General features: G+C 37.6%; 2 protein-coding genes across 2 annotated transcripts; both read left to right on the top strand.

Annotated features, from left to right (window-relative positions):
• Positions 1-28,600: 28,600 nt before the first annotated feature.
• Positions 28,601-121,805, top strand: lamc3 (laminin, gamma 3). The gene is made up of 28 exons (XM_059550560.1): positions 28,601-29,360; positions 37,951-38,255; positions 60,416-60,546; positions 61,369-61,535; positions 67,762-67,950; positions 68,588-68,705; positions 73,759-73,857; positions 74,285-74,421; positions 76,292-76,408; positions 85,564-85,762; positions 87,138-87,241; positions 95,017-95,244; positions 108,599-108,787; positions 109,004-109,255; positions 109,750-109,903; positions 109,988-110,130; positions 111,105-111,283; positions 111,698-111,890; positions 112,794-113,035; positions 113,146-113,222; positions 113,315-113,449; positions 113,564-113,802; positions 117,541-117,686; positions 117,930-118,032; positions 118,658-118,860; positions 119,191-119,331; positions 119,631-119,733; positions 120,966-121,805. Exons 1-28 carry the CDS (start codon positions 28,991-28,993, stop codon positions 121,214-121,216), a joined length of 4,914 nt encoding a protein of 1,637 aa, XP_059406543.1. The 5' UTR covers positions 28,601-28,990; the 3' UTR covers positions 121,217-121,805.
• Positions 121,806-123,030: 1,225 nt separating this feature from the next.
• Positions 123,031-138,268, top strand: aif1l (allograft inflammatory factor 1-like). Its single transcript, XM_059550559.1, has 6 exons — positions 123,031-123,217; positions 123,418-123,479; positions 131,255-131,321; positions 133,428-133,469; positions 135,008-135,170; positions 137,351-138,268. The coding sequence occupies exons 1-6, from the start codon at positions 123,193-123,195 to the stop codon at positions 137,436-137,438; spliced, it is 447 nt and encodes a 148-aa protein (XP_059406542.1). The 5' UTR covers positions 123,031-123,192; the 3' UTR covers positions 137,439-138,268.
• The last annotated feature ends 5,911 nt before the right edge of the window (positions 138,269-144,179 follow it).

Raw genomic sequence — 144,179 nt, 5'->3', positions numbered from 1 at the left:
AAGGCCTTCCCTGAAATAGACGTTGTTTGGAGGGAAGCATATGTTGCTCTAAAACCTTTATATACCTTTCAGCATTCACAGAGCCTTCCAAAACATGCAAGCTGCCCATACCGTATGCACTTATGCACCCCCATACCATCAGAGATGCTGGCTTTTGAACTGAACGCTGATAACATGCTGGAAGGTCTCCCTCCTCTTTAGCCCGAAGGACACGGCGTCCGTGATTTCCAACAAGAATGTCAAATTTGGACTCGTCTGACCATAAAACACTATTCCACTTTGAAATAGTCCATTTTAAATGAGCCTTGGCCCACAGGACACGACGGCGCTTCTGGACCATGTTCACATATGGCTTCCTTTTTGCATGATAGAGCTTTAGTTGGCATCTGCTGATGGCACGGCGGATTGTGTTTACCGACAGTGGTTTCTAAAAGTATTCCTGGGCCCATTTAGTAATGTCATTGACACAATCATGCCGATGAGTGATGCAGTGTCGTCTGAGAGCCCGAAGACCACGTGCATCCAATAAAGGTCTCCGGCCTTGTCCCTTACGCACAGAGATTTCTCCAGTTTCTCTGAATCTTTTGATGATGTTATGCACTGTAGGTGATGAGATTTGCAAAGCCTTTGCAATTTGACGTTGAGGAACATTGTTTTTAAAGTTTTCCACAATTTTTTTACGCAGTCTTTCACAGATTGGAGAGCCTCTGCCCATCTTTACTTCTGAGAGACTCTGCTTCTCTAAGACAAAGCTTTTATAGCTAATCATGTTACAGACCTGATATCAATTAACTTAATTAATCACAAGATGTTCTCCCAGCTGAATCTTTTCAAAACTGCTTGCTTTTTTAGCCATTTGTTGCCCCCGTGCCAACTTTTTTGAGACCTGTAGCAGGCATTAAATTTTAAATGAGCTAATTAAGTGGATAAAAGTGTCAAATTTCTCAGTTTAAACATTTGCTACGTTATCTATGTTCTATTGTGAATAAAATATTGGCTCATGTGATTTGAAATTCCTTTAGTTTTCATTTTATTAAAATTTAAAAAACGTCCCAACTTTTCCGGAATTCGGGTTGTAAAACAAATGAACTAATCAAGTCAAAAAAAAAAATGCACTCAAATTAAACTTGCATATGCTTGATGTAAATGATTTACAGTAAATCTTGCTTGACGTAATTTTAGAGTTTAAAAAAAAAAAAGACTAATTTTGCAGTGTTGCTGACATCGATGTTACCTACACTTGTACTGATGTATTGAAACACAGTATCAACTGAAAGAAAACCAAAAAATACACTTTAAAAAAAGACCATTGCTAACACAAAGCATCTTGACAGTGGCACTACTTGCTAACCCATTAACAATGCTAGTAAAACCACAAAACCATGGTTACTATAGTTAAACCTTGGTAACCAAACATAAATCATGGTTTTGCTAGACTAACCGTAGTTTAACTATGGTATTTGTAGTAAAATGGTGGTTATACAAAAGATAATCAATATGCCAAAAATAACATGGTTACCACAATTTTACTATAATAAAACCTTTCCCATCTCCCTTTTGTTCCACATGGGTCTTGAACCCAGGAAGACTAACAAGGAGGCTAAAGACTGCAGCCACTAGCATCAGTCGCTAGTGTGTCTCTTGAGATCAGGGGTGTGAGGTTTACCAGCACAGCACCTACTCACTAGCCTTCTTTACACTCACTCCTCTAAGCCTCATTCCCATCTGGGTCACGGCACCAGTTTAACCACTATCTCCCGGGTCCTCACCACCACACCTCGTTTTTGTTCCAAGTGGGACTCAAACCCAGGTATCAGACAAGTTAGACGAATATACAAGGAAGCTAAAGACTGCAGACACTAGCATCAATCGCTAGTGCATCTCTTGAGATCAGGAGAGTGAGGTTTACCTGCACAGCACCTACTTGCTGGCCTCCATTACACTTTAGCTGATTTCACTTTAAGAAGCATGATTTGAAATTAATACTAGTGTAATGTAATTTTGACAGATATTTATAGACGTTTACAGAGATGTCTTGTTCAAAGAGATATACTGTACTGTACTTGCCAGACTACAAACAGCAGCCCAGGGGCATCATAAAAATGTCCACAGAGTGAACAGACTTGCCTTTCGGGACTTAGTCTACAACAGAGAGTTATTGACCCATCATTGTCAGGTTCAGTGATATTGTGAGAAATATTCTTATTATAATCAACATTTCTTAACACGAGCCTAAGTCGGGGTCAGTTGTCTAGGTAGAATGAGTCAGTCATTAAGAAATGATTTACTCTTTAGTCATTTGAAAAACAGGCTGTTAGAGAGTAGCTCATTTACTTTCCCTGTCAATGGAACATGATGTTCTCACTGTATGAATATTGAAGGTGAATGATATATATAAATGTGGGTGGTTCTTGACAGCTCCATAAACCTAATAATCGTAAAAACGCCCATAGCCACGCTCGTTGGACCTCATTGAACAGTTTCATGGCCAAGAGTTCTTAATCTGTCTATGGGTGTTATTAAGCTATACTTGAAATGTACTGTACCTATACCATAACTACACTTTGATCCTTTTGCATATACAGGTGGTCAAACATTTGGAATATTTAAGCTTTTTTTTTAAACATCTCTTATATGCTCACCAAGTCGGAACAAAAATACAGCAAAAATAATTTTGTAAAATATTATTTCAATTTAAATAACTATTTTCTAAAATGTAATTTATTCCTGTGACAAAGCTGATTATTATGAAATATTATGCACCACAACTGTTTTCAACATTAATAATAATACAAAATATTAAATATGAAATATTAAAATGATTTCATGTGACACCAAAAACTCAAGTAATGACAGCTTTGCCATCACATGAAAAAATTTGATAAAAAATAAAATAAAGAAATGTTTAAAAGCAATTATTTTACTCTACAGTATAGGAAATTTGATCAAATAAATGCAACCTTGGTGAGCATAAGTGGCTTCTTTCAAAAACATTAAAAAAAAAGAATCTGTAATAAATACTGATCTATACAAAAAAAAAATTTCTAATAAACGTGTGTGTATAAAATACAAACTACAAACACAAAATAAATACAAATAATAATAATAATAAAATCACTCTTTACTGCCCTCTCATCTGGAAATTCAGTGCTATTAATACTATTGTAGTATTATTTGATAAATGCATCAGGTAACAGGTATGCTTTAATGGCACATGGAAATTGTGTGAGTGAAGGTGTTTGGTTAAAAGCAGTGCTAACATGCAGTCGGAGATGATGTTATCTTCATCTCATTTAGAAAGCAGAGAGCCAGAGCAATAACTATATAGTCCTGGCTCTCAGCCAGTGGTGATATAGGCCACATCACACACAACCTCTCAAACCTGTACTGGGTTTTTTTCTGTGAGTGCATGAAGTAAAAAAAAAAAGTATGTAGGGATGGAAATTAGTCTTGACTGCCCTCAGGCTGTAATCTTACTGCCTGGTCTCTCTTATTGAATGTGCAGACGCTGCCACTGCAAAGAACATCAGACATGAATGCACTTAATTAATGTATGGCTACATCCCGAGAAGACTGAGCTAAAGGCAGAAATTGCTCATCTACTTCTTTAAACCAAGGCAATCTACTGTACTCAAAAAAATATCACAGTCTAACACATGTAGATAGTAAAAACATTTACAGATAGGGTAGAAAAATAATAGTAGAAGCACAACGTGGCCTAACAAACACCACACAACCACAGGAGCCTAGTATTGACGTTCCACTTATTATTCTGCAATTAACACTCCTCAGGGGGGAATTAGCCGGAAATCTCATTACTACACAAAAACCATAACTCCACATGAGTGATGGTAAACAGTGTTCAGTGCTTAGGGAGAGCTGATGACAGTGACAGCTTCGCTTTTTCATTCTTTATTGACACGCTGCATGCTTCCTGCACAAGTTGTCTAATCAGAGCACACACCCCATAAATCATATTATGGCTTTAAAAAGCCCTCTGTCAATTGAGCATGTTTGATAACAGTGATTGGATTGAGAATGAGCTTATCTGCGTAAGGGCTTATGCTGCATGATGAAGGACTGTTTTGCTGTTTGTAAGTATTTGTAATTCAGCCTGAAACAGATTAATAGGTGTTTTGTACGTATTTGTATGTTGTTTTGAGCACAGAAATTAATGCTCCATCCAAGCTACAAGATGTTTTATTCAGTCACATGACTTTTTGTAGAAATGTTATTCTGTAAATGTGCTTCTGTCATTGTTTATGGCCATGTCTAATTGTAGCTCAAGAGACCCTATATGATTCTCACATGCATATTAAAATCTATTCACATCTTGGTGTTTTCCGACATTTATTTATCTGTTTGTTAGTTTGTTTGTTTGTCCCAATGAAGTGCATAACAATATGTGGCTGGAACCCAGTGTTATTTTAGTATTTATTATTTAATATTATAGTCATATTTTGAATTAGCTTTTATTTTTGTTTTCATGTTAATTTTAGTTTTAGTGTTTTTGTTATATTTGTGTGTGTGTGTGTGTTTCAACGTTTATATTTAACTAATTGAAATTTAAGAAAACTTAAACATATTTATTCTAGTTAATTGTCAAGGCAACATTTCTTATTTTCTTCTTTCAAAATATTTTATACGTTTTTTTATGAATTTTAGTAATAATAACAGAAGTGATACTTATGAAAATCCAGTTTCCGCTGAATAAAAAAAAAGGTAATTCTGAACTTTTATCTTACAATCCTGGTTTTCTTTCTCGCAATTGTGAATTTACATATCGCAATTCTGACTTCATTCTCAGAATTGTGAGATATAAACTTGCAAATTTTACTGCAATTCTGAGAACATATCTACACAGTAAATTTTGCAGTGTTAAAATAACTCTTTAAGAGTTAAATTTAACACTGGACCAGAGTGTATTTGGTCCCACTCAGAAGTGGTGATAAAATGACTCTTGTCACAGTGTTCAATTTTCAGAGTAAAATTAACTCTGTTTGGAGTTAAAATTAACACTGCTCAACACTGAATAGTGTTGTTACAATTTAACACTAAAGTAAATTAACTCTGAATAGTGTTACCACAATTTAACACTAAACTAATTTAACTCTGAATAGTGTCACCACAATTTAACACTAAGGGGAAATTAACACCAATTAGTGTTATTATTTCACTTTTGTAGAGTTTATTTACATTTTAATTAGTGAAAAACAAAACCCACTCAGTGAGTACACTTTTAAAACCCATTTGGTGTTGCAATAGGTTAAAATGCTGATCAAATAACTCCAGAGAACAGAACAGAAAACAACTTCAACGTACCAGTTAAAACATTTATTAAAATATGGTCAGGCTTAAAATACATTCACAAAAAAACATCACATCTGCATAAAATGGCAATAGGGCACTATATGCAGTGCAAAATCTGTTGTACCATACTTCATTTGGAGATCAAATGGTTTGAAATAACACAGCTCGTTAACATTCACTGACTTTAGAACTCAGTCTGGATGCAGTCTGACTGTAAATGCATGGTAATGGTCATCAAAACAGAGTGTTTCCATCAATGTTCCACATAAAAGTACATTTTCATCTTTCACAGCAATAGTCTTGATCTTATAAAACACTGGCATCTCACATGCTACTTCAGTACAGATAATAAAGTCAGGGCGATACTCTGTGCCATGATGTTTGATTCACTTTACAGAATAGACATGTTCTGATATTTCCACTCCTAGTTTGGAAGCCATCTCCATGCCACCTTTAAGTTCACTGAATTCCACCATCTTCCCTGGACCAAGAGACAATCTGTACTGGCTAAAAGACTCCCAGTGCATTGCCATACAACTCTGGTGCTTGTTGGCCAATGTTTTGGTGATGTTTTTGAAGCTTTTTAATTGAGTTTAAAAAAATTTGTGTTTAGCTTCATAACGCATACACCACATGTGCAGAATTGGTCCAATTTTTCTTATACACTGTGCGTAATGTATCATTATGTGATGCTTTGGTAAAAGATTTTTTTCTGGAAATAATTTTTTGAATAACTGGTGATGTTCAATTATTAAATGTTTAAGATAAATGGTCATGCCTTGTGTTAGGACTGGTGAGAATACGATGTTAACAATCTGCAGAAGTAAAAGCAAAAGACACCAGTGTTTATCATCTATCTGCACTAAATCACCAAATAACAGAGGCATGTTGCGCAACAAGCACCAAGATTGTATGGCATTTAAACCCAAATTGTTGCTTCCACCAAACAATTTGACTGACGGAAGACGGTTCTTCTGCTGATGTAAACATAATCAAAAGCATGTATTCTACCAGCAAGATCATGTATTCTACCATCAAGATCATCAGCACGCTGAATGTACTGCAAAACAAGTTTTACCTCTAGCTGAGTGACACCTTTGAGAATGTTGTGCATTATATCCACAGCAAAATTGTTGGCTGTGTTGAAATACTTGCGTGAATTTAACAAACAGACCCGTTTGACGCCATAAACATGAGGTAGTGTAGAGTCATCTTGTAATCTTTTACAGTGCAGAGCATGCATCTCAGTTGTTCTTAGTACAACCTCAGGGTTATCTTCGGAGAATACAAACTGAAAGCGATTTTTCTCAAGAACACAGAAACGACAGCAATATTGAGCCCCAAATGACTCCAGAAACCCTAATAAGCTGTGTAAGCCAAGGTTGCCCCCTGTGACTTGAACAATTGTACCCCTAATACAACTTCCACATACTGGATTCTTAACTCCCTCAATCTCAAGCACTTTTAGATCATTTATTAAAGGCTCGATTATAGAATTAAAACCATACCGTCTTATATCCCATGAAAGAGGGCACATAAATGAATATTATCTAATGATGAGTTAAAAATGGGGGGGGAATTCCTTAATGTAAAATAGATAGCACCCAATTTGTGTATACCTTTTTTGGAAGCCAAAGGATTAGCGGTCTCAAAATCATCATAAAATAACTGAATTTGTAAGGCATCTTTGTCTGTGTAAAATAAAGGATTACTTTTTAAATGTGCTGCATCACTTAAGTCACCTTTGGAACATGCCTGGGTTTAAACAAATCAGTAAGATGCCGATTTTGTAAAATGGCCTTTAGTGTTTCTAAGATGGGAATATAAGCAAATATATCTGTTACAACAACTTGATCAAATGTTCCTGTGGTTTTGATTCTTCTGCTGTCAAATCTTGTGCCAAGCACTATTTCAGTTGGTTCAACAGTTCCCCATTTCTCTGTGGAGTCTCTTTCGTTTGGCTTCCGAATTCAAGAAAGTGAATGGATTTTCCAAATGTTCAATTGATTTTTCTATTTTCCTTTTAGTAGCAATGTCATGTGGAGGCAGACAGAGCAAAGCTGCATCCTTGGCCTGACTGTGAATCTCAAAAACAATTTCCTCCATAGATGAAACAAAACCACTTATAGCAGACTGACTTAACCCAGCAACTTTTAGTTGCGCAACAGCCGAAGCACACATATCCAAAGTGCTCTTATTTGACATTAACAATACAGATGTTGTGGCTACCTCTCCAACACTGCCAATCTGATCAAATATTTGAGAACTAATTTGTTCTTCTGCCTCAACAGTCTCACTGTTGTAAATGGTATCAGAATTCTGGTCACTTTGCTCAGTATGTTTTATATGCAAATGTTTTCTAAAACCTGAAAAAGTACCAAACACAGAACTACATCCTGCCTCTACACATTTAAGGCGAAGATTCTTTCCAGGAACAAAACCATGAACTAATCTTAGATGCCTAAGAAGTATTTTTGAACCAGATAACTCAGCCTGACAAACAAAACACTTCATGAGGGCAGAAAAACTTTAGGCACCTAACTAAGCAACCTTGCTCTAACCTCAGCAACACGAGGACTCTCTTTCACTTTGCCAACATCTATGTTGTACACAGTGGTCTGAATGAAAGTGTACATGTTGTGCAGCATAATGTTGTAAGAGGTGCCAAAAACAAAGTGTGCCTTAAACAGCTCATCAAAAGCACCAAGAGAAGAGGCTGACTTGCATGGAATGGCATGCTGATCAAGAACGATGAAGTACTGGTGAATTTAACTCTTCTGAGGTCCCACGGCCAGGAGATAGGGCTGAGCAATAGCTGCAATTTCTCGAAGATGCTCCTCAATGTTTGTTCCACTCTGAGAAAACCAAGCAAATAGAAGAGAACTATCACTAATGTGTTAAATATTAAACAGAAGAACAAATAAAAGAAGAAGAAAACAAAAACAAACCTTCTTAAAGACAACAAGGTGTTTCTCTTCTTGAGAGGCAGATACCTTTCCTGGTCTTTTCCGGCCTTGGGCAGAAGGTAGGATCAGATGCAACAGAAGTATAATTGAAGCGAGTTCACTGTCCCAAACTGTTTAAACACACATTATGTAAGAAAAATTTGACCACTAATCCAAACGGGAAGTTAAATAAAAAAATAATAAAGAACATAAATAAAATAAAATAAAAGGTATGGGGACTAAATCGTTCACCAAGTTCCTTGGAAAATTTGTTCAATACTATTTCAAATTAATATTTCAAGTGAAAAATTTATCTTAAACATCTTACCAAAATTAGCACCCTCTTCTGAGTCACCAGTAGGAGATTCAGCTGCTAGTAGAAGTTCTTCCAAATCACTGGTGCTGGGAAGCTTCAATATATCACTTGACTGCATGGGTCAAGAACCATGTTGCTCAAGATGGTCTCTGAATTAAACTCTGACTGCCGTCTTACACCAGACCCCCCTTCAGTAGACGTTCCTTTTGATGAACAACAAAACATTTTAAAAGCTTCAACACTGCTTAAAGAATGATAAACGAAATTTAATCTTAAAAAGGCAACTTCGTAGCAACAGAACTCCCATGAAAGATGACAAAATATATATTTTAAAAATTTTTTTTAAAAAGGTAGGAGATTTTCAACCTGTACCTTCAAATGATGCACGTCGTTCTTTAGCTAAGCCTCTCTGTATAGTTTTGATTCTCCATGCCAAGTACCCAGTACCGCTTTCACCATCATAGTATGTTCCTTAGAAAGAGAAAAATACAGATAAAAAGTATATAAATTCAACAGCAAAATACACCACCTGTCCCGAAGTATGGAAAAATTTCAACACATATTTTTCTTTCACCTGCCTAGTTGGTGACGTACTGCAGTAAAAAATAAAATAAATACAATTTGTGTCCTTTGCCTAACTTTAAACAACATCAAGACATTTTAAAACTAGAGACCATTAATACGCCAGTTAATGATTATGAAGATTACCCATTCTTTTCTGTCATGTGAGCTGCCAAGATGTTAACCATTTTCCTCCTTGTTTCATCCCCCAAAGACTTAATTCGGTTGTACTCAGTTATTATACACTCCCCACCAGGTTTCTGGACCAGAATGGTTTCCACCAACTTAAAGATTATAATAAAACATATATATATAAATTAGTTTTCAAAATCGTAAGTCTCATTAATCAACTTAAATCAATAAGAAATGTCAAATTCATGTTAATTTTTAAAAATACATTTATAAGTTTTACCAGTCTTTTTTCCCCAAAAACATAAAAGTACAAAAAATTTGATATCCACCTTTTTAGCTTCTTCGTCTAGCCTCATTCGTTTACTTGAGGAAGTTTCTTCAATAATGACTGTGTCCTGTGAGTCACTGGAGTCCATGGATGGAGTGTGTGATCGATTTGACTGATGAGAGGCTTGTGGATAAGCAGAATCCAAGTCTGGTTGCAGATACATTTTTATGGGGAATTATTGTAAATTAGAAGTATTAAATACATTCCAAACATGTAATGAAATAAATACAAACCTGCACCATGTTTAATGGTAAGAATTCCAACTGAGGGATCATGACAAATTTTTGGGGATGCCCAAGTTTCACCTTAACCAGCTTGATCTGTAAGAAGTGAGAGTACTCTACAGATTACTGTGTAAAAGGGTTACCTCAGTATCAGTTTATATGATTAGATCTAAGTATAAGTCATACAAGGTAGCAAAAATATTTCACAAATACTTTAGTAAATACTTACATTGGTTAGTGTTTTAGTTTTCACTAAGTATTGGCATACATTTACTGATCCAAGTTGCCTAAAATAGAGAATTTAAAACATCGACAATAATAATACATCAATTACATGCCAACTATACTAACTACACGCAGTTTAAAAATTAAAGCGCATTTTCATTATTTTCTAACGTAATATACAGCGTTTGAACACCGTCAATCCTTAAAAATAGTTTAAAGATCACTTCAAACACCTAACGTTACTTATAATAGCACTAACAAGTTACCGCTCAGATCAGCTAATTGTGTGTCTAACAGCAATAACAAACTTTAATACCGAAAAAATTAAGGAAGGTTCGAGAAACAATTTAGCGGGTGTTTTTTTTTCCTTCGTTGAGCAGCGTTGCATCAACACCATCTCTACGCCCATAGCGCCATCTAACTTAAAAAATGCGATGGTGGTGATCGAATAAATGTCCTCACAAAAAGTTTCAAATGTCGTTGGACACATTTAATTTGTGAACTGAACTTTTGCAAAAATAGTTTATATAAAATTAAAACAGTTTATATATTGTTATTATCATATTTATTCAGACTTTATCAAACGTCGTAATACATGCTCAAAAAGGACAAACCTACGTTACATCATCAACAATATTACATGAATTGCACGTTAAACATTGTCATATATGATACAAACATCCACAACCTAAGCTGGAACATCTCAATTTCAACCATCCAACACATAAAAATGTTGATGCCTCGTTGTGACTGACGGATAATTCAACGTTAAAATAACTAAAACATATTAATGGCATATAACAGTGCCAATTGCAACTGACGAAAAAAAAAATTAAGTTAGATTAAAGGCATAATTTAAGCTTTTCCATTAACGTTACAGTGTGAAGAAAACAACTCTCCAACGTATCAACTTGCCACAAAGGTACCTAATCGGAATTCACGAAATTAAAATAACAAAACTACACAAATTGCATCAAAATATATCCTATGAAGTAATGTAAGCATATTTATTCACATAAAACATTAAAACTGTGTTTTAGTATGTTACTTAAAAGAGCTTACCTGTCTGTTGCAGCAAAAAGAAAATGGCGATCAGAAAACTACTTCAGATCTTCGCAGGGGGTAGATTGAGGGGCGGAGCTTAACAGAGTAAAGTTTACGACGCAGAATTTAACTCTGATCATTTTCACCAACACTAGGGGGTATCTTTCACTAATTGTTGTTCAGTTTACTCCTTAAGAGTAAAGATAGAATAACACTGCTCGATTAACACTGCTGATTTTACTGTGTATGCCGACAGAAAAAACACATGAAAATAGAAAAACAAACCAAAAAAAAAAACGTCTCGGTTACGTCTGTAACCTCGGTTCCCCGAGAAGGGAACGAGACGATGCGTCGATAACGCTTTGGGAACGCATTCTGCGTGAGTGCGTCTGAAGCATCCATCCATCCTCCTAGTAGAATGAGCTCTGACCCCCAAAGGGCACGGTAGGTCAGAAGACTCATAGGCAAGAAGAATAGCCCCAACTATCCACTTACTAAGTGTCTGTTTAGTGGCAGGAAGACCTATCTTAGGTGACCCGAAACAAACAAACAGCTGATCGGATTTCCGAAAAGAAGAAGTCCGATGAACATAAGTGTCCAATGCTCGCACCGGGCACAAGAGGTTAGACTTTTCCTGGTCCGATGATGCAAACGGGGGAGGACAGAAAGCCTGCAGAACAATAGGTCTCGGAACAATGGTCGTTACCTTAGGGACGTATCCCTGCTTAGGGTAGAGAAATGCTTTAACCATCCCAGGTGCAAATTCAAGGCAGGTGGGAGAAACCGAGAGAGCCTGAAGGTCTCCGACTCTTTTTAGGGACGAAATAGCAAGGAGAAAGGTAGTCTTAAACGAAAGAAACTTCTCAGAGACAGAATCTAGGGGTTCAAAAGGAGCCCTAGAAAGGCCTTCTAAAACTATAGCCAGGTCCCAGGCCGGCACTCTAGTACGAGTTGCAGGTCTCAGCCTCAAGGTGCCACGAAGGAAACGAGAGATAAGAGGGTCACGACCCAGAGATGCACCACCCACTGGGGCGTGGAAAGCCGAAATGGCCGCCACGTAAACTTTTAAGGTGGATGGACATAGACCAGAAGTGAAGCGGTCCTGTAAAAACTCAAGAACTGAGCCAACAGAGCAGTGGACGGGGTCACACTGATGTTGGTAACACCAAGAAGAAAAAAAAACATTCCATTTGAGTCTATAAAGTTTCCTCGTAGCTGGAGCTCTGGAGCTAAGAATGGTCTCCACAACCTCAGTTGAGAGACCACTCTCTATTAGTTGCGCCCCCTCAGAGGCCACACCCAAAGCTTCCAAATCTCTGGCCGGGGGTGAAATATAGTGCCCCCGGCCTGAGATAGAAGGTCTTTCCTGATCAGGATCTCCAAGGGAGGACCGTCGAGGAGATGAATCAGGTCCGCAAACCAGATTCGGCTCGGCCAGTGTGGAGCTACGAGAAGTAGACTTACTCCGTCCTGGCAGACTCTCTCCAGAACTCCTGGGAGCAGAGCAACAGGGGGAAAGGCATACAGACGTAGCCTCGGCCACGTCTGTACCATAGCGTCCAACCCCAGGGGGGCTGGATGAGTAAGGGAGAACCATAGTGGACAGTGCGTTGTGTACTGAGACGCAAACAGATCCACTTCTGCTTGGCCATAAGATTCCCATATGAGCTCCACCACCTCGGGGTGAAGCCTCCATTCCCCTGACCTCAGCACCTGCCTCGACAGGGTGTCTGCTCCAATATTCTGAGTCCCTGGTATATACATTGCCCTCAGAGAGCGTAATTTCCCCAGGGACCACAGGAGGATCTGGTTCGCTAATTTGGAGAGTGGGCGCGAGCGCAGACCCCCCTGACGGTTGATGTAAGAGACCACAGATGTATTGTCTGTGCGGACCAGCACATGATGGTCCCTCAGGTCTGGCAGGAAGTGCCTCAAAGCTTTGAAGACCGCCATCATCTCCAGGCAGTTGATGTGCCAAGAGCGATGATGGCTCTCCCACAGACCCTGAGCTGAGCGGCCTTCCATTACCGCTCCCCAGCCGGTAAGGGAAGCATCTGTCGAGATGGCAACCCGATGACAAAGAGCTCCCAATACCGGACCCTGGGACAGGAACCAGTGTTCTCTCCATATGACCAAGGCGCGGAGACACCGCCGCGTGATCTTGATCGTACGAAGTGGGTTTCCCCTCCGGGAGAACCCTCTGGTCCTGAGCCACCACTGTAAAGGTCTCATACCCAGCAGGCCAAAGGGGATCACATTGGACGCTGCTGCCATGAGACCCAACAATCTCTCGAACTGTTTTACAGTGCGTGACTGGCCTAGCTTTAGCTCTGATGTGGCTGTGAGGATGTTGGCTACACGAGCGAGCGAAAGAGCGGCTCGCATCGTGACCGAATCCCATACCACCCCAAGAAAAGTGGTCCTCTGTAATGGAGATAGCACACTCTTCTTGGTATTGAGCCTCAAACCCAACTTCTGCATATGAGCGAGGACGACATCTCGATGCCGAACCGCCAACTGTTTTGATTCCGCTAAAATCAACCAGTCGTCCAAGTGATTCAGAATACGTATGCCCTGCAGCCTGAGCGGGGCCAGAGCTGCATCTACGCATTTCGTGAATGTGCGGGGTGAGAGAGCTAGACCGAAGGGAAGTACCCGATACTGGTATTCTTTGCCCCCGAAAGAAAACCTTAGGAACTTCCTGTGCTGAGGGAGGATGGAGATATGGAAGTACGCATCTTTTAGGTCTATCGTGACGAACCAGTCCTCGGATCTGATTTGAGTCACGATCTGTTTGAGTGTCAGCATCTTGAATTTTAATTTCTGAACTGTACGATTCAACAGACGAAGATCTAAAATGGGACGCAGCCCTCCATCCTTTTTTGGAACAATGAAATAATGGCTGTAAAAACCCGATGCCCTGTCGGGAGGATACACCTGCTCTATAGCATTTTTCGCTAAAAGAGATTTCACTTCTTGCTCCATGACCAGAGCCTGCTCGGGATGCACTACTGTGAGCAACACCCCGTTGTAGCGAGGGGGACGAGAACCGAACTGGATTCTGTAACCCTTCTCTACTATCTGCAGGACCCATTGAGATATATTCGGCAGACTTTTCCATTCTGTCAGACATTCTACTAAGGGAACCAGCCTCTCGAGGCTGGCCTCTGGTGTAATTTGAACAGCTAGTGCGGGGACCTGAAGCCGAAACGCAGGAACCACTGGAGCTAACTGCTCTTGAACCCCCCTCAGAGGGAGCGAGCCCGACGCAGCGTCTGAGAGACACAGCGCCAGAGACCCGCTGGAGACCACTGCGCCCCGAGGCACCAAGGGTGGCGGGGTTGGCAGGACGGCCCCGTGAGAGTACCGAGACCGGACGGGCACCGTATACTGAGGTGTACACCGCACCGTCTCGGTTGGGGCTGCCCTCACAGGTCTGACCCATTTGGCGTCAGGACCTTTTCTTCTGAGCCGAAGCTTTCTTAGCGAGAAGAACAGTCCTCAGATCCGGCTTCTGCTTAGATTGCTTTGGCTGTGAGTGCTGGCTCGGTCCCCGTGATTTTTGAGGAGGAGCGCGAGACGCAACACTCTCTTTTTGAAAAACACGATATGAGGAGCATGAAGGCTGGGGCTTCAGATTGCTTTTTATTTTCTTGAAATCTTTCAACCACTTCATTCACAGCATCACCAAACAGACCTTCATGAGAAATGGGAGCGTCTAAAAGAAAAGATCTATCTTTATCTTTAATATCTGAAAGAATAAGCCAAAGGTGTCTTTCTGTAGAAACCAAAGCAGCCATAGATCTACCAATAGCACGTGCTGTTTCTTTAGTCGCCCTGAGAGATAAATCCGTAGCCCGACGAAGTTCGCGAATTTCGTCACGGCTGACTCCCTCACTGTTATCTAACTCCCCCAGCAGCTCAGCCTGATAAGCCTGAAGCAAAGCCATCGAGTGAAGGCAAGCTCCAGCCTGACCTGCTGCTGTGTAAGCTTTACCCACTAAATTAGATGTGATCTTTAAAGGCTTCGTGGGCAAAGTCGGGTTCTTAATAGATGACGCTGAACCAGGGGAAAGATAGCTCGTGAGCGTCTGTTCCGCCCGGGGCATCGCTTCATAACACTTTTCTTTCAGCCCTCTTATATCAGAATAAATGCGCACTTGAGGGCTGAAAAGACGTGATGAATATGGCTTATTCCACGATCTAGACAGCTCACTGTGAAGATCAGGAAAAAAAGAGAGACCCCGTGATGTAGGAGATGTTTTAGAAGACAGAAAACGCTCGTCTAATTTGCTTTTAGGACGAGCGCTCTGTTTATCAGATGGCCAAGATATATGTAACTTATCTACAGCTCGTGTTAATACATCAACCAACTCCTCATATGCTGGGGAAAGAGATGGCGAATCCTCTTCCCCCCTGATTGTGTCACCTTCACTGCCCGTTACATCTAACTCCTCGGAGCTAGAGCAACGAAGCAATGAGCTCTCCCCCCGGGCGGAAGAAGCCGCGGGGCGGGCTTCCGACACCGGAGTTTGAGCTATGGATCTCCCAGGTAAGGGAGGAGAAAGAGCCCTCGGACCCGTCTCCAACCCCGCCATTTGCGAACCCCAGGAATGCATTCTCCGTTCTGCCTCGGCAGAAGTGGGTCCTGCACCCTGAGGAGCGCGAGGCTCGCCGCTCTTCTCATCAAAGAGTGACAAGCGGGAGCGGAGCATGCGAAGCGAAAGCTTCTCACAATGCGGGCAATCAGTCTCCTCGAAGGCTGATAACACATGCTCCACTCCCAAACAAACTACACAAAGCTCGTGTGTATCCCCACCCGTAAAATAACGCGGGCAGGGAGAAGCACACGGTTTGAATAGTTGCTTCGCCATGATATATAAACTTTGAACAAGACAACAGTAAATATGACAGACAGGTTTGACACAGATCGCTTGCTGAGGCACAGAAAGCTAACACCAGTTGCTCCGGTTGGGGTTTTTATCAATTCCTGGTCGTGACGTCACTCCTGACGCTCACTTTCGCCATTGGACTAGTTGACATGGATGCTTCAGGCGCACTCACGCAGAATGCGTTCCCAAAGCGTTATCGACGCATCGTCTCTCCCTCGATGGGGAACACTTTGCTGTTTGATAACATAATTTATGCAAATACTCACAGAGCAACCAAATACAGAAATGCAGTGCAAAGATCACAGGCCTCAGTGGAAATCAAGAGGATCCATACAAGTGACGGAACTGGTTGGGACATGCTTGTCTAATCGATCAGATGCAAGGTGAGTTCTTGTTTATTTTAACGTCTTGATCTGTATTTGGCTGTGTTGTGAGTAATGCAACACGTTTCTGTATTGGCTTGTGCTGTGAGTAGGTTTTAGCAGCATGTGCTTGCTTGCGTTGAGAGAATTTGCAAGCACAAGTGTTGTCAAACTGATAAAGAGGTTTTCCTTATTTGCTGGTGCCTTTTAATTTTAATGTGTTTTCTTCAGTTGCAGCACACTGAGCTCTCTTGGCCTCCATACATATTAGTCTTATTTTCTCCCTCGAAAATATATCTCACAGCTCTGAGAAAAAAAGTCCGAATTGTGAGATATAAACTTTAAATTCTCCTTTTGTGACATGACTTTCTGGAATACTACTTTCTGATTGGTCAGTTGCAGCATTTGGCAGTCAAACTATTTTATGTAAAGACTAAAACTTTATTTATTTGTTTGTGTGTCCCAATGATGTGCATAAGAATATGTGACTGGAACCCACTTATAATCAGTGTGATTTATTTAGTTAGCATTCAGTATTAAGCCTATTTATAAACTATTATATTCATATTTTGAATTAGAATTTTTGTGTGTGTTTTCACACATTTTATTATTCATATCACTTGTTTACTCAATTTACTATCTCTTTGGGTGTAGGTCATTCATACAAATTCTTGTGCAACTCGTAAAATACGTATATTTATCACAAATCGTATGAATTTGTACGAATTAGCCACCTCTTAAAAATGTATGAATTGCTGTGAGATCAGGCTGGAAAAAATGCTAAGAGAATAGTAATGGTAGGTAGCTATGAACTGAGTAAGATAAGTGAGAAAGTAAAGCATGCAGTAAACATTTGAATTATTGAGGCTGTGAGAAGGGTATATGTCAGTGAATGTGTTACTTTGTCAGGGATGCAAACGTCCACCTGAGAATGGGATAAAGACCGTCAGGAGAGACATATGATCCAGCACGTGAAGAACATTCTGTCTCTTAGAGAACGTGCTCTCTCTCTGATTGAATGACTAATCTTCACTGCTGACAGCAGAACACCAGTGTGTACCAGGGTGTTTGTGTGTGCACCAGATAAATACATATAAAGGGCACAAAAGAGCAAACTGATGAAAAAATGCACAATTGCCCAAGGCACCTTGCCTCAGGGAGAAAGAGAAAAAGAGAGAGAAAGTGAGAGTGTGAGAAGCGTAGATTGAAAGAAGTGAGGAGAATGAATTCTGACAGCTCCTGAACAGGAAGACACAGAGCTAAAACAAGGATTACAGAAGTCTGAGCAAAGATAAATACCAATGCAAGCACACACACTGGGAGCAAACAAATAACACAATGATTGTCCTGAGGTAAGACAAGGGGGCGGCGTAGGTTATGCCTGTTCTGAGGGGCCACATTTTTTGAAAGTACACAAAAGTAGTTTCAGAAAGAGAAAAGGGAGAAAACAAGAGAGATGGAGAATAAATAATAGGCTTCCAAAGTATTTTTAAAATAACAATACAGATACTGAAACTTAAAACAGCAGTTAACGAACATAGAAATTTTACACCAGAATGACAAAAAGCCATGAAATAAGTTTAAGACCGAAAAAAAGTGGGAGGTTCTTTCAGCCATAATATTTGGGATTAAACATTGAACAGTTTTTTAAGATTGAAAAATCTAATTAATTAATTTAAAGTGAAGACAGTTATATAATTTCACTATGTTGCCATTTCTATGTTGTGCATTTCTGAAATATATATATATATATATATATATATATATATATATTTTTTTTTTTTTTTTTTTCAATATAACATTTTATTATTATTGTTGTTTTAATTGCCAATCACCGTTTTCTTTCCCTGCTTCCGTTTTTCCTTTATCATCCTACAGGAAGTGTCTTTTTTGTTGGGCAACAACAGTATGCAAGTAAGTATAAGCTATTGATCATTATTATTATTATTATTATTATGTTATTAATTTTTGTGTGTGTGGGTGTGTGTGCGTGCGTGCGTGTGTGCGTGTGTGTGTGTTTCACAGTTTCTGGTGAACTTCCATTTTCTTTTATTTCCATTAGGTTCTGGGGTGTTACTTTTTATGATCACCTCATCATCAAGTAACAGAACATATTTCTGAAATACTGGTTTATCTTTTGTAGAAAAACTGAGAAACATAAAGCACAGTTTTTTTTAAGGAGCTCAAATGACCACCACATGACTAGAATCACCTAGTAATCAACTTTACCACACCATTTTTCAAAGTCACTTTCTCTAACTCATCAATTTATGCTAATGACATTGTTTTTTACTGCTTGAACACTCACAGATTAATTCCTGGGTTAATGCAATGCAGTGCTATTAGTTATTAATTTAACTGCAATGCACTATACGTAGCAGTAAGCAGTCCCTATTTCTATGGAATTCCCTTTGCTGTGGATAGGTATAGTCATTACGGCACTGTTATTAACTTACCAGAAAGAACACGGCAGTAAAGCACAGAGAACCAGACAAAAACTGCTTTTAGCAGCAGGGCATGTAATATTCACTTATTTGTTTTAATTGTATGATGGTCAAATTTTACAAGATGGAGGTGGGACGTTAGTCAAATGTAATTTCCTTAAGTTCCTAATTTCACAAAAGAGGAAATGAACAAACCCTGAAGACAAGAAGATCAGTACTCTATATTATAGAGAAAAATTACTAGGAAAATTATATACATATATAGATATAGATATAGATATATAAGTATAGATTATATATATATATATATATATATATATATATATATATATATATATATATATACATACATATGTGACCATGGACCACAAAACCAGTCATAAGTCATCCATTTTTCAAAATACATCATGTGAAAGCTGAATAAATAAGCTTTCCATTGATGTATAGTTTTGTTAGGATAGGACAATGTTTGGACGAGATACAACTATTTGAAAATCTGGAAAAATTTAGATAACGCCTTTAAAGTTGTCCAAATAAAGTCCTTATGCAATTTTGATATTATGCATATTAAGAATCAAATATTACTAATTCTAGTAGTAAAATTAATACAAAATTTACAAAATATCTTAATGGAACATGATCTTTACTTATTATTCTAATGATTTTTGGCATAAAAGAAAAATCAATACTTTTGACCCATACAATGTCTATTTGGCTATTGCTACAAATATACCTCAGCGAATTAAGACTGGTTTTGTGGTCCAGGGTCACATATACTGTATGTCTGTTTTTAGTTGATAAATTACAGTTTTACAGTTCAGCTTGTTCAGAAGTGATTTAGTTTCTGTTTCAGGCTGCCATTATATTGATTCAGATTATTTGTGACATATAGCCTGAATGTCACTCTCAGAATATGTCTTGCTGTTTTAACAAAAAAGTCAAATATTGTGTTCCAAAATGTAATTGTTCTAAAATGTCAGCCTTTTCAGAATTGGATAACCAAAAAAATTAATTGCAGTTCAAAGAAAAAGTTGGTTGCGAACTCTTGGTTCTGACTGATTCCCTTAAGAGAGGCCAAGAGGAGGGTCCTTTAAGGTTTGTCAGAATCGGCCACTGTTGAATCTTGGCTAATTACATGTGCATTGGGAATGGTATGAATGCCACCTCGCTATTGCATGTTGTGATCATGTTGTGTTGACAACATATATACTGTATTTTTATAATGAGGAGGACATTTTATGCTATGAAACTTGTAGGACGTTTTAATGGTACAAAGCCCTTTTATATGCCAAAAGATCAAAGCAGATCCAGGCATGTCTGGAGACTTGTCATTTTTGGTGGCAATCAGTTTGCTAATGTAATTTATTTAATTTGTCTAGTAAGGTCTTTTGAGATGATCATATGTAAATGTATAAAAATATTCTTGGCATCCTCATACAATTAGGCAAGTATTGGATTTACTCTCAGGGGTGGTGACAGACAAGACCACCAAAGTATAAATATGCACATTACCGTGGTGATTTGAATATTTAAAATAGTCATTAGCATGTAAATCTGAAGATCTGAAGTGCATGTCTAAAAAAAGTGTGCACTTGCATGTGTGGAACTGAATGCGTGGTCTCTAGAGGCATGTGAAAAATCAGTTTCAAAATTAAGGATGACAGCTAGACCAAATTTCACTGGAGATGTGCATGTTTGTAATTTACTTAATTTAAGTGTTTTTTACCCTCTCACAAGTTTTCTGGTCTAAAACTGTCTTTCACTGTGTATTTTTCCTCCCTATCAGTTTAGTTTGCATCCCACAGAGACAGACTGGTCAAGATGACCAATGATGAACTTTTGAAACTAGTAAAGGTCACATATGCACACATACATACACACTGACTGAACCCCATATATATATATATATATATATATATATATATATATATATATTTTTTTTTTTTTTTTTTTTTTTTTTTTTTTTTTTTTTTTTTTTCTCATAGTCTGAGAGCTATAAAAGTATAGTCTAGTATAGTATTAATTTAATCATTTGGAACTCATTTACTCATTGATAATGGACCAGGATTTTATATTAAATATCAAGTGCCAAAAAAAGCTGAAATATCCTTCAAATTAATTCTGATTTGGCTGTAGTAGATCGTCATTCTTGTTAAAAACTGGTCTGGGCAGAAGCTGATCATGGGCATGTCTAGTCGTCAAAGACTTTGCTGAGGATCTGTTCTGAGAACTCTTTTAATTGTTACGGCCTTCACTGATATTCAAGAGCTGTGTTTCAGACGTTCATGGGTGTAGGTCCGCCATCTGATCTGGATACGGACTGGATCCGGCTGACTATAGTTTCCATTTCTTTTCAGTGTTTGTCTTGAAAGAGACATGGACATCTTTCCCATTGAAAGCAGACACAGCTCCGAGTTAGTGCTTTTTTTTAAACACTGTGAACTGAAAACCCAGTTGAGAGATCTTACCTCTTTGAAAGAACAGAAATAAGTGAGAATATTAATTGTGTACATGTGTGTGAACATCTATCCTAAGGATTCATTGTGTATATGGGTACTTTAGGACAAGTTCATTAATTAACTTAATGAATAATCTTTTAGATCACACATGATAAAACCAAGATCGGTAAAATCTATGTTTATATGTTTTATGCTAACTTTATAAGATTCATACAAAATTCTCAGATGTCTTTATGACCTCTGGCAATGTTTTTTAGGAGTTGGGTCAGCTAAATACTAAGTATGTGCAGATGATCTGCATGAAAGTACAGTAGTCAAGGGACTAGAATTTATTTAGCACCAAGCACAAAATACTTTCCCTCCCTGGAATGAACAATAATTAAAAAAATGAATTCAATTTGCTCTTGTGTATTTTCTCTTAAAAGACTCTGTATTCATTTTAAGATAATGAAATCATTGTTCTTTGGTAGATTCTGACTGAAATAGAAGAGAGCTCCCAATCAGCCCTTTCTTGGGCAGTTTGAAAATAAGCCGAAGGAAAACTAAAAGCACTCCTGTTTTATAAGTGCCACTGCTCTTAATTCTGGGTCTAATGGTGAAGCAGCCATGCCATTTATTTCCCATTCAATTCTCAATTTGACCTTTACAATTTACCTTTATCGCTGACCGCAATCTGTTCTGCTCCCCGTCTTTTGCTGCCTGTGTTACTCTCATTTTGTTTCTCTTTCTCTCTTTCTATTAGTGTTTCTTTGTCTCCATCTTTGACCCTTTTTCAGTAATTTTTTTAAGCTTTATTGGTATGACAGCAGTAGTACTATTGTCTCTTTCTTGCACACTTTCTCTTACCAATTCAGTTCTGTTTTATTGGCATGACAATAGTCACCCATTTATCTATCTATCTATCTATCTATCTATCTATCTATCTATCTATCTATCTATCTATCTATCTATCTATCTATCTATCTATCTATCTATCTATCTATCTATCTATCTATCTATCCATCTATCTATCTATCTATCTATCTATCTATCTATCTATCTATCTATATATATATCCATCTATATATCTATCTATCATAACTGTAATGCTTCTCCTTGTCACTTTCCTCTTAAATTTTAGTATCTATCATTTGCTAAGTTTAGATAATTATTACAAAATGCGATATATGCATTTTCTTTCTGTTTAGATAACCATGTCGGTTTAATTTCACCTCATTTAATGATAATTTGCTTAGCACAAAATAGACATTTGTTCTTTATTTATGTGTAAATGCATTTAAATGTGCATCCATTTGTGTGCTGGACACATTTGAGTTATGCTCTCTTTTCTCCCTACTAAACAAAGACCACAGTTAATTTGGTCGGTAATCAAAACACAGGTAAGAGTGAAACCATCTTTGGTTTTAAATAGAAGTGCAGAATGGAGTGGGTTTTAATGGAGTGGAGCAGGATGGTCCAAGGGGTGTCTATATGTATTTTCATTGTTTTCAGTCAGCACACACTCAAGATTAATTAGGTGTTCTATGTAGAATCTTTTCATCTACAGTCTAAATGCACAGCTTGATGGAGTGGACTCATCTTTTCTATATATGGTTCTCTCCACCACCCCCATCCCTCCATCATTTTTTTCATCTTTATATAAGATTAGCCTACCTTCTATGCATCCACCCTCTTCCATCACCTAATTGTCTTCCTCTGCTTTACTCTCATCATCTCTTCACACTCTCCTTTTCTCATGTCAAATGTGTCATTGCTCTCTTTCTCAATCTCATTTGCCAGAAACTTGCTTGGCTTTGTTTGAGCCTCAATAATGTGACAAACCATTGTGCAATTAGTGTCCCCTATTGCAAGGTCACATATTGGCACACATGTTCTCTCTGTCTCTCTCTCTGTTTCATCTAGATTAGGTCCTTTTCTGTTCATCCTCTGTAATTCTTAAATTGGCAGTCAAAATCATTCAAAATCACATACTTTGGTCCTTGTTCTCATTGTGTCTGCGTGTTTGTGCTGGTGACTGACTGATCACCATGCTGAGGTGCTCATGGCTCATTTCTAATAATATAAATTATTTTTTTAACACACATTTAAGTTGCCCATTCATCTAAAAGCGCATTCGCTTGTCCTTGTCACTTGTCACAGATTGTCACATGACCTTTCTCAACTATAGAGGTTGTATTTCATATGTACACTGAACAAAATTATAAATGCAGCACTTTTGTTTTTGCCCCCATTTTTCATTAGCTGACAAGACTTTTTCTATGTACACAAAAGGCCTATTTCTCTCAAAAATTGTTCACAAATCTGTCTAAATCTGTGTTAGTGAGCACTTCTCCTTTGCCGAGATAATCCATCAACCTCACAAGTGTGGCATATCAAGATGCTGATTAGACAGCATGGTTATTGCACAGGTGTGCCTTAGGCTGGCCACAAGAAAAGGCAATTCAAAAATGTGCAGTTTTACTGTATCCTGGGTGGTCCGAAAACCAGTCAGTATCTGGTGTGACCACCATTTGCCTCATGCAGTGCAACACATCTCCTTCGCATAGAGTTGATCAGGTTGTTGATTGTGGCCTGTGGAATGTTGGTCCACTCCTCTTCAATGACTGTGTGAAGTTGCTGAATATTGGCAGGAGCTGGAACATGCTGCCATATTCGCTGATCCACCGTATCTCTATGTATTCAAAATGCCATCAATAAAATGCACCTGTGTTCATTGTCCATAACATATGCCTGCCAATACCATAACCCCACTGCCACCATGGGCAACTCGATCCACAACACAGCAAACCGCTCACCCACACAACGTCATACTGTACATGCTGTCTGCCATCTGCCCTGTACAGTGAAAACCGGGATTCATCCGTGAAGAGAACACCTCTCCAAAGTACCAAACACCATCAAATGCGAGCATTTGCCCACTCAAGTTGGTTACGACGACAAACTGCAGTCAGTGCGACACCCCGATGAGGACGACGAGCATGCAGCGGAGCTTCCCTGAGATGGTTTCTGACAGTTTGTGTAGAAATTATTTGGTTTTAGTAACCGATTGTTGCAGTTAGGGCTGGGCGATATATCGAATATTAGCGATAATATCGGAATAATTTTGACGACAATGTACAATTTGAATATATCGGGAATATCGAATATTTCAAATTCAAGCATACTTTCCCAAAAGAATGCGCTGAATGTCCAAAAAAGGAACCTGTAACTGCTGACTGCTCTACGCCCCTCTACTACGAGAGCTGTAATGATAGCGGTTGCCAGATAACAAGAGTTTAAATCTCCGAATCAGAGCTCCACTGTTACAAGGATACATTTTCTGTCAGGTGTTTGCTTATTTTAAGCAATCTGGCAACCATGCGCACCTGCTCACTCCTCATTGCGGAAGAGCCGCCAACGATAATCTGAAAACACTAACAAGCTGGAATTGAGGGATCTAATGAAAGCGTCGTTCAGCCGGTCTGTGTTCTGTCGTGAGATCTCAACTGTATTGTTTGCATTTGTGATCGCAAAATAAATGCACTTACTCGACCGCTGATGTTTGAATAGAGAAACATAGGCTATGGCCATTTGGAATTACTATTGGGGAATTTCACTGATATGTTTACCAGTTTCCATAATATAGACAGAGAGAATGCAAAAGTCTTTGGTATTCATTTATATATATTTATATATAAGAAATAGCTATGTGCTTCAGCAACTAGCTCCCCATCTAAGAGGGTTTTTAGTGTCAGTAGGAACATAGTTTCATGCCACAGAGCTTCTCTTAAAACCACAGACAGTTGACAGACTTGTGTTCTTAGCTTAAAAACTTGTTAAAAAAATTAAAATAAAATACTTATCCTAGTTGCATAGTTTAAATTGTGAATTGCATGCACTAAAAAGTTGACAGAATGCACTTTCTGTAACTGTTACTTAATTTGCACTGCTTCAGTTACATATAGGCCTACATGTATTCATTTAATAAAAAGCAGTAAGTGATATCTTGGTCTAGATTTTTTAACTGCTTAAATTAGCTGTTTAATCTAAATAGTTTTTTTTTTTTAATGGGCAAAAGAAAATCATGTTTTATTTTTTATTATTTAAATGCAAATGCAAACATATCGAGATATATATCGAATATCGTAAAAATTTTGACAATATCGAGATATAATTTTTTTTTGTATATCGCCCAGCCCTAGTTGCAGTAGCTGTCTTGGTGGCTGGTCTCAGATGATCTTGGAGGTGGAGATGCTGGATGTGGAGGTCCTGGGCTGGTGTGGTTATACGTGGTCTGCGGTTGTGAGGCTAGTTGGATGTACTGCCAAATTTCTGAAATGCCTTTGGAGACGGCTTATGGTAGAGAAATGAACATTTAATTCATGGGCAATAGTTCTGGTAGACATTCCTGCAGTCAGCATGCCAATTGCAGCCATTACTCAAGTATAAAGTGTCCAGTGTGAAGAATGGATGAATGATGTGGAAAATTCAGCTTTGCATTACAGAAACAAATTAGATTTTAATGTATATTTAAATAGCAAAACTTTATTTTACATCATAATAATACTTCACAATATAATTTTTTTGATCAAATAAATGCAGCCTAGATGAGCATAGGAAACTCCTGTAAAAAAAAAAAACATTAACAATTGTTCTGATCCCAAACTTTTGACTGGTAGTATACATATATATATATATATATAATACTGTTACATCCCAAGGTGTAATTATTTTTATTTTTTGTTTTATTTGGTGTTATTTGTGCAGTATTTCATATTGCTGCTATGTTGATACAGTTTGTCTTGGCATTGTTTTGTGTCCTCTCTCTCTTTCTCTCTCTCTACTGCATGCATAGCTTATTGAAGATCAGTTGGTTCTAGTGATCAATCACTCACTTGCTTTGATTGGCTATTGGAGGGACAGCATGTGGATAAAGCTGGAAACTCCATCTGAAGCGTGCCTTTTTTGGCCTTTGTTGCCTCTGGAGACTTTTTTTTTTTTGCCTGCCCCAGACAATAACATGTGTGCTGTTGGTGTATAACTTTGTACAGATGTTGCTACTTTGTTTTGCACAAGTAAACACGCAATGTGAGATTAAATTTGAAAGTTGAAATTATTTTTGGAGCAGTAGGGAGGAGGATGCCGTTTCTTTTCAAATCCATGTTTTCTCCTGCTTTTAGTTAGTAAAGAAGTCAGATAAGACTTTTGTTGTTTATTCTGAATTTTGTTTTCAGAGGTTAGAAAGTACCCCTGAAGTTAGAACTGTTATGTTTGTGGTTTTGGCCTGGTCCCCACCTGAAGCTTTATTTTGCTCTGTGCTTTGTTCTTTTTTTTTAACTTCAGTTTTCTAGACTGTGACAAGTCTGTGTGACTTCTACACATCACACAATTACACATGGGAGAAACTAGGTCACGGAGAGCACATGGGAAGAAAAACACACACAGACATTCCGTGAGTGTGACATATTATCCCCCCACACACACACCACCCCACCCCTCGGAAGGCGCGTCCTTGCACCATAAAAACAACATAGCAAGGGATGGGTGGGAACTTGGGAGGAGGCTCGGGAGAAGGACGGGCTCCCGGGAGTTCTAGGTGGAGATGATGGAAGGCAAAAGCACTATTGCACCCTGCATACTTAGAGACAAAGATGATTAAAAGTCAGTTTACAAGTACAGCTTCAAATGTAGACATGGAAAACGTATTGGAGAGAATTTCTGAGTTCATGAAATGCAGTCATTACAGAGAAAAAAATTTAAAACTCAATACACTTTCTTTTGCAGACTGCATTTTGCAACCTGATTTTGTGCCACAACGAAAAGCAAAACTGCCATTATTTATTTTTACAGCCACTAATCTCTTCATTAAAATGTATGGTTATTTGCTTTTGAAACAATAAAATGCAGAAATTCCTGTTGTAATGAAAAACATTCACACCTTGAAATATAATCCACTTATCCAGCTATATTGCAAGCACGACACTTCACACTTGGCAAGTTAAATATATGAGACACATCATTGCATATGCCTGAATGATGCTGTCTTTTGCATTGCAGTCCAAACAGGAGCGGAAATTGTGCTGCAGCGAAATTGAATTACTGTCCAATCACAGTCCTGTCAATGAAAAGCAATGTCATGAGTGTGGTGCATTTATTCCTCATGTTCCTCTGTAATGATTGCATTTCTGTGTGGTGTGAATTTTCCTTCATATAAAAGGTTCACGGGAAGGAAAATCAATCATTCTATTCTCTTTACCACATAATGTGTCCGTTAAACAAATGATTATGTTGTTGCTTGAGATTACCTTGACTTAATGAGTGCACACAATCAAATTACACTCAACTGAAATGAACAGTTACATTGTCATTTACCACAAACACTGTAAGTCTGTCAATTTGTTTGCTGAATGAAGGAGTCAAGCACTGGTGATTGCTTCAAATATTTATGTTTACATAGGAAACTTCAGGTTATTTGCATGTGTAAACATTCATTGACTGTTATGTAAAAAATGTGCTTCCACAGTTTTTATTGTCACTGGTTGTTATTTGCAAGGAGTTCTATAATAATTGGTTATCCGTTTCCCATCTCACTGGTACTTTTCTAGCTATCACAGGATACCATGAAAGTTATTTTTTATGTTGTTGTTGTTGTGCAAAAGAGGTCCAATTTAAAAAAGTAAGGAGAGATGGGAAGATTTCCCTCATTAGAGCGCATTTACTGCTAATCTATAGCATGATCTGAGATAACTTTAGCATGGAAAGGGTGTTGATGCATTATTAGATTTATTAGAACAATTAAATTGGCACAAAAACCATGGCACAAAACTGAACTTCATTAACAATTTTTGCCCCACATTTTTGCAGATAACTATAAAATACCAAATCTGATTAGAAATGCTGTGTTGTTACATTTTGTAACAAATGTGGTACAGAAACAAACTTCTATCAGAAATTGCTATTGGATGTCACAATTAATCACAAAGAAACAGCCAGTATCACATTGAATTAAATATAAATGTGAATTCTGAAGTAGAAAGACTTACATATAATTATTTACAATGTACTAAAAATCCTATATTTTTAAAAACTGCAAAGTAATTTTTTGTTTAGTGTTGTAGTTAGAGGCATCCACCAGCAGGAGATATTGGAGTCATGCTAACTAGCCAAGCTTTGATGCCTCAGTTATTTTATGATGTATATTTGGTAACCGTGGTTCCTCTTTACCCTTTCAAAAGAGGGCGCCGCTATTCCAACATTTCTTACTCTTTCTACTTTTTTTCATGTTGCCCCTCCTTCTATTTATCTAATCATTTGCCAACCCCAGTCAACTCCCCTCCAACCCTCTCTCCTCCCTCTACTTTGTCTGTCTGTGAATCTGTATGAAGAGTGTGTCACAGGACTCTTAGAGGGGAAACACATGCTGACAGAGAGAAAAAAGCACAGTGGACAAAGACAGGAGGCATGGAGGAATATCCCAGTTTCTTTAAATCTTTTCTTCTTAACTGAATGCATTTGTGCATCCAAGTCTTGTATACTGAATGAAACTTTATTGCTGCATGCAAACTCAGAGAATTGTTTCTGCATTACACAAAATGTGTGTTTGCTAAATCACATACTTCATTATGCTTGCCTTTGAACACTGAACTACTGAACTTCCCTTGAAGTTTTTCCCTGTAGCATGTGGCTCTGATTTTGATTATTTGCTAGACTTGTTTTCGTTCGCTTGGCTCCTTTGAAGTCGTCTCTGTTTTAGGCTGTTGCATACAAGGATGGATTCCTCTACACTTCACTCTCTTTTATTTTTGCTTTTCACCTTCTTCTCCTATGTTATTGCTGGAATGGACTCTTGCTATGATGAGAAAGGCATCCCGAGCCGCTGTTTGCCTAAATTTGAAAATGCGGCCTTCAATCGTACAGTGATAGTTTCAAATGTGTGCGGTATTCCACCCGAGGACTATTGCATGCAGACGGGGTCCACGCGGTCATGCCACTCCTGCGATGCCTTGGACTTGGAACTGAATCACAATGCCACTTACCTGACAGACTTCCACACGGATGAAGAGCCCACCTGGTGGCAGAGCCAGTCCATGTTCTATGGAGTTCAGTATCCTAATTCAGTCAACATCACACTACATCTTGGTAAGACACCCAGTTTGGGCTTTAATTTTGATCAAACAAACTAAAGTTAGCAAAAGTTTTATAGATATATTGGTATTGTTAACTGAAACCTAAACTTATATTTGAAATAGTTTTCAGTAATTGGAATAAAACTGAAATAAATTGTAAATATGAAATATATAAACCATAAATGTTACATGAATATTATAAATGTTTTATAACTAGCTGAAAAAAAACTTTAAGCTGAAGTCCTAAAATTACTCAAATTTAAATAGAAAAAAAATCAAAGATGTAAAGATGAAAAATAATAATAAAATAAATAAAACAATCTAAAATTAAAATAGAAAATATAAGATATAGAAATAAAAGCCCATTATAAAAATATTAATATTAAATATATAAATATTAATTATATTTTATATAATTAACACCAAAATAGTACTTGTACAGACAAGACAAAACAGTTAGTGAAATGATTACTAAATATTAAAATACTACTAATATTTAATTTGACTAAAGACAATAAAAAGCTATCTAGATCGATTATTAGCATTAAACACCTTAATATGTGCCAACTGTCCACTTATTACAGATGATCTGCAGTGGTAAACATGTATCTGAATGTTGGGAGCTGTCCAAATGCATCATATTTTTTTAAACATACATAGGTCTGCTTGTTTTTACTATATAAATATTTAACTCAGGATCCTATATTGTTCCCAACTGTGAATTTGATGCTGCCTGTAATTGTGAACATCTTAGAAATCTAATGTCTTTTTGGTGGCCTATAAGATTAGATGACTCTGATATCTCAGCTGGTTTCTAGTTTTATTACATTATTGCCCTGTAGACTTTATGCTACAATGTTACGATGTACGGTGAAATTTTCCTCTTGTTTTTCTTCTTTTTCTTCTCAGTGAACAGCGCAATTAAAAAATACCCAACTTTCTTTGAATATGGGGTAAACATGGTGGCTGACTCTTTAAAACTGATTACAACACTGGTTTTGGTTATAAGTAGAATTGCCACAGATTTCTAAAATTACACAAGGCAACGTGAATGTCAATTGACATAATTTGTAACACTTGTATAACAAATTTATAAATTTATAAAGTAAATAAGTAATTAATTATATATAAGTAATAAATCATTTTTATCTGTAGTAATGGGAAAAGGCTTACATGCCTTGAAATTCTGGACATTGTAAAACTTTACTTTCTTTATCAAGAAAAAAAAATTGGACTTAAATTTTGCAACCCTAAATGCGCAACGCTGCAAATTTTTCGTGTTTTTGCATATTATAAACTGTTGCAAATTTTGTATAAAATACGTTTTTACAACAAATACCTGAAGACGTGTTTAAGGGTAAAGACAAAGTCATGGGTTCAGTTCTTAGGGAATGCACAAACTTATAAAAATGTATATCCTGAATGCAGTGTAAATAGATTTAAAGACATGTGTCTGCAAATATGTAAATGCAATAACATGTGAAATTATAAAATCAGTTTGAAACACACATACAAACAAACAAACAAACTGTGGATGGTCTCTTTACATGTTACAGGTTACAGATGGTTTCTTCCTGACTCAGTGGGCAGTTCTAAGCTGCAATGTGAAGCAGACTTGGTTGTTGTCAAATGTTTGGCTATGAAGGCTACAGTTACACTACAGTATTGATCATATCTTTCCATCTTTTACTTCATTGTATCATTCTCAAGGACTGTGAATACTGAAACCGTTGATTCATAGTGCAAACAAGCATCTGTCATCTGGATTCTCTTCTCATAAAACTATTGCTGCAAGCTGAAATAACAATGCATACATTGTAGTTATTTTCATAACAGCTTTCAGCTTCTGCACATTAAAAAATTAGATGTGATTTGGTGATTCTCTTGGAAGCACATTTATGAAAGAGAGAGAAGAAAAAATGGGAGATGAAAGGGCACCAAAATGATGTCTCAACAAGCTAATCAGGCATAAATGTGTATGTTCTTGTGTTTTCTCTGATTCAAAGATGCCTTGCAGTTGGGTGTCTATGAAAGGCCATCTCACATTTCCAAACCAAACAGATATATCCTAGGGAAGCCGACACAGACAGCTAGACACACACACAACAATAGAGACAGTGATGGGGGTGGTACAGAAAACACTAAGACAAACACATAAAGCAGCAGAGGTCCAGTGGCAGGTCAGGTCTTTCCCATACACACATGTAAACATACACAAACACTCACTTGCAGACTTCTAAAGAATGTTTCCACATCTGGTTTCCATTATGGTTTTCATTCAAAGATGTTCAAAGGTCCGATATGAGATGCAGATGTTTGCTGCAAAATACTTCAACTGAACTTGAAATATTGTTGTGTGCAAATCAGACCCTTTTAACAAAGTGTTTAGACCAAGTGCAATTAGAAATGTCAAGCATGTAGATGCTAGAAGAACAGTAAATCCTAATGGAACATTTTACACTTGGTCTAGTTCAAGTCAATATAGTCCACTGAAAATTACAAATGTTAACAGGAATTTGTTGTGCATTCATTTATAGTTTTTACTATCATATCCACCAATCCAAATCATAATAAAAGAAAAAAAAACATCATTCCAGTTTTACTATGCACAGGCATGACTATTTTACAGTTTATTCATAAATATTGAGTCTGGTCAGGTTCAGTCGAGTTCAGAACCAAACACACCCACACATATACACAGAGAAGTTTAGTCTACTCATTCTTTCTGTGATAACAGCTGTAGCACTAATACTGGTGGCTTTCATTGGAGGTACATACGAATACATATTAAACCTGTGGGTGACAAACACATCATATACATTTATATAGTCAATTCAAGTCCAGAGTGATTTTTTTTCCCATACTGTTTCTTTATCAAGATAAGAACTGGAGACCAATTCTTGTTTTCTTTTTATTTTGCCCCTGCCTGGTTTTTCTCCATTTCCTTCCTCTCTTTTCCAGCCAAGATAATCTTCTCTCATGCTGAGATGAAATTATGCTTAAATGATTTCAACATGGCAACCAAAATGGTGTGGGTGAGCGTGTCTATGTATATGACTGAAATTATGGTGAAAGAAACAAAAAAAAAAGAAAAACATATAATTTTTGTAGTAGGGACTCTTTATGCTTAGGCCTACATCATTTTGCCAGTAGGTGGCAACAAGTGAATTGTCTCTTTATGCTTTGATTCATTTACTGATCCGATTCATTCAAAGTGACTGACAGAGGTGGAAAGAGTACAAAAATATTCTACTCAAGTAAAAGTACCATTACATTAATGAAATTTTACTTAAGTACAAGTAAAAGTACCAGTCTAAAAATCTACTCAAGTAAAAGTAAAAAGTAGCTCATTTAAAATTTACTCAGAGTAAAAATTACTTAGTTACATTTTAACAGTGGGAGGGAGTCAAAAATGGGACAGGCCAAGGGGTGTCAAACTCAGTTCCTGGAGGGCCACAGTCCTGCACAGTTTAGATATAACCATAATTAAACACACCTGATCCAGCTAATCTAATCATTTAGGTTTATTTGAAAACTACATGATATGTGTGCTGGAGCAGGGTTAGAACTAAACTCTGCAGGGCTATGGCCCTCCAGGAACTGAGTTTGACACCCCTGGGATAGGTCTATTAATCTCAAACTAGTTGTTTTTAATTAAAGGAATCAGTTATTTAGAATAATAAGACATTTGGGCTGTTACCAAGCAAATCAGTATCAACAAACTCATCTTTTAATGCAGAAGAAATGCAGAAGATTCATTGGAAGTGGCATTTAGATGTATTACACTGTTTAGTGCAGGACAAGAATGCATTTAACCTGCAGTTACAAATGCATGAATAATGTTTTGATATACAAGACATAAAATGTTGAATACTCATTTGAAATGATAAGAAATTAATTATTTAAAAAAATCAAAAGATACTTTAAATGTGAAATTAAAATGGCCAGTATGTGTCAGCAAGTCACTGTTAATAAGTGAGTCATTGCGATTGAACCGAATCATTTAAACGGTTGATTCCTTATACAGTCTATGGTTGATTCATTCAGGAACGAAACACTGTCACGTTGCTCAGAGACGCAAAACCAGGGGCGTCATGCATTCATGATTTTTTAGGGGACACATTTTTTGGGGGGTCGGGGGTATAAGTCATTCTACGAAAGCACTGTATAACTGATATAGGCTTATTTTTTTAAATTTTTTTTTCCTTTTTATTCAAAACAATTCCATACATGCTTAATATATCAGGAAATATCTCGTTTCTCAAATATGTGTAGGTAAACGCGTTTTGCACCTTTATAGATTGTTATTTGATCAATATATGGAAATGTAGTGTAATCTATTAACTACACATAAAAACCTGACTTTTTACTTAAGTGCCATATCATGCCATAAAATATTTTTAATACGACTGAATTTGCATTTAATGTAAATTTTAATAACAATATTGTAAGATACTTATTTTAACACTTTCATTTTACAGAGAGTAAAGAACATTTACATTATCAAAAAACATTTTCATTCAGTCTAGCCAGAGTTCAGGCACTCTCAAAAACTCCCATTAAAATCACTGAAGCACTTTACATTATGAAACGAATATCTTACTTACATTCTTACGCACATCTGCACTTTTTGTTGTTTCTGATGAGAGAATTCGCTAAATAATTCAGTCAGCGAGCAAGTGAACAAAACACTGCGTTTCAGTGATGACTCTTCTGGACGTCTCTGATTGGCCATTGCATCCATAAGCGCAACAGACTAGTTTCTGATTGGTTATCATGAAGCGTTGTACGAACGCGTCTGTCTCTGGCTCAGCGCCAGCCAGCGAACGCAGATTTGAATTTAGCAGCTGATGCTGTGCACTGAACGATCTAATTACACCGCTGTGATTGTATCAAATATATAAAAAATATTATTCTGAATTTTTTTTTTTCGTTTGGAAGCTGCATTTAAAATCCACTTGGCTCAGAATGGGCTTCGAATGGGCACGACGCCTCTGCGCAAAACTGTGCTTTGGTGGCTGTGTTTGGAATTATTTTCTGTTGTAGAAATAGAGCTAAAAAAGGCAATATGGTGTCTAAAAGGCAAGTCTCTTAATTAACTTGTTTACTGAACTGTTATATATATATGTATGTATATATTCATGATGATTTTTGGAGGAAAAGATGGCATTCTTTGTGTGATTTTGACGATGCAATTATTTAGCTTACCTCTACATTCTTGCGAAGGGTTGATATCTTGTCGAGATTTTATAAGCTGCTAGTTTGGTCTTCCTAGGCAAGTACAGCTTATACTGCATAGCCTAATAGAGCATACATATGGCCAGGGGTTCACTTCATTTCCTTCGAGTTCAACTTCAGAATATGACGGAGTTTCGTTTTAAGCGGTGTCTGCACCACTAACGCCTGTTTTGACTGTCTGCATCTTTCTTGTGATTTTAGCGCCAGTTTTCCCTCCTGCCCATTATTTACTGCCGTAGTTTCCAGGGATCGATTTATTTTTTTATTTTTATTTTTTTTACTCAGTAATTAATGTGTTTTAAAATGTAGCGAAGTACAATACTTCAATCAAAATATACTCAAGTAAAAGTAAAATTACAGATTAAAAAAATTACTTTAAAAAGTATTAGTACACAAAAAAGCTACTCAATTACAGTAACGCGAGTAAATGTAATTCGTTACTTTCCACCTCTGGTGACTGAAGTTGGAATAGGATATTAGCATACCACTTGTACTATATCTTAATAGGAAAATGGTAAGAGTTTGCTTCTGGTTTGCTTCATGTGCTATTTTGAATAAGATAATATACGTATGTACTGTATGAGTGAGTCATACTTGAATGATTCACTCAAAAAGATTATTGCTTAACCGATTTCCTTTCGAAAATACTGATTCAAACGCCATTACAGCATTTGAACATGTTTGTGTACAAGCAATTTCAAATGGCAGTCACGCTGTACGTCTGTATAGCCCCTCCAATTATATTCGAGCAGCAATTAAACTGACAAAGTACCACCAAGTATGCCATTTTCTTAAGTCTCAACGTATTCTCAACAGACACATAAGAAAGTTTCTTTAAGCTCTAACTTAGATAAAGCGTCCTTGTCCTCTTTTTCCTTTTTTCGTCCTTAAAGGGATACTCCACCCCAAAATGAAAATGTTGTCATTAATCACTTACCCCCATCTAGTTCCAAACCTGTAAAAGCTTTGTTCGTCTTCAGAACACAATTTAAGATATTTTGGGTGAAAACTGGGAGGCTTGTGACTGTCCCAAAGACTGCCAAGTAAGTTACACTGGCAAAGACCGTGTCCATCTGCCATCAGTGGTTCAACCGTAATGTTATGAAGCAATGAAAATACTTTTTGTACAATAAGAAAACAAAAATAATGACTTCAACTGTTCAACAATTCCTCTCCTCTGTGTCTCTCTACATCAATGTAGCGCGAATTTGGAGAATATGAGGTGAACGCAGGCAGCTTATGCTCTTCTGTGTCAGCCGTGCTGCAGTGAAGTGCAGTTTCCTTTCAAATCAAAGCGTAAATACAGGCAGAAAACGTATCCTTGTGGCACGGCTGACACTGATGAGCATACACAGTTTGTTTTTAGCTAATATTCTCAAAAATGGTGCTACAGTGGTGTGAAGAGACACAGAGAAGACAATTTTTTTAATAAAGTCATTATTTTTGTTTTCTTTGTGTACATAAAGTATACTCATCACTTCATAACGTTACGGTTGAACAACTGATGTCAAATGGACTACAGGTGCATCAAAAAAAAAAATTGAAATCATGGAAAAGGTTTTTTTTTGTAATTTAATTAAAAAGCAAACTCTCTTATATTCTAGATTCATTGCACACGATCTGAAATATTTTAAGAGTTTTTTTTTTATTATTCTGATGGTTATGACTTACAGCTTAGGAAAAATACAAATTCAGTATTTCAAAAAATGAGAATATTTTCTTAAAGGTCAATCAAAAAAAGATTTACAAAACAAAAATGTTCAAGATCTCCAAAGCAGGTTTAATTATGCACTCAATACTTGGTTGGGGCTTCTTTTGCATGATTTACTGCTTCATTGCGGTGTGGCACAGAGGCGATCAGCCTGTAGCATTGCTGAGGCATTATTGAAGCCCAGGTTGCTTTGATAGCGGCCTTCAGCTCCTCTGTATTGTTTGTCAGATGATACTTATCTTTCTCTTCACAATACCCCATAGATTCTCTGTGAGGTTTAGGTCAGGTGAGTTGGCTGGCCAATCAAGCACAGTAAAATCATGGTCATCAAACCATTTGGAAGTGGTTTTGTCACTGTGGGCAGATGCTAAAGTCCTGCTGGAAAAGGAAATCAGCATCTCCATAAAGCTTGTCAAGCAAAAAGTGCTTCAAAATCTCCTGGTAGATGGCTGCATTGACTTTGGACTTGATAAAACACAATGGAGCAACATCAGCAGATATCACAGCAGCCAAATCATCTCTGACTTCAGAAACTTCACACTGGACTTTAATCAGTTTAGATTCTGTGCCTCTGTCTTCCTCCAGACTCCAGACCTTAATTTCCAAATGCTAAATTTACTTTCATCTGAAAAGATGACTGTGGACTACTGAGCAACAGTCCAGTTCTTTTTCTCCTTACCCCAGGTGAAATGCTTCTGACATTTTTTCTAGTTCAGGAGTGGCTTGGTTCTAGGAATGTGACAACTGTAGCCCTTTTCCTGAAGACATCTGAGTGTGGTGACTCTTCAGTCCACTCCTTGTGAAGCTCTCCCAAGTTCTTGAATCAGCTTTTCCTTACAATCTTCTCAAGACTGTGACCATCCCTGTTGTTTGTGCACTTTTTCCTACCACACTTTTTCCTTCCAGTCAACTTTGTATGAAAATACAGTGGAAATGCGGCAATTGTCTTCTAGACAACTGTCAAGTGTGTAGGCCTTCCCATAATTGTGGTTACATGTTCTAAACTAGCTCAAGAGGTATCCAGTATTTATAATCAAAATTAATCAAACTAATCAATCTCTAAATGGAATATAATTGTTTTTTTGTTTTGTTTTTTGAGATACTGAATAAAATTTTTTCCTAAGCTGTAAGTCGTAACCATTAGAATTTAAATAAAATAAAAAAACCTCTTGAAATTTTCAATTTGTGTGCAATGAATATAGAATATAAGTTGAATTAAATTACAAAAATGAAGACATTTTCCACGATAATCAAATTTTTTGAGATGCACCTGTACTTTGTTGGACCTTGACAGTGTATTTTCTTAGCAGTCTATGGGAAAGTCATAAGCCTCCCGGGTTTCATCCAAAAAATCTTAAATTGTGTTCCGAAGATGAACAAAGCTTTTATGTGTTTGGAAAGACTTGGGGGTAAGTGATTAATGACAACATTTTCATTCTGGGGTAGAGTATGCTTTTAAAATTCTTTAAACCTTCTCACTCTCAGTTTGGCCCATCATCACTGACCTAATAAAAATGAAGGGACGTAGATGTAAATCTTTAATGACATGGACTTTAATTATTAGGCTTCAATAACGATAAAGGTACTGAATTTTGTGCGACTTAATAAAATTAAATAAAAATTGGAATGACATTAACGTTTTTGTTTTTCCAAGGCAAGGCCTTTGAGATCACATATGTCCGTTTGAAGTTCTATACCAGCCGACCGGAGAGCTTCGCCATCTACAAGCGTACAGAGGAGAAAGGACCATGGCAACCGTACCAATATTACAGCGCTTCCTGTCACAAGATGTATGGGAAGGACAAGAAGGGCTTCATACGTCCAGGCGAGAATGAAAGGACGGCACACTGCACAGATGAATTTAGTGACATCTCACCTCTAACTGGCGGAAATGTGGCCTTCTCCACATTGGAGGGAAGACCCAGTGCCTACAACTTCGACCAGAGTCCTGTGTTACAGGTACAGTATATCATGTTTATTTTATGATAACATGTAATGCAATATAACGGTTTATATTTCACACATCTCGATACATCTTTTAGCATGCCAGATATAAACATGAACAACTTCTAATGTAAACCTGAGGCATTTACAGTGTGTATGCATGCAAAATATTTATCTTCATGGCTTGTTGACAGTAACTTGCTGTTTTAGTTAGCTACTCCTCTCCTTGGCCTTTAGATATGTAGATTTGTGTGCTTTGTTGTTCCAGAGGAAGGCTTTAAGGGAAAAATACCTCACTGTCAAGCTTCTCAAACTTTTGCACTTTCACAACAGAATCTCATAGCTAAACATGAGTGTGCTCAGCATGCCATGCTACTAAATACAGCCTGCAACCTTTTCCAGAGATTTCTAGGGAGCTTCTTCTATTCAGTGATGCAGTCACAGTCGTCAGATGAAGTTCAGAAAATCACAGGTGACAGGCAACTGCCAGAACTCAACCAACTATTTGATACAGTATATGAATACTTATATATATATATATATATATATATATATATATATATATATATATATATATATATATATATATATATATATATATGTTTTTCTGCAACTATAAACATTTGGTTCTAAAAAAAATGAACTCTTGTTTCACACTTTCACCAGTTTATTTGTCTAGCAGCAGTAGCAAATAGTGCATTCACATACTTGACAGAAAAGTTATTTCAGAGTAATAAACATTTTCTCAAAAAAAATTACTCTATAATGAAACTATTTAAAAAATATATATATATATATATAAATATATATATATATATAAATATATATATATATATATATATATATATATATATATTGTGTTTTGCATGTTTTTGCATAATATATTATTATTGTTATTATTATTCTGCAGAAATTGTATAAATTTAACACAATAAATTATTTAATTATTTAATTTTCATTATTTGTTAATAAATAATTTATTTTTATAACATATTTTTATAGAGCTTGGTTAAAGGTGCCATCTGTCATATCTGGCAAAAAAAATCAAGTCATACTCCACATTCCATACCAGATGGGGGCAGTATGCCTCAATAAAGTGAATTGGTCTACTCTAGAGTAACAAACGAGAAACGGCAGTCTCTATGCTCCGCCCCTACCTTCACAACAACCCTAGAGCATAGCTGAAGCCTATAAGACAGCGGTTCTCAATTGCAGTCCTCGCGCCCCACTGCTCTGCACATTTTGAACGTTTCTCTTAGCGCTTCAGACATTTGTTCTATTCGAACATAATTGCCCTGCGAAGTGGACATCACAGGATATTCAGCCATGATTCCAGTTCGAAGCGAACGTAGCTATATGTTCCAATCAAAGTGCATTGACGTGTGTAAGACGTGAATTTAAATTGTATTGATTTACAGAGGTATATGATGTCACAGTTGTCCATGTTTAAAGACGCTGCACAGCACAAATCAGTGAATGAATGTTTCGATGTGAGGTAAACTTCAACAGATTTCCCCTGCTCAGAGAGTAGGGAGCAATGAACATTTGAAAAACAGTTCATGCACGGAGTTCATTTCTAACGAGCTGATTATCTGAATCAGGTGTGTTAACAAAGAGAAACGTGCAAAATATGCAGAGCAGTGGGGCGCGAGGACTGGAAATGAGAACCGCTGCTATAAGAGGATGTTTTGGCTCCAGAGGAACGTTGGGTGATGTCAAGTGATTTTGAAACATGACATCTTCAAGCTACTCCCCTTCACCTTTACCAGTGAATATGTTCATATTCGTTTTGTTCATATTACATTGAGTTGTATATACACATTATTTGAATTAAATTAATTTGACAGACAGCATTCTGTCAACATCAGACAGCTGATGTTGACCAAGCTAGCGCCAACCAACGTAACCAGAGCTGTCAAGCATTCACCGTGAGACACACGCAATTGACTCTTTTCACACGCTTTCATGCAACACATCAATTTTCTCACGTACAGAAAAACCACGAAGCAAAGAGGACACGGAGACCAACAGACTAGACAGAGCAGGTTACTTATGATATAAAAAAATGGGTAAGTTATAGCTAGCTAATTATCAAAGCAGCTACGGTTAGCCATCGCTAACATTAGCACGTTTATAGAACAGCCTTCGATACATTTCTATGTTATAACTTCCCGAAAAAAAATACACAAACATATAAAACAAACTTCTAGCGAAATACTAACAGCATCTAACTTACCAATCCAAAAGAAATGTTGCAAGTTCGGTGTCGAACCTCATTTCTTTCAGGTCCATCAGTTGTCTCCAGCGATTGAAAGCAGTGCCGATGTTTACTCTGGTTCGGCTCCTTTTCTAATCGGATTTGATTTGTGATTCCGAGCGCGGTTGTTTCCCTGTAACGTTAGCGGGTGGTGGTCTCTTGCCAAGGGCTTAAGTTATCCTTACGCTCTCTTCCCTGAACTGAAATGAAGTAGTGGGCTGTACTTTCCACACGATTGACATCAGGTTAGATTACGTCCACAAGCCGTGCGAGTTATTCGTGTATTGCAGGTTGGCTGGTGGTTATGTTGCCCGTATACCGCCTCCCATGGCCGAAACTGGTATTACGACACCTGTCGGGCCGGGGCTAGTAATGCTACTGCTAATTAAGGTTGATATCTCTGCAGCACTATAACTTGACATTTTTGTAATGACATCATCGCCCTTATTTCTTCTCATACTGTTGATGCGTGTAGGTCATTTTTTGTATATTTTTACCTCAATTTTTGCACATGGCACCTTTAAGTCAGTAAAATGCACATAAAATGCATTTAAAAATCATTTTAAAAGTTACATTATTTTGAAAATTATGTAGACCGTTTTAATGTGTCCTTCAAAAAACAAAATCTGTCCTGGCTGGAACATTGAAGTGTCCAAAGTTGAAGAATATTGAAATGAGTATAGCCTAAATCAAAGCAGATTTGACAGGGTATTAGATGATCAGTACCTGCATTAGAGCACTCAGACTGGGAGCTCACCGCCTCCACATCTATTTTTGTAACAAGAAATGGATGGAAGGGAAAGAATGTGTTTTTGCTATAACAGAAGGGTCATACCAATTGAAACTGATGTGCATTGAATACCCCATAAGGTGTTTGAGTGCTGCTTTCTAAAAATTATTTCATGTAAATAATTACATTGCACAGTTTTTTCAGTAAGATTAAATACAAAATATGTTACAAGTGAACAAAAAAGAAAACTATTGAAAAGGATAAGAGTTTTAGCCTGTGATATTTGACTGTAATGTATGTTTTATGAGTACAATGCAGAAAAGTTTGAATCACTTGTTCTCATTTGTCTCATAATTATCACATATTATTATGGCTAATATCCAGTCACAAAATGTTTGAGGCCCCCATTTACACCTTTATTAAATGCTGATCTTATCACCAAAAAAAGAAAAAGGTTTTTATTGGGGTAAACATGGTTCTTGACATTCAACCGTTGAACAGGGATAAAAATGTTTGAACCTACTGAGGTTTGTTGTGGAACTGTGAACAAGCCTATTTTAGGTAAAAGCCTTTTCACTTTCAATCTTTTCATCAGCCTCTTTTCTCTCAATTTTCAAAGAAAAACAGGCAGCCCATCTGTTTACAAGAGTAAAAGCCACTAGAGGGGGACATGAGTGGGAACAACACTAAAGAAGGGGATGTCATTTTATTTAAGAGCAGAGATAACAGTTTGGCTTGTTATTGAGGCTTGTAGCCTGATACATGTACACACATTGTCCAGTGTGTCTTCCACTATGTACCTGGATCCTGAATGCTAAGCATTCAGATTTATGCATTTAGCAGATGCTTTTAAACAGGTCAGTTCATCGAAGAGCCAGCAATATTTGTCATATACAATGTCAGGTTTATTAAGTGAAAGTGAAATACAGCAAAGTATGGTGACCCATACTCGGAATTCCAAATATCTCAGCAATTCAGGAGGAGTTGGACGCTCATTTCGCCAGAGAGGAACAGAGAGGGTGAAGGTTTCTGAATTTTGGTAACGTTGTTCATTAGGTTACCTAAACTGTTGGGGAGGGCATATATTTCTAGGCATGAATTGAGGTGAGAAGGTGCTATTCCAGTGTAAAGCCAGCGTCAAAACCTTAAATTTAATTATGGCTGCATATTTGAGCCAGTGGAGTGAGGTCAGGAGATCTGAGAAGAACCACTTTATTCAATGAAGCTTGTTTTTTTTCTCGACGTGTTTATAATGACTAATAGCTTAGAATCTATTTCTCACACATGCATCTGTATTGCTTCTCATAATGGGCTCTCTGCAAGTGGAAATGGATCGTCTGCAGGCGGAAGAAAAACTAAGAATCTCCAATTACCCAAATGTCACCCTGTTGCTAGCCCGTTTTTTTTTTTTTTATAATTTACTTGATTTTGTGTGATTGACATGAGGGAATGCAGCAAGCAACAAGGATGGAAATAAATGAGATGAGAGCTGAAAATAGTCACTTATGAGAATGTTTAACTTCTGGTTCCATTAAAGTAGGACATGTAGGCTAATGCAGATTCAACACTGAAATAAGATGTACTGTACGAAATGTTAATTTAACCAAATAATTCAAAACCTGCTCACACCATGAATTATATTTTAGATGCATACTTTAAAGTATTTTTTGGATGGATTTTGGTTGTTGATGTTTTTATTGTAACATTATTCACTATTAACTAGTTGCTTATTAGCATACATTTTACTAGAATATTGGCTGTTTAAAGGCGCAATATGTAATTTTTCTGCTTTAAAAATAGCAGAAATCACTATATCTATGTTATATATATTTTTTAGTTGTGTACTTACATTATCCCGAAAGTTTCCACAAACTTTCAAATCCGGAGAAAATTATAGTTTAATTAGAAGACACGGCACGTTTCTTTATTTCCGTTTTGTCGCCCGTCTATGGCGTCATATAAACTTTGACCCCTCTAGTTTATCTAACTTCCTGCGGAACCCGGCGGAGCCGCCAAATACAAAGGTGAACAGAAGCAAAGACGAGACGAAGAAGAAAATGTAGTAGCTAGCCTTGATCGAGACTATTATATTTTATATTTATATTGTTTATATTCGTATTTATACCTCAATCAATAACTTAGTTATGGATCATGATTATGCTTTGCCTGCACGTTCTGTGAAGCGCAAACGTACGGGTGAAATAAATGACCTGAGAAGGTTTTGGGACAAGAGAAGAACCGAGATACGGGTAAATATTGGAGTTGCATTTCCAAGATAGAGAGAGCTCCGTGACTAGCTGAAACTACAGAGAGATGCTTGCATTCTAATAAACAGATATGCATCCATTCAGCTAACTAACGTTATATCTATCCGTATATTTTGTGAAACGATGATGTCTTGTGTAAAACGCTGACAGACTAGCTCTCATGTAGAGTATAATGTAAATCTACATGTGTTCTATATCTAGCTGGATAAAGTAGCTTCAAATGCAGTTCACTATCTTGTTCGATATCATAGTATAAACGTAATTATAATTATTAACGAAAGCGAAAACCGTGTTTTTTAACATATATTACTACTAGCTAGATGGAATATTGATTTGATAGGGGTCTGATAATTCATATATCTCTCCGTTCGAAAAGACGTGATTGTCAAAATACTAGGCTGCTGCTGCTGTAGGTGAAGGGGGACCGCTGACAGACCAGGCTCTTGTCTTCATGACAACAATATCTATACTTCATGTTGAACATAAATATAAAGCCTACTGATAAAGGAAACCGTCAACAGTATTGACGGCAAAATAGACTATGTTTGACAGTTGCAATATTTGAAAATCGATTTTAATAATTATAATTATTAATAATAATAATTAATTAATAATTATTTGATAATTATTTATTTATTTTTTAAATTACATTTATATCTGAATTTATGTCAACCTATAGACTTTCAAACATCAAAATGTCATGATTTAATATGTATTTGTGTACAAAATTACATATAAACATATTTTCCTATTATATTTTGCCTGGAAACGCTTCCAACACGCTGAACCAACACGTGAAAAATAGGCGTCGGTTCTATTTCTAGCATGCATGCGTTTGAGACGCGCGGCTCACACAGGCAGTCTGCAAGCTCTAACCCAGGGACCAGCAACCTTTTCGGCATGACGTGCCATTTTTTATTTTTATGGTTAACCACTGTGCCAAGTGTGCACAGCCCCCCCCCCCCCCACACCCCGATATAATTCTGTATTTAAACAGTACATACACAATTTTTTATTATATGATAAAAAAAAGTTTTTTTAACGTTTAATCAACGTTAATGCACTGCTTTAATTGATGAACGTGCACACACAGACACACACACAACACACACCACTCGCACACAGAGATCTGAGATCGTGCTGTGCAAAAAGTAGCATTCAGAAGCTCATAAACCTATGAGTGTTGTCACGCTACTTTTATTAATCGATACCTAATCGCTACATTATATTTCTCAACAACAAAGGGGCAAAATCGCTTCATTGTCTGCAGAGAGAGACAATTTACCACCCCCCCCCCCCCCCCCCCCACTTTCTTTCTCTCAAAATGGCCATATTTCAGACAATTTTTCATCACTGGATATAGCTTTAGGTCATTTAACATTTCTATGGTAAAACGTATTATTAAAAGTTGACTAATGTTAATGGATTTGCAGCTTCATCTTACCTCACTCTCTTTAACGTTAAACTGACGCTTCGCGCTCTGCTTCTGTGAAAGGTAAACCCCGCCTACTTTGATCTGATTGGCCATCTCAGTGATTTTGACATTGACGAGTGCTGTTAGACCGAGGCTTTGATCTGAAGCACCTAGTATGTGCAGTGTTTGCACGTGCATCCATGCAAGTTAATTCTCACACTTTAATAGTATTTGTAGCTCCTAACAGGCTGTGTGACTATGAGAAGTTATTACATCAAACTGTACGTCATTATACAGTTTTCCTTATTGCTTGCGTGCCAGCGATTATCCCTCTGCGTGCCACTGTTGGCACGCGTGCCGTAGGTTGCCAACCCCTGCTCTAACCTATTAACATGGGTGCCGAATTAAAAACTGACACGCCACGCAGCTGAGACGCTTGCGCCACGCATCCAGTGTGTCGCCGGCCTCAGTTAAAATGAGTGAGGAATGTGGGGAGCGACAGAGCGCGTGTTCCAATGAACAACAACTCCCATGAGCCTACGCTCTTTCCTGACGTCATCAAAGTACGTCTTATGTTATTATTTTGATTGAGTGACCCCTGGTGGCCAAAAATTGCATACTGTACGTTTAATAGTACTTATTATTATATTTCCTTATTCTAAACAGAATTACTACAGTAACTACATATCAATAAGCAGCTAATTGGGTATTTATTGAAAGCGAGAATTCTACTTCTGCAAATCTACACCCTTAACTAAACACATTCAAGACCTTTTCTTATTTAAATTTACATTTATAGCGTAAATGGTTTTATATCTCAGTTCATCTTGATTCTACTTTGTAAATTTCTGATTTAAATTGCAGTTCAGCTCACTGTTTGCAGTAATACAAATATAAGCTCAATTCAAAAGGATCCCAATCTGGTTTCATACATAAAAAACAATGACTGATGAATTATAAATACTTCATAGTATAGTATTGTGACATGATCTAATCTGAGATACTGAGTCAAGGTTTTTCATAAACGCTTCACTTTTTACCGTTTCTTCTTTGCCCCACACAAACACACACACTTGAACTCCTGCCTCCATTTATCTCCCTTTGCACTCATTACTTTAATCATTAATTCTTTCTCTCTGTAATTAGAGAGTGGAAGTAGTGATTTAGCCACTCTGTGAAACAGAATGGAAGTCAAGTGTCTTTCATTTTCTAACCGCCCCTCTCTTCTAAAGTCTGAACCCCTGAACTTTCCACTGCCACCAGGTTTCTTTTACAATTCAGTTTTATGTATGGCAGCCCCAGTCTGACTGCTGTGATCAGATGCTTCTAGGGGAATACATTTCCCCCCTGCTTCCACATGAAAGGCACCGCTTACCTTGACCCAAAAAACTTGCTACATTTTCTGTTGTTTATATTTCGGATATAAGATGATCTCTGTTACTCTGTTTTTAATATTTTAGCTGTCTGGTTGGACTTAAAGTTCATGATGTTAGGACTATGCTGAGTGCGGTTCATGTAAGATAGCTAAATAAGATATTTTGGGAAAAAATGAGAACACAACAGGAAATGACAAACATCTAGAACACATGGAAACGTTTAAGTAGCTGACTGAGCCATTCTTAACTCTTTGCTTCCGGAGTGCATAGACTGCTGCTGTTTTTAACTAGATATATCAAGTACATCTAGTATCTTGTACACAGAATATCTGAGCAAGATCAGAGACAATTCATAAAAGAACACGTATATTTAAAATCACACATCCAGTTTTCTGTGAGTGAAGGAGCTCCCTTGCCAGATACAGTAAGAAATTTACTGAGAACAAGCCTTTTGCAAGACATCTGGTGACCTGGGCGGGCCAGCCAAATTTCAGGGGATGGGGGCGGTACCACCACTGGCCACCATGTAGACATGCCCCTGCTAGCTCTATTCTAAAAGAAGAAGAAAACAACAAAAAAAAGACTTGTACCTTTTGTACTTGCACTCTATTCATCCAATGCTTAAAATAAATAAATAAATAAACCTAACACTAGCTTTTCTAATCTTTTTGTATTCTGGTTATTTGTTTCCTTTTTATTTATTATTCAATTAACAAAAGCAAAAAAGGCCTCTAACACTAGCTTGCTCTATTCTTTTTCTATTCTATGTTTTATTTATATTTATTATATAATAAAAAATACCTTATTATGTGTACTGTGTTATGATAACTGAGACTTTTTATAGCACTTGCATATTATTGCTCTTTTGTTGATTTCGATTGCTTCCATTGTCCTCATTTGTAAGTCACTTTGGAAAAAAGATTCTGCTAAATGTATTGTATATATATACAGTACAGACCAAAAGTTTGGACACACCTTCTCATTCAAAGAGTTTTCTTTATTTTCATGACTATGAAAATTGTAGATTCACACTGAAGGCATCAAAACTATGAATTAACACATGTGGAATTATATATGAAATTATATACTGTACATAACAAAAAAGTGTGAAACAACTGAAAATATGTCATATTCTAGGTTCTTCAAAAAAGCCACCTTTTGCTTTGATTACTGCTTTGCACACTCTTGGCATTCTCTTGATGAGCTTCAAGAGGTAGTCACCTGAAATGGTCTTCCAACAGTCTTGAATGAGTTCCCAGAGAGATGCTTAGCACTTGTTGGCCCTTTTGCCTTCTGTCTGCGGTCCAGCTCACCCCTAAACCATCTCGATTGGGTTCAGGTCCAGTGACTGTGGAGGCCAGGTCATCTGGCGCAGCACCCCATCACTCTCCTTCTTGGTAAAATAGCCCTTGATGCCTTCAGTGTGACTCTACAATTTTCATAGTCATGAAAATAAAGAAAACTCTTTGAATGAGAAGGTGTGTCCAAACTTTTGGTCTGTACTATATATATATATATATATATATATATATATATATATATATATATATATATATATATATATATAGACAAAAATAGTATCATAACCTTTGCTTTTTTTGCTTTAAACATGCTTTTGATATTCATTTGTATTAATAAGAATATTTTTAAAATGCTTTATTTGTTTATTTTTTCTTTAGACTTACGGGTAGGACACTTTTCATTATGATACCGCATAATAATTGTAGCAAAATGCAGTGTGAATTTCAAAATGCATTCTGAGCCAAATGTGTATCAAAATGGTTGCAAGGTGATTTAAATGTCTTTTATTTTTTCTTAAATGCATTGACACTTACACTTAAGATGTTTAAATTGCACTTTCATTAAATACCTCACCAAAATGTAGTTTAAGTCAGTGTGGATTTGAAAATGCATTTCGAGGACATCACACCCCCCCTCAACCTGTCAGTCATTTATAAAGACTGGGCTCTGCAACAAGACACACTGTGGGTCTTTGTCAGATGACATCATACTCAAGAGAAACAAAGTGCATTATGGGTATCACCGGCATTTGTAAGGTATCAAAGCTAAGGCTTTGATACCTTGTAGTTTTGTAACTGGAGAAAAGTGTTTTTCATTCATTTCAATAATAAAATGGTACGTTCTTGTTATGTGACAGTCTGCAATAGTAAATCACATGATAGAAAAGGTCATGCAGTCATCTTATGCATAGGTGTATTTAAGTATGTATTTGAAATATTTGTAGTTATTTTACTTCACTACTAAAATTAAATATTGATTTGGGATTTTGTACTGCTAATGTGAAACATGTAATTCATCTGTACACTGACATTTATATTATATTCAGTCACTTGTTGGAAAGCATCTGAGCAGAAAGTAATGTAAATATGTTGTGCTGTATCTCTCTGGTTTCAGATTCGGCTATTTTTTCCGTTACCACCCAAGCTTTTATAACTCGTCTGAAGGTTTTGTGGCAGTGCAGTTCTGCATTTTTGTGATCGTTAACAAGAATGATGGCACAGCATGCTTCCCATTTCCCCTCTCCGTCACTTCTTTGATGATTGATCATTTTTAGTTTTCAAAACCTCTGTCAGATTTTTTTAATAGCTGAGCTTTCCCCAATGGCCCAGTTGCCCATAGATTTCTGCTCAGTGAGGTGTTCATCGACATGCTGATTATAAAGCAACTCCTGATCAATACGCAAGCCAGTTTGTACATGGAGGTGGTGACAAATCTTGAGGACAAGAGTAAGTCTTTAAGTTATCGTTTGTTTGTGTCCTTTAGCATTCTTATCTATTTCTTGTTCTCTCATTCTTTGTATTTCTTCATTTAACGAGAAAATGAGAAAACATTCACTTCTAATCTGAATGAAAGTGGGATCAATGAAGTCAAACTCTTTCATTACCACACACACACAAATACACAGCTTTTTTCCCTCCCTCTTATTTCACCCACTGACATATTGTTCAATTAAATTGTGAAAAGGGAAACTGACTCATTTGACTGGCCATTTAAAACCCTTAGTTCCTTTTCAGGAACTCGAGCTGCGTCGAAACGCTTTTGGGGAACGTCCCTGACGAGACCGACTCTGAATATCGTGTGCCATCAGTCCATCGGAAAGGCGTGACGTCACGGGCGGGGTGACGTAGCGACCAGGAAGCTATAAAAGCACGTGCCGTGCAGCTGGCTTCAGCTTCGAATCTGTCAGCAAGCGCTCTGTGTGTGCATGTCAAAGTCTGTCCTGTTGGTCCTATATATTGTTGTCTGTCCCTTAGCCATTAAAAGATCGCTAAAACAGCTCAATATGCCAAAACAAAAGCAAAAGACCTAACATATGAAGGGCGATTCCAAGCCACGTTATAGATTGTGTGTTCCTCCCTGCCCTCACTACATTACGAGTGGGGATGCACACAGTTTGTGCGTGGCTTGCCTGGGATCTCTTCGAGAAGTGAGCCTTTGCAAGCGTTCCTCGCGATGCCGGTTCCGCTTTCGCCGAGGCGAAGCCGCGCCGGCATTCGTTGGGTTCGCAGATCGCTCTGCTGGAAGGTATGGAGACGGGCACGTCCTTATCTCCTACCGTACCCACCAGATCTGCCTGATTCCGGGGTTTGGAAGCCCGAGCTTCAGCTCTTCCCCCCGAGCGTCGGGCTTGACGCTCTGCCTTTCTTTCTCTGAGGAGATTGACACGGAGGGCGTCGGCGAGCTTGTAGTTGCACAAACAAAGTTGCATAAGCACAGTATAAAACAAACAGTGTCATTATACGGGCAGCGTTAGTGAGCAGCTATTTAATCTCCGAGGGGATTAATATTGTTTGTGTGACTAAGCTATTCGCGCGCTGTCGAGGCAACGCGTGTATTACATCATTTTCAGTTTTGATGTGAATTTTTCCATACCCGACCCGTCTGGTTATTTTTAACTCCATTTAATAAGCAGGAGTTGGTTCTATTACTTCAATGTGTACTTTATCACAATCTAGACCGTGTTTACTTGTCTGATTGTTTGATTATTTTTAAATTCTGAGGAATATGACTCTGAGAAGTCAATATATCACTATATGTGTACTCTATCACAATCTAGACCATGTTTACTTGTCTGATTGTTTGATTTCACTAAATTCTGAGGAATTTGGATTGCATTAGATTCTGAGGAATCTAATGACTGTTATCTAACTTCGAGAAGTTCAATATATCACTTCAATGTGTATTGTATCGCAATCCAGACCGTATTTACTTGTCTGATTGTTTGATTTCATTAAATTCTGAGGAATATAATGACAGTTATTTGACTCATGAAGTTAGATGTACTGGAGGGAACTTCTGGGCGGGAGCAGCCCCCTCCGCGTACAAACAGTCACGACTACAGAGGGCAGCCCCTACTGGGGTAGAGCGGTGTCCACCTCATTACACGGTGCCCGTCTCACCTCAGTGCCCTCGGAAGGTGGGTCTGCCAACCCTGCCGGAGTTTCAGGGTGCAGCGGCCTCCAGCGAGCACTACTCAGTTATTTCCGCCCGTGAGCGTAGGAGCTGGGATGCTCACCTCCCCTTCGGGAGACTGATTCCCTTAGTACATTAGCTAGCAGCGTGGAAACTACTGCCAATGTATCTCAATGGGTCCTGCGCACAGTGGAAAGACAATAGTCGGCCTCCTGCAGGCTCTGGTTATGGAACAAAAAGTGAATACCCTTTTTAGGAAGGAGGCCATCGAGGTGGTCCCTCCTCTAGTCAGGGAGTCCGGGTTTTATAGTTGCGTTCGATCTTAGACTTATGTCATCTAAACCTCTCAGTAATGTCACTGAAGTTCAAAATGCTCACTGTCAAACAGATTGTAGCTCAAATCAGATCCGAGGACTGGTTTGTCACAATAGATCTCAAAGAAGCATACTTCCATATCCATCCTTCCACAACACAGGAAGTTTCTGAGGTGCGCTTTCTGGGGCAAAGCTTATCAATATCGAGTACTTCCCTTTGGCCTCGCACTCTCACCCCGCACGTTCACGAAATGTATGGATGTGGCTCTGGTATCCCTCCGTATGCAGGGCATCCGCATTTTAAATTATATCGACGATTGGTTGATCCTAGCTCAATCAGAGCAGATGGCGGCTCGACATCGAGATGTCGTTCTCGCACACATGGGGGAGCTGGGTTTGAGACTAAACGCCAAGAAGAGTGTACTTTCTCCAGTTCAGAGAACCACCTATCTAGGCGTAGTGTGGAATTCGACCACGATGCAGGCACGCTTGTCTCCTGCTCGGATCGAGTCGATCCTCACATCAGTCGAGAGAGTCAAAGAAGGCCAGTCACTCACTGTCAAACAATTCCAGAGATTGTTAGGGCTGATGGCAGCTGCGTCCAACGTGATACCTTTTGGCCTGCTGTACATGAGACCCCTACAGTGGTGGCTCAAGTCCAAGGGCTTTTCCCCGAGGGGAAATCCACTTCGAGTTATCAAGGTCACGCGGCGGTGCCTTCGTGCCTTAGACATGTGGAAGAAACCTTGGTTCTTGAATCAGGGCCCGGTGCTGGGAGTTCCTTGTCGCCGTGTAACGCTAGAGACAGATGCGTCTCTCACCGGTTGGGGTGCGGTCATGAGTGGCCACCCTGCCCGCGGTCTGTGGAGTGTCGCCATCTGACATGTCACATCAATTGCCTAGAGATACTAGCAGTCTATCGAGCATTGAAATATTTCCTCCCAGACCTGAGAGGTCACCATATGTTGGTGCGCACCGACAACACATCAGTGGTCTCTTATATCAATCACCAGGGGGGTCTGCGTTCGCGCCCCTTGTACAAGCTGGCACACCAGATCCTTCTGTGGTCCCAGGGCAAACTCCTCTCGATCAGAGCAGTGTATATTCCTGGGAGATTGAATGTGGGAGCAGACATACTGTCGAGACAGGGGCCGAGGCCCGGGGAATGGATGCTTCACCCCGAGGTGGTGAAGCAGACATGGAGAGTATTTGGCACAGCCCAGGTGGACCTCTTTGCGACTCAGGAGACATCGCAATGTCCCCTCTGGTTCTCTCTAGTTCATCCAGCTCCTCTGTGACTGGACGCTATGGTACAGACCTGGCCGAGGCTTCGTCTGTACGCTTTTCCCCCTATCGCTCTGCTCCCGGGAGTTCTGGCGAGAGTACGCCGGGACGGGGCCTGTCTACTACTAGTAGCCCCGTTCTGGCCGGGCCGAGTATGGTTCTCAGATCTAGTCTCGCTCCTCGACGGCTCTCCGTGGGAGATACCGATCAGGACAGACCTACTCTCACAGGCGCAGGGCACGATAATTCACCCTCGCCCGGAGTTGTGGAAGCTGTGGGTGTGGCCCCTGAGGGGGCACAGCTGTTAGCAGCTGGTCTCTCAACCGAGGTTGTTGAGACCCTACTCCAATCCAGAGCTCCCTCTACGAGGAAACTGTACGCCCTGAAGTGGAAGCTCTTCACTTCATGGTGCAGAGACCGCCAGCTTGACCCAGCAGACTGCCCAGTTGGTACAGTTATGGAGTTTTTACAAGCCAGGCTCTCTGCGGGGTTATCCCACTCCACCTTAAAGGTTTACGTGGCGGCCATAGCTGCTTTCCATGTCCCTTTCAATGATCAGTCAGTGGGTAGACACCCCCTAGTTACACGTTTCCTCCGCGGTGCGCTGAGGCTGAGACCTCCAGTACGATCCCGTGTTCCCCCCTGGGATTTGGTTGTGGTTTTAGAGGCTCTTTGTAAAGCTCCATTCGAGCCAATACAAGATATCTCAGATAGACATCTGACACTTAAAACTGCCCTGTTACTGGCAATCACCTCACTAAAGAGAGTTGGAGATCTTCAGGCCCTTTCGGTGGCCCCTACTTATTTAGACTTTGCCCCTGGTATGGCCAAAGCATTCTTATACCCTCGAGCGGGTTATGTTCCGAAGGTTCCCTCTGTTACACCACAACCTATCGTACTGCAGGCCTTCTGTCCTCCTCCCTTTCGGGAGCCAGACCAAGAGAAGCTAAACTGTATGTGTCCAGTGCGAGCACTGGACGCATACGTCCACAGAGCTGCCCTGTGGAGAAAATCAGACCAATTGCTTGTTTGCTATGGTCCTTCTAACAAGGGTTCTCCTGCCACCAAGCAGACCCTTAGTCGTTGGATAGTCGAGGCTATCAACGTCTCCTATGAGTCCTCTGGTCTTCCCCCTCCTTTGGGGGCCAAGGCTCACTCTACTCGGGGTATGGCGGCCTCCAAGGCCTTCTCAGCAGGTGTGTCCCTCTTGGACATCTGCAACGCTGCGGGGTGGTCCACGCCCTCCACATTTGTCCGATTTTACGATCTTGACATGCGAGCCACGCCGGGCTCTTCTGTTCTCTCGTCTTAGCTGTGCTCTTTGACTACACACTAGGCAGGGATTTGGAAGTCTGGCAGCGTGGGCACATCGTTCCCCAAAAGCGTTTCGACGCAGCTCGAGTTCCTGAAAAGGAACGTCCCGGGGTTACGTATGTAACCCTGGTTCCTTGAAGGAACGAGACGCTGCGTCGCAGAGCCATACTCCCGGCACCCCTGCTGGCGCTTGCTTCCCTACTCGAAGCTGAAGCCAGCTGCACGGCACGTGCTTTTATAGCTTCCTGGTCGCTACGTCACCCTGCCCGTGACGTCACGCCTTTCCGATGGACTGATGGCACACGATATTCAGAGTCGGTCTCGTCAGGGACGTTCCCCAAAAGCGTTTCGACGCAGCGTCTCGTTCCTTCAAGGAACCAGGGTTACATACGTAACCCCGGGACGTTTTTTCTTCAGCTGAAGCAGCCTGAATTTTCGTGGAGATGAGCTGAATTCTGTGGATGTTATGAAAATGAGCTGACCTATGTTAATGACCTTGTGGAGCATGTTCTTCATTATGGCAACTTGCCTTTTTCAGTCTAGACAGATACCATTTTAAAGGCCCTTCAGCTTACCTCCTCAGTCTTCCACATTTCTCAGAAAATATTCCATAGTGAGCTCTAAATACAAAATGTAAAAAAAATAAAAATAAATAAAAAACAAGATCACTGATATGCACCTGTTTTGTCTTGTGCATTAGAATTACTAATTGATTAATTGCAGAAAGACAATATATTTCTCCATTAATCCTCAAAGATCCAAGCATTAATACTAAAATATATTATATATTAATCTTCATTTAAAGTGATTATTCCTTAAACATGTTCTGCAATATTGCAATGGTGTGCTTTCAGAGTTACAAAATTATCTTTATGAAGATTGATATTTTGGTGGTTGTAATCTGTTTTCAATCACTACATTTGTTCACATATCAATTATATGTATAATATTGCTGTGTCAATATAATTACTTATTTGGAAAATGGCTACTCCTAAAGTACTAGCAATTTAGTTAGTAAGCAGTGACCTTGTTGTATGACCTTTTTTTTATATTGCACAAATTATTGCTGCAATACAGTCGCGCTTCAGTTGCTGTTATATGCTAATTTTACATTTACATTTAGCCATTTGGCAGAAGCTTTTATCGAAAATGACTTACAAATGAACATCACAAATACTTTATCATGCAAGAACCAACACATACCGCTTTGCCAAGTTTCAAGAGTAAACTGGAGCAATGTAGAAGCAAGCAAGCAGAAGAGTTACCTACTTAACCATATTTTTGGGATAAATCTGTACCCAAAAGTGAGATAAATCTGACAAGACTTTGGGGCATCCTCATTTGTAAAACTAGTATAAACCTGCAGTGTATGTAGGTTAGGGACTAGGTTAGTTTTATTGTGCTTCAATGGGAATTTGAGGGTTACAAATGATCTGAATATGTTAATGTATTAAATACAAAAAAGACATGAAATGAACCGCAGATTAATGACACTATCTTGTTAAATTGATTGACAGCACAGGTTGCAAATCTAAATGTTCTTAACAAATTTTCATGAGTAAAGCACAAAAAAGAGGCACAGACTGACACATGGTCAGCCCTTCTAGCCTCCTCTGTGAAACCATCCATATTTCATCAGCTTTAATGGCAGCAGACAGCATCCTGCCTTTAATATTAGCATTTAATCCCAGTGTGTCTCCTACAGAGCTTTCTGTAGACAGAACTTAACAGACACCCTTTTCCACTCTTAAACCTCTCAGAAGAAAAAAAGAGGAGAAAAGGAAGGAAGTTTGAACTTCAAATCAGATGACAGATACGAGAGGCCCCCTGGGTTGTATTTCCATTCTGAGAATAATTTGAGAGAAAGCTCAAAGAGGAATAGCACTCAAATCAACTGCAGTATTCTCTATACAGTCGTGTCTGCTATTCTAAACCTTTTTTCATGAAGGCTGTAGAAGGCTGTTTTAATTCTTTAAATACAAGTGTTCTGTGATATTCTTTATGTTTTTAATTTAGGGCACTTTGATGTTTATTTTTATGCTCTACTGTTCCAAAGTTTGGATCTGCAAATGTTTTTTTTTTTTCTGAGCTATTCAGCTTTGCCATTACAATTACATTTTTATAAAATACAATTTGTTTTAAATTGTAATATTTAACATATTAATGTATTTTTGGTTAACAGTGAGCATAAGAGGCTTCATTTTAAATATTTAAACATCTCTGTGTCTGTCTGTCTGTCTGTCTATAGATACTGTAGATAATTTTAAGAAGATAAGATAAAATAAGTAAGATAAAAGATAAAATAAAGATAAGATAAGATAAAAAAACACCTAATAAACTATTGTTCATTCTCTGACTACTTAAAACACAGCATTTACAGCCAGGCCCTGCTCATGGGGGTGGGGGGGTGGGGGGTGTTGGGGGGGGCTTGAGTCAGCCTAGCCCACCCAATTATCAAATTAGCTTCTAATTATCTCTGTATTAAATTGCCCTCATAGTTATGTTTAATTCATTGCTCTTCTGTCACTAATTCAATTGTTTATTTTTCTACTAAAGTGAAATGACTTCTAAATGGGGGAGGAGCCAGATCTTGATCTGTTAATATATTCGAGCTTTCCTTTTTTCATCATTACTACACAAATTGGCTAGAATAAAAAACACTCACCTTGTAACCTAATGCTTGATAGTTTCTTGCAAAGTAATGAATTACTTCAAAGGGGATATTTGTATGGGTTTTTTTTTCTTTTCAGTCTGAAAAGCATTATTATATTTTCCCCCACCAACAAAATCTGTGCTGAAGATGAAAGTTGTCCTATGAATTCAAATTTAATTTGTTCAGTCATCCATTAAATCGGCTAGCGTGCTCTCTCTGTGTCTCTCTCTCTCTCGGTTGAGGCTGGAGAGCTGGGTGTTAAATTGGAACGCCAGGTTTGAATGAGAATGAGAGATAGAGCGCATAAAACGAGGAACACACTGTGAACTTAAGCAATCAAATAAAAAAAAAACAAATTTATTCAGTTTGAAATGAGGGACAAGCTCAGCTCTTCCTGATGCATTTTAATCATAAAGGCCCTCCTGGCTGTGACCCACGTAAGGGGGGAGGAAAGGAAGATGGCAGAGCGATGGAAAAAATGCATGATGTGAAAACAGGAAACGCTATTGAGAGGCAAATGTCTAGGAGGCAGGGGTGAATAATTCACAGAAGCGCTGTACGAAAAAGCAGAAAGTATTACTCCTCTAAACTCTTCAAAGAAGAAAGAGAAATTAAACAGAGAAGATTGAGAACTGAGAGTATTTCTCAATTTTCACTTAAACATTTTGAACTTAGTCAGCAGTTTTTAGGAACTCATCAGCCAAAACCAGAAGAAGCAAATGAAGACTAATTAAGTGCTTGCTGCGGTTTGCACAAAGAACCACCAGTAAAGGATCTTAACCTTTCAAAGATTACTTCCATCCTGCCATGTAAATAATATCTCAAAGAGCAACTTGCTCTAGACATTTAGGCATAGTTCAGATGGCATTAATCAAGAGGAAATGGCAGACAATTTATTTATTTATTTTCTTTATGATCTGCATTCACTTTGAATGTCATTGCCAGAGAGTACTAGTAGCCTAACCCTTTGAGCTCTTTTAATGGACATTTGAACGCTTTTTCTATAAGAGTTTTCTATTTCTTAATCAGTCTCTCGCTTTTTTTAAATGAACTTGCTTCGTAGGCATAGTGTGGTGCCATATATGTAATTATGGTTTAGCAACCCTTTGAAAGTCGCCTCATGGCTTTTGAAATCAAACATACTTTTAATACTAACCCAGGGGACATTCTTTCATGGCATAGGGGTTAGGGGCATGGGGTTTGAGCCAGTATGCTGAACTGTGAAGTGGAAACATGATTAATCATGGCACAAATGTGGTGAGATGACAGAACAGTTGCTTACACAATCCTGACTGAAGCAGATAAACTTCTTTGCTTTTCTGTTGGATCATGCCAGGCAGCCCACCTTTGGTAACTAGCACTATGTTAAGTGAACTGATTCTCAGCTTAAATAAGGCTAGTGTCACATGTACTGACAGCAAGATAAGAATTGTCGTTTAAATAAAAAAGGTTATACCATTGCTCATTTTAAATGCTGCTTAATGTTGTCGGGTTAATAAATAAATGACTTGCTATATATTATTACTAATGTCAGAGATGTGAACTATAACTTCTGCAACATCAACAAGTTAAATGAATCTAAATGTCAGTTGAGTACATGTATGACACCTGTGCTTAAATTAATCTTTGCATTCTTATTTTTAAAAATCCTGACATTGAGGATCAGTGTATAAATAGAGCCCGCCACAGTATAGCTCATTAGCACAGGGTCAGAGCAAACCAAATAACCTTTGCTCTTATTTTTTTGCTCTATCTTTGCATAGAATCCACATATTCAAAAGTTTCATTGTAATATTGTGAAATATTATTACAAATTAAGACAAATGTAACATTGATTTAGAATTTAGAAATTTAGAAAATGTAGTTTATTCCTGTGATGGCAAAGCTGAAGTGTCACATGATCCTTTCAGAATTCATTCTAATATGTTGATTTTGTCACTCAAAAATAATTTCTTATCGTAGTTGAAAACAGATTCACCCTAAAATAAAAATTCTGTCATTAATTCATACCTGCAAACTAGTTGCTTTTTGGCGAAATTTGCTGTTTTGAATCAAAATATGTGATTTGTGTGAATCGTGTAAATACAAAGAGTTGAACTATCCTTTTAAGGACAAATTCTCATTATTAATGAGCAGTCACACGGTTTGATGTAAATTAGTCCATTTTTGTATACCATCTTTGTTGTAGTGCGTTATGGGATAGCCACCATTGTGAAGGATAAATGCAGTGCCTCCAATAATTCAGCTAAAAGAAGATATATTAGAAGGCAGCATGATTAAGTTGCCTACTTTTTGGCACAGATTACACAGAGTGTGACTGCGATGCCTTAAAATACTGTCTACAGAGGCAGCTCATTAGGTTGTAGAACACAACTTGTATTTCTCTCTCTCTCTAGTTTCCTCTCACTCTTTAATGCTGGGGCTGATATTGTTTATGATTTATGGCACATTGTTTCTCCCCCAAAATAAGTATTTTTTTACATGATGCACAAGTATTGTGAAAACAAAAACAGGAGAGACAGAGAAGAGAGAGAGTTGAAAAAGGAAAGTAGGCATAAAAAAACTGTAGAGCTCTGGATGAGGAAGACAAAAGACAGAGACGCCGGGGGGGAAATAAAGAATATTGTACATGTACACGGAGAGAGGTGGAAGCAGAAGAACAGAGCGACATATATAACAAAAACAGAAGCAGAGTCAGAGGAGCATCGTTACAGAGAGACAAAGAGACATGGAGTGGTTATTTGTTTCTCTCTTTTGTTTACTGAACTGCTCTGAATAGGAATGGACTTACCGTACCTCCGAGAGGAGGCTTGGATGTGCTTGCAGGGACGTGCTGGCCAACTCTGCTCCTTCTTTTATCTTGTTGCCCCAGAATGAAAGATTTGTGCACTCACCTCCATGCACCAGGCCATCACACCGGGCTCAAAACCCATTATCACGGACAGAGCAAGGGTCAACAGGCCAGACACTGATAAGGATGACCAAACTCTACTGCTTTCACACTAACACACAAATGCATGATCAAACCAAAACACACACTTGACGAGACGTGCAGCTGCACACATATATGGTAAAGAAAGAAAAGCTCTGTTGTTGTCTGTTGTAGCTATCTTATTATTATTTCTGTGTCTGTCTGGATAACATACACAAAAGTTCGTTTTGAGTTTGTTTCGGCAGTTTTTTTAGGGGAGTTCATTTGGTCCTAAACAACACCTTTGAGCTACCATTGGTCTGTGGTGATTACCCAGTCAGTTGGTGTGTTCTGGAACTCAGCCTTCTTTGACATGTGATTTTTTTACCCCCCGGTTCATTCCTCATTCCACACAGGGGTGTCAGAATTTTTGATAACACTTTACCATCACCTAGCCTTTTCAAACTTCTTTTTGCCCTCAAACGCAGAATGAAAAATAACTTAGTTTGAAGTATATTGGGACCTTTAGACGGATTAACCATGTGGGCAATTGAGCAAGTGCCCATGGGCAACATGCAAACTTCACACAAAAAACAAGCAGTGCATTCACAAAAGTCTTTTAGTTATGGTCTAATATCAATGTAAGTGCAATCTATTGTGGGATTCACACATACAATTATGTAGGCATGAAATAAAAACCTGCTGCTCACACTGTATGTGTGAATCCCACAATAGATTATGCATGGAAAAACAGATTACATCAGGGGTTCTCAACTTGTTTAGGTGTGGCACTAAATAGGAAAATGGATCTCACAGACCTTAGTTGAGAACCCTCGGAATACAGCATTCACACTGTTAGCACACTTTTCAGTTTCACATCAGTTTCACATTTCAGTTTTGCTCAACGCTTTGTTCAAACTTATATCTTATCTTGGTTATTAAATTAAACAAATGTTTATTAAAGTATATATAGTTGTGTTACCTATAGCTGCAACAGTTCCCTGTTTCTTAAATGTATTATTTTAGTTGCATACATTTTCAGAAATTAGAACAGACTTTTATATAAGAGTTGGTTCACAATTTATCAGAGTCCACTGCAAAAAGTTGCAACTTGCATTTTAAATTTGTTTTCCTACTTAACCTCAGGTTACTTTAGTCGTAGTAGTTCATGTTTTTGAGTTTAATAAAAAAAAAAAATTAAATTCCCCTCTCTCTTTCTAGGACTGGGTGACAGCTACTGATATCCTCATCTCTTTGGACAGACTGAACACTTTTGGAGATGAGTTCTTCAAAGATCCCAAAGTGCTTTGTTCATATTTTTATGCTGTATCTGATTTTTCCGTGGGAGGCAGGTAAATAAAAACACAACTATGTAGATGTGTCTTTTAGCTGTCATTGATGTTTTGTTGGCAGATATATACTGATGAAGAGAGAAGGGAAAGCAAGCAAATGAAGGAAAACGGCAATAGATGGAGTGATGAATAGAACAGTTAGAAAGAGAAAGAGCTCTAAATATCAAGGGGGACTGGGCTTTAGTAAGAGCGAGAGAGAGTGTTTTGCCAGCCATGTGATCTACATTCTACCTCATCAGTGTATTTGTAATATAAACAGGATGTGGAAGAGACAGTGTTTGCCTATTTGTGTTTGTCACCATCTGTATATTGTTTGTGTCTGTGTTTGAGTTTGTGCATGTCTGAATTTTTTTTTTTTTTTTTTTTGTCAGCAGCTCACATATCAAAAGCGTCTTTTTAACTTTCCTCTGATTATTTGGTTTTACAATAAACTGCACACATTTGCTAATGCTACAGTAGTTATCAGGCAAAGTTGGTAAAAAATATACATCACTTGCTAATCTAATTTCCTGCCAAACTTATGGCAATAATAATAAATGCAGTATCTACTCTGTGTTTAGAATGCGTTTCTACTTAATATATCTGACAGTTCTGATCAACTCTTCCAGTTCATATTTTCTTTTAATGCCCCTGTAGCATATCGTAATTTGCTTTGTGTTTTGGTGTAATTTGGTTTTAAATTCAACCATCTGGCTCATTTGTTCCTCCCGTCCCAGTATGCCACATCCTGAGTTTTTTTTTAGGTAAAGGGAATTTTTTATGAATGTCCACAGAGACAATGAGCCTTAAAAGTATGCTAATGTTCTCTCAACTTTTTTGCAGGTGCAAGTGTAATGGCCATGCCAGTGACTGTTTCTCCAATGAAGAGGGACGTTTGGTGTGTGCTTGTGAGCACAACACTGCAGGGGTTGACTGTCAGCATTGTGCCCCTTTCTACCAGGACCGGCCATGGGCACGGGCCACTGCCGATTCAGCCAACCAGTGTGTGAGTAAGTATGGCCTGATTCTTTATCTGTTTAAGTAGATTCACCCTCAACCTGAGAGAACTGAGGCCCCAGGAGTGGCATGAAGGTCAAGGCTATAAAACGGCTGGACCATTACACGGCGTCACAAATGTCGTGCATTGAAACACCAGACAAGAAGGCCTTGTTTATGCCATACCTCTAGTGGAATGAGCCCTGACCCCCAATGGAGAGGGGAGATCAGAGGACCCATAATATCTATTGATAGAATCCACTAAATAGCTGCTGAGGGTCTGCTTGTTTGAAGGAAGACCCTTCTTATAAGTACCGTAAAAATCAAATAACTGGTCCGACTTCCTCTACAGGGCAGCTCTGTGGACGTATGTGTCCAGTAGGGATGGGTACACTTATCTATATATATAACTGGATCGCTCATCGCGTTCTAAACTGCCAACAGACAGTGAAGCAACCGGAAGTGTTCGATATTTTATATGATATGTTATCTGCAGTGTTTACGGTCTTTTGGGGCAGTATAAGCGATATATTCAATCATTTAGGTGGCTGCGCACTGACAACACAGGTAACTGATCCAACACAAAATATAGCCTATTTCTTTATGAACATAATTATTCAGGAATTATTAAACATGAACGTATTACAACCCGAATTCCGGAAAAGTTGGGACTTTTTTTAAGTTTTAATAAAATGAAAACTAAAAGACTTTCAAATCACATGAGCCAATATTTTATTCACAATAGAACATAGATAACATAGCAAATGTTTAAACTGAGAAAGTTTACAATTTTATGCATAAAATGAGCTCATTTCAATTTTGATTTCTGCTACAGGTCTCAAAATAGTTGGGACGGGGCATGTTTACCATGGTGTAGCATCTCCTTTTCTTTTCAAAACAGTTTGAAGACGTCTGGGCATTGAGGCTATGAGTTGCTGGAGTTTTGCTGTTGGAATTTGGTCCCATTCTTGCCTTATATAGATTTCCAGCTGCTGAAGAGTTCGTGGTCGTCTTTGACGTATTTTTCGTTTAATGATGCACCAAATGTTCTCTATAGGTGAAAGATCTGGACTGCAGGCAGGCCAGGTTAGCACCCGGACTCTTCTACGACGAAGCCATGCTGTTGTTATAGCTGCAGTATGTGGTTTTGCATTGTCCTGCTGAAATAAACAAGGCCTTCCCTGAAATAGACGTTGTTTGGAGGGAAGCATATGTTGCTCTAAAACCTTTATATACCTTTCAGCATTCACAGAGCCTTCCAAAACATGCAAGCTGCCCATACCGTATGCACTTATGCACCCCCATACCATCAGAGATGCTGGCTTTTGAACTGAACGCTGATAACATGCTGGAAGGTCTCCCTCCTCTTTAGCCTGGAGGACACGGCGTCCGTGATTTCCAACAAGAATGTCAAATTTGGACTCGTCTGACCATAAAACACTATTCCACTTTGAAATAGTCCATTTTAAATGAGCCTTGGCCCACAGGACACGACGGCGCTTCTGGACCATGTTCACATATGGCTTCCTTTTTGCATGATAGAGCTTTAGTTGGCATCTGCTGATGGCACGGCGGATTGTGTTTACCGACAGTGGTTTCTGAAAGTATTCCTGGGCCCATTTAGTAATGTCATTGACACAATCATGCCGATGAGTGATGCAGTGTCGTCTGAGAGCCCGAAGACCACGGGCATCCAATAAAGGTCTCCGGCCTTGTCCCTTACGCACAGAGATTTCTCCAGTTTCTCTGAATCTTTTGATGATGTTATGCACTGTAGATGATGAGATTTTCAAAGCCTTTGCAATTTGATGTTGAGGAACATTGTTTTTAAAGTTTTCCACAATTTTTTTACGCAGTCTTTCACAGATTGGAGAGCCTCTGCCCATCTTTACTTCTGAGAGACTCTGCTTCTCTAAGACAAAGCTTTTATAGCTAATCATGTTACAGACCTGATATCAATTAACTTAATTAATCACTAGATGTTCTCCCAGCTGAATCTTTTCAAAACTGCTTGCTTTTTTAGCCATTTGTTGCCCCCGTGCCAACTTTTTTGAGACCTGTAGCAGGCATTAAATTTTAAATGAGCTAATTAAGTGGATAAAAGTGTAAAATTTCTCAGTTTAAACATTTGCTACGTTATCTATGTTCTATTGTGAATAAAATATTGGCTCATGTGATTTGAAATTCCTTTAGTTTTCATTTTATTAAAATGTAAAAAACGTCCCAACTTTTCCGGAATTCGGGTTGTAGTATCGGAAATGGATTTGAATATATTACAATGAATAATACAATTATCTTGTTAATATTGCTCTATAATGAAATTAAAAGCTTAATATACTATCTTAGAAATAAAGCTTTATGTCTTCAGATCCATGCTGTATAACGTTAGTCAGTTATTTCTCTGAATAAATTCAGATTTCAGAATGAGCACTTTGCCGTTTGTTTTATATGTTGAGGTTGTGTCAGTCTGATGTTTATCGTGTTCATGATGTTCGCTACTGTAATGAACGTAGCTTTAAGTAGGGAAAATTCCCGACATTTAAAAAATAACCGTTTACATGCTTTGCATAGGTGTTTGCATTGTAATATTGTACAGAAATACTTAAAATTTATAAACACTGACTTGTTAGGTAATGTTTTTTCATTAAAATCATACAATTTCCTATTAATTCAATAGAACGTTTACGCACACTAGGGATTACTAATATGGCGGCGCGGCAGCTTCACTTTCATGACGTCATGAGCAATCCAGTTCTATATTATAGATCGGTGGATGGGTATCATTTACATTTTATCGATACCAATACAGATACTGCATACCAATACCGATACTTATCTTATCGATACAGTTATCGATACTATTTGGTGCAAAAAGATATTAAGTTTTTGAAAATTTCAAGTTATTTTATTACTGATTAAACAAAAAATTATTAAAGTTATAGTTATCATATTTAAAGTTTAAAGCATTCAATTAACACGAGCCGACCATCACACGGAGAACTCACAATCATGCTGGATACACATGCACACTTCACAAGATCTGACAGCTGGATTTGACTAAGTTTGCAAGGTTTGTTAAACTAAATATTCATGAGTCATTCAAAGATTTGTTTAAATTAAATAAATGAGTATTTGCTTAATGCTGATGGCAAACGAGGAAGTATTATAATGTAATAATATTATTATTACTAATAATATAAAAGCAAACATTATAATACTTTTTGTATACATTAATTCCTTTGTTTAACCGTTCTATCTGATTATTAGACATACTTCTATTCATATTATACAGAACTGTTAACAATGACAGTAAACAAGAGAGAGAGTGTGAGCATTGTGTGCGCTCAAGCGCTGCCATTCTCAGCGCCGTCAAAATAAAAGTCCATTCTCGAACACATCGGCCAAGCCAAAAATCTTATCAATATATCGGTCGACCACTACATATAATATTATGTATTTTTTATTAATAAAATTGTTCTTCATTAATCCTATTCAAAGTTAAAGGTTTTATCATCTGGTTCATACATTTATTTACACCTCAGACCATTGATCAAGAAAAAGGGCTGAAACGCCCAAAGTGCATTTTACATTACATGATTAATTTAACAGTGTTTTTCATTTTACTAGTTAGTAATAAATTATCTTTAAATTAATCCGTTTTCTATGTTTTGAAGTAACATGTAAATTTAAATCAGTCAGCAGAAACTGAAGTTTTAGCTGAGGGCCCATCTGAGCATCTGTGCATTGTTTGGAGTTCCAGACAAATGGAAATTAACTGTGAATTTAGCTTCTATGAGTCTCCACATCTGCATTATATATCTAATGCTTTAAACTTCATTAAACATGAATTCTGTTGGAGACTGCAGAGTTTTACTTTCTCAAATTAAATTTCAAATGAAGTTGTTTAAAAAGTTAATTTGTTGCCTCTTGCAATTCATTGGGTGTGATTGAATTGGCTTGATTTACTCAGTTTAACTGAACTGATTTAATTAAAACAAATAATTAAAGTGTGGCACATTCTCTATCTAAAATGTACTGTAGGTCAATTTCGTGTAACCATTTACCTTAAAAGAAGTTTGTTAAATCAAAAGAAGTTAACTTTGCATGTTGTACAGTACAATGTCATCTCCGTACAAAGTTACCGCTATCATCAGTATTATCATAGCAATATCTTGGATATCTTTCACTCACTTTATCTGCACTGTATTTACAGCACAATCTTACAAAAAAAAATGCTCACAGCAGTTAGTAATTCAATGAAACTACACCATTTAGCCTTTTAGCACAATAACTAAGAATATTTGTTTGTGTAATGTGTTATATGTGTGTGTGCTGTCATGCATCTCTGCTAAATACTTTAGGGGGTGCTGTAATTGGCTATTCTGACAAACCCATAAGGCGAAAAAAGTCATGTTAATTATTTTCATTCTGTATTCCACTAAGCTCCACGTTTCTTTAATTAACTCTCTGTTTCAGTGGTCAACAGATGGGTTTCTGTTGGTAATTGTTGTTCCTTCTCATCAAAGTGGATTTAATGAATAAACAAGTTTCTGGTTGCAAAAGCAGGACTATCTGTTGGTGAGGAGGTGGAGTCAACCGTTGATGAATTCTGTGCATGGTTGCTTCGCAAAGTTTTTCGTCACAGACTCTGCCAAGTTTATCATTTGCATGGCAGATTCTGAAAGCTTCCACCATATGTCTCTCTTGTAATGCTTCAAACAGATGGACAAAGGATGTCTTTTTTACCCTCCAATCTGAAAGTATAAGGAAAAAGATGAAAATCTAGTTTGCAAGCAGCACAAAATCCTTGTTTTGCTTCTCAAGAATGTTCTCGTACGGTTTGTTGCTGTATGATACCACGGCTTTATTTATATATGCAGTGGAATTTCTTTGTTAAATTGCAGTGCTCTACTTTGCATGACTAAAAATTAGAAGAGTAATTAGGACTACCTAGAAATTTATTATGTCCACACTTAAATGTTCATATTTACTAAAACATTGTAAAACAATCCATAATTAGAAAATACTACCAATTGCTCCTAAGTTTGTTTCCATTTTCTTCAGTCTGTTTTGATGTCTTTGAACACAGTAGTTTCACGGTAATATGCATTTATCTCTCTCTCTCTCTCTCTCTCTCTCTCTCTCTCTCTCTCTCTCTCTCTCTCTCTCTCTCTCTATCTGTCACTAGTGGCACTGAACAGAATTGCAAAAATAATGATTTCAGAGGTTTTCAAACAGGTTTCCTGAACTCTGCCCGTCTGTCATGGTTCAAAAAACATATAGTCCTGCCCCAGGTTCACACCATTTTTTGTATTTACATAGTTTTTGTGAAATTGAGTTACAGTTTTCATCTGTCTGTCCATGTATGCATGACACATATGGATAATCAAAATTGTTGCATGTCATTGCAGTGTTTGGAAGTATGTGCTCAATGCCGAAGCTACTCCAAATAACGTTTATGCTTGATGAAGCCAAGCTTCAATCACATTATCTAGTTTTGTTGTTTTCTGCATATTTAATATTTTTGTGGAAACCGTGAAACATTTTTTTTTTTTCAGAATTGTTTGAATATAAAGAACAGCATTACAATGTAACAGTCTTTACTGTCACTTTAAATCAATTGAAGGCATCTTTGATGTATAAGGTATTATTTAGAATGCTAGAATCCTTTTAAAATGCTAGTTTGTTTTAGAGAAATCTTTGAAAAATGTGTTTACTTATAGTTGTCTGTGCTCATTAGGAAAGTATTTTAATGTAAAAGAAATTGAGATTGAATTCATTTAAATAAGCATTTCTCTCTTTCCTCAGCACATTTCCTTTATTGTAATAGCATGCATTCCTTTTTTCAGTGGCAGCTCGAGAAACTGTGTCCCATTAGAAAGTGATAATGTGATGGTTATTGCAGAGTCAATAGACTGACGGAGCTGTAATAAAACGAGTAATGTCCCACAATGCCCCCCTAGGTAGCTGCATGCATAAAAAGCTGACATTGTGCGTTCTGGTTCGATGATATGTTGAGAACTAGGGGCCTGTGGCGGTGGAGCTTATTAGGCAGTGTGTGTGATCTAAAGCCTACTGAAACTGAACACACTTATGTGAATTTGACCGAAAGCTTTAGAAGAGAAGCTTTAACATCAACTGCTATTTTTAATCAGTTTTATCTGTTTTTCTTCTTGTTTCGCCTGTTTTTCCTCTGTTCCATCCTTATACGTTCCTCCACATCTTTCACTTGTTTCTCAGGGTGTAACTGCAGTGGTCTTGCTGATGAATGTGTGTTTGATGCAGAGCAGTACCGAAGCACAGGAAGTGGGGGGCACTGTGTTGGCTGCAGGGAAAACACAGCTGGCCCTCACTGTGAGAGATGCAAAGAGAACTTCTATAGATCCTTACCGCAGCGGACCTGCCAGAACTGTAACTGTAATGCAATGGGTGAGATATACACACATACTCAACAAACCAATTGTGCATCAGACAAACTCATTTACACTTTCACTACTATCTTCTATCAACCCATGTAATCGGTCTTGAATCTCATAAACTCATGCAAATGAACATATATGAATACAAATATACAGCTCTGAAGTGACTATACAGCAAAAAAAAAGTCTCTCACACACTCAAATTCAAACATGGATTTTCTTTTTATTATAGGAAATACTAACAAGACCACAGGTGATGAAAAGAAGTATATTTAAAATATATTAAATATTCTGCCTGTTGGTTTAATATTTACATTTTAATTTGCATTCGGATATTGCATTATTAATGGATTTAAATTCCCAGAATGCCAGGGGAAAAAATCATGCACATTTAAAATTATTTTTTGCTGTTTAATACACGTTAATCGTGTTCGTCTTGTATCTGAAATATCTGATTTTGCTTCAGGTGACAAAATGTGTGTATAAGATATGTTAAAATTAGCATTTATTAACCTTTACTGACTGATTTTTTAGATAAGGAAATGATTCTTTAATGCAGCTGAAACTATCCATGTACTCATTAAAAAACCTAAAGGCTATGAATGTCTGTCAAAACCTGTCTTCTCGCTCTCTCTGTCTCTCTCCAGGCTCTGTGAGTTTGCAGTGTGATGCGGAGGGAGTGTGTATGTGCTTGCCAGGTGTGTCTGGTGTGAAGTGTGACATCTGCAAGTCAGGTTTCCACTCTCTCGGCCCTGGTGGATGCAGGTAATGAGAGCGAGAATATCCCTACCAAGAATTCATCTAAGGAGATAAACATTTGATTCGTGCATGCAGAATTCTGCAGAAATATCTGACAAGTACATTTGAAAACTGATGTCAAGCAGAATTAAGCCAATATACTTCATACTAACCTTTGCAACCGAACAATACTGTGAAACAAATTCAAGTTAATTGAAGTAAACCACAAATAAAACACTTATATTAACTATTTGGAGACCTTTTAAGCCACATCTAGCCCTAAAAAGACAGTACACCATTGCAGACTGTGAAAGATTCAAAAAGGGAGAACAACCTTGACAAGATATAGAAACAGCACACACAAGAAAACATGTCTTCTACAAGAGGAAAGATTCTGTCTAAATCTTGTACTATATCATATCAAAAGAAAAATATATAAAAACATTGTGATACCATAGTGCTTGTTTGTAAAAGTATGAGGAAATAGTTTATTTTACATTATAAATATAATTGCAGAGAGTAGGGGTGAAGTTAGGGGAGGGTGGGGAATGACCTCTGACAGACCTGCGTAAGCTGTCCAGATTTGGAAGAAGCCATCGGCATTCGCGTTGGCGGCCCCGGCTCGATGGCGAACTTCAAAGTGGAAGTCCTGGAGCGCTAGGAACCAGCGAGTCACCCTGGTGTTGGTGTCCTTGGCGCGGGCCATCCACTGTAGGGGCGCGTGGCCGGTTACCAGGGTGAACTTGCGGCCTAGGAGGTAGTATCGGAGCTCCAGGACTGCCCACTTGATGGCTAGGGCTTCCCTCTCCACGGCGGCGTACCTCCTCTCGGCCGGGGACAGCTTCCTGCTGATGTAGATGATCAGATGGTCCTCACCTTCCTGAACTTGGGAGAGGAACGCTCCCAGTCCCGTGTCAGAGGCATCTGTCTGCAGCAGGAAGGGGCAGCTAAAGTCCGGGGGGCGGAGCACAGGCTAGGACGTAAGTGCCGCTTTGACCTGGGCGAAGGCCTCTTCCGCCGACGGAGTCCAGCATACTTTCTCCGGCTGCCCCTTCCTGGTCAGGTCTGTCAGAGGGGCAGCTAAAGAGGAGAAGTTGGGGATAAAACATCGGTAGTAACCCGCCAACCCCAAGAAGGCACGTACCTGGGTTTAAGTCCGGGGCCTCGGGGCGGAGTGAACGGCCTCAATCTTCTTGGAAGCCCAGCTACTTGGCCTCAGAGAGGGCTAGGTGCCATTTTCGGGGGTTGGCGGTGAGCCCAGCCCGCCGTAGCTCCGAGAGCACCCTCCGCAGACGTTCCAGATGTTCCTTCCATGCCTTGGAGTGGATCGTTACCTGACGATGGTCCCTGGGGGTGTCCGGATGTCATGCTGGAGCACGTTGGTCTGCCTGGGCTGGGGAGAGAACACATCCTGGAACTGACTGACCAGGTGCTGTAGCTCCGTCTTCTGGGCCGCGGAGAGATGGGGGTTAACAACCACCACGACGGGTTCGGTGAGGCTTAAGGCCGCCACTTGGTCCCGGGTCCCCACCCACTTCTTTAGGAGGTTAATATGGTAGAGCTGCTCTGTCTGCCGTCGTCCCGGCTGCCTCAGCAGGTAGGTGACCGGTCCCATCCTTTCCACTATCGTGTAGGGCCCTTTCCAGGAGGCCAGGGACTTGCAGGCGGAGCTGGGGACCAGGACCATGACACGGTCGCCGGGTTGGAACTCGCGTGGCTGTGCGCTCCGGTCGTAGTGGCGCAGTTGGGCCTGCTGAGCCTTGGAGAGGTGTTCCCGGACTAATGGCATCACTCGGTCGATCCGCTCCCTCATCTGTCGGACGTGCTCGATGACGGTGCGATGAGGGGCAGGCTGCTGCTCCCATGCTTCCCTGGCCACGTCAAGGAACCCCCGTGGTTGACGCCCGAACAGGAGCTCGAAGGGGGTGAAATTAGTTGAGGCCTGAGGGACTTCGCGGATCCCGAAGAGGACGTACGGAATCATGAGGTCCCTATCCGGCTTGTCCTCCGCCGCCACACGTCTGAGCATTTTTTTTTGAGGGTCTGGTTGAATCTCTCTACGAGTCCGTCCGTCTGCGGGTGGTAGACCGTGGTCCTCAACTGTTTCACCCGCAGCAGCCTGCAGAGATCCGCCATCAGCCAGTACATGAACAGAGTTCCCTGGTCAGTCAAGATCTCGGTGGGGAGGCCGACTCGGCTGGCCAGCCGTGGCCTTCCGCAGGGGGACTGCCTCTGGGTAGCGGGTGGCGTAGTCGACGATCACCAGGATGTGCTCATGTCCGCGGGCAGACTTTGGCAACGACCCCACTATGTCCATTCCAATCCGCTCGAAGGGTACCTTGATGATAGGCACCGGGATGAGCAGGCTGGGGGGAGGGGTCCAAGGCGACGTGGCCTGGCAGGTCGGGCAGGCTTGGCAGAAGCCCTTCACTTCGGCCTCCAGGCCCGGCCAGTGGAAGCGGTCGCGGATGCGTTGGGTGGTATTGGCTGCCCCGAGGTGACCTGCCATAGGATGGGAATGGGCCAGTTCCAGAATGGTTTCGGTCTTGGACCGGGGTACCGCCAACTACTTCTTCTCCTCCCCCCTCCGTTGGGCGACACAGTACAATAGGCCGTTCTTGACGACAAAATGTGGGAGAGGGTAGGGCCGTTGGAGGACATCCTTCCCATCGACGACTCGCACCTGAGTCCAACAGTGCTTAAGTCGGTCGTCCTCCCGCTGTTCCTTGGTGAAAGAGCCCCCTCCAGTGGCCTGTTGGAACACATCATAGAACAGATTAGCGGTTTGGGAGGGGTGTCCAGACGTACTCCAAGGTGAGTGGGCTGTCGGTCACTCACTGCTTTCTGAGGAGAAACGAGAGAAGGATTAGACCAGCATTTCATTTGGCTCGAGACCGTCTTGTGAGTGCAGCGTGTGCTGCTTAAAAGTGCGCAGAACACCTGCACCTGCACAGGTCACAGCTGCTCCCCATCAGCCGGCGGTGAGGACGTGCAGGTGTTCTGCGTTGATTGCCAGGGCGACACTGATTACTCCGAGGACGCTCGTCACAATATATATATATATATATATATATATATATAGATATATATACAGTACAGACCAAAAGTTTGGACACACCTTCTCATTCAAAGAGTTTTCTTTATTTTCATGACTATGAAAATTGTAGATTCACACTAAAGGCATCAAAACTATGAATTAACACATGTGGAATTGTATATGGAATTATATACATAACAAAAAAGTGTGAAACAACTGAAAATATGTCATATTCTAGGTTCTTCAAAGTAGCCACCTTTTGCTTTGATTACTGCTTTGCACACTATTGGCATTCTCTTGATGAGCTTCAAGAGGTAGTCACCTGAAATGGTCTTCCAACAGTCTTGAAGGAGTTCCCAGAACACTTGTTGGCCCTTTTGCCCTCTGTCTGCGGTCCAGCTCACCCCTAAACCATCTCGATAGGGTTCATATCCGGTGACTGTGGAGGCCAGGTCATCTGGCGCAGCACCCCATCACTCTCCTTCTTGGTAAAATAGCCCTTGATGCCTTCAGTGTGACTCTACAATTTTCATAGTCAAGAAAATAAAGAAAACTCTTTGAATGAGAAGGTATGTCCAAACTTTTGGTCTGTACTGTATATATATATTAGGTATATATCTGGTGCAAAAAGGACTTTTTCCAAGTCATTTTGCTTTGAAGAATACATATATTTATAAATATATATTACACTTGATCTGCTTAGGATATGACTGAAATAAAAAAGTAAAGGTGGCATTGGAATGTGTATACCAAGGATCTTCTCTATCATCCTTTTCACACCTTTCCAAAAATTCTTAGCTTCTTTACACTCCTATATACAATGGTGTAGCGGACCTTTAAACTCCCTGTATCTTCAGCAAGTGTCAGGGACATCCAGCTGAAAATCCTCCTTAGGACCCGATCTCCAGGCTTCCAACTTATAGTTTAAAGAGTCATTTGATCCTGACCCCAGCTTATTGTGTTATGATGAAATTAAACCTTTACTAAAACCATTTCTTTGTTCCCCTTTCCAAGACAATGATGGCTTGGTTGAATGTTTGTATTGCAGTCAAATGGGACTAAAACAAGATAAAGGATAAAATGCACCTACATGAATTATACAATTTTACAGCAATCACATTTATAACTATAGGGTTAGAAACCTTTTGTTTTTTTTTGTTTTTTTTTAAGATCTTTCAGTTCTGATAAATATAAACAAATTTAGAGGAAGGGCAGATTTGATGGCAGCTGATTCCATATCCACCCAAGGTGGGCAGTCCTGAGATAAAATAAAACCTATAAAGCAGTCCAATAATACCAACAAATAAAACAGCCCAATAATACCAATGTAGATTAGGACACTGTACACCTCCTGTATCATATGACAAACATAAAAGTGTCAGGCAGACTGAAATATCTGTCATTTGAAAAACTTTTTGTTAATGTTGAAATTTTAGGTGGCGGCAGAAGAAAGTAATGGTTGTCTGTGTTGTTTAATTTATGCTTTATATTAAATGTATTGTTTTAGAGTCTGTTACAGTTGTACTGTTACTTAATTTTGCATCTGTTATTTTAATTATTTGAAGAAAGAAAGAAAAAAAAACATTTCAGTATTGAGCTGTGTAAAGATTATATCCACCTGAGAAGATCTGCATTTTGCATATTTTGCTTATTCAGTGACGCAAATAATGGTGTTATGCAGAAGAAAACACAGGAGAAAGACAAACTACAAACTAAAATTTTATACACCACTACACTTTCATGTGGCCCATGTGGGTCACTGTTTTCGGGTGCAAATTATTTGGTTCACTGGAGCGAAACGTGAAAGAAAAAAGATGAAATGGGAGAGAAACGAGAGGAGGGAGGTTACTTGTCAGATAGGAGAATTATGGGTAATGGCGAGCCAGGTAAAACCATGGTTTCAGGCCATGTAGCAGATCATAGTGAGATTAAAAAAAAAGTTTACACCCAACAGAGCAGCTCTGACCTGAGGCCTTCAACCAACTGAGTTGTGGCTCTCTTATCTCTATGTGTGTGTGTGTGTGTGTGTGTGTGTTTAAACAGGTTGTGTGAGTGTGGAAACAAGGGCAGTGTAGGAGTATGTTCAACCGAAGACGGACACTGCAATTGCAAGACTAATGTGGAGGGTCAGTCCTGCAACAGGTGAACTACTGCTTCTCACCCTTGCATATCATCGCTAATTACTTATATATTTACTTTATTACTTACAGAGTTAGTTCATCCAAAAATGAAAATTCTGTCATCATTTACTTACGCCTCAAGTTGGTCCAAACCTGTATGAGAAGGTATTTTGAAGACACTGAATAACTAAACAGTTTTTCTGTGTTTCAAACAGAATTATAATTTTTGTGTGAACTATTCCTTTAATGAGCTTTCTATTAGGTCACATCATAAACACACACACAAATAACTCTAGTATAATAAATCAATGGAGAAATGCTCATTTGCACTGCAAACTCAAGAAATAAGCACCACATTTTTCAGATCTTTACATAAATTGTTTTGATAAAAGTGAGGAAACTTAAGCACTCTACCAGTGTACTATATTTCTGCTTTATGTGCATTATAGGTGTAAACCAGGCTCTTTCAACCTCCAACTGGAAAACCCAGATGGCTGTAAAAAATGCTTTTGCTTTGGACACTCCCTCGCCTGTTCGTCCTCCAATCAGTACATGGCAATTAATATTACTTCAGACTTCCTAGAAGGTGATTTATGAAACATTTACACTGTTTTGACATGATTTACATTCTGAATATCAGTGTTCTCAATTCCCGCCTCCTATTGCAATCAGACACTTCTTTCCTCACTCACTTTATCAGCACTTTTGGTATTATTTTCCTGGAAATAGTCAAGATATATAGTGGGGTCCAAGAGAACTGAGAACACATAAAAAAAAGTTTAAAATCAGATTTCAGGTTTTGGTCTTTTTAATTTTTTTAATAAGAGAAAAATCTATGGTGCCAAATGAATTAGAACTTTTTTAGATCGTTCAAACTGAATGATCAAACTTGTGACATTGATCATGTGACTCTTTGTATAGATGGTCTAGATACTACATCCAAGATACAACTTGGATCATCTAAAATTATTTTGCTGAACATGACCATCAGGCTTTCCACAAACATTTTTTTTTTTAGTGTAAAGCAAAAGAGAGACAAACCGAATGCATACACATTCTGGGTTTAACATTTTCAGTTTAATATTTTATTATGCTGATTCAATTTGTTAAAGTGTTAGTTCACCCAAAAATTAAAATTATGTCATTAATAACTTACCCTCATGTCGTTCCAAACCAGTAAGACCTCCATTTATCGTCGGAACAGAGTTTAAGATATTTTAGATTTAGTCCGAGAGCTCTCAGTCCCTCCATTGAAACTGTTGCCCCTTTCACACTGCATGTCGGACCCGGCATATTGCCGTAACATTGCCGGGTCACCTTCTGTGTGAAAGCAACCACGTCCCTGGATTGATTATGGCATTGAACCCGGGTCGGGGACCTAGTAACATTGCCGGGTTCAACCCGGGACGAGCGCTGTGTGAACAAAAGCCAGATCTAATGCCGTGTCAAAGTGATGAAACTCAAGAAATAAGCACCACATTTTTCAGATCTTTACAAAAAAGTTTATTGAATTGAACTGTCAGAAAGAACTACTGGTGATCCGAAAACTGATGCAACCGGTTCTTGACTCGTGAACGAGTCATTATCTGGCTCGGCTCGGTGTTCATCTTCAGTTCTCTCTTCACAGCAGTTCAGTCAGTGTACTGTTTGAGTGCATGCATTACTCCGTGATATTGGTTTGTTTGAACTCAGAGTGAGTGTCAGCCACATTAAAAAAGTTAACAGCTTAAGTCATGTGTGGATTAATGCGTATTGGAGACGCGAACCGTTTAAAACGATTCAGATCAGTATACCGTACACACAGCTTCAATGGAGGGACTAAGAGCTCTCGGACTAAATCTAAAATATCTTAAACTGTGTTCCAAAAATAAACGGAGGTCTTACTGGTTTGGAACAACATGAGGGTAAGTTATTTACATTTTACATTTATTCATTTAGCAGACGCTTTTATTCAAAGCGACTTACAGATGAGGACAGTGGAAGCAATCAAAAACAACAAAAAGAGCAATGATATATAAGTGCTATAACAAGTCTCAGTTAGGTTAACACAGTACACCTAGCATGGGATTTTAAATTATATAATATGAAGAAAACAGATAGAATAAAAAAAGAATAGAGCAAGCTAGTGTTAGATGTCTTTACACTTACACACACACACATACAATTGCATAATTAATGAAAAGAAAATAGAAGATAAAAAGATTAGAAAGGTAGTTAGATTTTTTTAAAGAATAGAATTAGAATAGTGAGTGTTAAAGTTAGAGGGGCAAATAAAGATGGAAGAGATGTGTTTTAAGCCGATTCTTGAAGATGGCTAAGAGCTCAATTATAATGACATAATTTTGCAAATTGGGCGAACTAACCCTTTAAGAACATTTCTGTATTAAACAATAAAAGCACAATGGAAGCACTTACACCGATAATCTCAGACTTTGTTGTGTGTACTCTGTGTTCAGATCCAGATGGCTGGAAGGGTGTGTTCACCAGAGGGCATGAACAGTCCCTCATCTGGAAGGAGGGAGAAGTCTATCTGTTGCCCTACAGAGAGGAGAATGGCTTCTACAAAGCACCTGGTAGGACAACAAATATACACTCCCTTTTAGAAAATGTGTTGTTTCTGTAGATGTTGTCCTACTTTCAAACTATTCTAGACTAGTAACAAGATTTATAGTCTCTGTCACAATTGTTATATAGTATATGCTGCCAACGAAAAAAAATTTTTAGAACACAGAAAATGTCTTAAAACTAAACCTGTAAAATGTATTGACATTTATTGACATCAAGCCTGTTCTTTTCAGAGCGACTCGACTAAGCTAAACCTACCATAGCTTGACTGTGTGTGCTAGTGTAATTTATTCAAAGCTTTCTTTTTTATGCAAACAAACAAACAGATGATAAACAATGGGCTAGCATGCTTGGCCATAATTAGTATTTTATAGAGCAGCCTTTGAAGATAAACCAGCTGTACAGGCCAGTCCAGAGGCTAGATTTAGTCCAGGTCTCCTGAGTGTAGGGGACAGGCTGGGGATTTACTCTTGTCTACACAGCAATTTACCGCCACGGAGAGACACTTAGCCAGACCAACTTGGCTGATCACTCTGGGAGAAATCCTGTTAACAGCACTTCTTAATGTCTCGCGTAGTTTTTTGATGGGTTATGAGTGGCACATAGACAAATACAATGTTAGCAACGTACAACATTCATACCGAATACTCTTAAAATACACAAATGTGGCTTTTTTTGCAGTATAAATTGAACCTAACCTAGCCCTAAATTGAATAGTAAGGTTTCATGTGTATCCACAAGGTCCTAATTTGCGTGTTTAGTCTCATTCATCTTTGTTTTCCCACCATCGACTGACCACAGAGATGCAGCGTTGCTCCTTTTGCAGCTCTTTGCAGCACTTGGTGCCGTTTCTCTTATCGCTGCGGCACAGAGCTTGTTTGTGTCATTATGGCCGCTCAGCTAAAATGCGCCGAGATCTATTACTCCTCCAATGTGTTTAACAATCTTATTTGCTCTCTCTGTTTTCCCGCTCACTCTCATCTCGTCATTCACGTGCATTTGCTTTAGAGTACAGCCACCCTGACAACTGGAACAACACCCAAAGACTTTTTAGATTATCCTTTTCATGAACGTCACTCTCTGATTTGCGGTGTGCACTTTATTTGGATCTTTAATGCTTTTTACACACCAGTGGTTTCAGGAAATTTTGATGTGAAGGAGGAACGTTTTCCTTATTAAGTCTGTCTTGATTATTGGAAGGAGTTTAATAGATGCTATGAGTGTGTGTTTGTGTGCAAATGTTTCTTCACTTGAATAGCTCATCTAGCTGGGCACAGCTTTGGGCGTTTGACACTGCTGAGGCTGCCATGTCAACAGAGGGGTGAGACAAGATACCATAGCCAAGCAGCCAAGCCAAGAGTTTAGCTGGCTGACTGAGCCAGACTGTGTGTATGTGTGTGTGATCTCCCCAGAGGTACATCTGCTCCATGGTGAGAGGACAGAGTGGAACATTTATCATAGCTTTGAGGAGAAAACAACATGTCACACACACATGCTCACATAAACACACGTACACACCTCCCAAAAGCTGGTCGCAAGCTGTCTCGGAGTCACAAACACAGATGGAGAGAAACTGAGGTCGCTGTGAGATTAGAGTTAGAGAGGGATGGGTGTTAGAGGGAGATCTAAACGTCTCCCTTACTCAGAGAGATGCGTCCAGGTACCACATTGTGTCCATGAACAACTTGGCCAGTGCACCCTGACAGCCAACCATATGCCTGGCATAAATCTCTCTGGCAATCAGAACTCGCTGGTGAAACGTATCAAATGTGATCAACTGAGACAAGTGGCACAGATTAGGCTCAATCCTTTAATCACTGAGATAGATGTTTAAAGCTGGGGTTTAATCGTGATATCCAACTTCTCCCATATGTAAGATTGTACTGATTGTAAAATGCTATAGAACTGCAGCAATAAGGCCAGACTCCTCTGTTAAAAGGTCTGATATATGCCGCATTGATGCTGCTGCTGGGTTTTTTAGTGCAGTGGGTGGCGTGGGATGACAACGGGAAAAAGTGCAAGCACACCTCACTGTGGATGCAATGAGGTAAATACTGAATAAATACCTGAGTTATAAGCCTGTGTCCCCCCTCAATGACTGATCTGCCTCTCTTCTGTGTAACAGCTAGAGGATCTTCACTGTGTAACTTAAAGGGATAGTTCACCTAAAAATTACAATTCTGTCATCATTTATTCACACTATGTTGATCCAAAGCTGAATGACTGACTTCTGTGTAACATGAAGATATTTTGAAGAATGTTACCATTGACTTCCATTTTATGGACAAAAAAAAAACATGAGAGTAATTTCATTTTTGGGGAACTATACCTTTAATAGAGCTTTAGGAAATACAGAAACCCTTTTAGCAGGTTATTTATCCTCAAAGGGTTAGTTCACCCCAAAATGACATTTCTGTCATTAATTACTCATCTTTAAAGGGTTAGTTCACCTCAAAATGAAAATTCGGTCATGAATTACTTGCGCTCATGTCGTTCCAAACCCATAAGACTTTTGTTCATCTTCAGAACAAAAAAAAAATGATGTTTTGGATTAGATCACAGAAGATGAACAAAGGCCTTATGGGTTTTGAGCGACATGAGGGTGAGAAATTAATGACAGGATTTTCATTTTAGGGTGAACTATCATTTTAATCACAATCCCTTAATCAAAATAGACTTTATACAGTATGTTATGTGATCCAAACAAAAATGAGGCTGTAAGAGAGAGAAGTACACTGTAAGTACAGTACAGTTTGTATACTGTATGCTGTGATGTTGATAGCTGTAATCATGCAGGTAATAAGGCATTGAAAATACATCTTTTGACATTCAACATGTTAGATGATTAGAATTCATATACCGGTATACAAAAAATTAATTATATATAGTTTTAATATTTTAATATATATTTACATTTTTGTATTGCATTTATTTGTATTAGTTTAATTATGTACAGAGTAAATATATATTAAATCATAAATATTTAATTATTATTAAAATGATGCATTAAAAATAAATGTTTATTTTGTAGCATAATTTTATTCATATGAAATTATGAAGGTTTTGACACTTAGGCATGAATTTAAATGGATAGTCCGCTCAAAAAATTACAATCGTGCTATTTGAAAACGATTACTTACTTTCTTCTGTGGAACATTAAGTTATTTTGAAAAATACTTCAGTGTTGTTGTTGTTGCTTTACCAGTCCCATGGAAGTCAAAACTGTTTGGCAATATCTTCTTTAGTGTTCCACAGAAGAAAAAAGGCATTAATTCATTTTGGAACCAAATGAGGGTTAGTAAATGATGACAGAATTTTCAACTATCCATCTGCATAGTGGACTGAACTCACAGCTTTGTTTTCATTCGCATCACAATCAATATGTCATCTACCTGGTCTGAGTTTTATTGCAACTGTTCAAACGCTGAATGATAAAAACAAATAGTTTAATTTCCGTTACTTTAGAGGTTGTTTCTTCACATGCTGTCCTTTCTAAAAGATGTAGAAAATGCATTTCAACAGGACTCTCCTTATAAAAACTACCCAGATGCTCAATCCATCCCCTCAGAGGGATTGTTTGTGTGAAACTGAGGAAATGTAATTGAGGCTCAGTGGGTTTAATTGAGTCAGGGAAAAGTTAAAGCCCGGATTGATTGTTAAGTTTGATGACGGCTCCCTAAATGTCACAAGGCTTTGTCGTTGTGGTGACAATTAATTTGTTTGTCTGAGACAGGGTTAACACCTCCATTTAATCAAATTTGATCTTGAAGAGATGGGAGTTAAACAGGTAGTGCTGAATGCTATGGGGGATATTGTATTCTTTTGAACTGCTAACATTACTTTTATATTATATTTTCTAATTTCTAGCTTCAGTTATTTCATCTTATAGATTGTCGAGTTTTCTCCAGAGAATTTCGGGTTTCAGGTGTCTGATGCACTTTGTTGCACTGTTATCATTTACAAGCTTTGGAGCGCATATCCATCTCAGCAGCTCGGTCCACAAACTTTTCCTCTGCATATGCTGTGAGACTGGGATGCTTAACGTTCATCTGGAAAAACAGTGTGTTATCTCACTAGATTTATAACTATACAAACACGAGAATAAATCAGCATATTTCTCTTAAGCCTATGTGATTTGTTGTATATCGCTATTTCAAAATAAAAGTTAAAACCCTCCCTGAGTTTGCATGTGGCAAATATTAAAGGTGCAGTGTGTAAATTTTAGCAGCATCTAGCGGTGAGGCTCAGTTCCCCGCTCATCCCTCCCTTTAGAGAAGCTACGGTGGCCGACACAAGTAAAGATGTTGTCGGTAAAGACAGCAGAGAGCAATGACATTTTTTCACAAAGGTAAATCAAGGAATAATATTTACTTAATTATTCGATAAATTGATGGTATTGCGAATGTTAATGTACTTGTTCATCATTGTGTCAGTGTTTTATTCAAAAAAAACAACAAAGTGACGAAACGCACTCTGTAGAGCAGTTTGTCCGTTTAGGGCTACTGTAGAAACATGGTGGCGACTTTCATGTAAGGGGACCCGCAGTGTATATAGATAGAAATTGCTCAATCAAAAAGGTAATAAAAACATAACGGTTCATTAAGAAAGGTCTGTATACACCTCTGAAAACATAGTTATGTAAATTGATAATTGTAAATATTACACATTGCACCTTTAAAATGACATGGAATTAAAAGTTGTTGGATCATGCTGTAAAGTGAAGCATGGCCAGGCCGTTGGCGCCCTCTTCAGGTATTTGTAATACATAATGTACTTAAGGAGGTTATGTTTATATTATACGTAGGCATAATACATATTTTAACAGTGATATTCAATAAAGCCATGTGATTACTTGGATTTGATACTTTATTTGAACCATTTATTATTGTCTCATCATTAGTTTAATATATATATATATATATATATATATATCAAAATTTTGTCAATATAAAGCCTGTTTTTCGCATAAAGGTGCAATAGATGATTGTCTTCAGAATTTTTTTTTTATTTTTTTTTATACTGGTTGAAAGTCTCTTTACATCCCGATAGCAATCACTAAGTTAAGTGGTTTAAATTTATTTATCTGTATTTATATATTCTGTGGAAAGCAAAGGACCATGAAATGTACGTCCAATCAAAACGCTCTGTGTCAATGTATGTATCTGCATACATCTGCGCACCCTGTTAGCGCAGACAGAATACATCATTAGTGTATTCACAAACATCAACAACCCGGTCTTCCTTCCTGGTATTGTAAAACTTTTAACGTTTTCTCACTGGTTAATGACACATGATGTAGCCCAGCGGTTCCCAATCCTAGTGCTCGGGCACATATTTTACATGACTCGCTTAGTTAACACACCCGATTCAGATGATCAACTCGAGCTACGTGAATGAACTGTGTTCCAATCGATATGATCCCTACACCGTGTTCATTGCTTCCTACTCCCTGAGCAGGGGTTTACTTCACTTCGGAACATGGACTGGAATTGGGAACCACTGATGTAGCCTATTGTAGTAATGTTGTCTCTGGTATTCTGGTATGTGAGCATAAATGCGTTCAGGGGGCGTGGCTTTGGACGGCAATTGCAGGGAGGGTTGGACGTTCACTTTCAGTGCTATTGATTACCAAGATAATCATTAGTTACGGCTCTAGATTAGTTATATGTTTCAAAATACAACTACATTGTTTTATTTTTTGTGATTAAAAGACAAATATTTTGTCACTGAAAATTTCTTAAAAATAGTATTAAAATATTGTCTCTATCTAGTGAACCAGGTATCTGTATTTTGTCTCATCTTGTGAGCTAAGTGTATTGTCACATCCCTTATGTCTATGAGCATGTTATAGCTCCTAATTTTCCAAGGGTATGATGAACCTGTTACTCTTCAGGTCAGTCATATATTCATAAAAAAATCACTTTGAATAAGGAAAACGATAACTTTGCCATAGTATCTTTTCAAGTTGCCACAGCCACTGCATGCTTTGCATGTGCTTGATTTATTAGTTTATTTATTAGAATTTGAAAGATAATAGCAATATTGTGATCTCTGATTTTAGTCCTTGAAAACTAAAAAAAAGGTAGTGCTTGAAAGTCCTGGTATTACATTATATAGTTTCTGTACAAACCCTGAAAACAACACCCACTGTAGGTTTTTTTTTTTTCAAGTTAAAATTTGCATTAGCATTTCTATTGGTGCTGGAGTTTGTGACCAAGCTCAAAGCGGAGCTTTTAGCGTTTTGTCAGACCTGAAAACAACAGGAATCCAACAGGTACAGAACATTTTAGCCTCCTTTTGTTGAAGTTGACTCATACTTGTCTCTGCATGTGGAACGGCAGGGGGGCGGAGAAGAAAACACACTCCTGCTAAGTATCTAACAAGCTTTCAGGTAGTCGGGGCTTAGAATGTTGTACAGCTCTTTGTTTCAGGAGATGCATGCGGCGCCGTGCATGTATTTCAGGGTTCCGTTCAATGGTGAAGAGATGATGGGAACAAGAAACTCCTAGGGGTGCCACAAAATTGTCCAATGAGAAATTTGACCCCACAGAGCTGCCAATGCTTTAGATAACAGGAAGAACAATCATTTTGCTTTGACTTGCGACAGTATGCAAAGAATTATGAGTCGCCACATATTCCATTACTGCATCACAATTAGACATGTAAATGATTTGAATGTGTGTATTGATTGAAACTTTGGAACCTTTTAATATTTTCTGTTATTTCACACATTATATTACACATCCTAAATGGGTAACCAATGTTTAAGGATCCACAGAATGTAATTTATTGTTATTGGGTTTTTTTTTTTTTTTTTTGCACTTTTGCCTTATAAAGGCAAGATGTGTGAATGGTTTTTTCCATATTCCACTATGTTCTTCCCTCAAGTTGATACGTACCTCTCCCTTCTCAGTGTGTGCACTCAATCGATGTAGCACGCGGCGCCACAATACTAGCATTTAGCTTAGCACCATTCATTCCTTAGGATCCAAACAGGGACGAATTTAGAAGCTACCAAACACTTCCATGTTTTCCTTATTTAAAGACGGTTACATGATTAGTTACATGAATAAGTATGGTGACACAAAATATAAAGGTGGCAATTTCCTAAGCGGATAAAAATGATGATTATAATGTATGAGGTTGACTTCACTTCGACCTCGGCGCAGTAATATCATCACTCCTGAAAACATTTTATCTTGTGTTACCATTCTTACTCGTGTAACTACTCATGTAATGGTCTTTAAATTGGGAAAACATGGAAGTGGTGACTTCTAAATTCATCCTTGTTTGGATCCTAAAGAATGAATGGTGCTAAGCTAAACACTAGTATAGTGACGCTGCTCGCGTGATCGAGTGCACGCACTGGGACGGGAGAGGTATGTATCAACTCGTCTAAGTTGAAGGAAGAACATAGTGTAATATGGAAAAACGATGGCGTTTTCCTTTAAGACAAAAGTATTGAGAGTAAAAGAAAAGGAAGGACTGACATTACTGAACCTCTATCCCTAACCTCTATCTAATCACCACCAGCAGGTGTAAGTGTTTCTCCCAAAGTCCCAAAACAATAAAACAATTTTACTGTAACCACTGGCCATTCTAGTGTCTGGGCAAAAAATTTAAAGTCTGTCTTTCCCTTGGCTTACCCTCTCCATCCTATTCTATACAATTTTTTTTACAGGTATTACTATCGCTTTATGTCCCGAGATGTGTAACTCATCTCTGGAAAATGTTCTTTGACTGAAGCAAGTATTAACTTCTGCGAGGAGTAAAGAATTACTGCCGTCAGATACAGTGGCCCCAAGGAATTATGGTCCTGCGAGACCCTGGGGCACCAGCTGCTTGGAGGCGCGCCATCATAAACAAATAATTAAACTCTCTCTCACACACATACACGTTTGTTTCTGTGAATTGTGGGGACTTTCCATAGACTTCTATTACATTTATACTGACCAAACTATTTTAATACCTCCTAACCCTAAACCTACCCCTTACAGAAAACTTGTTTGCATTGTTACACTTTCAGATAAACATCATTTACTATTTTTAATATTTTTTTAAATGTCAAAAATTTCAGGTTTTACTATCCTTGTGGGGATATTGGTCTCCACAATGTAGCATGAATAAGGTATACACACACACACACAGACACACACCCCTTGGGATGGGTGTTAGCATTTTATTTTTAAATTGATTGTTTATTTTAACCATTTTTTTAAGTGCTGGCTCGCTGTTTGCTATATCACATTTATATTTGCAGTGCCTTGTTGCAGGCTGCAGGCATCTCAACTTGAAGCCCCTGGAGGCAATAATCCATACATGAGTTACACAAACTGACAAAAACTTACATTTCAGTGTAACTGTTTTTAAATATTAAATATAGTACAAGAACAGCAGTCCTGTAATATTGAATTTAGAAAACGTCTCAGTATGCTTCTGCATTCTCTACTGGTATTTAAAATTCTACTGCTACAAAAGGAATATAGTAGAGCTAATGGCAAGCTTGACTGCTGATGCTATTTAAAATGTACCAGCTACTTAACATCCACTCTGGCCTTTTCTATTTTACAGACTTATTCAATGGAGATGACTTATATACTGTATATATATATATATATATATATATGTATGTGTGTGTGTCCATGCATGTTTATTTTTGTGGAAGCTCAGCATGGGGTTCTTTGAAGTCTTGTTAAAGCACTTTAATGAGGCTGGAAAGATATGAGTGGCAATTATGTTCCTCCTCTTACACCCTCTTGCATATAGAGATGTACAAACACAATAAGATCAGAGAGATACAACCGTCTTTTTTCTCCAAAGCAGAAAAATCCACTTTCTTTCTGTGAACTGAACATTTTGGCTTCCTATTATATTTTTACAGTTGTTATCTTTCACAGTCACACACTCTTCATTGTGCCATTGTTTATCTTTGGTAATCTGGTCGTTGCAGCTTAGTGGCTGGTGTAATATGCTGGTAATCTGCAGGTTGTGAGTTTGTGTTCCAGAAAATTCTGCACTGCCCTTGAGCAAGCCACTTAACTCAATTTACAGCCTAGCTGTTGCTATCAGATAGATGTTACACTCATATTTGCTTAAGCACACCATGGTCATAGAAATTGGAATGTGCACGGTAATTGTTAAATGTTTTATCTTTATATTGCAGATAAATATCTGGGGAACAGGTTGCTAAGTTACGGACAAACCCTTAGTGTGTCATTTACGGCTGAGCTGGAAGAACTCTTGCCCAGAAGTGTGACCGTGATGCTGGAGGGCTCCAGAATATCAGTTACTGCTGATTTGTACTCACAACAGGAGACTTATTCCTCATTGGAGAAGACGCCCATCAACACTTTCACTCTCAGGTGTGTGTGAGTGAGTGTATTATTTCCGACTGTTTGCTAACATGTGGGCAGATAGTGAATACATTGCTGAAATAAGGCACATGGGTAAAAAGGGATTCAAAGATCCGATTTGGCTTGAACATTTTAAACTTAAACGACTTGTTTAACACACAACAGACAAAGCAACAGTGATCACTTAATAAAAACAGTTACTCACACTTGTGTGGTTCAACATTACTGATGGATCCAATATAGTCGACACATCTTTTAGTTTCAGAATTTCTGAAAATCCTGCATCAAATTGTGCCTTGTTTGTAAATGAATCCACCATAAAATGAAGTAAACAAAGGACCAAGTTCTTACTGATGCAGTCTGGAACTTCATTAAAAATTAAGTTTATCAAAAAGTTTGTTGTTTGGTATTGTTTTGCATAGACCTGCATTTGCCGCACTTGTCATTTACCTACTACATGGGAAAATAGACAAACCAAAAAATAAAACAAGCATAATGCTCTTTAAGGACATTTGCAGACTGGTAGGTTCACATAATGTTAAAATTCAATAAGAATACTGTTGCTAATGAGGATGTTCATTGCATTTCAGATTAAATATATAACCTGTGATGGGTGAAAAGATGTAATTTTTCATAGGATTGGGCTTTCTAAAATATAAATTGTAGAAAAACAATTTTCTAAAGTAATTTAAAAATATATTGTAGTTGTTCTCATGAAAGTGCTAGAGTTTTTTTTATTATATTTAGTCATTTAGCAGATAAATTGTTTCTTGCAGTACTGCTAAAAAGCTGGTTTTTACACCAATTACTACACCATTCTCACCTCTATATATAGTAGTAACGACTTTTTTTTTTTTTTTTTTTTTTTAAAGCATCTTAATACCAGGTGGAAACAGACCAATGTTTTCTAAGGAAGGTATTTCAGTTTCCATGGCAGACTGAAACATTTGCCCACTGGGAACACATGGTTTATCAAGTTTTTTTTTTTTTTTATAGATTTTTTATATAATTATAAATGTGTGAACAAGAATAAGAAAACAAAAAACAAGAATCAGAAAACAATTGTGTTTTCAGTCATGACATCTGTGTGTGTGCAATAATATGTACTTCCAAATATTTTATTTGGAAGTGTTTTCTGCTAACCTGAAGCTTTTCTGTTCATAGAGGCTTTTTACATTTGCATTTGTTGTTTTGACAGGCACTTTCCTACCAGAGTGACAAGAAAATACAAATATTTTGTAACTCACTCATACCTTATTCCATTGGCTTAAATTGACTAGACCTACTGTGCCTGTGTTTTCTTTTGGAAAAACCCTACCTTAGTTATTATAGCAGACACATAGTCACATGTTTCTAACCATTATCTCTGCTTTCTGGTTTCCAGGTTAACAGAGAAGAGCGTTAATCCATCTATTGCCCAATTTGAGTTTCTCCGAATGCTTTACAATCTAACTGCACTACATATCAGCAATGCAGGAGGCCAGAACTGTAAGTCATGGTTTATATATATGTATGTGTGTTGCACAACTGTATAAGGAAAAGACTGAAATTAGACAGAAATGCAGTCTTCAAAGACTAAAAGAAATTGATTTAAAATGGCAAGGGAATGTTCAATTCGATACTTGGCAGTATGGACTGTACTGTAATCAGCCATCGATTAGTGTCAAGTCTAGTGGAGCCTATAACTTTGGTCTTGCCCTTCAGTTCGTTCCTGGCCTGTGATTGTGTTTAGTGTTTGCCTTTCAATGTGGCATGATTTCTGTACTCATTGAGAGATATGCAGTGATGTGCCACTTTACTAACCAGTTGGAAAGTGTCACATACTGGAATACAATACAGCTGAATGGATTATAGGTGTGTATGTTTCCCATTCTGGCATGAATTCAGTATTTAATTTCTTTAATTGTAAATCACTGTATGTTGTTTTTTCTTTAACAGATTTTTTTTAACATAAAAAATAATGTAATAAAGATTTAGCTTTTATTCTGGAAAGTGAATTCAACTTATGTAGCTAACCAAAAGCAATATCGTAAGTGTATTGAACAAAAATACAATGGAACTTATTTTAATCATTGATGCTGTCTACACTGGATGTCGCGCGGCATGCGATGACAAATCCACGAGCATAAACAATATCTGCAAAGTTTCAGCGAGCATAAACAATATCTGCAAAAGTTCAATGCAAACAGAGATGTCGTCTTTTGAAATTATGGCAGTTCAATGACTACAAAAAAATTTCGTAGAGACTACAACAAGCTTCTTCCCAGGTTCGTGACGTCACAAACCCAGAAATTTCAATAAAGGGGGTAAAGTCATGTTGCACTGCAATATAGAAAAGAGGAAGAGTTTTTGCCATGCCATCAAAACTAGAGCTCCACAAAAAAAATCTATTCTCATATATTAATCGGGATTCTGTCTTCTAACGATTCTGATGGATCAACAAGTTTCAAAATCAATGTTATAAAGCAGCGGTTCTTAATACTGTCCCCCTGCTCTGCACAAAATCTGCTCTGCATCTCTCTCTCTCTCTCTCTCTCTCTCTCTCTCTCTCTCTCTCTCTCTCTCTCTCTCTCTCATTCAGCTCATCAGCTCAGCTCCAACAATGAACTGTTCCAATTATACACTTTGTGTATAGACAGACAGATATTTTTTCACATAGTTACGAGAAGCGTTAAACATGGACACTCACGTGGTTGTGAAATACTTGCTGGCAAACACTTCTTACTGTTACAAAATACAAACAATTACTTTACAAAAATGCTATTACGCAATCATATATTATGCTGTATTAAAGCTTTTACCAGGATAAAATCATATATTAGAAACTAACATTCTGAAACGTCCTGTAAGAGCCGTGCTTTCACAGGTACTCAGTGATCCTCTTCAATAATATTCTATGGGTCTTAATCTAGTTCAAACTGATAAGCGATATTGACGACGTCATTGTTTACTATACAACCGGAGCATATTCTGAGGTGAGGGGCGTGACGTTTCTGTGCTGCACTAGGAGGTTTAGCGAATCACAACACTCTAGGCCAACTAACCAATCTTAGCTCATTGCATATTTGTGAGGGAGGGGCTTCATAAAATCAGGAACTCATCAGACCATTTATCAGAGAAGAGTGTAGAATAAATGTAAATTATGTGAAGAAAAAAAAATAGTTTTTTTTTGTTTTGTTTTTTTTACAAATAATTAACATGTTAGACAGCACCCCATAAACAGTCAACCACACCTTTAAGTAAATAAATAAATGTTATTGTAAGTCTTTTAGTTTCTCTTTTAGTTTACATAAGTAAATATATATATATATATATATATATATATATATATATATATATATATATATATATATATATAATTTAACAGGTAGATAATGAAAAGCAATGGGAAAAACAAATGATTATTTATATTTATTATCAATAATAATAATTATATATTTTTTTGCAATAATAATAATAATAATAACAAATCTCTATTTCAATATAGTGCCTAGTTTTTCAAGGCACTTTACATATGTACATACATACATACACAAATATCACACAAAAAAGGAAGACAGATATAATAAATGAGTTAGATATTTTAAAGTTTATTTTCAGGGCAGACCACAACAGAAAGTTGTATACACACATAGAGCAATTAATACAACATTCTCCTCTGTATTTAGCACAGACAACTTAAAAAAAAATTAAAATAAATAACATCTCAACACCAGGTGAAAACAGGGTTATATTATAGATAGTCTGTATGAATTGCCTAAAACAGGTTTTGCTTTGTGTTTTCGGAGGAAGGTAATTCCATGGCAGACTGAAACATTTGCCCACTGAGACCACATGGCTTATGATCAAGTATTTTTCCATTATTATAAATGTGTGAACAACATGAATAAACAGCAGAAAACAATTGTGGTTTTAGTCATGACATCCGTGTGTGTCTGGCATCAACATATGGCAATTTTACTTGGCAGTGTTTTCTGCTAACCAGAAGCTTTTTCTTTTCGTAGATGCTTTTAACACTTGCATTTGTTGTACATCTTCATTCAGGAGATAGTAAGGAGCTTTAACAAAAAGAGAAAATGCCTGTAAGAGGAGACTAAACTCTGAGCATCCCTGCCAAGCTACACTAACAAATACTGTACATGAAGCTACGTGGGAGTATATATCTTCTCTCACACACACTTTGTCTCTCGTCTGTTTTCTTCGTCAAAGGAAGAAAACTACATCTTACCAAAGAGCATAATTATTTCTCTACCACGTCTTGCACTGACAGATTCTTTCATTGGTTCTTGGAAACTGCTGCACTGAAATTTGTGCATATGTTTGAACCGCTCTCCTCTTCTGCTACAATGTGCACATGATAATCAGTTTGTCTGTATACGGCCGCACACACACAAATGCCGGTATCTCTCAAAAGCACATGCAATCATTAGTTTTTCTGGCCATGTCCTGATATGAAAGGTGAGAAGTTGAGACGATAGGACACAGAGACCCTGGAGGAAGAGAGAGCTGAGGTGAGAGAGAAATTTGATCTGTGTACAGTCTCCCTCTATCACTATTTATGAGGCAGTATGGATCCCTGAGAGAAACAAAGACCCACTCACCTTCACCATGTTCCACCTCTCCCCACTCAGCCCTTATTGATTAATTCATTCCTTGTTCATTTATTCATATGGTGATCAAAGATTCTATCTGCTTGCACCCAGTGGTCCTGATGTCTGTCTGTGTGTAAGCAAAGGTGAGAGAAAGGCAGTGGGGAGCTTTAGCAGGCAGGCTAGCTAAGCTACATCGTGAGGGCAATTATAAGTGGGACGGGACACAGTGATTTCACATTCAGTGTAGATTCATGGTGGAATGCTCTTTCCAAATCCTTCAGAACTGCTGAATCCTGCTGAAGAAAAACAAAACTGTTTGAATAGGCACTTGACTTTTCTTAGTCAGCACATGATGTTACACTCTCAGAAAAGAAAGTACATAATTGTACCTTTAGGGGTACAATGGCTTGTCACTGGGGCTGTACCCTCAAGGGTACAGTTTTTGTACCCTTGGCATAGGGTACAAATTTGTACCCTTGTGATTTGTACCTTAAGAGACGAGTTTTGTACCTGTGGTGGCAATTTTGTACCTTTATTTAACGGTACAAAAATGGACCCTTCAAAAAGGGTACAAAATTGGCTTCGACAGGGTACAATCCTTGATATATATATATAATTTACACACACACGCAGAATTTAAATCTGAATTTATTCAATCCTTTTCATTTTCACATTTCATTTTAAACAATGTCTAACTGTGACATATAAACGATCATCTACGGAGTAAGTGTATTTAACACCACTGGGGTTGTTTTAAGTGTAATTAATTAAGTCCTCTTTTCAGTGCAAACAAATAAAATGTTAATTATGTTAAAAATAAAGTTAATGTACAAGATTAGACATAAAATCAAGAGTCTTCAGACAGATGTATAAATTTCATCATTTATTGAACAAATGGGCAAACTGGCAACTTTAAAGCATATACCAGATGTGTAGAGGTTAGTTAGTTACATTCATTAAGTGTTGCACAGAAACATAAAATAGTTAATAAAACACAACATCATCAAATTTACCTAGACATGAACAAATATGACGTGTAGATTTGAGTTGTGTAGCATCCATAAATGATGTTCCTCGTTGTCCCATCAGCGAGCAGGTATGACTGTGTGGTCTTTTCTCTGCATCAAGCTGTTCTTGTTAGTGCCTGCAGATAAAAGACAAAAGTAACACTCAAGGTCAGCTCTCCAACTGATTTTATTTATATTAATTGTGTTTTTCATATACCAGCCATCTGGCAATATTTTGAGGCAGACAATAGGTAGTGACAGAAATGTCCAAATGTACCTTTTTGAAGATGTTTTTCAGCTTGACAGGATGACATTTTTCCAGGTCCCTGGCAGCCTTGTGATGATGTGGGAATCAAATGAAGTAGGAGACCAATGGATGCAGTATCGCTGTCCCATTCTAGATAACAGATCAACAAGAACAAAATCAGCAAAAAAATAAAATAAATGAGTGAACACAGACTACAGTTACAGCAAAAATATAGATATTCTTATTCTAAAATATAGTCTAACCTTAGACAATCGGTTTCTTCCTCCTTTACAGCTGATTCAGAGGTCAATTGGGTCCTTGAAGGTCTTGGGAGAAGCAGGAACTTGGCTTCTTGAAAAGAAAGAAAAAAACAATGACAACAACAAAACAACAATTAATGACAACATCTGTCTCAGGAACCATTCTACTCAGTTGATTGTGTAGACACACTATGGCTCTGTTCACAACCTGGCAATAGCACACATCTTGGGTGACACATATGGCCATATACTTTTATTACAGGGTTCGTTAAAAATAAACATTTCATCAGTTTACTCAGCCTTTTGTTATATTTGAAACACAACTGAAGATATTTTAATAGAATATAAGATTTCTGTCCCTTAACTACCACTTTAATACTTCATAAAAAGATCTAATCCATAAAGAGAAGTAATTTATATGTATAATGTGGTTTAGTCCACATTTTCTGTTTATGTTCCCTGATCAATGTTAAAAAAAAAAGTAATTCTGTTCATTGTAAAGTGAAAGAGTCTCTTCAGAAAATGTGGTGGAAGGAAATTATCTCATTGAAAATATCTCCATTTGTGTTTGGAAAATGAATGCAAGTCTTGCAGGTTTGGAATCACAGATAGTGAGAAATTATGACACTTTTTCCATTTTTGGGCCAACTTACCATTTATCTTTTTGCAGTTTGATATCTTAAATTAGTAATTAGTAAATTCCAGGTGTGAACATAAACTAAAATTGTGTGCCTGCCCAGTTAAACTTAAATTTTTCATATTCATTTGTGCGTTTTAAATTTCTACTGTACACAGAATAACATATAAATGAGACAGACTCACACTTCTCTGCGTCATCTTCATCATTCTGCTCCTTTCCTGAAGGTCATCCATCACTCACACTCAGAGTCACCAGACTCACAGGAGCTTCCTTCACTTGACACTGCAGAAGTCTGGGCCAGTTCTATTGTAAAAAGGATAAAAACAGTTATTTCAGTTATTTAAAGAAGTAAATGTGGTGAAACAATTGTGATTACCCCTAATTATGAGTATGATGAGAACTGTCTATAAAACGGGTGTCAAATCATAAACTATTTATTTATTTATTTTTTTATATAGCCTTCATTCTAGGGTCAGTTAAATGAAACATTGTGCAATATTCACATGGAGGCCGGAAACAATTTATGTATTTATTTAATCTGATTATTAAATAAATTTGTATTTTTACAACTTTTATTCAAGTATTACATTTGTACATAATTTTAATGAGTAACATGAGTAATAAGACATCTTAAAATGAACAGTGTACTACATTACTTGTTAAGAATTTATCTATATATTATTTATAATGTGAAAAGAAACTATAGATAGATTCAGACATATTTCTCCATTAACACGTAACCTTGAATATAGCATTTGGGACATTATTCAACCCAAAATAGGATGCCATATGAATTGATAAAGTACATGCTAGCTCTGCCAGTGAACACCGAAGGAAACTGAAAGACTGACAGATTTACAGTTTCACCTACGTAACCTTTAACTCACTTTCATACGCAGCCCGGCACGTAAATAAACGTAACGTTAATTTGCTTAAGAAAAACTTGATGATTTAGTGCGTTTGTGTCTTGACGCAGATATGAAATGACAGACATGATATTCAGCGCTGAGAACAAGCAACACAAGACAGTGGCGAATATAAGTTTTTAAACGTGCTCTAGTCTCAGAGTTTTGCTTTAGATAACGTCAGTCAAATGACTGTAAATGTCCCTCGTTATAGCAGCTCTGGCTGCAGAAAGACTGCACATCTGCAGCGGCGAGACAGACACTTCAACACGGTGTTATGAGTCACAAAAACAAATTTGTTATTGGTGCATAATGAAATACCGCACTCAATGCTTTCAAAAACAAATACATTTACCATTTGATGAATTCTCTCATTTGAGTAGAACACCTACCGAATGTAAAGTTAGCTGCTTCAGTCTTCAGCACCAGACTCCAGTAAACCCAGGCCTCGGCGGGAACAGAGGAGAGAGGACGTGTCGACCAACAAAAATGAAAGAAGCGTAAAGCATAAATGACTTACATTGTAAGCACATTCCAAAAAGTTATTTTACACGTAACGTTAATCACCTTTTTTGAGGAAACCGAATGATGATAAACTTTAACGCTTCTGTAACTTACATCTCTGCACCTCACAATCATCATTAAACCTGACAAAAACACTTGCAGTTGGTAATTTCTAAATGTGTTCACCACCAATCATATTTTGAGTAAAATTATCAACAAAAATGTTTTTTCCGGTGTACTTTTATCAAGGGAAAAGCAATCCAACTTACCGTCTCAGTCGCTCGAGGAAAATGTCATCATCGCCTCGCAAGGCAGCCGTTACTGAGGGGCGGAGTCCAGACAATTCGGCGTTTTTTTTTTTAATCCGCACTTTTAGTGTAAAAGTGAAATTACACCATATAACAACACTGAACATGATTACTATTTAACACTGTAGATTTTTTATTAAACTCTTTGGCAATTAATGACTTTTAACACTGCAAATATTACACTGCTGATTTTACTGAAAGCCCTGTAAGAACCATGCTATCTATGACTTCGTCTCTGCCAAAAGAAAGACTGCGAACTGGACGTTCTTTTCAAATGAAAATCAAGCAGCCAATCAAGGCTGGCTCTTGGTATTGTACCTTAACCTTTCAAAGAAATGGTACATATATGTACCTTTTAATGCTTGGGAACATATATGTACCTTATTGACCCTCAAAAAGGTACATATATGTACCTTGAGGTCCAATAATAAGCCTTATGGGGTACAATAGTGTAGATTGTACCTTGGGGGACAGAAATGGACCCCTGCTGTACCCCTATTTCTGACAGTGTACTCTAAAAAAACTTGTTTTTCTGTCACACAGCATCTTACATTTATTTACTGTTATGCCATTTCTTTGCACCCCATTGATTGATTGATTATTTATTTATTTGTTTGTTTGCACTACTGTTAAACAGTTAAAATACATACATACATATATATATATATATATATATATGTATGTATGTATGTATGTATTTTAAAAGACTCAACAAAGATTTATATTTTTATTATTTATATATTTATATAATTTACAAGTAGGTTGCACAATTGTTGTGATACATCTTTTCTTGTTTACAGACACCTCCCAGCTCTCCAGGGTAAGCCTTGAATCTGCAGTCCAGACAAACTACAATATGGTTCCAGTTGCTTCATGGGTGGAGGAGTGTACTTGTCCCAGAGGATTCACTGGGCAGTTCTGTGAACACTGTGCTCCTGGATTCACCAGGGAAACCCCTAATGGTGGACCCCTCTCCCCTTGTGTACCTTGCAACTGCAATCAACATGGGACCTGCCATCCTGAGACAGGTTGGGAGTGTGTTTGTTTGTTGGTTTGTTTGCATGCAGTCTCAACTTTTTAATGCAGGGTGTCATCCAGTAATATGCAGGGTGTCATCCAGTAATGCAACATATACTGTTTCCCCACCATAGTAATGTTTATTTTTCCATATAGATACAGTGATCTTCAAAATTTTGGGATACACCCATGCATCTCTGATAGTTAATCATGCAAGTGTCAGATGTGGCTTTGTCTTTGGGCTCTTTTGAAAGTCCAGCAGCATCTCAGTATCTTCTCTTGACTACTGCAAATAAAGCTGGTGTTTAGTGTGTGCTGTTCAATGTGGCTTCCAGCTAAGCATCAGTGAGGGGTCTCTTTCTCAAACTGCAGACTCTTATGTGCTCCTAATTTTGCTGTGAATCTGGGCTGTCTACTTCTTTCCCATGTGCTGGTTAGATACTGCTTGCTTTGTTCTTTTGTTCTTGTGTATAGAATAGCCTTCATCACTCAAAAGAACAATAGAAAGACTGGAAAAATGTGTTTGTGTTGGGCCATTTATGAAAACCGAAATTTCAAAAGTGACACTGAACAGTGACTTGAAAGAAATGCAAGTATATTCACTACTTTAACAACTGAAATAGACTTGGCACTACCATTTCCACAGTTCATTAGGCAGCACAACCATTTTCAACTGTGCTAATAAAAAGAAAAGTCTCTTGAATACCAAATCAGCACATTAGAAGGATTTCTTAAGGATTATATAGCACATGGTTTTCTTAGTAGAATGGCGTTATGGCTGTTGAAAATGTGCTTTGCAATCAGAGCATATTATAATATATTTTTAAAAGCAATTCATTCCAGGGATGGCAAAGCTGAATTTGCAGCTGCCATTACTCCATTTTTAGTGTAAAATGATTAGAATCATCTAAATGTTTATTTGGTTTTCAGGAAACATTTCATATTATTATCAATGTTGTGCTGTGGTGCTTAATATTTAATACTTAATACTTTTTAAAGATTTTTTTTTATGAATAGTGGGCTGAAATGAACAGCATTTATTTGAAATAGAAATCTCTTGTTTATAATTACATTCTAAAAGTATTTCCTACTTTTGAGCAGTTTAATGCATCTTGGTAAATGAAAGTATGAATTTCTTTCCAACAATCAATCAATCAAAAAAAAAACTGACCCCAGACTTTTGAGTGGTAGATATCATTTTAGAATTATTGTAGAATTATTTTAAATGGTAATTATTTTAAACTGTATATACGTTTTTGAATGTATTTTTACTAATTAAGAGCTACACTGCTGAACAGAAGGATGAATTTCTTTCAGACAATGTCATCACCTAAAAGTACAGTTCCTATTTCTTCTATATTAAAAGAAGCCACTATCAAAAGCCCATTTGCTCTTTTATCTAAAAGATGGAAGTTCTATTTCTACAGTTGCCATATTGAATGGTGCAGTTTCTCCATTTGTCTACATATGGTCTGCTTATACTCCTTCTGACTGTAGGCTTCTAAATACGTTTTTATACCTCCAACACAATCACTCAAATGTTCCTCTTCTTGTTCCTGTCATTTACTGAGCTGCTTTTCCTTGTTCCACTCTCACGTTTTCATTCCTCCTCTTGTTCTTTCCGTGACCCCATTAGCAGCTAGAATGGCAGGCTGTCTTTCTGTACAAGGTTGATAGAGTTCACACTCGTCTCTCTCTCCTCTATTAGACCTGCGAGCCAGCCAGGGGCTAATTAATTGTAATGTCGATTGCATAACAAAGAGTGTTTGTTTGTGTTTGACTGTTTTCAGCGACGACTCCTGGCGTGGATTTGAGCGCTCATCCTCCCCTCTTTCTCTCTTGCCCACTCTGACTGTCTCTCTTTCACACTGATGAGTAATTTCACTCTTTTAATATGCGGCAAATTAAACCTCCATCATTTTTATTATGAGCGTAATGTGTAATTAGTTTGGTACAAGTCTTTAACATTACAAATTAATGTCAGACATGACTTTATCTACCACTCGGGGTAGGCAAAAGGACAAACGAGAGCAAACGATTCGCATGTCTGCGAGAAAAAGGGAGGGTACTGAAGGAAGGAGGAAAGAGGGAATCAAAGCAAAAGAAGCTCAAGATCGAACGAAAGTATGCACTGGAAATCTTCACCTCCCCGGAGAAAAGGAGGAGCCCGCTCCTTTTATTTATTTATGAACCTGTTTAACTTCAAAGCAGATTTCGCCTAAGTCACAGCGGGTGCTGTTCATTGCCATTTAGCTGCTTAAATATTTTCCAGGTTCGTAAATAGAACTAGGCCTGCAAGGTCCCTGCTGAAAACCAGCACGCTTTTCATTAGCATATGCATACGTCACTCTTCATTTTTCTCCACACCAAAAAGTGTGTTTTAATCTCGTTTCGCATTCGTAAGCGTAATTATATTTTGTTAGTCCTTTGATGAGCATAAGTTCAATCTCATTTCCACTTCAGGAAGGGTTTGTGCACTGATGGGCCACACCCCTTTGATTTATTATTTCCGAACAAGAGGGTGTTTCTCCCGGTAATGTAATATGGTTGTAATTGGGTGTTAATTGGTTATTAGTCTTGTCACTCAGCACAGGTGTTGTTTGTTTGGTCAGAGATAAGAGAGGAGGGAAGCTTACCTCTCCGAGCTGGATCCAGTAGTGCTTCGTAATTGTGATTTATTTCAAGTCTGCCTGTGCATGTCATTTCTATTTTCTTGCGAGCAATACAACAGATTGAAAAAAAGTTAATATTTGCAGTGGAAAAAATGGAATGGTGGCACAGAGATGTGCTGGAGGACTAATGAAGTCAAGCATATGTCCTTCGGATGCTTATATATTTTGCGTGTGTGTTTTCTGGTCTCATTCTTGAGTACTTCTCCCAAGCATGTTAATTCAAGGGACCCCATCCATAAAATTAGGCTGACAGGGCTTGTATTTGTCTTGGAAGAATCAGGGAAAGACTAGAGAGAGATGCAGAAAAAGAGGGGTTTGCTGAAGATGTGGGATTTCATATAAATGTATTTACATTAACTGCTACAGTCACAGAAAGTGCGAGAGTATTCATATCTCACCTTGTGCCGTTGTGTCATTTTCATTCTCTCTTCCTCTCACTTTCATTCTCTCCCCACCCTTTGCAAAAGAGATGTGCATTCGATTTGGATCAGTAAATATAGCAAAAACAATGAATAATTTTATAGCGGATAACAGCACGTAAAAAAAAACATTAATCTGCTTAGTATGTTTGTCTGTAATATTTACTTAATTAAAACCAGCAAATAAAGAAGAAAACAGCATGAGCTTGCCTAAAGAGAACTGAATGGTCAACTCAGACTTAAATATATTCTCACATTCTTGTATTACATGAGGTCCTATATTCACATAGGTTTTAAAATGTGTTTTATAAGGGTGACTCATACATTTAAAAGGCTGTTTTTTTCTGTTCTATTCTGATTTTTCTCTCTGTTCCTACATCATCATTGTTCCTACAGTGAAGCCGGCCTTATAAAGGATATGAAAAAGATAATGAAAGGAGTAGGGAAAATACATGGAAGATTTTCTGTAGTGAGAAAAGACATCTGTCTGTCTTTGTCATAGATGATCGGCTGTCTAATTTTCAGAGTTGTGAGAACATATCTTCAATTCAAAGACTGAATGAAAAGACTCAGCTTTCAATCTTTTAGAATTGAGCATCCGTGAGTAAAATTATTCTGAAGCTTTTGATGTCCGTTTGCCAGTACACCTTGTGCGTGGTACACAATACATGAATTATTTATTTATTAAAAATTCATTTTATTTTATTTCTAGACTGCTACATATTGCTTCGTTTTTCAGGCTCACCAAGGCTGTGTATATTTGTTTAAAAATACAGAAATGTAATTAAAATAGCTAACTTTTATTTGAATATATTTGAAAATGTAATTTATTCCCGTAATGGCAAAGCCAAATTTTCAGAGGCCATTATTCCAGTCTCATCACATGAACCCTCAGAGATTATTCTAATATGCTGATTTACTGCTCAAGAAACATTCCTTATTATAGTAGAATAAAATAATTTCTTTGAAGAAGAAATTCAAAAGTTCGACCAAAGTCTTTTGAACAAAAGTCTATAATTAAACAAAGCATAAATAAAGATACATACAAACTCTTAAATAAATATTTTTGCTGTAATTGATTCCAAAGATTTATTCTATCTGATGCCAGTGCAACATAAAATGTGTTTGGCTAACCATCTGGAGCCTCATAAATGAAAATGCTACAGTCTAATTAGCTATTTAATGTAGACCAACCTGTAATGAATATTCTAACAAGCTCAACCGCCTTATGACGGATGTAGTCTGGCAGCTAGCGGAGGTCAAGAGCGCCCTTTTCCTAAGGACAGCTGCAGGGATGGGTCCTTTTCAAGCCTCTGTTTTTGGAAAGAGAGGGACGTCTTTATTTTACTCTCATTCTTTCACCCCTCTCAAAGAGTCAGGAAGAGCCCATGTGGAGGTGCTGACATTTAGCCACGCTAAAGCAGTGAATAATTCAAAAAGAGGAAAGGTACAAATGTCAGGCACTAGGAATAAACTTGCCTGAAGAGATGCAAGATTTCAAGTAAAGACATTGATATGATAATCCCAGCAGACGTCTGGCTCGTCCTGTTTTGCATAGCACAGATGAGTCTGTGAATATGTAGAATTCTGATTTGAATGCAAAATGAACCTGGCCTCTTTTGTGACCATTAGTTGGACAGCATGTAAAATTAACTTGATTAATCTTGATTGTTTAACCATTAAATATAAATCGAACTCTGTGAGAGAATGTTGATCTGATATCACTGTCAGTCGTCAGGCAGTTTGAGGAAATAAGGAGACTTTTGTTTCAGAATGCAAATGAACGCAACTTCCACGCCAGCATCTTGTGATCTGCACACAGGGAAGTGGTTGTTTCTATGTGTGTGTGTGTGTGTGTGTGTGTGTGTGTGTGTGTGTGTGTGTGTGTGTGTGTGTGTGTGTGTGTGTGTGTGTGTGCGGCACCTGCCAGTCAATAGCTGCCACATCTGTCTCATATTATCCTAAGGGCAACTTTAACATCCGCCGAGGCCAACACACAGATGGTAGCCAGCATTTCTTTTACACTCAAACAGAATTAAATGTAACCTCTCTCACCTTCCCATTCTCCTTTCTGTCTGTCTCTTCATACCTTTGTGGCCAGGAGTAACTGGCTATTCATGCTGAAAAACATCCTGAGATTAATCATTTCAGCTGGATTGCACTCATTCTCATCACCGGTTGCAATGCGGACAGAAATGTCATCCATCATCTTCAAGCCTTCAGTTATGATTCAAATGAATCTGGTCCAAATTTTCTATGTCACCTGTTGCTTTTGGATTGCAACATTACTGGGGCAGTGAAGTGAAATAAAACGGGTCACCGACAAAATATGTGATGTTGTCTCACATCATGACCTTTATTTCAGTGTTTGAGAACCGATACATTTTGTTCACTCAAAAAAATAGTAATTTCTCACCCTCATGTGCTCTCTTACATAAAACCATAAAAAGACATAATCCTTTCCACGCAGTTACAATAAATGGAGAATAAAGCTTTCAAATTGCAAAAAGCCCCTGAAAATGTGGTCCATGTGGCTTCTGTACTCTACTCTATGTCTTCTGACGCCATAAAAATACCAAAATGTGCTTTGTTTTGTTGTACTTTAAGGTCCAAATGTTTTTGCTCTGCATTATGTGGTGTTGTTGTGAGTCCTCTGTTTTGTTGTGCAAGAGAGTGGTATTGATCTTTGTGAGAGTTGAGGATTGTCTCAGTGAAGTGATATATGGGGCAGTGGTTCTTTCAGTATGACTTTTAGAGTTAAATTTGTTTCCTCCAGGTCAGACCGACACAGACACATATGTCTGTGCATACACCATGTTTCCAGACCTCCCAGAGACTGAAAATAAAATGCCTCCTAAATTGAATTCAGCAGAACAAATAAACAGAGGAAGAGGACCACGGCGAATCCAGCTGCTTATAAAATCAGACAAAAATAAAACAGACGCCCCTACAGTCTTTTCTTAAAGACTCCAGACTTCTTTATGAACTAAGGTGCTTTCATTTGAAGTTATCACATTGATCTCTCTCTGTCCATCTGTCTGTTCCTCTCAATCTCTTGCTTGCTTTCTCTTTCTTTCTCTACCTCTGATTTGGATCTAATAACGTTGGTCAAAATCTTCGAGATCACAAAGTCTTCCAAACTAGAGATAGTAAGTACTCTGGCTTGTAAGGAAGCATCATGTCTTCCTGTATAGTGGTGCGGGGACTGAATATCTACTGTATTTTTATGCTTTATTCACAAATATAACACAATAACATTATGCTTTGTTATATTTGTGGAGGTATGTTTTCATGTTATGTAATTGTCTGTTATCAGCTAGAATACAATAAATAATTATTTCATAAATTATTAAAATCATTTCCATGCATTCTTACCCCTACCCAATACTTTTCTCTGTCTTTCTCTTTATTCTCTCAGTCACTCCCCTATCTCTCTCAGTGAAACCTTATTAAATCTATTAGTGTTAACCTTGCAAATCCTCACGGTGGCATTAAGTGCATTTGAGGGACAGCAGGAGTGCGAAGTCTTTATCCTTTAATGTTAAGGACGTGATTATCGGATTGATAGGTGTGAAGTGAAGTGAGCTTTTCACTGAAATGTATTTAGAATGTTAGTGCGTGTTATTTGTGCAATTATTTTATTGGATCTTTCTGAATACTTGTCCTTAATGAAGCTGCTTGACTATTCATCTCATGTGCTGTACGTATTTCATACATACACAGGTCAGGAAACATGTTTTTTAATCATGAATGTGCTTATGTATTATATATATCAAAGTCGATGGACAGGAATTAAATCTCATAATGCTGTTTTGCCCTCTTATAGCAGAGCTTTTCCTAATAATCTGAGACAGAAATACACACCTAGAGATTTTATGTTCTTGTTGGTAAAGAGAATAAATTATCTTTGAATTAAGTTCTTACCACTGAATAAGAAATAATCGAAAAGCTTTTGAAGATAGATGCATTTGAACAGTCTGATAGCTTCGAGCTGCGTAGTTACAGGTTAGCGACTAGTCAGATCACATACTTTGTCTCGTTTTCACTCACACGTTTAATGTAATTGTGTATTGCCATCTGCTGTTTCAGATGGGTAGTGCACTTTTTCAACTAAAACACAGATGAGGGATGCGTGTCTATACCTGTTTTTATACAGTCTATGGTCTATACACACCTAAACGTTATTTTATTTGTTTAGTGTGTAAACATTTTTTTTATTTATGTAATGTACATTCTTCTTTATGTATTTTGTAGTATATCTCTACTTTTAATTTCTGTGAAATTAAACTTTCAGAGCATGTGTGCAGAATCCTAATGGAGCCCAGCGATTTTCAGGTTCAGTGGATCTGATTATTGTCTTAGACTGTCTGACTTCATGTATGTATCCAAAATCATTTCTTTTCACAATATATGCACTTAAAAAAAATTTAGGGCTGGGTAAAAATATTGATTTCTCGATTTTAATCGATTCTCCTTTTTACGAAACTATAATGATTCTTAACTCTCAAGAATCGATTAGTCTAGCATATTTTCAGTTAATGAAAGGAACATTGAAGCCCACACGTTATCCAGAAATCGCAATAAACTTTGTGTTTTGTTACTTTTGATGTGAAACAAACTCTCATATTTCAAATTCTGTCCATTTTATTACAATATTCAAACAAAAAATGCCATTTTGGCGCTGTTTAATGTTGAGAGACAGATCGATGTAGCCATAGGCGGAGTTTCACTTTTGTGCGTGGGGGGGCACCTACCAGCAGACCACGAGCTCAGATTTTTTTATGGGCTACCATATTTCATATATCATACCATCTACATTTAAAATACGTTTACAATGAACAAGGACTGCTATACAAAGAAAAGCATTAAAAACATATCTTACCAATGCAGAAGAAAGCCGCCTTTTTCCGAGTTGCATAGATATCCACTATCTTCTCTTCTGATAAATTTGCAGTCAATTCTCTATATGCAGTAGGGAAAGATTTGAGAATCTGTCCTGAGCCATTGCAGATCGGAGCCAGTTTCTGATTCTTCTCATAACTGAGAAACTTCTTTCTGACATAGCAGAGCCAACTGGCAGTGTGAGTGCAAGCTGCAGCAGACACTACCAATTACTAGTGGGTTTATTAAAAAAACGACGAATGTCCATTTTGTTTATTTAGCATGTAGACTACAGCGGGAACAGAACGAGAAGAGAGTCCACTCACGTAACTTACCGCGATACTTTGAAGTCCGCCAAAATGAGCTTCTTTTTCAATATAGTATATTTAAAAATAATTAATTCTAAACTTACTCATAATATCCACAAAAGATAGGACAAATAAAATGAGAAAATATGAATTCTGTATTTTTTTTTATTTTTCAAAGCACAAGACAGGCATTAATTGGCTCTGGTCTGGGGGGGCAGTGCCCCCCTTAGCCCCCCCCAAACTCCGCCCATGGCTGTAGCACTTCAGTACAAGATAAGCGGCTGCGCAAAACTCTCCTGAACTGATCTCTATGGGATCGGTGCACAAGATGGCGCCGGTGAGCTTCAGCGATGCGAGTGTATGCATAATTACTTCCGGTCTTGCAACGCTCGCATTTACTATAAGGGGAACTTGCATACGAAACTTGGCTAGATGTATATAATCAATGATTTTTTTATTTAACAGTGGATAATGGTATATCAAAGACATGGGGAAACATCCTCCCTACATTTTTGCGTACCTCTGTGTGGAAATTCATCAAGATACAACGCGGAGATTGCTTTATTTTTCTGTTGATTATGCGGATCAGCGTAGACATCAGGTTAATTAGTCCACAGGGATTTCTTCTTTCGAACACAAACCACTCAAATATGCAATACTTTACATTTTCGAAGAGCTGATTTTGTTCTGACTGTTATGTAGATCAAGGTTTCTGACTGTCAAACAATGCGCAGAGATTTCTGATAAAGCGTGTTTTATTAACTTTATTTGGTAACATAATTTATAACTGTAACTGTACAATTAAACGTAATGTAATTATGGTAGGTTTGCATTAATTAAAAGATCGCTGTTTGAATTCATGTGTGTTTTATCAATGTTTATTTGTTTTGTGAAAGATCTGCAGCATAAATCATTATCTGACTGACATAAATCATTATCCGAGCAGCGCAGGTATATTGTTATTCTTTTGCATTAATTATCAGATAAAACAGATATTAGAATTAGTCATGTACATTACATTTACATTTATTAATTTAGCAGATGCTTTTATCCAAAGCGACTTACAGATGAGGACAGTGGAAGCAAACAAAAACAACAAAAAGAGCAATGATATATAAGTGCTATAACAAGTCTCAGTTAGGTTAACACAGTACACCTAGCATGGGATTTTAAATAATATAATATAAAGAAAACAGATAGAATAAAAAAAGAATAGAGCAAGCTAGTGTTAGAGGTCTTTACACATACAAACACACACATACAATTGCATAATTAATGAAAAGAAAATGGAATATAAAAAGATTAGAAAGGTAGTTAGATTTTTTTAAAGAATAGAATTAGAATAGTGAGTGTTAAAGTTAGAGGGGCAAATAAAGATGGAAGAGATGTGTTTTAAGCCGATTCTTGAAGATGGCTAAGGACTCAGCTGTCCGGATAGAGTTAGGGAGGTCATTCCACCAGGAGGGAACATTTAATTTAAAAGTCCGTAAAAGTGACTTTGTGCTTCTTTGGGATGGCACAATCAAGCGCTGTTCACTTGCAGAATGCAAGCTTCTAGAGGGCACATAAGTCTGAAGTAACAAATTTAGGTAAATGGGTGCAGAGCAAGTGGTAGTTTTGTAGGCAAACATCAATGCCTTGAATTTTATACGAGCAGCTATTGGAAGCCAGTGTAAATTGATTAACAGAGGTGTGACATGTATTCTTTTTGGCTCATTAAAAATTAATCTTGCTGCCGCGTTCTGAATTAATTGTAAAGGTTTGATAGAATTGGCTGGAAGACCTGCCAAGAGGGTGATGGTCCATCATCCAGGAAGAAATGTCTGTTAGACAAGCTGAGATGCGAATAGCTACCGTCGGATCATCAGGATGGAATGAGAGGTAGAGTTGAGTGTCATCAGCATAGCAGTGGTATGAAAAGCCATGTTTCTGAATGACAGAACCTAATGATGCCATGTAGACAGAGAAGAGAAATGGTCCAAGTGAGCCCTGAGGCACCCCAGTAGTTAGATGTTGTGACTTGGACACCTCACCTCTCCAAGATACTTTGAAGGACCTATCTGATAGGTAAGACTCAAACCATTGAAGTGTGGTTCCTGAGATGCCTTTTGCCAGTAGGGTTGATAGGAGGATCTGGTGGTTAACCTTGTCAAAAGCAGCGGACAGATCAAGCAGGATAAGTACTGAAGATTTTGATTCCGCTCTTGCCAGTCTTAGAGCTTCAACAACTGAGAGCAAGGCAGTCTCAGTTGAATGTCCACATCTGAAGCCAGATTGGTTGCTGTCAAGGAGGTTGTTGTGTGTGAGAAATGTAGAGACTTGGTTGAACACAGCTCGTTCAAGTGTTTTTGCAATGAAAGGAAGAAGGGAAACTGGTCTGTAGTTCTCTAAAAGAGATAAATTGAGGTTGGGTTTTTTAAGTAGTGGAGTTATACCTGTCTAAATGAGGAGGGGAAAACACCAGTGTGGAGGGATGTGTTGATGATGTGAGTGAGTGCAGGTACAACTGCAGGAGAAATGGCTTGAAGGAGATGAGATGGAATAGGATCAAGCGGGCAAGTTGTAGGGAGATTAGAAAGGATGAGTTTTGAGACTTCTGCCTCAGAGATTGAAGAGAAGGATGTAAATAAGTGTAAGTTTGCTGGTGATATGAGCTTGACTGATTGTGGTGTGGAAAATTGTGCACTAATGTGTTAATTGTGCACTAATTTTATTAATGAAAAACGTTGCAAAGTCGTCAGCTATTAGAGATGAAGCAGGAGGGGGAGGAAGAGGACAAAGAAGTGAGGAAAATTTTTTAAAAGCATGCGAGAGTTAGACGAATTGTTAATTTTGTTATGGTAGTATGTCATTTTAGCAGTGGAGACATTAGCAGAGAAAGAAGATAGGAGTGACTGATACATATTAAGGTCAGTAGTATTTCTGGATTTGCGCCACACCCTTTCAGCAGCTCTAAGCTTAGAACGGTGTTCGCGTAGAACATCAGATAACCAAGGGGCAGAAGGGGTGTTACGGGCTGGCCTGGAAGATAAGGGGCAAAGTTAATTGTATTAGTGTATTAGTGTATATATGTATTAGTTAATTGTGTAAAATAATAAAATATGTTGTGAAAATAGTGATGAAACAAACTGATGTATGTGCACAGTTGAGAAATTGATACTTATGAAGATAAATCGCAGCCCACGTCTCACGAGGTAAATATTTCATTAAAAAAAAAATCAATGTAATAAAACCATTTTCGAGAAATAAGTAATTTGTACATTTACATAATTGGTCAGATAAAAATACATTATGTAGCTGTGTATACACACCATGAGTTCAACTTTCATTTCGTGAACACTAGGGAACAAGTGTATTAAATTAATTCACCAGACCCAGACATACACAAGTTTCAAATCCACTGGCTCAGTTAACATTTATAGTATAGTAATAATAGCAGTGTATATCTTATTTGCATTTGAAGTGATATTATAAATCCTGTAAACATATAGAAGGTAATATTTGGATTTCTCTGGTTCTCTACACTGACGTTTAGCACAACCGGAAATATCTACGCACAAACTCGCAAGACCGGAAATCCAAGATGGCGGAGAAATGCAACTAGCCCATTGCTTCAATGCTGGCTACAGCATGAAATAAACATAAACATGTTTGTATTAGGGCTGGGCAAAATAACGCGTTATTAGCATTAACTGATTAACGCCGATAATTATTTTATCGTGCGTTAACGTAGTTTTTTATTATTATTATTATTATTATTATTATTATTATTATTATGAAAGTCCATTGCTCACTTGCTCTGAATACACATAGGCCTACAGACAAATCATGGGTCACAGGGGGGGCTGCTCACAATCAGATTGTTTAGGCTAACCATCAGCATTCACAAACCCCTGTCCAATGTTATTTTTAACAGAAAAGAATGCAATGAGCTTGTAATCACGACTTCATAAATGGGAGATAGGAAGTTTCCGGTAGCACATGAAGACAGCAGAGAAGCACTTGCTCAGCACAGTGGAGTGTATTGTTTGGTAAGCTTTGTGGTTTATTATTTTGAGTCGTACGGGATGCAGTAACACACGGCCCTCTCACAATATATTGCTTTACACATCTATCGCTTTTGCTGCTCAGAAATATTCACGCAATTATGCACCCCGTATCAGAAGATCTCCACTCCGGCGCAGTTAGCGTTTACCCTCACTGATCTATATATACAGTAACTGAACCGTGCTCTGACCCGCCTCTTCCAACAGACCCAGGGACTGTTAAACAGATCGATCACACCAGTCAAACGAACCAGGCTTTTAGGGTTAAGATTGCCTAGTGTGAGCACAAACTAATTATTCTCCCGCATCCCGCACACAAAGGTCTCTACCCGCCAATCAAGTGTTGTCCCGTATTATAATGTTATGATCGAGGCTCTGGACTCTGAGCATAACTTGTTTTTCTATAACAAACTATAAAATATTTTCTATAAAAACGCTAATGCCCTGGCTGTGACAAATAGCTTGTTTTATTTAATTACATTAATGTTATAAGTTAAGATTTACAAGAGATATTTTAACTGCTACTATGTAAAAGGAATACTGCTGTAAAAAAGCACTTTATTTGTTTTAAGTGTTTGCAAACCAAATGTTATTGCTTTTTTGTTAATATAGCAGTATTTTTAAAAAATGAATAAAGTGCACAATACACTGCTTTTGAATGCATTGTTAGTTTTGTGCATAGCAATGCGATTAATCGCAGACAATCATGCGATTAGTCATGGTTTTAAAAAATGTAATTGTTGCCCAGCACTAGTTTGTATGCAAATCAGTTAATTGTAACCTTCAGTATTATAATAATGTAGTACCAACCGACTACATTATTACTGTACTACATGTCCTGTAAATTATATATACAAAATAGGCCTAATCGATATTCAATCGAATCATGAAATTTGTGCCAAAACCCACTCCTAATATTTTTGTTCTTGTGCATGTGTCCTTTCTTTCTCTGTGTGTGTGTGTGTGTGTGTGTGTGTGTGTGTGTGTGTGTGTGTGTGTGTGTGTGTGTGTGTGTGTGTGTGTGTGTGTTTAATTGCAGGTGTATGTGACTGCAGAGACTTTACCACAGGTCCTTATTGTGAGCTTTGTGAAGATGGTTACTATGGCAATGCACTGACTGGCAGCGCAGGCGACTGCTTACCCTGTCCTTGTCCAGATCACACCACCTGTGTCCAGGTGCCAGAGACAGGGGACGTGGTTTGTACCAACTGTCCAACAGGCCAAAGGGGTCAGTTGCAGTCAGTTTCTGTGCTATTTACATAATTCAGCTCAGCTCAGTTCAGCATTAATATGCAAAAAGATTAGTAGTTAAAATACATTATGCACACACTGTAAATAAATATACATTTAGCCATTTAGCAGACACTTGCATCTGATGCACAAGCACAAAGGGTGATATTAAAAAGAAAGTAGATTGTGTTAATGGATTTTAATGGATTCCCAGGTGTACGGTGTGAATTATGTGAAGATGGTTTCTATGGCAACCCTTTGGGTTGGGGAGGCGAAGTGCAACCGTGTGTGAGGTGCGAGTGTAATGGGAACGTGGATCCCAATGCAGTGGGTGTGTGCGATCACATGACTGGACGCTGTCTGAAATGCCTGGGACATACGACTGGGGACCATTGTGAAAAATGCAGATCAGGTTACTACGGCAACGCTTTGGCCAATGAACTCAATCCAGAGCGAAAGTGCAAACGTGAGTATCATTTAAAACAATGAATGTGGCATAAAATTAATTCATTTGAGGGGAATATAAAGGGTATATAGTCACCTACCTTATCTTCCTAGGGACAGTAAAATGTAAAATCACCTACATTGTGGAAACCAGCCAAAAGAAAATGGCTTAATATACTGCAGATATGTAAATGCAAATGAGTAAGAGACAGAAAATATCATTAGCTGAGTATAAAAACCATAGTCAATGGAAAGTCGTTGATGCTTTGAGACTTCAAAACTTTGATTAAATTGTTTTTGAGAAGCTTGGCAACATTAAGCATTTTGTCCTTGTTCGAGATGTTGCTTTGTTGCATGCCTCATTAGAATGTAGACATTAAAAAACATTTTGTACATGAGCTATACATCATTTGCGATCATGTGGCTGAGAAGATTTTTTGTGAAATTCTTTGTAACTCAGGAAACTTAACATTCTGGGTGTTTTGCATTGAGAATTTATGAATTTCTGTTTCTCAGTTTGTGCCTGTAACGTGGCCGGGACATCAGGATCACCGAATGACTGCCACCCGGATACAGGAAAATGTGTTTGCCTGAGTCATGTGACAGGGAGAGACTGTGGACAGTGCGAAACTGGTTTTTTCAACCTACAGCCAGGCTTGGGCTGCGAGATGTAAGATCTGTCAGTATGTCTGTCACTATATCAGCCTATAAATTAAACTGCATAAATTCTATACTCTTTTCTTCTCTTCTATAGGTGTAACTGCAACCCCATTGGCTCCTCTTTTTCAGCATGTCATCCAATCACAGGACAGTGCATGTGTCGAACAGGTGTAGAGGGGCTGTCATGTGACACTTGTCGAATGGGATTCTTTGGTTTCTCCTCTAGAGGCTGCAGAGGTATTGAAATCAATAATCAGAACCGACACTGGACATGTGTGGTTGACATGGACAAGTCAGATTTGCCCTGAAACAAAGATTTGCATCTTTAAAATGGTTTAATATTTACATTTTAATGTTTAATGTTTATTTTTCTAATTGGACTTATTAGTTATTTTTTAATTATTATTAACAAATTAAAAATACAAATATTTAATAATCTAATTATATTTTTCAATGATACTCTGTTAACCAATATATTTTACTGTGAATTCAGCTAAATAAACTCCAGGGAGTGTTATAACACAATTGAATTTATTTTTAAACATAAAGAGATAATTCATTCATAATATGAACATTTTGTCATTAACTACTCACCTTCATGGAGTTCCAAGCCTGTAAGACACATTAAGATATTTTTGGTAAAATCTAAGAGCTTTCTAACTCTCCGTAGAGCGAATGGAACTACCACGTTTAAGGCCCAGAAACGTAGTAATGACATCATTAAAATAGTCAATGTGGTTCAACCGTAATGTTATGAAACTACCAGATTAATTTTTATGTGCAAAGAAAACAAAAATAACAGCATTATTTAACAGGAAGAGAAGAATTGCTGAATAAAGTCCCTATTTTTGTTTTCTTGGCACGCAAAAAGTATTCTCATAGCTTCATAAAGTTATGGTTGAACCACTGATGATACATGGACTATTTTAGTGATGTCCTTACTACAGTTTTGGGCCTTGAATGTGGTAGTTCCGTTGCTGTCTAGGGTCAGAAAGCTCTCGGATTTGATCAAAAATATCTTAATTTGTGTTTCGAAGATCAATTAATTTCTTACAGATTTGGAACGATTTGAAAGTGAGTAATGACAGAATTTTCATTTTTGGTGAAATATCCCTTTAACATTATACATAACTTTGTCCATTGTGTCCTTCACCTACCTTTTTCAATTGCTGGAAACTCATTGTTTCTCTTTCTCAATCTCCCCCCTATAGCATGTAATTGTGACCCCATGGGCTCGTCCTTGATGCAGTGCCATGACAATGGGACGTGTTCTTGTCGCCATGGGTTTGTTGGATATAAATGTGACAAGTGTGAATTGAACTACTATCAGAACCGCCTGACCCACCAATGTGAGGAGTGTCCTGTGTGCTACAGTCTCATCAGAGACCAGGTGGGCCTTCCACAGTTCATGAGAAAGAGAGATGATGATGAAGCATGACAAATTATATTTTTTATGTAATTGGTTGCTCAGCAAATTAAAAGGTTCACAATTACGTGCTATCTCACCCACTCACTAAGTTCCTTTGCTTAGATGCTCAGATCTTCTGGGTTTTTCGTAATGAGCATGAATGGGTGGTAATTGCAGACTGGTTCTAGATCTGCCCTTTAAATGATAGTGCAAAGCTCAGTGGGGCTCAAGCTAATAAGGTGTGATGGATATTTTTAATAATCAAAGCTACGTCTACTGCTGTAATTGAGTGCTTTGATTTTTCTGTTTTTAACTATGACTACATTTACACATTGTCTCTTCATTTTCTTCTCACAGATTTTGTTAATGATTTTTTTCACATTGTTATGTGTACAGGCCAGTAAACTGAAGGCCAGACTGCAGGAGTTGGAGAAGCTGCTTAGCAGATATGACTGCAATAGATACAGTCGGCATTATCGTGGGCGACAGCAGCACAGACACCAACATAACGGCCTGGACAATCACATACAGAAGGACCAAGTTGAAGACTATCTGCCCAATGCCCTGGAAGACCTCCTAGCTATTCAAGGTGAAAAGTCCTTAACCAATTCACAAACAAGCTGTTTTTGGTAAACACATATTAAATGGCAACGTACCTGGGGTGAATATCAAATATTATACAATAATATATTATATTACAACATATTTTATAATACAATACATAATACTGGATAATATATATTTAATGTCCAGCACATCTACTATGTTTACTACATTCATTAATAAAATAAATAATAATGCCCTTTAAAAGCATAATTATTCTTATTTTTTACATTAAAGCACCATTACATAGTAGTAACTCAATATAAGAAGCATTTAATGTGTAATTAGAGGTGCTTATGTAGTTATTTATATATTGTTAATATGGACACTGTCATAATGCTGTTACACCAAATATCTAGTTTTCACTTGAAACTGGTTTATGAAAAAAAAAAATTTATTTAACATTTTATCACAAAATATTTTCTATCAGTGTCATCCTGTTGACTAAAAAATCAGTTGTAGAAACACCCAGAAATTTGACTAACAATATAACTGTAATAACACTACTTTCAAAAAGTTTGTATATATATATATATATATATATACATACATTATTTTTTTTTAAAGAAATTAATAGTTTTATTCAGCAAGGACTCATTAATTTGATAAAAAATTACAGTAAAGACATTAATAATGTTACAAAAAAATAAGGCAGTGTAATTGTAGTCTTAGTGAGCATAAAAAAAAAGTTTTGAAGTATATTATAGTATATGCTAAGAAAAACAAATTTGTTTAGGATGGTTTATACAGTTGCTTTTCAATTTATCACAGTTTAAGACTAATATAGAACATATTGTAGCTCCATTCAGCTTTGTTGTTTCTGCAAGTGACAATCGTTTTGTTGGAAACTCCCTACTGATGCTACACTGATGTTCCTCCTTTGATGCAGAGGCTCGCGAGGATTTCATTAAACAGTTCTCACAGCTAGAAACATCTGCCCAGACCTTACAGCTGCAGCTGCGTAGCATTGCATCGGCACTGAACTGCAACTTAACAGACAGCGGAGAAGTTACAGAGGAAGAAAAGACTCTGAAGGGTGAACATGAGTGTCAAGAGCTTGGTGACACATTATCTGTTACTCTGAAAATGCAAGACCTGCTTCAGAAGATGACTCTTGACCTTGACAACATGGTGAGTCTGCACAGATCAATTAAATGAATGTCTAATCCATCTGGCTAGAGAACGTGTCTTAATGAAGGCTTTTGTGTCTCTCTGCATCTCTTCAAACATCTTATTCTCAGGTCATCCCATCTGTAATCCCTAAAGAACCAAACAAATGGAACGCCATAGTGAATGAGTCTGAGGTGCTAGTGAAAAGGTTAGCAGAAATACTGAATGTACTACAAATGTCAGTTCAAGTTTTAGATGTGACTTTCTGCAAACATTGTTTATAATGTTTTCTTTTAACAGTCACACAGACATGGCAGCTCGTATAGAGCAGATAGCAGGAGATGCCTTTAAAATGGCAAACAGAACCTATTCACAGCTGATAACTTTATTAGAAGACAACTCCACAGAGTCATATGTACAGGATCTTACAGAGAAGTGAGTTACATTATGTTTGTGACTGTATTCATCAAGCACTTTTTGGGGTTCCCTGGGTATTGGTCTTTAATAACTCATTTTAAATGCCGCTGTCTATCTGTTTTTGTCTGAAAGGCTGGAGGAGATGCAGCAGTTGAAGGAGAATCTGACGCTTGAGGTTAATGAGACTTTAGTGACACACCTGTCACTTCAGAGGCACAACTCTGAGATAGCAGCCATTTTAGAGAACATCACCTCTTCACTATCTGAACTACGCAGAATGGATGTCAATTTCACCCTCACAGCGCAGGACTCCAATATACCGTCTTCCTCACAGATGCTTAATCAAACAAATGTCACAGCAACCAAGGATGCTGAAATCACAGAGGTTTGTTCATTCAATTCAATTCAATTCAAGTTTATTTGTATAGCACTTTTTACAATACAAATCGTTACAAAGCAACTTTACAGAAAATTATGTTTCTACAATATTTAGTAGTAGCTAGTAGTTTGTGCACGTTTGACAGGATTTTAGAAAAATAAAAATAATAATAATAATACAAGACGTAGTCAGCTAGATGATGAACTATCAATATTATTAATTAATAGTAATTATATGATGCAGTCACACATGTAGCAATAATTGTTAGTTCTGTTTGTTGATTCAAGGTTAGGATCATCTGGGGTCCTCTGAGGGTCAGCATCATCTCTTCTCAGGTGTTCTGGATCCAGACTGGAGCTTGTGTAAATCCTAGTTACCACGGGATGTAAATCCCGTGGCAAAACATAGAAACAAGATAGAGACATCATTAGCATAGCTGCTGATCCAACAAAGTAAAATTAGTTTAACCCAAGCTAAAGAATAAAAATGCAGATGCAACTACACTCACAATTTAAGAGATACATTATTCGAATGCTTGGCGAAAGAGATGCGTTTTTAATCTAGATTTAAACAGAGAGAGTGTGTCTGAACCCCGAACATTATCAGGAAGGCTATTCCAGAGTTTGGGAGCCAAATGTGAAAAAGCTCTACCTCCTTTAGTGGACTTTGCTATCCTAGGAACTACCAAAAGTCCAGCGTTTTGTGACCTTAGGGTGCGTGATGGGTTGTAGCGTGGTAGAAGGCTAGTTAGGTACGCAGGAGCTAAACCATTTAGGGCCTTATAGGTAAGTAATGATAATTTGTAACAGATACGGAACTTAATAGGTAGCCAGTGCAGAGACTGTAAAATTGGGGTAATATGATCATATTTTCTTGACCTGGTAAGGACTCTAGCTGCTGCATTTTGGACTACCTGTAGCTTGTTTATTGACGAAGCAGGACAACCACCTAGAAGTGCATTACAATAGTCCAGTCTAGAGGTCATGAATGCATGAACTAGCTTTTCTGCATCAGAAACAGATAACATGTTTCGTAGCTTGGCAATGTTTCTAAGATGGAAGAATGCAGTTTTTGTAACATTGGAAATATGATTTTCAAAAGACAAATTGCTGTCTAATATAACACCCAGATTTCTGACTGTAGAGGAAGTAACAGTACATCCGTCTAGTTGCAGATTGTAATCTACAAGATTCTGTGTGGTGTTTTTTGGGTCAATAATTAATATCTCTGTCTTATCCGAATTTAATTGGAGAAAATTATTTGTCATCCAATCTTTTACATTTTTAACACACTCTGTTAGCTTAGATAATTGGGAAGTTTCATCTGGTCTCGTTGAAATATATAGCTGAGTATCATCAGCATAACAGTGGAAGCTAATTCCGTATTTTCTAATAATATTACCAAGGGGCAACATGTATATTGAAAATAGAAGGGGACCTAGGACGGATCCTTGTGGCACTCCATATTTTACTGATGATAAATGAGATGACACCCCATTTAAGTAAACAAAATGGTAGCGATCGGACAGGTAGGATCTAAACCATCTTAGAGCCTGCCCTTGAATACCTGTATAGTTTTGTAATCGATCTATGAGTATGTCATGATCTATGGTGTCGAACGCAGCACTAAGATCAAGTAAGACTAGAAATGAGATGCAGCCTTGATCTGACGCAAGAAGCAGGTCATTTGTAATTTTAACAAGTGCAGTTTCTGTGCTATGGTGGGGCCTAAAACCTGACTGAAATTCTTCATACAGATCATTTTTATGCAGGAAGGTGCTCAATTGAGCAGACACAACTTTTTCTAAAATTTTAGACATAAATGGAAGATTTGAAATAGGCCTATAATTTGCCAGTACACTAGGATCTAGTTTTGGTTTCTTAATAAGAGGCTTGATAACCGCCAGCTTGAATGGTTTTGGGACGTGACCTAAAGATAACGACGAGTTAATGATATTGAGAAGCGGTTCTTCGGCTACAGGTAACAGCTCTTTTAGTAATTTAGTGGGTACAGGATCTAATAAACATGTTGTTGGTTTAGATACAGTGATAAGTATATTTAGCTCTTCCTGTCCTATATTTGTAAAGCACTGCAGTTTATCTTTGGGTGCGATGGATGAAACTGAAGTGTTAGACGCTGTAGAATCTACATTCGCTATTGTATTTCTAATGTTATCTATTTTATCAGTGAAGAAATTCATAAAGTCATTACTATTTAACGTTGGTGGAATATTTGAATCAGGTGGCGTCTGGTAATTTGTTAATTTAGCCACTGTGCTAAATAAAAACCTTGGATTGTTTTGGTTATTTTCAATGAGTTTGTGGATATGCTCTGCCCTAGCAGTTTTTAGAGCCTGTCTATAGCTGGACATACTGTTTTTCCATGCAATTTTAAAAACTTCCAAGTTAGTTTTTCAAACTTCCAAGTTAGTTTTTCATTCAAGTTAGTTCATGCATTATGTGTGGACATTGTGGTACAACTATTGATACTTCAACGCTGATTTTTGATCAAAATGCATGCATTTTAATCTTATTAACTAAAATCATATAGGTCTAGAGTTGATTTATACAAAATTATAAATTATTTTCTAGTTAAAATGCTTAGTTGTCATCAGTTGACTTATTCCACAACATGACAAACAGAAATAATTTTTAGAAGCTTTTATAAACATTATTGTATGGTCCAGTGATATGTTTTGTAAGCAAAGCTTTATACTAAGAAGCATTTCTAATTGAGCGGTCATACTTTTAAAGGGATAGTGCACCCAAAATTCGGTAGTTAATTACACTCACGTAGGGGTGTGTGATATATATCATCTGCGATAATATCGTAATTGTTGTTTTAACAATGTGCATTTTGGCATTATCAAGTATTTTGCAAAACCCAAACAAAACACCTAGTGATTGCATACATGCATTACGTGATGAAGTCTAGTGGGTTAAACGGTGCACATGTGTATTTGTTGTGTGTTCTTTCACTTCATGATTCAGTCTATTAAAATGCATTAAGAGTGATAACAGAATTCAAGATATGGGGGCAGAAAATTTATACATTTTGATTATAATGATTCGGTTGAGTTGCAATGATTCACTTATTAACAGTGACTTGCTGCCATCTACTGGTGGACTTAGTTTCACATTTAAAGTATCTTTTCATTTTTTTAATAATTTCAAATATCAGTATTCAATGTTTTATGTTTAAAATATCAAAACATTATGTATTTGTAACTGCAGGTTAAAGCAACCCATGTCCCTCTGAGCTGCATTAAACAGTGTGCAAATACATCTAAATGCCACTTCAGATGCAACTCTGCAAATATTAATTTTGTTGATACTGATCTCATTTGTTTGGTAACAGCTTAATTGTCTTATTATTCTAATTGACTGATAGGGTCTTGGGGCTGGAGCGTATCCAAGAGTCTCAGGCCATAGGCAATCAAATATTAACACATTGTATATATATATATATATATATATATATATATATATATATACATACAGTACAGAGCAAAAGTTTGGAAACATTACTATTTTTAATGTTTTTGAAAGAAGTTTCTGCTGCTCATCAAGCCTGCATTTATTAGATCAGATATACAGAAAAAACAGTATATATATACTGTATATATATATATATATATATATATATATATATATATATATATATATATAGTGTGCTCTGAGTGTAGAGATCATCGAAAGAATATATTCTGAACCAAATTCATCTGTATTTCAGATCGAGGACCTGATGAACAGGACAGCTGAGTTTGATGTTTCTGTCCAGTCTAAAGAGCATTTGATTAATAAGACCAGAGAAGAAATGCAGCCTCACGTGGACAGTGCTGAAAAACACTTGAAAACTGTTCAAGAGCTCAAGCAGGTAAAGCCTGCCCACACTGATAAAGAAGCACACAATGAAATATAATTAAGTCCTTGTAATTAGAGGTCTAGCAGATCTTTCATCCTGTGAATTTAGCACCTCCTGCCACTCAGTCTGGTGGGAAACGTTACACAAGAGAAAAAACAACAGGGATGTGTTCTCAGCTCAAAGCAAATTCAAATGTGACAATTTCCTGCCAAAAGACAGTGTAATGAGATGCATCTTTTGTCTTTTTATCTGAAGCTGACGGCTGTGGCTGAGGAATTTAAGGTGTCAGCCGTCTCCTCTGTGGTGACAGGGAAAGAGGTTGAGGCGGAGATTCTGTCTTTACAGAAGAGTCTGGAAGGTAACTGGTTCTGCTTTATACTTCTTTCATATTTTCACTGTTGATAAATAAAATCCGTTCTCAAGTTGTGACAGATGAGCAATAAATGAGGTAAACATAGAAGTAAATGTGTCCTAATTACAACTTGAATGTTCTAAGCTGTATAATGTTAGAAACTGTCTCTTTCAAAAATTGAAAGAGAGTAATATGGTACAGCTGAGGACTGTTAGAAATACAGCAAAAACTAATTTTCAGGGTCAATAATTTTTTATTATAGATATTCTATTCATCAGAGAATCCTGAAAAAATATAGTTTACACAAAAATATTAACTGCTTTCACTATCATAATACTAATAAATGCTTCATAAGCAGCAAATATTAGAAAGATTTCTGAAGAATCATTTGACAATGAAGACTGGCTGAAAATTCAGCTTTTAAAATGTATTAAAATAGAAAACACTTAATTTAAATTGTAATAGTATTTCACAGTTACTGATTTTGCTGTATTTTGATCAAATAAATGGCATTTTGTTGTGCATAAGAGGCTTTGAAAACTTACTGAACTTTTAAAATGGTAGTATATAATGGAATGGAAATGTGGCAATGTTGTGATAATGTGCATTGTAAAAATGTTCTCTGCTGTAGACATGGAGCAGGACTGGCCTCAACTGCCCACATATAGCAAAGGATATCTAAGGAGAGAGAAGTTACTGAAAGAAAAGACCCTGGTGGATGTGAAAAAAAGAGTCAAGCAGACAGAGAGAATGATCAAGCCTGCAGTGGAGAACGCTACGGCTGTGAGCAGCACAGCTAAACGTGCCCAGGAGTCTGCAGATGCAGTGGCTAAAGTATGCTACACTGAAGCACACAAGTATTCAAAAAACAAAGTGGTTATATTCATCAGTCCTTCTCAGCTAAAGTTATTTGTCTGAATTATGCAAATAAGAAATACTTTTTTCAAAGTCACTGTATTTGTCAGAAAAGTTTTTTTTTTATGCTATAATTTATTCTGTTAAACAAATTGTGATTTATAAATGTTGTGTACAGACCTTTGAAAGGCAATTTAGTCAAATAAAATCAGATCCTAAGTGTATAAACACTGCATTGCCTTGAGGAGCCTGGACTGAAGCAAGAACCGATGGGAACTGAAAGCCCTGTTTTGCTGTTATTCATGACAGGATGCCAAAGTATCCCTCACACAGGGGAAACGGACAAAGCATGCATCTGGACAGTTACGTTCATCTGTGGACACCACCCTGGAGCAGCTGACTGAGCTGGAAAGCCAAGCATCACAGAAACAGAAAACCATGGAGGCAGAGGTAAAGAATTTGGCATTAACTTAATAGTGGAATTGCCAATGTTTGTCCAGTTGGATAGGAGCTCAATGTCATTATTATTAGAACACAGACTTCTGCAGGACATTCAGTACTGCCGTTCTGTTTATTGGGTTTGAGACACTGCAGTAAATGTTCCAGAGAAAGACTAGATCAAAGTTCCACTGAACTATTGGTAACGACGGAACTTGCAACCATATGCTTTTGGGAAACGCACACCAGATTAGTTGACCAAGTAATTTGTTTTTGCATAGCCATGATGCTGATGTGCCATTTCTCCTCAGGACATCCAGCTTTCTTCAAGGAGTGTGATAGACAGCATGGAGACAGCCAAGAGCCAGCTGGAGTCCTTTACAAACACACTAACTCTGCTCCTTAAAAAATTGGGTAAATTCAATATTTTATTTTATTTTATTTTTAGTGATGTTAGAATTAGCACATTAACGCAGGTGATTGATTTTTCCAGTTTAACGGTGTTAAAAATATTTAGCACAGTTAATGCAGGGATGGAACTAGGGTTGGCCACCCCACTCACAACTGCTGCTTCTGTCTCTTTTTCCTTTTTAGAATTGCGTTTATTTAGACTCAGAACGTCTTTATAACCACTTTTAACAGGAGACATTTCAGACACACACCCCAGTTTGAATCTAGTCAAATGAGAGTGGAAACAGTACAGTAGACGAGGAGGTTAAGTAGAATAACCGTGATGTCATGCCATATGTCACTAAAAACTAATTTTCTTATCCCGTCAGCCGTTTACTATTCTCGTAGTGCGTGCTCTTTAATTACACATAAAAATACGGCGGCTTGCATTGTTGCCTGTATCATATCAAATATTAAATTGTGAATGAAACTATCAACATGCATGTCAGATCTGTGTCACGTTCAGCAGTGGCAGTTCTTAAAGTAATAGCAGCCAAATAACCTAATAAACCAGCTGCTATGAAAAAAAAAGGAAATCAATAACTTTTGTAGCCTTAAAATTAATCTATATTTAATTTTGAATTTTGGGTTTGACAACTTTATTCAGTTTCTGTATATTTCCTGCTTGCTGAAGGGCTCTGGTAAATATGGCATTAGGGTTAGTGTGAAGATTTTAAGTTCACTTAAATTAGAAGTTGTTCTTTTTTAAAGTCCAATAAAAAGAGCTAATAAAATTAATAGCTCTCAGTTATACTGTTATGTTAGTATAGTCAACATTACATTTACTCAGTGGTTAAATATTATGCAAAAACCTATTTCCTAGAGACATCTGTAGTATTGGTATCATACTGGCCTTCTGTCATAAAAGAGATGGCATTACACAAATATTAAAAATATATTGTCTTCATGGTATTTCTACATTTGAAGATTGAATGTAAAAATATTGCAATATAAAAACAGATTTAAAAACTTTAATATTAGGTGGGATTAATCACGTTTAATTTCTGGGGTGAAAAAACTGCAATACATTTTTTTTTCTTTTCTTTTTTAATCGATTGACAGCACTATTTATTTTATTTTCCCTGCAACCCTATACCTAGGACAATGACTTTTTTGTTTTGTTTTCTTTTTTTGGTCATTTTTTGTGTGTTTTTTAAAAGCTTGAACTCACTCTCTTCTCCCATTGATGTGAGCAGATGCTAATGTGGTGCTGGAGAACTATGATCGCATCCTGAATGAGACTGCAGCCCGTCTTCGTGTTCTCCAGGGTGCTGTGGAGAGTCCATCTCTCACCGGAAAGATTCAGAGGCTCCGCAGTGCAGCAAACGATCAAGAGAAACAGCTGCAAAATCTTGAACAGAGCCTGCAGGAGATACGAGAAGAAAGAGACAGTCTGACAGACATCGCCCAGAACCTGCCTAAATCATGCCCACAAAAAGGGCACTAAGCTGGGGGCAGGAAGAAGTCGATCAGTTATCTAGTCTTTTAGAGAGACATTGAGGTATCTCAAAGGAGTTAGTCGCCTCAGAAAATCTGATTCAAGCGAAGCTGAAGAACAACATTACATTAAAATGTAAATTCTTTATAAACATTCATTTGTTGTGAATACAGAGTGGCTTTACTTATTTACTCTACTGGTAAAAAGTCAAAATGCAAGGGATGGCATTTATACACTGTAGCACTTTGAATTTAAATCATCCGTTTTCAAGCAAAATGTCAGTTTGATCTTTATTGTTCTTCCAAAGATGATCACATTGACATTATGCTGAAATGTTGATGTACTGTATTGAAAACTGACATTATGAAATTCGCATGCAGTGTACTTGCAATGTAGTAATATGCAATTTTCTCATCCATTAACCTTAACTAATGGTAGTACCTGACAAGATTTGGTCTCTTTTGGCCACTTGAGGGAGCCATCTACTCAAATTCATTTAGTTGTTGCACGTCTTGCACGTGATTTCGAAACATGAAAATTTGATTTTAAAGTGAGTGAATCAAGACCAAATAAACACATCGTGTCATGCTGTTCTCAAGAGTGTGATCATGCATTATTAGCATCAGTGTGTGTTTACTTGTGAGCCTGTTTACTTGCAACTTATTACTTATTTAATATCTAACATGGCATATTAAATATGTATTTTTGTGCTTATTATCCATCTGTTCATAAATTATAGTCACAAAAGGAACTGGCTGTGAATAGCTGAAGTGTCCCATTATTTGGGACATATTATCAACATGAATGTCTGCATGGCCCATTGTATGCTCGTCTTCTGTTTGAATGTATTATGGCTTGTAGCTGCTTCCTGTGAAAACTGAGCTTTTGGTCTGTTCTCTAAACAATTGACTGAGCCTAGTATAATTTTCATGTTCTTAACCCCATTGAACCCAAGACAACAGACACTTTGCTTATCTTTTATTTCAATACAAAGGGAACCATTTGTCAAAAACAGACAAATACTGTCATATTTATAGTCGGTAATCACTAACAGTACTAGTTACAAAGCTATACGTTTAATGTTGATCGTTCATTGGCTCAGTATATAGATATAAATTAACGCAAAATATAATAGGCTACTTAAACCTGCTAAGAACTGCTGTTAAAACTAAATGCTGTAGTATCAAAGGCAAATCATTAAAAGCAACAATATTAAAACTTGTCTCTAATGAAACCCACACACATCAAGTCAAACTTTATTTATCAACTGCACAATAAATCATGCAACAGAAACCGCAGGAAATTAAATGCTTATGACTTGTAGATCCAAAGCAGAGATAAAATCAAAAATAGCCTAAGCTGATGGTTAAAAATTAAATGTTTAGATGATGAACGATAAGATAGATATAAGATAGAACGATAAAAACAAAAAAAATCACAATTGTGAAATACAGTAGTTATGAAATGTAGCTACAAAAATAACTCAATGAGGCGTGCAACAGTAATTACAGGAAATGAAATGTTTCTAAAGTAAAAAATTAAACTATGAGAAAGATAAGATTAAAGACTACGTAAAAAATAGTTGTGCATGCAATATGGTATGTGCAAAACCGACTAAATAGTCCCTACATTGTGGACTGGAGTTGAGCACGTTTGGGACGCTGAAGCCGTTATGTAGGCGTAGCCTATATCTGACTAATTAAATTACAAATAGCTTTATACATAATAAAAGAACATTGGCTGGCAGTTTCTTCTTCCCTGTTCGGTCACGTCGGCCTGCATTACCTCTCTTCGCCGCATGGTGGCTATATACATTTATAGCTGCATTCCTGGCGAGCAGCGACTGCATCACAGGGAGACCTGACCTGCGCCTCTTAAGCAGCGTGAGATTCCCTGGCTCCTTCCCGCATAACCGTCGCGAGCAGTCACCTAAACCATTGTTTCTCCACTCTCTTCCTTCATTACCATCGCTTGACCGTCGCAGCATGCCTTCCAACCTGGATTTACAAGGTATATCGTTTGTCGCCGGTCTGTTTTTGTGAACTGATGCTGTATTTACGGTTATCCGCGCGGAATCTGTTTTTGTTCTGTGCGTGCGCGTGTGCCGTTAGCGGCCGACTCTCCTTATCGCATGCCTGCAAGTGCAGCAGACAGCCTGGGTAAAACATCCAGACGGGTGTGTAACGGTTACTATGTCTCATTTTTTTCAGGCGGAAAAGCCTTCGGGTTACTCAAAGCACAGCAGAGGGAGAAACTGGAGGAAATCAATAAGGTAAATAAGATATTGCTGATGGATTATTATTGTCTGAGTGGGGAGGCGAGATTATTTCATTGGCCTTGAGCCGCCTCCATTTACCCTGATGTTGTTCCCGCTTTTAATTTACTTTACTCTTCCCTGTGGTCTCTTAGCTGTTAATATTATTTTGGACAGCAGTAGAATTGTTAAACTCGATTTTATAGCAGCATGACCTAATTTATTTAACTCGACCACATTAAGCTGCAGATCATTTCACAATCCAGAGCAGGGCTGCGTCTCAAAATCTATTGAAATCTACAGGATTTTCTTATTTTAATGCTGCAGCAAACTATAATACTGATAAAAATCGCGATCTCAATAGATCGATGTCTAGGTCTTGAGACACAGCCCAGCTCTACCCGCTTATGAGTCATTCACAGCTGCGTTAAACGCTCAAGGATTCCCCCAAACACTCTCCCCGTCATCCATTGGTCGGAAAAACAGTTAGTCCCGCCCAAAAATCACACAATTGGCTGAGCCAGGGTTAGTGTGACGTGAGGGACCAAGATCCTCAAACAATAGTTTTAGTGGAATCAACATACAACTGTGTGTGTAGTACTATAACAATAAGCATATTAATCTTAAAATATAAAAAAAAAAAAAAAATGCCACACTTGCCATTTAAGTGAAGAAGGTGACCTCGTCTTGTGCGTTTCAAACAAACCCAGACCTTTTATGAAAATCCCAAGAGGCTTTTTTTCTTGACTTGTGTTATTTTGAAGCTAATATTTAAGATCAGCCCTCTTTGATGTGATAAGAGGCAGTGTGTTCCCCCGCACCCGGCTGTCTCTGTGCCCTCAGACGGGAAACAGGTGTCTGTGATCCAGCATGAATGGACCCATTATGTGGGAGGGAGATTGAGGAGTGGGCAGCAGTGGCATTTGAGCTGCAGTCTCAGCGTCTCTCTCTCTCTTTCTGTCTCCCTCTCCCTCTCTCTCTCTTTAATGTGGACTGAGGCTGGTGGGAGCGATGGCTTGGCCTGGTCACATGAACACGAAGGAGAAAATCAGGTCATGTACTGGCCTACTGCTAGTAGTGAAATCTGCAGTGCTTACCTGCACATAGTGTACAGGTGAATCTCAGGAATGGGGTCTAGGGATGCAACGATAAAAAAATTTCAGAACCGATCCGATACCGAAAATTCTGAGTATCTGCCGATAACGATCAAATCAGATACCAGCTCGTTTTTTGTTTTGTTTTTTTATCAATGTAGAATTTATATACTTCTGTGTTGACCTGATCATCACTCTTTTATGTTTTAAACACAATCTGCTACATAAAAAAATCATTTTAATGAATAATAACAAATGAAAAAATATAATCTATGACAAAAATACTATTATAAACTTGGTTAGTGGATAATTCAGCAGCAAAAGAGACTCTAGATTCTAGAAAAATCAAGGGTGCACAATAATTTTTAATAAGACTAAAATCTGGAAAAATGTACAAATTGCTCTTTGTATTGTAAAATGCATTAATGTAAAAACAAGTTAAATGTTAAGTAAAATGTTTCTTTTAAATGTATAGCACAGTAATAAAGGCTAGGGATGCACCGGTTGACCGGCCATAAATCGGAACCGGACATTTTTTTTTTTTGTTTTTCTTTTGTAAAGTAGAACTTGCATACACGTTTGAAAAGCCAGAAGTAAACTTCAGTTCTGTATAAGATTATTATTTTTATTTTACCTTAAAATTACATTGACCTGCTGTAGCACACTGAAAAAAAGTGTTTCATTCATTCAATTAAAACATTTTAGGGTAATGATTCACATCTATATTTTTTAACTTGAGACAATAGTTATTTATTTTTCATTGGCTCAAGTAAAAAAATATAGATGTGAATCATTACCCTAATTTTTTTATATTGGATGAATGAAACACTTTGCATCTTTGTTTTATTCTCACCAACAATATTTGATTTTACATTTTGGATTAATGTATTTATATAGCATATTTTTATTTGGTCACACAGGTAAAGACCTTTTTTTTTCTTTTCTTTTTTTAACCAAATGTAAAAACTAAAATGCTGATTAAGAAACATCTTATTGAATTTGTGTTGATTGTGGTGTTTGGATTGTAGAACTATGCAGTTGTTGCCTTTTAATTTCACATGGTTACGGTTAATCTTTTATTTTAAGGCCAGTTCTATGTAGTTTCAACCCAATTCTAATTCTAATTCTAAAAAGCTAAATGCTGATGTCTGTACCATCTATGTTTGTATTAATTGTAGGCTACTTACTGTATAGATACTGCCGTTAATTTCAGATGGTTATGGTTATTATTTTCAATGGACAAAAGCCAGCTTGGCTTATTAAATACCAAATAAACATCTGGTTTATGAACACTTTCCTTCTTTCTTGTTTGTTGCTTAAAGATTTAAAATAATGGATATCGGAATCGGCCAGTTTGCTTAAAAAAAATCGGTATTTGAATCGGCCAGTTTGCTTTTAAAAAATCGGTATCTGAATCGGCCAGTTTGCTTGTAAAAAATTGGTATCTGAATCAGCCATGAAAAATCATTATCGTGCATCCCTAAAAAAGGCAGCAACATATCATAGATAGGACAGAACAAGAAAGACTTTGTAATGTAGGGCTAGGCCAGTCTGTTATTCTGACTAGGGCTGTAGCTATCGAATATTTTAGTAATCGAGTATTCTACCAAAAAAATCCATCGATTAATCGAGTAATCGGATAAAAAGTGTTTTTGCTTAATTAAAGTGCAATATTAATTATGCAAGAGAAAATAAGACTCCTGGGTCTCTTAAAATGAACAACTAAGTTTCCTTTTTTAGAAATAAAATATTTTTATTTTTTAGATGCATAGAATGCAATAGGGCTGCACGATGTGTCGTTTAAGCATCGATATCGCGATGTACGAATCCACGATAGTCACATCGCAGGATGTGCGATGTCTGCTGTTAAGTTGATCCGTTATTCATTAACTGTATGGGCCAGCTGCTCCCCGACCCTTGACGAATGTGATTCGCGGATTAATTGCACAGCTTAACCATCATAGAGTGAAAGTTTATCATTTGCATGTGTTTAAGTCCTGTCAGTTTAACAGGGCAGAGAGAGAGAGAGAGTGCTAGAGAGAGAGAGAGAGAGAGAGAGAGCGCACGCGAGAGAGAGAGAGACCGAGAGAGCGAGCGAGCGAGCCCCTGCCGCACACTCACCGTCTTCAAACAACATGAGCGCTGTCTTGCTCTCTCTCCCTCGCGCATATTAATCAATTGACACGATGGTGCCGATGTTTAAATCAAATTAAAATAAGAATGTAAGCGTGATCACCCAATTTTTGTTTGTAAAAAAAAAATTATATTAGATTTCATATCGCAATATATATTGCAGAAAAATAAAATATCGCAATGTCATTTTTTTCCCAATATCGTGCAGCCCTAGAATGCAATGCATACACCAAAAATAAACATTTAATTATTACCCATTGTTTCTCTGTCTGTACTTGTACTGTGAACAATGACAATAAAGTTGACAGATGAATTAAGTGCATTTAAGTGCCATTCAGTTGGGGTTTTAAATAAAACATTTTCTGAGATGCACATTAAACATTAAACGCATAAAACATTAATTTAATTTATCTTTTAATTAAAGCAAACTTAACTTTTTGGTAAACAAGGGGGATTTACTATTAAAAATAAAACATGGATGAAATGTTGTGTGATTAAACTTTAAAACAAAAATAATGTTTTTTTTTTTTTTTAGTAGTAGGCTATGTTCATTGTTAAACCGAACTTTTATTTTGAAGGGTTGGCGTACCTTTACAGTTCTGTGTATGTGATGTGACGCTAGTTTTACTCAAATCAAACGGTCAAATGCTCATGAAGTGGCTGTCAGAGCAGTTCTGGAGATGTTGTTCATGTGTTCACGTCCTTATTTAGGGAGACAGTAGACGGTGAAATCACCGCGAGCGTCACGCGCACTTCAGTGTGTGTAAAGTCACGCTTCTGCTCCATTCATTAACACAGACATGCAGAACATGCATGATTCATATTTAAATAGACTGTCCCAGCTTAATATTTACAGATATTAGTCCATATCGTGATTTGATGTAAGTGCAATGACCTATTTTTAATTAATTCATAAAAAATTTGGCAAATTCCTTGCCATTCCACGTTAAACTGTAAATTCCGTTTTTATGACTGGATTCCGCGATTCCCTCTGCGTTTTCTGCATCGCGGAAATCAAAGGGTCCTAGTTGTGGTATGCCAGCTCTATCTTGCAATGGACACAGGCCACGACGTTCTCTTTACGTTTGCCCGCGCCCTCAAATCAAAACACTGCTGACTCCTTGCAGTATGCAATTTCGGACGCAGTGCTTGTGTCTCCTTACGCTTTGTGGGTTACGTAAACGCGTTGTGTCACATTGAAAAAATGATTGCGAAAGAACCTGACCTGAGATTTAAAATAAATTTAAAGAGGCTTCGAGGCAGAGGAATTTGCCTCGATCATTTTTTGTAATCGAGTTACTTGAGGAATCGTTTCAGCCCTAATGTAATATGATATGTACATGTTCTTGCATGTGTTCGTTAGTTAGATGTGTTGATGCTTAATAATCTGATAAGGGCTGTCACTGGGGATGGTTAGATACTGTAGGCCAGTTAATAAAACACTGTGATTTCTGATGTGAAGGAATTTTGATGTGTAGTCGTGACTTGGCTGAGGTAGAAGGTGGTACTCGTGCTCTTCATCTCTCAGCATGACTCAAGAGGTCTGATCCTCACAGTGTAGTTTTTATCCACTAATTCTAAAACTGTATCACGACTTGACCACACTTTGTTAATCTATCTTATTTTTACTCCCTCTCTCAATATGTGTGGATTAGAGAGAAAGAGCAGAGAAAAGACGTCATAATGATGAGTCATACCTGAGTCAGACTGTTCAAGGTTGCTTGATGCTTCTCACACACACATGCTGTTCGCTTTTACATCACATTCCTTCACTTAGTCCGCAGCATCTCCCACCAGCCATAATTAAAACCCACTCACAAACACATACTGCGTGATCACCCTGATACACACACACACACACTAATACTTCACTGATGGTGAAGTCCCATATCACACATGTGTATCTTTGATTTATGGGCCTCATGCAGATTCTTGTCAAAGACTATTAACAAAGATGTTAGAATTTTCCGACCCGTGTTTGTCTTTTTATTATGCACTGATAAAACACTAGCTAGCACACTACACTTCACTAGCCTGTGGCCTGCATTTTAGAAGCATGCTTATCCTCGAACTAACACTAAAGGTGCAGTCACATTAGCAGAATTTCTTGGTCGAAAAAGGGCTGTTGGCTATTGTCAATAATGCAGCGATGTATGAATAGGGCTTGCAAAATTTCTGGTATTTCAGACACTCTTCAGATTTTGGTTGGCCGAATTTATTTTAATTATATCATATCATATTTCTGCATATTTCTGAACCATTATAAATGCATATCTTTTTAGAAGTCACAGTCTCTACGTGTTTGTTGCGTAAAAATATTGGTAGATTTTTGCTTTGGTCTGAACATAAACCACAGAAAGGCTTATTGAAAATGCAGATTCATTCCCTGCCAGTAGGTGATGCTTTTAGAAAGACAGAAGCATTTTCCAGATAACGGTTGAACACAAAGCAGTGCTGTGCTCCTAAACACAAGGTTATTAGTAGTGCTGTCAAACGAATAATCATGATTAATTGCATCCAAAATAAGTTTTTGTTTATGTAATATGTGTGTGTACATGAGCATATTTATGTAGTTTGAGGAAACAAATTTGTATAATGACATGGTTATGACATAGGTATTGCAACGAAGAGGTGATTTATGAGGACATTTTCAGTGTCCTCGTAATTCAAGTTTTTTTGAAAATTCAAAAATAAACAAATTTTCCTGTGAGGGGTAAGTTTAGGTGTAGGGTTGGGGTAGGGCAATAGAAAATACAGTTTGTACAGAATAAAAACCATTACACCTATGGAGAGTCCCCATAAACCACATATACCATCGTGTGTGTGTGTGTGTGTGTGTTTCTCATAAGTGCTATAATTGACCGCTATACAAACAAAAATTAACTTTTCTTCAACACAGTTATTTTCATATAAAAACAGTATTAAATAAGAACAAATAAAAAAAATTGCAAACAACAGCACATAAATGCAATAGAAAAAAAGAGAGCTATGAAACTAAGTTTTCAGGTTAAGTAAGTTTTTATTCAGGTAAGAAATACTATAGAAATGAAAGTGATCAAATGTAAATGACAGCAGCAGATCCCTTTAAGAGTTTAACCACGAACCAAATATACAGTTAAACAACACACATTCTCTTTCTCAACTATTTAACGTTCCAAAACTGACAAGACGGGCATTTTTACATAATTTCATATGTATTTGAAACGCTTTAGGGCAGTTAGACACTCATTTTGGTATTGTGGCTCACACGCTGTTTGAGACTGAGCACGGCTTGTGCGCTCAACTAATATATTTAGGATCAGTGGTGGTGCGTGTGCCTTTGGTGTAAACCCAAAACCTGTGGTTATGACTAAAATAATGCGCAATACAAACACAATTTAACCGAAGCGAATGAGACACGTGTGTGTGTGTGTGTGTGTGTGTGTGTGTGTGTGTGTGTGTGTGTGTGTGTGTGTGTGTGTGTGTGTGTGTGAGAGAGAGAGAAGGGGTCGTCTGTTAAAAGTGAGCGCGAATGCGCGGCTGACGTGACGTTTTTTGCCTGTGCCACTGTTAGCAAAATGGATCGGCTCAAAATTGGAAAGAACGAAGACTGATCGTTCAGTCACCGATCTGGGCTGATTATGAGGAAAATCGGCCGATTCCAATCGATCGGTGCATCTTTAGTATTTATATATACATTATAAACATGTTATAAATGTAAATGGTGCACACGCATTATGTAAACAAAAGCTTTTATTTTGGATTCCATTAATCGTTTGACAGCATTAGTTATTAGACATTACAGGGAAGATTAAATTAAAATGCCATCAAAACTTTCTGAATACAGGTGCTTCCCTTCAGAGATGCGTTCGAATAAAAACACCCACGCTGCGTTTTGACTTGAAAACGAGCAGCTCCTATTTATTCACTGAAATTGAAGTTTAATCATCACATTAATCCATATTCATTACCCCGCAATTCTCATCTCTCCGTTCCCAAATGTACCCAATGACCTCTTGAAATTGTAATGTTGACATTTCTTATACCATTTAAGATATTTAAGACTTTTTATGGCCTTAAATTTGATAGAACTAAATTGAAGACTTTTTAAGGACTTGCGGGAACCCTTGTTTTTAAAATTGGGCATGGCGGTGATACATTTTGGTAGCCCGACTGGAAAACACAATAGCCCCAGGACATCATGCATTTTTTTTTTCTTTTTTTTAAAGCCCTGAAGAAGTTCACACACAAGTCACTAATAAACCAAGAATATTTCTGTCGGTCAGTGTGACAAATTTCCTGTTACCAACTTTAAAAAGTGCAAAATTGACGGGTTTTGTACACAAAATATATAGCCTAGCTGTCTGTGTTTTTCAAGGAAGGGGATATTTAGGTGTCCTTGGCATTAAAACTGTTCTAGAGAATAAAACTACACTGCAGAGATTTCTCACTCTAGGTACTTGACACGTGCTTGCTAGCCCTCTCTGGGCTTCTGCCATGCACAACCAAACAGAGGGGATAATCATTCGCCCTGCCTATTCCAGTTTGAGATCATGCTAACTCTCGGTTTCTCTCTCTTGTTTGCAGGAGTTTATGGAAGATCAGAAGTACAGGGATGAAGAGGATTTACCAGAGAAGTTGGATTCTTTAAAAAGTAAGGATAGTTGGAATATTTTAAACCCGACATAGTCCAGCATTTATATGCACACATGTTTGTGTGTTTGTGGCATGAATGCTACGAAAGCTTGTGTGGGTGTTTGTGCATGTGATGGACTTGCTTTCTTCATATGGTCTTGCAGGAATGTGCTGGTCTTGCCCCCTTGTTGTTGTTTTAGCGCTAAGGGTTTTGGACGTGCTGCTTGTGGAAGAGAGAAATAACGGTTTGTGTGTGTGTGTGTGTAGGAAAGGACAACTGGAATGTAAACGAACTGTCCTCTGAGCCTTTTGGTCCAAGCTAAAGTGTGGTTTTGCTTTTCTCTTTGAAAGTCCCCATGAAAAACTTCAGTCATCTGAATCCTGAAGTCATCCTCCCTTTCTTTCTAATGTTAACGCTTCTCAAAAGAGGACCTATGAAGTCAGTATTGACTTAACATGCATACTTGGTGTTATTGTGCAAAATTGGTTAGTGTCGTTCTAAGTAAAAAAAAATCTCAAAATCCAGTCATGAAAATGAAACCTACATTTTAATATGGACAGTCACGGAATTTGTCAAAGTTAGCATAAATTAATCAAATCAGATCTCCATATGGACCAGTATCTGTAAATGTTAAGCCGCAAAAGTTGGTTGAAATATGAATCCTGCATGTTCTGCGCGTCTCTGTGTGAATAAATGATTGGCAGAGACGTGCAGGTTTGTTTACTACAGAGACTGAAGCATGTGACGCTTGCAGTAATTTCAGCATCTGCCGTCTCAATGAGGACATAAATACATAAACAACATCACCAGAACTGTTCTGGGTCACTTCACAAGCATTTTACCATTTCATTTGAGTAAAACCGGTGTCAGTTTAAAGGTATTCACGGTAACCAGTCAAAATAAGTTCATTTTTACATAAAGGCATTGTGCTAGAAATATTACTATTATTTAGTAGAACGTATGTGATACTGCTACTACTGTTGAAAACATTTCTAAAACTTTATTAGAAATAAATCGCACAATATTTCTTCCATGTTTTAGTTTTAATAGCAAATCCCCTTTATTTACCAAAAAATAAAACGTGTTTAAAATTCATTAATTAAAAGATAAATTAAATTTGGGTGAAACTTGTTTACGGTTTTTCATAGTTATATTACTATAAACATAATTGTAAATAAGAATAAAGAATGGCATTGGTTTTATTTTTAGTGATAGTTGTTTTTTTTATTTAGCATTTTTGTGTTTTGCTTTGGTACCGAAATTGGTACAGAGAACCGTGGATTTTCTTTGGTATCGGTACCGAATACTGAAATTTTGGTACCATGACAACTCTATAAACAGAGTGAGAAAATGGAAAGAAGGAAAGAACAGAAGTCAAAGCACAAGGGACGGGAGGTGCGCCAAACCCTTGAGATTTCTTGATGTTGTTGAAATGAAAGCACACGCTCACACACACAGTCTAAGCACTTGCCACAGTGTTTGACCCACTAATGTAAGAATGTGTGTAAATCACTGCCCTAAAAGCATAAATGAAAAGAGGGAAACAATACAGTTGATGATAAGAGGGATCACCATCCAAAAAAAGATTTAGAGAGATCATGATTCAGTCTTGTGAGTTGCATTTAGGCAGCAACGTTGCTCTTGTCTGTTTCACACACACTCATTCAGCTCGGGGGTGAACAGGCTGCGTTTGTGTTTATATGGGGCCATTGTAACCCTCTCCTTCCCATCATCCTCCTCTCACGGTGACTCTGTTACATTCTCTATGCGTCCACTCCAACAGAAGTTTCATTGTGAAAATGAAACAACATCGAATGAGAGAGACTGAGGGGACAGAGAGGAAATGGTAGAATAATCTAGCAAATTCAAATAGGACACAGATTCAAATCAAATTCATGCTTTCATCATTAACAGATATAACCAGCCATCCTTTGTGAAATAGGCCTCATTTCAGATAAGGAATGCTGGGTTTTCCAAATGTCCTCTCTGTTGTTTCCCTCTGAACCGTAGCTGTCACATGCCTGACCTCGGGATGCTGCCACTGACAGATGTTGCCATGTGTGAATTTTCATTTGTTCTTATAGGAATATTAAAATCTCACTTTTTTTGTTTTTTAATCCACAGATAAATATGCTGAGTTTGACCTGAATGATCAGGGAGAGATCGGTAAGTGTGTGTTTCCATATGTAGTTGAGACATTGGAGCTCTTTTATCATGTTCACTGTATAGATGATGCCACACTTGACAGATAGGAAACATGCATTTCTGTGAGCATTATGGTTGTAGACCTTGTATAATTAGGCCAGAATCTTTATTTCTTAGGGGACACTAACAAAAAATGTAGGTTTGACACATTTTTAGTCTAGTTACTAGACTATTTTTAAATTTATGCTTCACTTAAAGGGGTCATATGATTCAATTTCAACTTTTCCTTTCTCTTTGGAGTGTTTCAAGCTTTTGGTGCATAAAGAAGATCTTTAAAGTTGCAAAGACTAAAGTATCAAATCAAAAGAGATTTTCTTTATAAAATTGAAGTCAACCCACCTACCTAAAATGGCTCATTCTAACACGCCCCCACATGTCTACGTCACAGTGTGGGAAGATCTGCATCACGCCACCCAAATGTTCACGCAAAGAAAGAATGTGTAAATTCTATTCTCACTGTTGTCACCGCCGCCATGTCGTGGAAACGCTTGGTTTTGTTGTTAAAGCAAAACTGCTATGTTTGGCCTTCCAAAAGAGGACACGACTAGAAATCAGTGGTTAAGTTGCATTTAAAACACTGTTCCGGACCAGTTCAACCCAAATATTCAGATGTGTGCAGCGCAATTTGCATAGGACAAGGATTGTTTCCTGTTGTAGTAGCCTACAATGCCGATGTCGGTTTATATAAAGTGGGGCAATCCAGCTTTGTAAGGACAGTCTGGTGCGTCTGACTCACAATCTTTAAGTCATATTTTCATATTTAAACAATTTGCCACTAATTCAAATGAGTTTTAAGCAGTGTCGTTTATATATATATTTATATTTGTAAGAAATACCTATGTGCTTCAGCAAATAGCACCCCATCTGAGAGGGTTTTTAGTGGCAGTAGGAACATGGTTTCATGCCACAGAGCTTCCCTTAAACCAGAGACAGTAGACAGACTTGTGTTCTTAGCTAAAAACTTGTAAAAAAAAAAAAAAATTCCTTATCCCAGTGTAATTCTTTCCCCCAGTTTTTTTTTATTATTATTCAAATGTAAACATAGAGAGATACATCAAATATCATAAAAAATTATGATAATTATATCAAGATATAATTATTTTTCATATATCGCCCAGCCCTACTGGATAGCTGGCCAATCAGCATACACCTCGATTTTCAGAACGATGAGCTTTGTAAAAATCAACGTGTTTTAGAGAAAGAATGATGTACAGTATGTGGAAAATGTGTTTTTAACTTTAAACCACATAAAAAAACTTCATTACACCGAATCCACAAAATAATGTTCTTTTTGGCAACGTCATATGACCCCTTTAAAACACAACCCAGCAGCCAAAGACATCAGTGTACTATGTAGCCCTCATACCACACTAATACCAGATATACAGGCTAAATTCTGATCTTATTAATTGACTAGTTCATTGGTGAACAACTAGTCAGAATCCCATCTTTATTAGAGATTTGCTTGTCAAGCTGTAAGAGTTTGTTTGTGTTTCTAGACATGATGGGCTTGAAGCGAATGATGGAGAAGTTGGGTGTGCCAAAGACCCATCTGGAGATGAAAAAAATGATCTCGGAGGTGACAGGAGGTTGCAGCGACACCATCAACTACAGGGACTTTGTGAAAATGATGCTTGGCAAGCGATCAGCTGTTCTCAAACTGTAAGTGTGTGTATATGCGTGTTTAAACATGCTTCATGGATGTTCTCTCTCCGTCTTGTTTTTAATATTGGCAGACGGCATTTTACAGAATTGTCAGGCTATTTCCTGCTGCCATGTGCTTTGACGCAGTCCAGCTATTTTAAGATAGGTCGGCATGTGTTTAATCTCATCAGCACATCTAGTGCAGGATCAGCATATCTGTGCCATTATCTCACAATGGGAGAGTGATCTGCCGTGATGGGTGATGTCATCATCATCATGAGACACTAGGGTTTGGATCGATACCAGAAATGTAGCTTTAGTACAGTACAAGCCTCTGGTACCTCAGTATCGATGTTAAATCAGTCATTAAATAAACTGCCTTGAGTGACTGATAATATGAAACTAGGGCTGTCAATTATATTGTTATACTTGACAAATGAATTTTTTGTTAAAACAAACCGAACTGGTCCATGTCATGCTGCCTAAACTATTTATCACATTATCTAGGTCAGGCATTTAAATTAGTAAAATTCTGATATTTTTAATTAAATTAAATGTATGCATTTAGCAGACGCTTTCATCCAAAGCGACTTACGGTGCATTCAGGCTAATATTTTTTATTACCTTACATGTATTCCCTGGGAATCGAACCCACAACCATATATATATATATATATAATTTTTTTTTTTTTTTTTTTTTTACAATATATTCTCTCTTTTAAATTGTTTGCACAAAGAATTGTTGCTTTCCACTGAGCAATGCCTTAAACATTTAAAATAAGTAATCATATGATGTCATGTAAGATTTTTAATGATCCAATTTTGTATAAACGCACTTCTGTATACAATGACATAACACATTTTCTTGGGTGGGGTTGGAGATCCAGTTACCCCCTAATTATGGCTGTCGTTGACACAAGTGTGGATATTGTCCAAGTTGGCATGGGTACCACTAAACACCTCCCTAGTCTGTGGAAGCGATAAACACAACCTTCAACTTCCTGTTTTGTTTTCCTTTTTTGTGAAAAACACGGCTGTAGTTTGAAAAAAAAAAATTGGGTTGTTTGAAACAAACACTAGTTTGTGCCAAGTTTCATGATTCATTGAAAACATCTTAAGCCATTTTTCACAAGACTTTTGAGTGGATGCACAAACTGCAGTTTTGAACTTTCTCTCACAAGTGCTTGCTAGATTTGCTAAATTACTTCTTTTACCCATTTTTTTTTACACCAGGCAGAGGTTGGTTTGTCTGACCATTTTGAAAAGTAATTGCACAATTACTCAAATGATTTTTTTTTGCGTAACTGTATCGTTTGAGTTTTGTGCTAAAGGTGTCTGGTGCTTTGCCTAAGCAAACAGAATTGATCATAACCACTATCACTGAATGTGTGGTTCTTGGCTGTGATTTTAATAACAGGTGGTGTCAAACTTCTGATTCAGACACGTACTGATTTATTATTAGTTTGCAGAGATGTGTATCTTCATCTGTCAGTATTCTACACACTGTGAATGTCTTAAGAGAGATTTGTCAGGGTTTACCTGAAACATAAAGTCACATGTGAATGGATCAGTCAGCAGTTCTGCACCGTCACCCCCTTTTTCTTTCCTCTTTTTTCCTTGTGTCTCTTAACTCAAACACCAGCATTTTGTCTGATCCAGCATTTGTGATTTCACAGGCTGGTCCAATCTCTTTGATTTGTCTCTTGCAGTGCACTTATACTCTCCAGCTCGCTCTACTAATCTACTCAGTGGGACGCTGGGATAGCTTATAGCCAATGCTGGACACGGAGTGGACACCACAATATTTTTAAACTCCCTATGTTCTTAAACCCCTATATTTGGACATGGAAGCCTTGTCCTTTGAAACATAGGACTAATGTGTGTGCGCATAATAAAATCTTGACCTCTCATCACAATATTATAATTGTGTGTTTGTGTGTCTAAATTCCAATTTATTCTAATAAATTTGCTTGTAGTGGTGAGAAGATTTAAACTTGATAATAAAATGCTTGCAAAGCTTTTATGGTTTAAATAAATGTAACCGTTGTTTTTCCACTTTAAATCATGGTTCGAATTACTTTTATGTGGCAAGAATAGTCAATTTTCTTTTTGAACATTTTTTATAAAATGTGTGCATTTAACCCACCTCAGTTTTAGATTTGATGGTTGAAATGCATTTTCTCTCTTCTCTTTTACAGGGTTATGATGTTTGAAGACAAAGCTAACGGGACCAGCTGTAAACCCGGTGGACCCCCTCCCAAGCGTGACATCACCAGCCTACCATAGACCAGTGGAGATGGATTCGATTGACATCTCTGCATTCACAAATCCCACCCATTTAACATTAGGGGCTAGGTTTCTATAGCCTTACCTAGAATCTTTTTGCCAAGATCCATGGAAAATCTTAGTTCATATACAGACAAAATTAAGAAAAAAAACAAGATGTCTATATTTGCTGTGAAAGTCAAAGCGTATAGTAGCTTTTTATAAGTAAACAAATGTATATATTTATATTAAAAAGGTGTTTTTGAATCGTGTTTACAAGCACAAATCCTGTAAGTGAAGTACTAGGGAAGTTGAGTGTGTAACACTGTAAGTGTACCAAGTAAAGTGTACGGGATGACACAATTTTAGCTTGTAAGGCAGATTTTAAGAATTAAGATTTTTCATCTTCCCCATGTGTGATTTTTAAAAAAAATTTCATTTCAGTACATTCGTGTTTGTCCTTTGAGTCGCTTGAAGAGTTCTTTAGCTTATGCTTAACACAGAGTCCTATAATGTGACATCATAGATGTGTGTGTGAGGCTCTTTTAAGATTCAGTTAGTGCTCAGCCATGAAAAAAACGTAATTTAGCTTGATCTGCTTCTAAAAGCAGGATTTCCTTTGTAATATTTTTGTACAGGAAGGCGCAGGGAGTGAGAATGCTGGGATTTGAGTGAAGAAGGCAAAAAGGGACGACCATTCATTCCTCAGATTTTCTTTGCTCATTCTCTCTGTCCATTTTTACTTTCCACGGTCTTCAGACTTTCTTTTTAACCTGTTTGTATGCGTCCAAATGACTGTAATAAGTAATTTTACTGTATCCTGTAAGCACATTAAATGTTAACTACACGTATTGTGCAGATATATACTTTGAATCACAAATTTAGGATATGCTTTTATAAATTCTCCTGCTTGAATTGGAAATGATGTTTTAGGAAAGATCCGCAGCGGGGTTGGTTTTAGTCACTATAGCCCTCTTTCCAAGTGCCTCACTCAGTTTGATGTAGCAGAAATTTTGAGTGATGATTGAGTGAAGCATCTTTGAAACAGATTTTGTGTGTGTGTGTGCGCGCATGTGCTTGGAATTTATTTTCTGTTTAGTCGTATTCTGAGACATTGCAAGAATGTCGTTGTGTGGTGAAGTCCTTGGAAATGTTGTCATGTTTTAACCCAAGCAGACTTTCATGTGCATCTGATGCGAATATTCCAGTAGTGCTTTTGTCCCTTTTTTTTATTTTACACTGTCCTCATTAAGTTTTCTTTCAGTAAGATGTGCTACGTATAGCACAAATGATCAAGAGTTTTTTTTTTTTTTTTTTTTTTTAGTTTAAGATGATGAAATGACATCACTCAGCTGTAGCAGGTGTGGCTTTCACTTCCATTTCAGACTTCATCCGCAAAGCAACTTTTATTGGTTTTTGTCATGTTTTTTAGGTTTTATTTCTGTGCCTCTGTTCAATTTTATCTCTGACATGGTTTTAGTTTCCTTTTAAAATCATTGAAGTGTGAATTGAGGTCTGCATTGTATTGCTATTTATTATAAATGCATTTTTAAGTTATTAGAATTATGAATTGTTTTCTGTTAGCATATTAATCAGCAGAGGCATTTGTAAACTTTCGTTTCTTTATGTTTTTTTTTTTTTTTTTGGCAAACACCAAAGGAAGTAAATATCCCACTGTTACACCTGAACTATTAGTAGAACTCTCTTATTTACGTCTATGTGTGTAAAACATAATTGTCCCCAAGAATTGTGCAAAATGTGACAACCTCAGTTTGGGGAAATTTTGGTGTGTCCTAATTTGTGAAAAACTATTAAGTAAATTTGTTCTTACAATCTTTCATAACATTAAAAATGTGAGTGTGTTAGGAAGTTTGGGTTCAGTCAGATTTATTTATTTAAAATTTTATTAAGCAAGGACATTAATCAAAATGTTTATATATATATATATATATATATATATATTACACACGCTCTTTTTTAATTTTTTAAAGTTTCTTGATCAGCAAGTCATCGTATTTGAATGATTTCTGAAGGATCATGTGACACTGAAGACTGGAGTTATGGCTGCTAAAATTCAGCTTTGCGTCACAGGAAATAAAAAATTAAAACAATTAAAATAGAAAAAGCATTTTAAATTGTTATCATATTTTGATTATATTACTGTACAAATAACAACTGTAACCATGGTGTTGTTTTATAAATAGTCGATTGCATTACCTCGTTCATTTCAGGGTTTTTACAATCTTTTGAGAGAGAAATTCAAGCACTTTTCAATGACATAAGCATTTCACACAACTATTTCCAGCACTTTAAAGCTCTAAGATGATCCAGTTTGAATGATATTTTTAATGGGATGACCAAAATATACTTTGTGGTAAACAAACACTTGTGTAAAATAATAATTAAAAAAAATACACCAAATCACAATTATAACCAGTAGACGGCAGCAGAGGAGCACTTATTGGCTCATTAGTCATTTATTTCTACTTTTTTTTCTATATTTTGAAATTATAAAATCACTATTATAGAATATCGAATCATCAAGAAATCAGATTTTGTCTGAATTTTACACGCATGAAGTAAGGTAAGTCACTTTTCTTAAATTTGCTACTAAATTGCACATAATCACTGAAGTTGGTCAGTTAAGAATAATGGTAAATTTAATAAGAGTTGAATATATATATTATATATAAAAATAGATTTTGCACCTGTTACTGTTATTAATAAAAGTAAATTTTGTATGAATCTTAACTCAAGCTTAGTGCTTTACTGTCAAATCTGTACAAACAATAAACAAAAGAAAAATAAACAAGAAATTAACATGCAATATCACACCACCCCCAGTGCTACCAAATCTGCTCCTGGCGCTACCATCTATAGAACTGCTCTCAAATGTTAGTCTGGAGCCCAGCGGGTATGATAATGGCCACACAATTAGATATTATAGGGTTTTGTTTGTGACACCCTGTTTTATGCTGTGTGTGTAGGTTAGGTGATTTTTCAAACAATTTAAGCTTGGAAGGGGGGATGAAAACCACTTTAGTAAGATTTTGTAACCCACTTCACTAACTATTATTGGGGCTTTCCCAGAATAATGATAGTAAAGAGGATCTTTTCACTCAGTGATCTGGTTCACTTCCTCATTAGACTTCTGCATAAACAGCAGGTCTACATGCCACTCCACCACTGTCAGTGGTAATCTGCTGTTTTTTATCTCTCTTCCCCATTCTGCTTGAGGGACAACACGGACTGACACAAAAAGGAAATTTACCAAACAGTGTAACACTGACCTTTGCAATAAAATAACAAACAGACCTAGGACAGACCAATTAAAATGTTCTGCATAAATTTATTTATTTGTATAACACATTTTAACACAATTGTGTTGCCCAAAGTTCTTCACAATTTGAAAGAAAGCATTTACAAAGATTAAAACCAATAAAATCTAACATAATTAGTAAGAATAAACCACTTAATGAACAGATGACAAATACCCTTTATCAGGTCATTACACATCGAGGTTGTTTCTCTATGAAAGGTTTCTACGAAGGTCTTTCCTCTGCGAAAGCTAATATAAAAATATGAGTTTTCAACTGAGACTTAAAACTTCTAAGGATGGAGCCTGCCGAATATGAATTGGAAGACTATTCCACAATTTGGGTGCCACAACCATAAATGCTCAATCACCTCTATACTTCATTAATACAATTTTAAAATCAATCCAGTACTGAACTGGTAGCCAGTGGAGACAGGATAATACTGGAGTCATATGATCCCTTATTTTTGGTGCCTGTCAAAAGCCTGGCTGCAGCATTCTGTATCATTTACAGACGAGATAGTTGTCCCTGGCAGATCAAAGAGAATTGCAATAATCCAATATCAAGGTTATAACAACATATGTATGCATGGACAACTATCTAAATCTTGAAAACTAAAAAAAAAATGGGTTTTAACCTGGAGATCATTCTAGGTTGGTAAAACTACATTTTAGTACAGACTTTATCTGATTGTCAAAGCTGAGAGTTGAGACAATTATGGTTACTTACACTGTTTTTATAGTTAATTCTAAAGGATAAATAGTTCTGGAAATCATCTCCTTAAATTTTGGTGGACCAGAAATTATTAACTCAGATTTGTTTTCATTAAGATGAAGAAAATTTTTAGACAACCGAATTTTGACAGGGACTAGCAAGTGCTGACTTTAAGTGGAAAACATATCTGAGTGTCATCAGCATATATGACAGGAAATGTCAAGCGACGACATCCAAGTGGGCAAATGTACAATGAAAATAATATAGGGCCCAGAATAGAACCTTGAGGAAGACCATATTTTAAAGGAGCCACAGAAGATGAAGTATTTGCAAAATTGTCAAAAGATGTTTTACCATGCAGATATGAGTGAAACCATTTTAAAGCTGTTCCTTTGATGCCTAAATAACACTCCAAACATTTTAAAAGGATTGAGTGATCAACCCCACATCAGCTCCGACAAACACTCTGGAACCTGCACCAGACACTTTTTACAGCATTGGTCTGCTCACTACCTCATTCAGCATTGACACTTTAACCAGACTAAATAATCATTGCACTACTGTTATTTTTAAAGAATACATTGTTTAACAATACTTTTGCACACTCATCCAACTGTATTTATTACCATTGTTCTCACGTTGCTGCTGTTCATTATGTGTATATAATCCTACATTGCTCTGTTCATATAATGTACATACAATCCCTACATTAGATTCCTATTTATATTCTGTATATACTCTACTCAATACTGCATATAGCAACTCCACTGTACATTATGTAAATCATAGCTTCACTTACTCTGCACTTTTATGTATATAAAACACTATATTATTGCACTTCTGGTTACATGCTAACTGCATTTCATTAGCTCTGTACTTATACTCTGCATAATGACAATAAAGTTGAATCTAATTTAATCTAATAAGCTCTTTTGCAATACAATAATTATATCTGCATTGCTTACTTCACTGGTTTGCACTCAATCTGCCATGTGCCTTGTGCTGCTTTACTTCTTTTTTTACATTACTTATTTGTATATTTTTACTTATGTTGTACTTCAGAATCAGAATCAGAATCAGAATGAGCTTTGTTGCCAGGTATGTTCACACATATAAGGAATTTGTTTTCGTGACAGAAGCTCCGCAGTGCAACATAATGACAGTGACAGAACAAAAAACACAAAATGGAATAAAAAAATAAAAAAAAAATACAAATAGGTAGGTAAGGAACGAAAATATACAAATTGACAATGTTTGGCAGGTATATTACAATGAGCATTATGTATGTACAGTTATATTATGCGCAAAAAATTTAAGTGTACGCTAAGTATGTGTGTTAGATAAATAAGTGTATGTATATATAAATATAAATAGTGTAGTGTGATCCACAGTTTTTATCAATTGTTCATTAGATGGATTGCCTGAGGGAAGAAACTTTTCCTGTGTCTGGTCGTTCTGGTGCTCAGTGCTCTGTAGCGTCGACCAGATGGCAACAGTTCAAAGAGGGAGTGTGCTAGATGTGAGGGGTCCAGAGTGATTTTTCCAGCCCTTTTGCTCACTCTGGATAAGTACAGTTCTTGAATAGATGGGAGGGGTGAACCGATTATTCGCTCAGCAGTCCGGACTACCCTCTGTAGTCTTCTGAGGTCAGATTTAGAAGCTGAGCTGAACCAGACAGTTACTGAAGTGCAGAGGATGGATTCGATGATGGTGGAGTAGAACTGTTTCAGCAGCTCCTGTGGCAGGTTAAACTTCCTCAGCTGGCGAAGGAAGTACAACCTCTGCTGGGCCTTTTTCACAATGGAGTCAATGTGAATGTCCCACTTCAGGTCCTGAGAGATAGTGGTGCCTAGGAACCTGAATGACTCCACAGCAGTCACAGTGCTGTTCATTATGGTGAGTGGGGGAAGTGCAGGGGGGTTTCTCCTGAAGTCCACGATTATCTTCACTGTTTTGAGGGTGTTAAGCTCCAGGTTGTTAAGAGTGCACCAGACAGCCAGCTCTTTAACCTCCTGTCTGTAAGCAGACTCGTCAACGTCCTGAATGAGGCCGATGAGTGTGGTGTCATCTGCAAACTTCAGGAGCTTGACAGAAGGGTCCTTAGATGTGCAATCGTTGGTGTACAGGGAGAAGAGCAGTGGGGAGAGAACACAGCCCTGGGGAGCTCTGGTGCTGATTGTACGGGTGCTGGATGTGTATTTTCCCAGCCTCACTAGACGGAGGTGGGCACGGAGAGCTGAGTTAGTTTGGGCAGGAGGAGGTTTGGGATGATCGTGTTAAAGGCCGAGCTGAAGTCCACAAACAGGATCCTCACATAAGTCCCCGGTCTGTCTAGGTGTTGCAAAACATAATGCAGTCCAATGTTTACTGCATCGTCCACAGACCTGTTTGCTCTGTAGGCAAACTGAAGAGGATCCAGCAAGGGTCCAGTGATGTATATTATTTTATTATCTGTATTTAATGTTCTACTGTTAGTGTTATCTGTACGCACCAAGAGTCTTAGAGTAACACACTTTCAATTCTCTGTATGTTTGAACTGTACATGTGGAAGAATTGACAATAAAGCAGACTTGACTTGTACTGTTACCAGCTCTAAATCCAGATTGGAATTTATCCAGAATATAATTTTCAGTTTAAAAAATGGGGTAATTTGAGAAAGAACAACCTTTTCTAAAACTTCCGTGCTGTATTCGTGCTGATTACACTGCTAGTGAGTTCAAAGAGTATAGAA

The sequence above is a fragment of the Carassius carassius genome, chromosome 5, assembly GCF_963082965.1.
Source record: "Carassius carassius chromosome 5, fCarCar2.1, whole genome shotgun sequence".
NCBI lineage: Eukaryota > Metazoa > Chordata > Actinopteri > Cypriniformes > Cyprinidae > Carassius > Carassius carassius.
The sequence above is the reverse complement of the archived record's forward strand: the minus strand, read 5'-3'. Positions and strand labels throughout refer to the sequence as shown.

Bases quoted from the DNA above. Each gene is read 5' to 3' on its own strand.
- lamc3 (XM_059550560.1), top strand. From the start codon at position 28,991: ATGGATTCCTCTACACTTCACTCTCTTTTATTTTTGCTTTTCACCTTC. The intron at 85,763-87,137 runs GTGTGTGTGAGT...TCTGGTTTCCAG, and splicing joins ATCAACACTTTCACTCTCAG to GTTAACAGAGAAGAGCGTTA. The intron at 111,891-112,793 runs GTGAAAAGTCCT...CCTTTGATGCAG, and splicing joins AGACCTCCTAGCTATTCAAG to AGGCTCGCGAGGATTTCATT.
- aif1l (XM_059550559.1), top strand. From the start codon at position 123,193: ATGCCTTCCAACCTGGATTTACAAG. The intron at 123,218-123,417 runs GTATATCGTTTG...CATTTTTTTCAG, and splicing joins TTCCAACCTGGATTTACAAG to GCGGAAAAGCCTTCGGGTTA. The intron at 135,171-137,350 runs GTAAGTGTGTGT...TCTCTTTTACAG, and splicing joins CGATCAGCTGTTCTCAAACT to GGTTATGATGTTTGAAGACA.